The 141,731-nt window shown below is 40.5% G+C and overlaps 1 protein-coding gene across 3 annotated transcripts; it reads left to right on the top strand.

The window, feature by feature from the left end:
* Positions 1–23,347: 23,347 nt before the first annotated feature.
* On the top strand, positions 23,348–138,958 carry ncor2 (nuclear receptor corepressor 2). Of its 3 annotated transcripts, none has more exons than XM_044111355.1 (46): positions 23,348–23,601; positions 60,026–60,221; positions 60,952–61,067; positions 66,905–67,079; positions 70,407–70,589; positions 76,484–76,597; positions 80,548–80,604; positions 80,928–80,980; positions 86,861–86,927; positions 88,202–88,374; positions 88,484–88,577; positions 90,806–90,984; positions 91,537–91,591; positions 91,674–91,769; positions 94,715–94,929; positions 97,303–97,463; positions 98,593–98,655; positions 106,258–106,400; positions 106,496–106,634; positions 109,081–109,507; positions 113,408–113,525; positions 113,963–114,215; positions 116,942–117,106; positions 117,183–117,319; positions 117,905–118,001; positions 118,117–118,224; positions 118,816–118,907; positions 121,871–122,021; positions 122,128–122,271; positions 122,683–122,775; positions 122,860–123,077; positions 124,614–124,959; positions 126,356–126,556; positions 127,423–127,680; positions 129,318–129,470; positions 129,589–129,834; positions 130,720–130,903; positions 130,999–131,369; positions 132,191–132,309; positions 132,393–132,610; positions 132,701–132,835; positions 133,536–133,678; positions 133,763–133,816; positions 133,945–134,136; positions 135,336–135,515; positions 136,406–138,958. In XM_044111355.1, the coding sequence occupies exons 2-46, from the start codon at positions 60,117–60,119 to the stop codon at positions 136,594–136,596; spliced, it is 7,182 nt and encodes a 2,393-aa protein (XP_043967290.1). In that variant the 5' UTR covers positions 23,348–23,601; positions 60,026–60,116; the 3' UTR covers positions 136,597–138,958. The 3 variants fall into 3 exon arrangements, with proteins under 3 accessions (XP_043967290.1, XP_043967292.1, XP_043967291.1); XM_044111357.1 differs by having other exon boundaries at positions 23,362–23,601; positions 118,120–118,224; XM_044111356.1 differs by having other exon boundaries at positions 23,362–23,601; positions 132,194–132,309.
* The last annotated feature ends 2,773 nt before the right edge of the window (positions 138,959–141,731 follow it).

Raw genomic sequence — 141,731 nt, 5'->3', positions numbered from 1 at the left:
CAGCAGCAGCAGCATACACCCAAGCCAGTGAAGCATTTGTTTTTTTACTGTTCTTTGTCAAGTTTCCACTTTTTCCACAACGCCGCCTTTAGAGCATTAAATGCAACAGATTGGACCCTCCCGGGGTCCAAGACTAAACACCCTAGGAACGCATCGCTGACAGCTGGAACCGTTCTCTTAAATATTACGTCTCTGGGACTCGCATGCTGACATTAGCAAATAATGACGCAAAGCAAAAAGCACACACTGTAGCGCCATCATTACTTCCTCTGGCATTAATCTCATGCATTTATTCTGGTCAGTCTGCTTACAGGCAGGAATTCACCAGGGCCTCTCATGTTGCAGATCAACACTTCCATTTGTGCAGCGAGCGGCTTAAGTAGGTTAGAGGCAGGCATGCACACTCCACTTTCGTCTTCAAGCCCCGCGGGCAGTAAATGATTCTGTTAGAGAGGCTGGGGCTCATTATCGACACGCTCGCAGGCGCTCTCGGCAGCCAGCTCTCGCTCACAGCCTCTGCCACCCAATGGCCACGGAGGGCAGGGAACCACGATTGGCTGCAGCACCACGTACAGTGATATAGCAATCCAGGAAAAAGACCCACTGTGGCAGAGCGATTTGTAATAATTTGAACGTAAAGTACTTTTCAAGAGTATCCGTACCCATTGGACAACAAACTTTGGTGCATTTTATTGGAGTTTAATCAACAGAGCAAAGCATTGCAAAGGGGGAGAAAGTAGTTTCCTTTGTACAAATAAACGTGAAAAATGTGGTGCGAATTTGAACGCTCCTCCCTTTCGCCAAATAAAATCTTAGTGCAGCCAGTCAACCCAGTCACCGAAATTGAAAGATCGAGGAAAGAGACGGTAAGCACCAAATGCAGGCAAGAGGCCCATGGTAACTGGAAACGTACTATGTAACGCACAGGTGGGAGATTCTGTTGAGAGGATGACAACTAGCTGTTGTGCACTTCACAAATCTGGCCTTTGCAGAAAAGTGGCTTAGAGAAAGACATTGTTAAAATAGAGCCACAGTTCACTGCAAGCCGTGTAGGGAAAATGACAAACATGTGGAAGAAGCTGCTCTTGTCAGAAGATACCAAAAGTGAACGCTTTGACCTACATTCAAACTGTGATGTGTTGCGGATGTTATGGAAGATGAACTTTATAATATTAATAATATTTATTTAGCCAGATAAAACCCTTGTTGAGGTCTTCAACCTCTTTTTCAAGAGGAACCCAGCAAGATAGCAGAGAAATGTATTTGTTTAATTTCAAAAGCATCAAAGCATAAAGTGTAAAAACAGCTAATGAAGAACATAGCTATCAAAAGCAGTAGCAGTTAAAACTCTGCCCCTCATGGACTTTCCACAACATCATTTCCACTGTAAAAGCATTTGGAGAAGCTGTGGCGACACTCTGGAAGAAAACCTGTTAGTCTGCAAAAGAGTTGAGACTAGAGTGAAGGTTCCACAGATGGCCTCTGTCCAGTCTGTGTGAGCTTGAGCTGTTTAGTGATGCAGAAGTAAGAAAATCTTTTGTCTCTAGATAAGCAAAACTTTGCGTTGGTCTATCGTTTAAAATTTTGTTGAAATGTTTGTTGTTGAATAGTGACAACTGTGGAATAAAATTTTCACAACATTTGAGAAAGTTGACAAGATCAATACTTTTGGAAGGCGCTTGGAAAAACAGGGACTGCACAAGTTCAAGGAGTAGTATTATGTAGAAATCAACATTTTTGAGTTTTACCTCAAGTGATAATATTATTCCTTCATCATAAACATACCTGGAGTGTTGCCTTGATTCTTTTGTGCATGTTTGAGGGATCCTTTAGTCTCCTGTGGCAACCATTCAGCTGTACAAAACACCTGGTTGGCCCAAGCTCCGCCTTTGAGACGAAGCTCCTCCTTGCAGCAGCAGTTTCCAAGCTTCTGCCTCACAGAGCATTCCTCACTCCCCCACTCAGCTCCTTCAGACTAGCCAGCAGCAATTAGCAACACCTGGAGTAACTGCACATCTGCTGAGCTCATTATACAAGCTACGTCTCAGTGCAATGCTGGTAAAAACATTGTTAAAGGGTTGATAAGGAGCCATGTTATGATAAGTTCCTGAAGGCGGAGTTTCAGAAAGACCAGGAGTTTTTAAAGCGACAGAGACCCAATTTCTAGGGCCTCTGTCCTAGGTGTGCAAAGGTGTTAAATCACAAAGTAAAATTTCTTTTAAGTCATTTTTGATATATATAGCAATTTTATCACAACTGAAAGTAACAGTTACATGATTGTGCTATAAAATGGCACTATGCGATAGGAAAACACATAATACTGTCCCTTAAAATGCCATTAATTAATGTTTAGTGTATATTTAGCATGAAACTGAAATAAATGGTAAATAAAATGTGATGTGGTCCATCCTACAGCTTGCTTAATCTGGACCCAAATGGACTAGACCTCTTCCAGGTGTCAGAACAGTTTTTAAGACAACTGCTGGTTCCTCGCCCTCTCCAGTAAAAAAAACAAACAAAAAAAAAAACACACACCCTACCTTGCCTGGAGCTTCTCGAATGCGTGTGCATGCCTTTCTGTGTTTCGAAACAAGGGTCCAACCAGCACCTCAGCAGACCATTCAGGCTGAGGCCGTTAGACCAGCAGAACGTTTTCTCAGGTTAATGACCTCTGCGTCACTCAGGCTCATATTTAGATTTCACAAGTATTTGTGGTTGGAATGTTTGCATTTAGCTCATGTGGCTGTTCTGTGCCGTAATAGGTGCAATGCAGAAGTGATCCCTCTGCCTCACCCGGCCCTGGTCGGTTTCCCTGTGATATTTACTCAGAGGAGGGAATAAAGCAGAGGCAGATAACTTTTATGACCTGTGTGTTTTATTTTTAAACGATCCGCTCTGTTTTCGCGCTGTGAAGCCATTTGGATCATTGAGCAAAAATGACCCACTCTGCTAAAATTTGCAGTATAAGGAATTTGCCGCCATGCACGCACATGCATGCAGCAGCAAATTCCAGTATCTTGCACAAACCGCCCCCCTCATCCTCACACACATGTTTCCTGTCATGGCTGTAACATTCCAGGCATTGCACCCCCACCCCCACAAAAATGTATATTGTACAAATTACATCCAGACAGAACAAAGATAAACCTCTCTAATGGCTTATATTCAGATGCAAAAAAAAAAAAAAGAAATGAAAATGTCAGAGGAGAAGCAAATCTGAGTTGATTATAAAAATTCCAAAAGAGGAGATGGTAGCTTTATTCTCTCTCTCTGTTAGACTAAAGACTTCTAGCTTAAAAAAGAACCACAAGGTTGTTGTTACAAAAGTAGGAGTATAACTTGTTCTATCAAATTCATGTAAAATTATGGAAATACACCTTTTAAGATTTTAAAAACACAAAGTACTTCATAATACAACACTCACACAACAACTCAAGACTTAAGAATCCATTAAAACCAGAGAAATTTGTCAAAATCTGATTATAAAGCTACATCTTTCATCAGATTTCCTAAAGAAACCACAGAGTTCACCACTCTCAAGTCCAAAGGAAGACAGTTCCGGAGTCTGTGGCCCACTGTATAAATAGTTCTGTCGTCTTTTGCTTATCAAACAATTTTTTTTTTGTGCCAACTGTGTGTATCTTTGAACACGAGAGGAACTTTGCTCAATGCATTGCTGATAATACAGAGGACTGCATATTACTGAAAGCTGATGATCATACAGTTCTACACCAATGCTTAGCTGAGGTTAGTATATGGCTTTTTGTTTATTGTTATTAAATCACTATAAACAATATGGCATTATTCCCCCCTGGCTCCTGGAGCAGCCTGCCAATAATACTGTTCACTTGGAATTTTGGATAGTAAGAAAAGCTTTTGCAAATCTTGACGTGATGTTTGATTCTCAATAGAAACAGCAGAAGCAATTCATGCCTTTGTTTCGTTCCCCCCCAAGACTGTTGCAACTCTTTCGAATCCCGCTCAAGAAATTACTCAGCTTCACAGTTACCTTTCAACCTTTATCTATTTACTGATTTAGATTGTTGGATATTTAGATCCAATGCATCTAGTCTTCTCATCTGGCACACTATGCAGTCCTGCATTTTTAGGACTTTGTGTAGAGAGGTGCATGGATTAAAGAAAAAAATGAAATCTAAATTTTAAGACTCACCCAGTCCGCAGGTTGCAGGCTTTGGAATATCAACATGGATGAAAATACACGGCTCTGTCGGAAGCACAAGAGCCTTTCTTGGGTTGCAGACTTTCCATAACATCTGGATCTTAAACATGATGCCATTATTTAATGCATCATTTGTGAATATTCCCACATAACACCTTCTGGATTTCAGGGACGTAATGGAATGGTGAACCAGTCCATTCGTTTATCAACTAAATGAAGTTTATTTTTCCCATATGAGCCTTCTTCAGAGGGCATGAATACAAAAAGCAGTCTTCACATCGTGAAAGAAAAAAGTAATTGAAAGCAGTCTGCTCCTATTTCAAAAAGTAATTGTCCTCCCCTTTCAAATCACAAATTAACTGTGACTAACCCTAAGCTATAAACTGATTAGAAACAAGGTCCCTGACATCTATCGCTCCGGAAAATGCTTCATGCCCAGTTCTAAGACTTTGGGACTCCAGTGAATCCAAGTGAGAGCCATTATCCACAAATAGAGAGAGCATGCAACAGTGGTGAACCTTCCCAGGAAATTTACTTGGTGACTCATCCAGGAAAACTCAGAACATCATTAAGAGCTCTGCAAGCCTCACTTGCTTCAGTTAGGGTCATTATTCGTGATTCAACAAACCGAGACTGGGGGGAATCAGAGGGTTGCAAAGGAAAAACCATTGCTGAAAGAAAACTGCTCCAAGGACGGCCTCACCTCTCCCAAATAAGATCCTGATGATGCCCAAGAGACATTACAGAAACAAAAGAGACAAAAGAGGAACCTTCTGGAAAGTGTTGCATCTGGCATAAATAACACACACATTCAGAGAATGAACATCCTGGTCACAGTCAGACATGTTGGTGATGGTATGATGGTCTGGTCTTCAGGATCTGGATGATACACCAGGACTATTGGAACCATGAACTGATCCAAGACTCAAATATTCTTAGTGAATTTACTATTTTGTTGGAGGATAGAGATTCAAAACACACCAGGAGGTGCACCTCTGACAAGTTTTTGAAAAATAAAACAATAAAATGAAGGCTTTGGAGTGGCCCAGTCAAAGTCTGGACTTAAAACAGCCTGTTACTGTTCCAACCCCCTGTAAAATGGCAGAATCAAAACAATTCTGCAAGAGGGAGTGCATGAAATCTTCTCCAAAGTTTATACGGCTGCCAAGCATGTCACATTGTTAGGTAAGTCAGTAGCTTTTAACATAGGACGTCCTTGATTTGTATAGCTTTTTTCATTAATAAATGTAATCATAATTAGAAAACAGCATTTTGTTTTCAGTCAGATTGTCTTTGTCTGATATTATGTTTTTTTTTTTTCAATGATGCAAAACTCTTCAGGATAACAAAATACCAGAAGCAGAAGAAGTCTGTCAGGGGTAGACACGTTTTCATGACTCGCAATTCATACTGCCAAAGAATACCAGTCAACCGTCCAACGCAAACGATCACACCCTCAGCGTCTAGGACAACTATTCTGCTCTAGTATGTGGAGGTTTTATTTGACCCGGGCGACAGAGGAAAATTGATTGAAATCATCTGCCCCCACACTGTGATTATGTGACTTGTGACTTATATGATCTTTATAAACTGGTTTGAAGAATCGCATCAGCTTCTACAAGCTCAAGTTTTATTAAAGCTGCCAATATGGTGGTTTGCGTATAAAAAAACCAAAACATGATGTTCCACAGAAGACCGCTAAATTTTGACGGTTAGTAACGCACAATGCTTTGAGTGTTACTTCTAGCCTGTGGCAAGGCTGTCATTGATTTTATAGATTGATGGGGGTCAATAAGTTTGTCTCTTTCATCCAGACGGAAATATTACAGCAACTTTGATTTCCCTATTGAATTCTTGTGCTGTCTATTTTTGAATGCCACACTATGACATCTGGGTTTGGGAGGTTTTTTTCCCTCCCCAAATTCACAAGGGCTTGTGAAAAGCAAATAGAGAGAAAAACTGTTATAATAGTGTTACCGTTCCTTCACTTTCTCTTGAGTGGGACATCAATAGACAGTAGCTCTGAGTTGCATACAGATGAGCACAGAAACACATTTAGAAAGGACAATTAACTAAACATTGCAGCATCTCTGTGCAAGAGAAGAGAACCGTTGGTGAGGCTTTTGCACTGAAACAGCAGAAACAATGCCTAGAAAAAACTTATATCTATGAAATATTTTTATTTAGATTTTATGTAATAGACCAGTAGCACATAATTGTTAAGTGAATGGTAGAGGATTCAAAGTTGTTGTTTTTTTTATTCAAATCTATGTAGAGGGATCCCATTCCTATAATAATAATAATAATAATAATAATAATAATAATAATAATGATGATGATGATGATGATGATGATACGCGGATTCAGCCTGAAAAGCTTGTGTTCTCACAATACAAAATATGCAAATTCTTATTTCTTTTCCGATATTATTTAGCAGAAATGGTAGCAGAAGTAGTAGTAATTCTAGTGTTAGTGTTATTTGCCCAGTTCTTCTTTTCTGTCTGCCAGCTCCATTTTTTTCCTCATTTGTTTTGCCAGATTATTTGCTGCCCAGTTTTTGGCTTCTTTTATTTGCTTCTTTGTCTAACAGCTTGCCTCAGATTGGCCTGCAATTGTACGCCAGCGCTACTCTAAAAAACACTGGAGGAAATGGCTTTACACACATTTCAAGGGATGTAACAGATTTTTTTTTTCCGCATTGCATTATTTTTAATGGTGTTGCTGACGGTGGAGATTCTTAGTCAACCCTAGATGTACAAGTCAACTGGATTTTTACTCTTGTTCCTTGAAGATGTTTCAGTCATGCTAATAGTGCTGTACTGGCCCTAATAATAGGACTGTATTATTTTCTGAAGACAAAACCATTTTTAAGCTTATCTTTAATAACTCACCACAAACAAATGAAGTGGTAGGTGGCATCTGGTGAGTAATGCTGTATGGATATGTCAATGTTAACTCACTTACGATGCCCACTTAGCTAATGTTTAGCAGTATTAAGCTGTAGGTCAGGCATGTATACCTATTACTGCCATGACTGTGACTCTGACCAATCCCCCTGTTGCACTTTTAGGCTTTGAAGAGATTCAGAGGAGCGTGTGGTTGCACAAAGTGACAGAAGACTTTAGGGATGCTAGTCTATGACACAACCAGTTAAAGCTCTTTGTAAAGGGGAGAACATTTAGCCTTACCTTTAGCTATTTGCGGGATGGTTTCACGGAAATGTGAAAACTGAAATAGCATCTTACGACCACATGTGGTGTTGCACAAAGGCAGTAATTTAGCTCAGGCATTAAACACGATCACACTCTGCTTGATAATGATCAGTAGCATTAACAGGTTGAAAATAAGTTTGTCTTGTTTGAGTGACGTTATGAGCAAAATTGGAGAGTTGGTGGAAAACTAGCACCAAAAACCACTTTGATCGACTTAGCATGTGGTGTGCTAGGTGATTGCTCCACCTGGTCTTCAATTTATTTATTTATTTATTTATTGGGTGAAATACTCATACTCCTCAAAGATTTTCATATTTAGCAACACTACAATGGGAGAGACTAAAGTATTTCTTAGGGATTCTGTGTGACAGGACAACTCAAGATATTGCACAATTGTAAGTAAAGTGGAATGAAAATGAAAGTAAAAATCCAAAAATTGTGGCATGCATTTGTTTTCAGCTTGAGTAATGACCTTTTATTGTAATTATAGCTTCTCTGCATAATAGTCAAATTGGATGCCAAGTGTCTCTGAACATCATTTTCTACTTTTTGTCACACATTCTCTAATGGATTTTGGTCTGGACTTCCCTTGAGCCTTTCTAGCACTCAAATAAGGTTTCATGTTTGAGTGTAACCTCTGTAAACGAGTTAAGGCCTGACTTCAATAGGGTATGAAAACCTCTGCAAAGCAATACACTTTATCATGATTGCCTTTTACAACCCAATATCCATTAGTTGGGTTGTGTCATTTGTGACAGAACTCAAGCCGTACTCATGTCTCATTGTCACGATAACACGATCATTTCTTTCAGTTTGCTCTCCTTTCTTTTCACTAAATGATTCATACCCCAGTCAGCCGTGAAGGGCAGAGAATACAGGACAAGTGACACTTTCTAGAGATACAACTGTGTATCAAATGGCACCATGTCTCTTGTGCGGGTTTGGTGAAATTAATCCATACCACCACTTCTCTCCGTAATCTGTACAAACATGTCATCCATCGGTCGATCCATTACCCTATCATCATCATCATCATCCATTCATCTATCGATACCTGCGGTGTCACAGGTGCCTAGCTCCACTTGTCTTTGGGTGAGAGGTGGGGTAAAACCTGAACAGATTGCCAGTAACATCACAGGGCAACACAGAGACACACAGGACAAACAACCATTACACTCAAATTTAGAGAGACTAATTAACCTAGGAGTCATATTTCTGGAATGTGGGAGGAAGCCGGAGAGAACCCAGAAATGCACAAAGACAGCATGCAAACCTGATGCAGAATGCCTCCAGACCGAGGTTCGATTCAAGGACCTTCTTGCTGCAAGGCGACGGTGCTACCAATTATGAAACAAATTATTCAAACTGCAAGTAAATGGCATTCTCTCTGAAGGTTTTCTTCAAGAAAAGTATCCTGCAGATTGATCAGAGATTGGTCCTTTTATGGACTGTTTTTAACAGATCTCTCAACTTTTCCCTCCTCATATTTTGTTTAACACGTCATGCAACTTTAGGTTTACCCAATCACCTTCACTGTGGCTTGGATCGAAATCCGGCAAAACAGTTTTTGATTATTTTTTTCCCAACTAGTCCTTAGCAGCCTCTTAGAGTTTCTTTGCTCCTCAACCATAAACCCAGACAACAGTCGGAAACCACGGCCAGGCTTGGATGACATCAATTCTTCAGGCCATAATCCAAGCAGACAGGCCCAGGTTAGAGGAGAAACACAAGACAACGTTCTCCAAAACCGCTGAGATGAAAATCTTGAAAGAAGATTGGATCCAACACCACGGATGAAGAGATGAGCGTCAGAACAATCATTTGTCTTTGCTAGAGGACAGGATACAAATCACAAGCTGCCATGTGCTCACTGACACAATTACGCCAAAAAATGTGATTCTTTATAATTAGATTTTCGTCTGGATGAGAAATGGCTCCAACTATTCCCACTTGCTCACAAGAAACACAAATTTGTCTGGAAAATGTCTGCTGAAGAAGGAAAGAGGAGTGTTTGTGTGGAAACCGAAGGAGCAACACCTAGTTAAATCATTTGAGTCGATATTGTGATACTGTAGTATCCTTGTATTTTTGCTCAAAGTTATTATGACATCAGAATCTCAGTGAAGTAATGACAGTCTGAAAAGAATAAGAAACAACTTGCAGAAGTATGCACACTCACCTGTTGGGAATTCTTCAAAGTGCGCTTGTACGTACTCATCCTCCAATCTTTTTTTTTTTTCTGATGGCTGGCCAGGTTATTAAGGCAAGTAGACACGGGTTTTTGATATTTTTTCCAAGAAAATCTACGCAAAATTCACAGAGTTGAAAGATATTTTTGATATTTTTTGCAAGACAATCTGCACAAAATTCATAGAGTTGCCATCCATATGAGAAAAATAACCACATTTATGAAAGACTTGAGCTTTTAGACATTTTGCTTTCGGTCACGAAACAATGAAGGAACTTTATTTTGCTGGAGGCAAATCTCTTCATGTCTGTCTGAATAGGTTTCAGTGAAAATAAATTATTCGATACATTAAATCTAAAAAATAACAATAATAATGTTTTATGGCCAGAGATGGCAGTGTTGATTACCATTTAGTTCCTGAACTTTACAAGGAAAATGAGACAAAGGGCTCTGCAGACATCACCTTGCCTTCCCTCTCACTGCACACACACACACACACACACACACACACACACACACACACACACACATACCAAGATGGAGCCTCCCCTCCGAGGCAATAGATCCATAAATCCTGTCACAGTTTCCAGACAAAGACAAGCCTGGCCTTTGCCTCTCTTCTATATTACTCTGATTCATCCAGTCTACACAAAAACTGCAGCTGAGCGCCAATCTCCTTTTTCAAAAATCTTTGTGGGAACGGAGTGCAAGCGAACGAAAATACGCTATTAAACATGCATGAGCCGCAGCGAGTGATACGCAGTGAAATGAGATAGAACAGCTGACATTTTGCTCACAAGAACATGCCTTCACGTTACATGCGTTAGATCACATGCGTCGACGTCCTTATCGCCGGCACAGAACGTCGAACAAGGCTTGCAGCAACTTTTCCCATGTGCCACCAAAGAAGGCAGAGGCACACTTTGTCAAACATGTCTTATGAAGAAATTATGTTGTGTCTGTGTTGGCTGTTCTCCCGAGAAATGTCTTGAGAAGACGTACGAAGACGATAACTGGCTCTCTCTCTAGAGACTTCCAACACTGGCTCATGCCACCTCAAAAGAGAGTCATTAATTAACATGCTATTATCAGAGCCGAATGCTGGCTGAGGGAGATTAATGGTGAAAGGAGCTGCCATTGGATTAAAGGTCACATCCTGTGTGTTAATCACCCAGAACCCCTGACCTCTGGGAGGAAACACAGTAGAATGAGCACATTTTTGCCACCTGACTGGGCACCGATCCCTCCGAGGATCAAAATGGGCACGGTTAAGGGATGAGGCAGAGGGTGATAAAAGAACATTTTTAAAAAGTGCATGAGGACTGTGATGAAAGCACACCTGCAGTTGCAATGGTAATACTTGATAATGGTTGTTGGGAGTCCCATGATGATGCGTGAGCCCTAAAGTCCAAGTCAAACACTGCATTAGCATTCATTGCACATCTCACACAAGCGCCCTGGGGTATCAAGGAATACAGTAAGTCACAGTCACCTCTCAGTCACACAAGGCCCTTTGCAAGTGTCTTCCCAGCACATTACGGTCTTTGTGTGAAAATCCTTGAGGACTTTCCAAGGTGGACGGATTCATTTCTGCGTGTTCCAGAGAGAGCTCTCACAGGCTGGATCTGCACTTCCATATCATATTTCTGCAGCCCACACACGCCTCCCACTCTCCCACTTCTGACATGACTCTCTCAGATCGGATGTGACTCACCAGCTCTGGTAGTGGAATGCTAAATTCTTCATCTATTACTCCCATATGATGAATTTTTCCACCGCCTTTCTTTTCTACAGCTCTTACAGTTAACCGCAATGGACGTCGACCCTCTGATTTGCGAGGTGGTACTTAGAGACCACATGGTTTTAGAAGAATTTACATACTGTCAAAATAAGGGTTTGATTACACTTTTGTGAACGTCATCTGACAGCTCTGGCACTGGGTTTTTCCTAGAGTCAATCTTTGATATGCGAGGTGGATTATCTAATCTGCTTAGATTCAGCTTGGCTCAAAGAAGCAATAATAATAAAAAAAGACTTTTCTAAGGCACATATTGAGGGTTTTTATTTCGCTCTATGCTGCTGAGCAGAAGTTGAGGTCGGGGAAACAAAAAAGAACATGCTCTGGGAAGGCTGAAGGGTGCTTACAGAGCAGCATTTATTCTCACAGGACCCTGTATTCCTGCATCAACGGTTTCCAGGACGCAGGCACTTGCTTCGCTGCTTGTTTGATGGGCTATTTTCTCTCTTTCTCAAACAGAGGTTTGCACATTTTGACCTTGGTGTCAGCACAGCCAGTCTAAACCTGCTGAATAGCATGTCTCTCTCTTCCTCAAGGAGACATGCAGCAACCAGCAGCACAGACTTTGCTCTTTTTCTTACTGAAAAGGACAGCAACTGAAAGGCAAATCCAGGAGTCTGTTTTCATGGTCACAGTGAGAACTGTACTGTAGATATTTTAAATTGTTGTAGCATATTTGTGAAAATATAGTTCACTACTCCTGTCCGAAACACAAGTGATGCAAGGATTTCAATTGTCCCACTCTTCATCTATGACTGCTTATCCTTGCAGGATCAAGGGGCGGCTGTTCTCCAGCTGTTATTGAATGAGAGGCAGAGTACAACCTACAGATCACTGGTCCATGACAGGGTAATACAGAGACACACAATCATGCATAAACACACACCAAAGGGCAAGAGAGAGATGAATCTCACAGTCATGATTTTAGGCTGTATGGAGGAGGGATTGGGGGGGGGGCAACTGTGAACAGGGAGAACATGCAAACTTTGGAACCCATGACCCTTCTTCCTGTAAGGCAGCATTGCTAACAACTGAGGCACTGTCCAAAGTACAATCCTCTCTGGCCTGAAAAGATGTTTGGCTGTCTCCATTGGTTTACATAATTTAAGAATAACAAACACATGGGACAATTCATCCATCCTTTCATTGTCGTCTGCTTATCCGAGATCAGGTTGCAGAGATAACATGTACAGGAGGGAACCCCATATTTCACTTCCCAGTGACATTCTCCAGCTCATTCTGAGAGACCCTGGCCTGTGAAAAGATATTTGGTCATTTTAGTGGATTCTGGAGGGGTAACATATCCCTTCTGGCCTAAACGGAATAAATAGTCCCTCACACCCTGGAAGGGAAATATAGTTCCTCTAGAGCGTTCTGGGTGAGCTCCTGGGTGTCCTCCCAGTGGAGAGTGTCCAGAGATCTTTCAATAGGAGACTCCCAGGAATAATCTTGATTGGATACTTGAGTCACTTCAGCTCACTCGTTTTGATGCAGAGGAGCAAAGACTAAAGAGCTTCCACCTAATGAAGGAGCACCTCAGTTTAGGGTCACCCTATGGCGTAAGGTCATTCCAGTCGCTTACATAAAGGATTGCCTCCTTTCCAGTCAAAGTCAGACTTTATGACCATAGCTTAGATTCAGAATATAGAACTTTGCATTTTAGCACAGCTCTTTCATTGCTTCAAAAGAAAACAGAGCACTGATGGCAGTTATGGCAGATAATGCCCTAATTTATCTATATATCTCCTCCTCCATCCCACTATCACTCATGGCTGTGAACTGCTCCAGTCCATGTTGAAACATATGCCCTGAAAATGCCAACAGGTACTTCTGCAAAGGCCAAAGGGTAGACCATGAGGTTTTTGAAACCTCACATGCTCTCTCTGTCAATCCATCTTGGGATCAAAACAAGATTCTTGTCTGATGACAGATTCATCAGACAAGGAATAGCTTGAGGGAATACAACACAACATATTGGTCAACTTTGTGCTGAGAGAATAGCTCTTAATTTTGGAGTAAAAGGAAAGTATAGCCCTTAAAAGTATCTTAGAAACTCAACAATCGCTATCCCATAAAATACCTCAAGAGACATGAATGTAAACCTTTCTCAGATCCACCAAACACATGGACTGGACAACCAGACTCCCATGACATCATCAGCTCTGTTCCATAGCCAATATGAAAGCCACGTTACTCTACCTGGTTCTGAGGTACAACACTCAACACTGTCCAAGGAAGACTATGTAGGGTGATCCCTTAATTATATTCTCTGTTCCTTCTTCTGAAAGATTGACACCAACAACATATATCTGCCTGTGGAAGCACAGGTGTTAACCTTGTTCTCCATTTGGAGGGGTATAAACCATGATAACTCCATAATGTCCAGGGTTGTTGGCATTTTGGGAAGAATCTTACACATTCCAGGTGTTGAGCCTATTACCTAACTCTGCAACTTCTGCCATGATCACAGATTTTCCCTTTTCCCAATTCTGACACCCTGCCTCCCTTAACTCCATCCGGGGAGTTAAGCATTTCTTCAAAAGTTCAAAAATATCTTTAGGTCTGATCTGCATTTCCTCTCAAAAATGAAACAAAGCCTTAGGTGGGCCATACTTTCCTTTGGCAAGCTAGACTGGAGGGACCGAATGTACCAACTCTCAACTCGCAACATTCAGGTTTGATAGAAGTGAACTGGTTCAAGGCTCCAGATGAGAAGAAAGAAAGAGCAAAACACGAAACCTTAGATCATGAGAAACAAAGCTCCTATTCAGTCATATGCCGTAATTCAAACCCTAACTTGTGCTATGTAACAATAGCCAGTGTCATATTAGACAAATACAACACTGGCTATCAGGTTTTTGTTGTTCACAAAAGCTGGAGGGCATATGACCTTGACACATAGTACAGTGTATTTTACAGATCTGCTAATTAACTTTACTGTAAAAAGGTGATGGGGAAAATAAAACAACAGCGACAGGATGTTGTCTATTGCATAGGCTTTGGGATATGGGATATTGTTTTTTTCACCTAAATAATTCTAGTTATCCAACTCCAGTCCTCCACATGTGGATTCTTTAGATGTTTCCCTGATTCAACACCTGATATGAATATATGAGTAATTCTCAGAGCTCTGCAGAACTTGACTGTCTGAGAAGCTAATTTGTTCATGTTCTATCTGTGTCTGTCACATGCATGATAATACTTGGTGTAGTATACCTTTGGTTTGTGGAATAAAATAATGATTATGTATTGGTATTAGTGTCTTGGTAATAAATGAGAGCTTTGAAGGGGGAAAAAAAAGATGTCCATGTCAAACAGCTCTCAGTGAAAGGTTAACAATTTTTAGCATTTTTACACTATGGACTAGATCATGAGTAATTAATTAAACTGTGTTTTAAGCAGTTGGTCAATTGTAGTAATACGTCGAATAAAAGTACTACGCTTTGTGTGTGTGCGTGTGTGTGTGTGTGTGTGTGTGTGTGTGTGTGTGTGTGTGTGTGTGTGTGCGTGTGTGTGTGTTATTTTTCCCATTTGGACAATCATCTGCCAACAAATTAGTTGCACCTTGTTGGTCATAAGCCATAGGAATAATTGTATTGCCTGACTTTGCATTTTCCTCAGCCAAAGGCGCCTTGTGTATCTGGTATGTTGTGACATGACGACAGCTTGTGAGGAATGCATAACATTTTACAGATTTACAATTTGTTTTCCAAAATTAACCCACAATAAGAAAAACTAAAGCTCATAAGATGCAATATTATTTATAATTCTGTTAATCATTGGCTGCCTGCTACTCATATACTTGTAAATGTTATAATAAATAATAATAATGCAGACCCCTGGTCTAAAGTATGAACAAAGTGTGAATGTCTGAGGATGTAATGTAGCAAAAACATGGGGAAGTTGAAGGGCTGTGACTACTTTCGCTTTTCACCTGTGTTTGAAGAAATTCTTTGATAAGTGCATCTTCAAAGAGACTCAACAACCTACCTTTTATTTTCTATAAACTCAGCACAATGTTCTCTCAGGTTAAACACTCTAAAGCCTTGAAAGACCGACAATTTTTTTGAGGCGCTCATCTGAAATCTTGGCTTAATTCGGGAAGTGAAATTCTCAAATCTGTGATCACGCTCAAACATTTGCATATCGCTAAGCGAAAGAGCAGCAGGCGGATAAAATGCAGATTGAAAGGTGGGGAATGACTGATGTGAATTTTAGCTTGAGTGTGGGACTTCCTCTTGTGAAGCCGTGATGGTGAAAAGCCTCTCCTTCGGGAACCCTGCACACACTCTGCCAGAGTCTTGTGATATCACTGAGGAAAAAAAAAGCACATGAAAGATCACTCTCAAATACACCCACGCACGGGGCAGAGGGCGGGGGAAGAGATGAGTTGCAGAGATTACTTCAGTACTACTGAGCTCTATTCTTATCACTGCAATGTTTGCTCTCGCTAGACTGTGAGCTCAATTGACATTTCACCCAATTTCTGGTAAAATACTTCTAAAGCTTTACTATCTTCTTACTCTTACTCTACGTAGCTATAAAAGAAAAGCCTAGTTCTCCCCCCATCCTTTAAATGGGATTCTATAAAAAATCCTCCACTGTTTATAGCACATTAATGTCCTGAGCAGGCACACACCTGCACCGTTCCAATTTATCCATGGCGTTGCTTGTGAATGAGGCGAACCTTAGCCCACCAGTTACGAGTGTGCTGTCATTCCCTCAGATGATGGCTGCCTGTGTCAACTGACTCACAGAATGTGGATTTATCCGCCCACGCCATGAGAACAAAGACAGCATGTCCACGTGGGAAAGACAGAATGCGTCGGTTTCCTGGGCCCATAAAACACCCGCATGTGATCATGAGCGGCGGCGAAGTGCTGACTCCGTTCTGTGCAGTATGTTGAGCCACCCCTCTGCCTCTCCACTGCTTGCCTGGGTGGACCCCTCCTCTCTCACCCCTCCAAACTGAGATATTTTTTCTTTATATGTGTGACTACACTACGCCCCTTCTCGCCCCCGCCAGGAGAGCCCACCGATCAGGTCCCTGGGGTGGGTGTTGGTGTGGAAAGCAGACCTTTTTCCCTGTCCGTGGGATGTTATTGATGGGGTGAGGTAATGGGTTCCCCCCACTGTGCTCACATGGACACTGAGGATAAATCAGACTGTGGGTAAGAACCAACCAGCCATTCCACCTCTCTTCAGACTCAACTGCCATTTCATTAGCTTTATTTATGGGGGTTTTCTGCCCTTCCGAACCCCCGTCTTTTGTCCTCCCTCTGGAAATGCTGCTTTTTTCCCCTTTCTCCTTGTTCTAAGATGCCATGGCAACCCATATACACTTCAATCAGTCCACCCCACCCCACTCCTTTCTTTTTCCCTGGAAATTATTAGGTGTACTGTCAACGTAACTTCCCTGGGACTGGACCTTGTCAAGTTCTAGACTACTCAACCTTGTCAGGGTCAGGATGAGAGGCTGTGCCTGTTATCTTAAGATGGACAAAGGGCTGCAGAGATAGCTCTGTGCTCTGAAGCGGCGAGGGGACTCAGCGCTGGCTGGCTTTTAACATTTGATGCCGGTCCATCCAGCTCAGCATTTCCTGCTGAGCCGTGTTTGAGCTGGTTGATCAGCAACAATTCACCTCTGGGCTCACAGCTTAGCCTCTCAGCGAGAAAGTCGCGGCCAAAACTGGATCTGTACTTGAGAAAACCGGGAGGAATTCTTTATTTGCAGTTGTTTGTATCGTCAACAAAGCATCAACACTCAGCTTTTCTGCTTTTGGAGATGGTTTCTAGATCATCAATATGCAGATTCTTTACCATTTTTACCAGATTTGTAGCTCTTTTATCATTTTAACATCTCATCTATCAAGGTTCATTTTGCCTCTGTAAAGTTTCTGGGAAGGTTTGCAACACCTTGTCCTGTTTTAGTCTGAGCAAGGCACTGGCGTTCTCACTATTTGTGCTGTCTGATCATGTTTTGGCGTACAGTGAAACATCTAGGGTAATTCACATTTTATTCCATTTAAACCTCAGATTTCAGTATATTTTATGGAACAGACCCACACAAAGTAGTGCATAAAAGTCAAGTATTAGAAAAATGATACACAATTCCCCATGTTTTTGTACCAAAAAAAATTTAAAATGTTGAACTCATCAGTTCAATCCCAGATTTGACTTTTTTCACGTATTTATCCGGTACAAACTTCCAGAACATTCTGAGTTCATTTAAATCAAGGCTAAAACCCCGGTTGTTTAGAGCTGCCTTTGATTAACAGCAACTGGAACATTGATTAATATATTTGATGGTGATTAGGCTTGATGATTTTGATGATGGCATTTGGGAAAATGTGATGTTTGTTGCTTGTTTGCTGTTCTCAGCATAACTGTTTTATCGTGTTGTGTTTTTGTCATGCAAATCACTTTGAGCTGCCTCGTTGCCGAAGCATGGCATGCAAATAAACTCGGCTTGACCTGACTTGACTTATGCATAACTTAATCTTTTTTTTTTTTTTTTTTAAATCCACTGTTCCTTGAGGACAAAGTATGGAACAACTACAACTGTGCAAAGATGTGACACCTAAACTAACAGTCCAGACAAGGAGAGCATTAATTAGACAAGTCACGAAAAGGCAGAGAAATCCTCAGATTAGGTGGGAGAAACTATTGGCAGGAAATACAAATTAGCCCTTTTTGGAAGAATGGCAAGATGAAACTTGTTATTGAAAAATGCTATAAGAGGTTCTGTTTGTAGCCTGCTAGAAGCCCCATAGCAAACACAGGAAAGAATGTGCTCTGGACAGATGCCACCAAAATTAAACTTTATGACCTTCATCTTAAAAAATGTTTGTGCGGAGGAAACATATCGCTGCACACAATCCTGAAGACACTGTCATCCTGGTGAAATATGGCAGTGGCACTATCATTCTGTGGTGGTGTTTTTGTGCAGCAGGGGCAGGAAAAAGCAGGTCGGAGATGAGATGATAATAAACGGAGCTGAAGCATAATTCTTGAATAAAATATGTTAGAGATTTAAAAGAAGTGAGACTAGATAGAGCTGCATACTCCAGCAAGCCTTGGAGTTCCAATCGAATGGCTCAGATCAAAGAACATCAATGTTTTAAAATGTTCTAGTGAAAGTTCTGGCCTGAATCCAATCCAAAACTTTAACATGGATGTGTACAGTCTTTTTGCAAGAAGAAGAAGGAGGAGAAATGTAATTGTTCACATACATAGAAAGCCCCAAAATATTCACTCCACTAAAAGGTGGATCTACAACACCGATTGGTATGGAAATGATTAAAAAAAAAAAAAAAGAATAAAAAATACTTTTTTTTCCCATTCTCAATTATAAGCTGCTTTTTGCTGGTTTATCACACAAAAATCTACGTAACTCTTCTGTGCATGAAATGTTCCCTACAGTATGCAGCGTGGATCTGACATTAAATGTGGTGAGGCGTTGTCTGCTTAAAGGTGTTTCCCATTAGAAACAGATGGAACTGATTTCTTTCTTTCTTTCTTTTTTTCTGCTCATTTCCTGGTGAACACTGATTGCGTGACATTGGTGTTGGAACGCATCCATACAATGTCCACTTTGGTGAACACTGCGTGAATCCATGCAGGCTAACAGATGGTTGACTGAGCTCCAGAACGGCAGTGCCGATGCCAGCTTCATTACAGGGGTGCGCTTGGATATTGAACAAGTGCGAATATGTCTGTCATGCTCCCGACAGCCATTGACAACAGAAGTAAAAAAGGAAATTCAAGCAACAATTAACGACAATTGTTAATTGTCGTTAACGATGTGACATGCACATGATTATCTAAATCTATCACTAAAGGATAAGCATCACAGGAGAGAGTGGCAACTCATACTAATCATCTGAAGGGCAAATTAAAAGCACACCAGAACAGATTGCACTTTGGGTTTTTTTTCCTTTTCAGTTTAAAAACTAAATATCACTCACTCTCTGTGATAGAAAAAAGATGGTAAAATCTCTGAGATGCAACGTGTTTAAAAGATGAAGAATGTGAAGCTGGAGCGGTTCGTGTCCTAACAACAACATTTAGCCAACATGTGATCTTTGCAGGAGAGAAGGAAGGGGAAAGAGAGAGAAAACCGCGTGTTGGCAGTTGACCAGGTGCGGCGAGACTCAGGAAGTCGAGCCGGAATTCCAACAATGCAGGCAGTCTCTGCACTCTTCTGTGAGGTGCTGCCATTTCTGCTCGCAGCGCTCTCTTTGTTGTGGCGAGTTAAGAGGCAGTCAGGTGAAGTCCTGTGGGCTGCGAATCTGATATTTGAATGTGAAATGTAAACCTGGGCTGATGACTGATACGATGAGGACATTGATGTTGCAAACTGTGAAAGATAAGCAAGCAGGTTCTTTTCTCTCTTTCCCCTCTTGACACAATCTTTAAAACTAAAGATTGTTTTCCCAGGGTCATCTGACTCAACTCTGCTCTCCCAGTAATAAATGCCAGCAGAGGCAAAATGGATCAGGTCCCTGCAAAAATGATACAGCACAGCAGAGCCCGTATCTCTCTATATGACTGTAACAGATTGCGACACAGTTTCTCTTTCATCTGAAAATGCAATTATAGATTAAACATGTACTATTTTTGAGGAGATATATCCCATCTACATTAGTATTTGAATCAAAAGATGTCCTCGTACCATCTATGACAGCAAAAAACAAAAAGCTCTCCTATAATGACACACAATTATTGAATATCCCCTGAACAGAAAAACTGCTGGCTAGCTGCTAGCTCATTAGCAGCTAACTACTTTAGCTAGCTGCTAACTTTCTAAACTATTTAGCAGCTGGTTTAGCTGCTAGCTATGTTTAGTTAGCTAAAATGAACTCTTATGATCTAGTTAAATCTAATCTTGTTTGAGTCTTTTTATTGAGTCTATACTAAACAATTCACTCTATTTTAAAAACATCACTAGTTTCACAGGTATTTCCATCACAACATTTTCAGGAAGTCTTTGACATGTTTGAGTTTTTTTTTTTTTTTTTTTAAAGGCTCAAAAATCAATCATTTTTGGGTCTTTCAGGTCAATATTGATCCAAAACGTTTAGCCAAAGACAGCAGAAGGACTTTGTGGTTGCCTGTAGGCAGAAATGCATAAACAATTTTCAGTGAAGGCTTATGCAACAGCAATATAGATAAACATATTTTCAGGCTTTTTAAAAATTTTTATAAAGGCAAGCAAGAATAGCTGAGAGCACCATAGAAATGCTTTTTTGCACACCAGCGGTGTTGAAGAACAGCTCTTAGAACCACCAATCTATAGTATCTTTTATAATGCCTGTTTTGCTCCACCATAATTCATTTTCCTTCAGGATATTTTGCTCATCTTTTAATTCACAACTACAACCTCTGTCTGCAGCGCATCCTACAGCTGACGCCCTTTGAAATCTTCAAAGTCTGTTAATTGATGCAGTCACTCTCAGCGCTGCCTTTCATGTGGCTCCTGGATCTGTTAAAACAACTCACTCCAGTTATTCCTGTAACTAGTGGAAAGAAATATTTCAGGTCTCTCCATCCCCCCCTTCCACTGAAGTAGGTTGCAAAATGCATTTTTAGCAATCGTGAAAATGTGTCCAAATATTTACTAGATCTTGAGGTAGTTATTCTGTTCATCTGGCTGCAGATGACCACAGCTGTGAGTATAAAAACTGGCGAGTGAGAAGCGTTTGTGTTTTATCATTGAGCTGTAAACCGGGGCAGAGATAGGCGGATGTATTATTCAACCGCCTAGGTTCAGATAACACAACTGAAGCAAACAGTTATCTTTCCTGTTCTGATAGTTGAGGGAGGAGATGGTGGTTTTACAGATGGTTTGAGGGGGGGAGCGCTCCCAAACCCACATAGCTGATAGAAAAAGACAGGGAAGGAAAACAACCCCATCTGACATAATAGAAAACACTTTTTCTCAGATTTAGTTCAAGATACGTCGTGTCTGAAGTGTTCCAGTTACCTATGTGCCAAATACCAATTGAAATCAAACATATTAAAGCACAAAATGAATTGAGGCTGATTGCTGCAGTTTGTCAAAACATGTCAGAATGTTACACAACTGTGCATTTCTTTGTTTAATCATTTTGTCACGGACGTCCATTTCTTTTCGTTACGCAAAAGATGTGACTCTGACGGCAAAGGCTGCAGCATGGGTGGTGGTTTTAGCAGCCATCGTAGCTGCGTGAAGCCGATTGAAAGGTTTCAGATCATTTGCAGGCCACTGGCTTCGGCACAGTCATCTACCATGTACGCAGCAGGAGATGCTGGGATCACCAGAGAACTATCCTTCAATGTTAAGCTGGTGTATTCACAGCTTGTACTTCTCCATGGGAGTCGAGGCGCACAGATGTAGAGTTCCTGGTGGGTGTGTGCTTGAGTTGACCCAGAGTTCGCGTTGGAGCAGAGGCGGAGGTTGTTCTTGCGTCATAGTGGGGGCAATCTTACAAAATAAATTTTGTTTACTGTGGCGTCCACGCCTTTATTTGCCAGATTGTTCAGTTCTAATGAGAGATGCTGCAGTTCAAACGCGGGGGATCGACAACTACCTCCAAGAGTGAATCTTGCGGTGACTGAGGAGTCTGGCCCTCACCTACAAAAGGCGGGAAAAATTGTCCGAACTACCTTAATTGGCTCATAAAAGTTTGAATAAGGAGAGATTTTGTAGTTTGTGTCAAACAATCGTGTTCATACTCAAAATTTAGATAGAGTAATCAGTCTAACATTCATACTGTTGGGCAATGAGAGGAAGATAGAGTAACTGGGGAGAACCCATGCAGGCTCAGGGAGATGTTGATGCAGGCAGTCCCAGTCCAGGATCCAAATCCATCACTTTCTTGCTTCAAGGTCACAGTGCTAATAACTGCGCCATCATACGTCCCTTCCCCACCTTTCTAAAATAATGTCTTGAGCTCATTCTGAGATGGCATTCTTCATGGCGTTTGGCAATAATGTACACTGCAGTAGTCACAATACTGTAGATACTCCCTAAACCTTGGTGATCTTTGTAATTCCTTTACCAGCCATTTGTGAATTCTGAGATAAAACACTTAAGGTCATCTGCACACCGTAGAATTTCTATATTCTGTAAGACTCTGACCTTTTTTTTCAAGGAACCACAATCTTAAAGTTAGAAATGCTAACAGCTTATTAAGAGATGATAACACCTCTTAATAAGGTGTTAAGTTGTAAAGATGAACCATACAGTTTGTAGTTAAAGTAAGTATTATGCATATGGTAAAGGTCCCCTACAGTTAAAATAATGTTAAGAATTAATATAATCAATATAATAATTTTTACTTAAACTCTGTTAGATGACATGCTAGAGAAAGTAGCAGCGTTGTAAGTGTAGATATCACCAGTTCTGACCCTCACCATACAGTTGCTGTGCACTGCCTGTCAGTTGGGTGAAACAAGGCTCTTTCTCAAAAAAAGATATGTGGCAAAATATATGCTTGAATTATGTATTCTATAGTTTTGCATGGTATTCTAAACAACAAATGATAATATCCATACTAGATCTGTTAATCGAATAGGAATAATTTTTACTTTTCTGTTTTAAGTAAAAGATCATGCAATAAAGTTTTCTTTGAGATTTTTGGTTACAAGTTTCCAAAATGTGAGCATCTCAGAAAACCTAATTTCTGGTCCAATTGTTATGCAATTGTGTATCTACTCAAATCACGTCACACTCACTTGAATTAAAACAGTATACAACATTTATTGTTTATTAAAAAACTACCCCCAAAAAAATTAAGATGTACAAAACAACGAGTTGTTCAGAGAAATAAGCATTTTGAATGTTTCTTGTAAAAAAAATTAAAAAAAATCAAGTGCTTTAAGTGATTGATGGGTGAATTTGTTGTCGGAATGGGAATTCGTGGTCCTCTTGTGAGGAGGAGGAGCGATGGAGCCTGTGGACCTATTGAGAACCAGAGAGGCGGTTCAGCCCCGCAATGGTCTGAGCAGCAGCGGTTCAGGGAGTAGCATTACTTGTGCAGGAACTGGCTCGACACCGCAGAAATCCGCTAACGGAGCAAATGAAAACGAAAACAACACTTTCTTGTGGATTAATTCTGGGGCGAGACTTTCACTCGAAGCAAGTGTACCTTTAAGCCACTTTGAATCGATTGACGAGGATTGGGACGTTACCTACTGAACGTCGTTACCACCGAATTGTGTCTTCTGCCCCGCCGCTAAGGTTAGTTAGCTTCCATTGCTGGCTGTCCATTGGTTTTGGGGTTTGCTCTGTTGTTGGATGACGGGGTCCGGCTATTCTTTGGAGAACAAACATGCATAGCATTATTGACCTTTTTTTGAGTCTATGCTTTGCGCTGTAACCGCGCCTTGCATTAAACCGAGTGGAATTGAAGCGTCTACAAAGTGCTCAATCAGCTGGATCCTCGGACACTAACAGTCTTCTCGTTTAGCTGATCACCGCCAGCTCGTTAATTATTTTATAAATCACAAACACGTGCTACATGGCTAGGCTAAGCTAGCAAATAGCTAAAGTGCTAGCCAGGCAGGCTAGCTGTCAGAGCAGCCGATGAGCTATCGCCTCTGTTCTTGAAAAGAAATAATTAAACAGCTGCCTTTGTTTCTTTAAAAACACCACCCCGACACCAACAATTCTAATATTCACCGTAAAAAAAGTACTGTCAACTTTTCAACATGCCCCAGTTTGTATTTGTGTTTGGTTAAATAGCTTAGCTTGCCGTCTAGCCTGTACAAAATAACGTTCAGTGAGAGTTTGTAAACAAAGAATCCTCACGAGTTCATCCAATGAACTTTGTCTTTCGTGTGTGGTCGAAGGCGAATTCTGTTTATTATTTTTATTTACTTAATAGGCAATAAGTTTGAATTTATGGCTGTAGTAAATTGTGAATATAGTGACGTAAGATAGAAGTAGACATCAGTTAGCGTCGATGAGTGGTTATCTCAGATTTGCTGCCTAAACGCGTACACTGGATGGCTGTCGGAAATGTGCTGTGGTTTTTAAAACCGATTTAATGTAGGCATTCGAAGCTGACGTCGAACCGCAATAGGAATCACACTGAGAGATGCTATTCTGTATTGCTTGGAGTAAAATGTGAAAAAGAATACGTTTTGATTTAGCTGCATGGGCACTGTTGTCAACATTCTGGCTCTCATTCAAGCAACATTCATTATTGCACTTGCTGGACACTAGTTACGTAATACGTCTTAGTGTGTATGCTACAACAGTTTTCAGAAGATCTTCGTGTCAAAACACTTCTGTCATTTCACAGAAGGCTTTTTACTTGACACCAGGATTATATTTGTAACAGTTATGATGGCTACAGCTTTGTAAAGAACGGAGGCAATCTGATTTACAGCAAAAATGTTAAATGTGTGTCAAGGCACATTTTATCATGAATCTTTTGCCTCTTTTGTGATTTAAAAAAAAAAATGTCAGTTTAATAGCCCTTTTTAAATCCAAAGATCTTGTTTGTTTCTTCAGTTGTAAATAATATTTTGATCCAAAAATCGCCCTCCCCCATCCAAGATAAACATTACGAATATACTCTAAAATATAGATTGAATACTATTTCCAATTTTCTAAGCTTGTTCTCACATATTAAATCAATATATTTTCAATCCGCTTGCATTTTCTTGGGTTTAAATAATTTAGCAGATCTTCTGGAAAAACTGTCATGGTGCTATCAGAGTAAAACTTCAACAGTAGTCCCTAGCTGTGTTGCTAACAGGAATGAGGGGAGAGAAAAAGGAGAAGATAATCAATGGTATTCTGGTTATAGTTACTTGCTTTACGTTGCCACTGGAAACTCTTGAGAATGCAACCTGCGGTCGCAAATCAAAATATCTTTTTGAGGGCATGGAGCAATCGGTAGCGTAATCACTGCAGCTGAATGTAAACAGCAGCTGCAGATTTGCTCCTAGCAAAACACCTAATTATAGAGCTGTCATAAATCATCATAGTTTTCACCTTAATATTTTGTCTCAATTTTTTTTGTTGAATCCAAAAATCAAAAATAAGTGTATTTTGGGGAATTTCTTTAGAACTGACAACTCTAGGCATTTCTTGCATGTCACAATATTAAAAGGTGTATAAGAAGAAAGATTTAACGTGGGTCAAAGTATGAATTAACTTAGAGGTCCATCTTGCGAACATGACAGTAAATGACAATAAATAAATTCAGCATGTTGTAAGTAGAAAATGGAAGACAAAAAAAGGAGAATTTAAATCATGACTGCAGCCATAAAGGGGGAAAAAAGCACCACAATTATGAATACTGTATAAATTTAGTGTGATTTAGGAATTTTGTTAAAATTTACGCATTGTTAAAGTTTTTCTGTGTTTAAAGGCTGTTCCTTGAGAAATGAACATCCACTCAGTATAAAACTTTGAATTTTTTTAAAACCCTGTTCCAATTTGTGTAGTTTGTCACAAATAAAACACTTTATCCGCTGTTCTTGCGGATAAAGTACAGAAGTACAGCTCCTGTGGAGTTCACCATTGACTGCAGCCGAACCTTCCTGACGCACCAAATTCACTTGTCTACTGAAAATGTTCATGTTGACTGATTTCTACAGTTTATTCCATTGGTTATGACTAGTTGTAATACATTGTAGCACGTCCTTTTAGCAAGCCTGTCGATGCACACGGTGTGTTGTGTGACAGTGCTACAGTGAGCGTGGCAGCAGCTTGTGAGACCTGCTAAACAACATGTCTGTTATTTAAAAAAAAAAAAAAAAAACAGAACTTTGACTAAATCCCATGTTTGGAGACACTAGAGAGGGAGTTTGTAAAATCTTCTTGGCGTAAAAATTTATTCACGGCAGCTTGGGATGTCCGGTTTGATCAGTGGGCTTTTTGTCTCGGTGACATGTATCGCATCCATTCATAGTTCAAGCCACTAATCGCCAAACAAAAACAAAAATGGCTGAACTGGAACAGTTAGACCAGTTGTTGCTGTTTGTTAAAGGGAAAATAAATACTCCACACAAAATATACTTTTCTTAGCAACTAATGAGACAAATAGAGCCTGAACAGTGGGGATAACTGAGTTGTGTTTTGGGAAGCATGAGGCGGAGAAGAGACTCTTCTGTTTGATGACCGGAGTAAAAATACTGATGCCTCATAATATTGACCGACAAAAATGGATTACACAATTTAACATGTCGATTAGTAGTGTGCTGTGACATTTATTTATTTATTTTTTTAATGAATTATGTTTATTAGGTATTTTTGAACGTTTATACAAAAACAAAAAAGAAAATAACATTAACAGGGCAAAACTTATACAGCACAGATACAGAAAACAAGACGTGACATTTATTTTAATATTTTGACTTTGGAAGACGTAGAGTAAGAAGCCAGAAAATATAATCCAGCATTAAGTTTCAAGGAAATGTTGAAACTTAATGGAAGAGATGTGCAATTGAAAACATATCTCTGAGTTCAAAAGAGTCTAACTCTCTTGTCTTTCTTGTGTTTGTTTAATTTGTCTTTAATGGGTGTTAAACCTGACATTTCCAATATTAAAAGGAATGTAATATTGTTACATTTCTGTTTTCGTTTCGATTAAAACTGGGAGTTTACCAAGCTGTTAGCCGATCAGTTAGTTGGGCTACCTGCTGACGGTTGAAGCCACTCGTAGCCAAGTGTCGTCTTAAAAAGAGTAGTGTGTGGTGCTCTCTTAGTTTCAATGCATTTGCAGCTTAAAATGTGCAAGTCGGGGAGTAGTGTTGCTGCTTTACTCTGTGCTGCACACAGCTAAAGAGAAGTCTGTTCACTCCAACATTTCTCTGGAACACCATTAAAAAGCGTTTACACTGTAAGAACAGTTTGTTCTTACAGTTTTTTAAAGGGGGTCCACTGATACCAATAAACAGCTGGTGTCTAGTTGTGGGGTAAATGTCATTGCATCAAACGTCATTAACTGAACTGTTCGATCGCTTTAAACACTGACAGCAAAACTGCTCAACTGTAGCACTTCCTGTTGTTGCCTAACAGCTGAATTATTTTGGTTCTGCAATTATTGGCCAATAATTTATATATAATTTTTTCTTCTTCTTTTTTTTTTTTTTTTTTTTTCACCCCACCGTAACCAAAAACACATGATCAGTCACACACACGAATTGTTCTCTGAGCCAAAATGTGACGCGAAGCAGATTTTGTTTCCCTTTCCGAGCAACAAATCCTCACACAAAGGAACAACAAAATCTGTCATTTAGATTTTACTTTGAAACATTCGACGAAGAAACCTACAAACGGAATCATTATAGCCACACATGTTTTTGGCTCCTGCATAAAACGGGCCTGAAACATGAACCAGGTGCACTGTTTGAAAAATGGCAGCGCCTGTTTATGGCCCCTAATATTTATACCAAATTGTATATACCTAAACAAATACCAATTCCCTTTGATTTTACAGTCGATGCTTTTCCCCACACTACTGATGTTGCTGGAGAACAGAAGCTTTGTGTGCAAAAACGACGTGATGAGCAGTTATTTTGAGGCACACAGAGTTATCAAGAAGTCTCCTCACCTCATTTAACCACGTTGGCTTTTCTGGGTCGTTCCATCTGCGCCGCTGTAATGAAGATGACGACAGCCCGGCAGCTGTGATGGGAAAGGAGGAACCACAAAATGAGATCACGCTCGTGTGTGTCATGTATTCGCCGTCTTCACCTTTTTTTAGGTCACATACTTGCTTGGCTGAAGTCGGCAACTATTTTTCACGGTACGATGTCTTCGGCAAGTCAGCCACTGCATTTACTCAAAAATAGTTAAAAATGAGCTATTTGTGAAAACTAAAATGTATTTTGACATCTGACAATTTCAAGTAATTCTCTCTCTAAATACTTTGGTGTATGAATATGTTATATAGTTTAGTCTAATCAGGGGAGCCAGTTTGCACAAGTGGTGAAACAAAACAGTCAATGGTAGTTTAATAGAGATGAATTGACTTGTGTATGAGACGTGTATTTTATGGTTATTTAACTCCTCTATTCATTAAAGGACTTAACTCTGGGGGGGGGGATTATGCAGTATGTTTGCTTATGAGGATTGTTTCTGGTCCTAATATTTATACCGAATAGCTAGATTTTGTTTAAATATAATGCCAAATCTTTCTTTTTAAATTTACAGTCGATGCTTTTCCCACATGGGTGAGTTGACCCAGAGCTGTTGAAATCCAAAGGGGACAAAAACTGCATGAAAATGTTGTGTATTGAGGACTTGTGTGTACAGCTCATCATCCAAAGGAAATATTCTTTATTTTCTTCTTGAGCCTTTATTTCCTTCTACATTTGAAACTGTTAAGTTCTTAAAACTATATTCCTGGTGAAGGATGAACTGGCATCAGTTTCTATTTGGTTTTTTGAAAGGTTCAGGTTCACCTGGTGTATGTAGGGAAGTGTAAACTATGTGCTTGAGTGTTTGAGATGTAGAGGGATGTAAGAGTTATTGTGCTTCATGCTTTCTGTGAGACTTCCCCAGTTTTCTCATTTAAAAAAAAATAATGTGACTAGGTCGTCACTAACTGAACTGTTCGATCACTTTATTTTCTAATTAAAACGGATTTGGACCCAAAGCACTATTCCGTTTCTTTTCTTTAGTTCAGCAACTGTTTTTCCAATCTCAATCTTGCGTTTAATTAGAGGCGTTAATCGTCTTATATTTGGAGTCTGCTTCAGTTACATGCTATCCGTCACAATCCCAATGTATCTGTAGATGAAGTGTCTTTCTCACTGTCACAAAGCAGGCTGGCCTCCAGTAACCACACGTCTGTGAAATCCACACTTCAGTTATGAATTGAGCGTGGATCTTCCTCGTTAGTGGGATGCACCTGGGAGGTTCTGTTTCTGAGGAATGTTGTGTGTGTGTGTGTGTGTGTGTGTGTGTGTGTGTGAGACTCAGTGTGGTAGCACATTATGATCAAACAGGGCTGTTGCTGCATCTCGTATTACTCTTAGTGAACGGGCTATTTGACTGCACACAACGCTAGATTAGCTCTGGTGGTAACAAGAGGGCTGAAGATGAGCGGGTGTGTTATTTTGTGTTGTGGCAAAATGGAAAGGCTGTGGTTCTGACCAGCTAACTAATCATCTTTCATACTGGTTAATGCATAATCCATGCCACCCCCTGTGTGGGTCGGCCAGCCTACAGGCTCAACACTGTTTTTATAGTTAGGATGGAGCCCTCAAAGGGGCGGGGCATGTCGGGTTAATGGGGTCTGGAGGTCAGACTGTTTTTACATCCGTCATGGTGTCGATCTCTAAAGCAGCCAAGAATTTCTCTTTGTTCCTCCAGGAAACTCGATTCAGCACACTTGTAGTAAATAAGACCAAAATTTCAAAGAACATGGAGCTGTACCATGGTCAAATTCTCCTCCGTAGCCATTATTTTTCTCTAAAGTTGTAAAAAAAAAAAAAAAAGTACGGTTTCAAAACGGCAGAGGTTTTCTCTCATTTTAATAGGGAGTTTAGATAAAATGTTTTCTCTGTTTGCTGCTCTTCTGGTCAGCTGGTTTAAAGTTGCAGTATGTCACTTTTATAAACAACAGTTTTTTTTTTAAAACATTATTTGTAGCTGCCACCATGTCATTGCAATATAACATCAGACAACCTTTGAAAAAGTTATTTTAGTCAAAGGAGGACAATTTTTCACAGATTTGTCTGTGAAAAAAATGCATCGATGTAGTGATGGTTTCAACTCTGTAAAAGCCAAATTTTTTTAATATAATTCAGATATTTGGAATTACTTCTGGTTTTTTGTGTTTTTTTTTTTTGTTGTTTTTTTAGGCCCGAGCAGCAAAGCGCTGCGAAGGCCTATTGTTTTTGTACTGTTTATTATTAGGCCCGAGCAGCAAAGCGCTGCGAAGGCCTATTGTTTTTGTACTGTTTATTATTATTATTCTTCCTCCAAATGAATTGCCTTTTTGGAGGCTTTATCATATTCAAAAACTCACCAAATTTGGCGGACGCATAGAGACTGTTTAAAATTTACGTATTTTAAGGTCGACGCAAAAATCTAAAAAAAAATGGCTCAACAGCGCCAACTAGCAATTTTCAAAAGACCCTTTGCTATTCACTTACTTCGTCGTAGAGACTTGAAATTTGGTACAGTTGTAGAGCTCCCCAAGATGCTCAGAATTTATAATTAATGTCATACTGCAAGTATCACAGGAAGTCGGCCATTTCTGATTGAAGGTCACGTTTTGACCCCATTTTGGCCGTTTACAGCATTGGTATTTGATCGAACTCCTCCTAGGGATTTTGATTGATCGGCTTCAAACTTGGTGAGTCTGATCAGAAGGCATGGGCGATTCAAAGTTATCAAAATGGTGAGTTTTTGAGCATGCTGAAGGGGGGATAGCAGGGGTCAAAGTTCACCAACTCGCCACGTAAACTCAAAAACAGTTATAACTCCTACACTAAAACTCTCAGAGGAACCAAACTTTCAGTGATTGATCATGGGTTGACCTAAAAGACCCTGTGGTGAAATGATGACATTACAAAGGCCACGCCCCCTGAGAACAGGAAGTGTCATGTTTTAGTCTGAGCGGTAGCTATCTGACACCTTTGAACTAATCAACTGGAAACTTTTTCCAGAGAAAGAAGACATGTGGGTGTATTTTGGATTCCAGCCCCGACCGGCTTCGATGGCGCAGGTGGGCGTGGCGGCGTGGCGAAGTGACCTCTAATTGCTTTGGCTCTGAATTCCACAGTTTTGGGCCAAACTTCTCCAAACTCACTAGGATGGATCTTTATCCACCCCAAGACAGGAATCCATAATAAAATTTGGTGGGCGTGGCTTAATTTCTTTATGGCGCCCCTAGAAAATTTAAAATGATCAGCCCCAAGCCATGCTATAACCTATAATTACTGAAACTTCTTCCACACCTGTATATTGTCCTGATGTACAAAAAAGTCTCTTGGAGCCATGGTCTCAACCCAACAGGAAGTCGGCCATTTTGGAATGAAGTTCCAAAATTGACCCCATTTTTGATGTTTACAGCCTTCGTATTTGATCGAACTCCTCCTACAGTTTTTCAGATACAGACTTCAAAATCGCTCAGCACACACTTGAGGCATCAAAGGTGAAAAGTTATCAAAGGAATTCTCACGTCAAAGTATGTGGGCGTGGCTATGTGTCAAACTTTGACTATTTGCCGTGAAACATAAAACTCTTATAACTCCTACACTAAAACTGTCAGAGGAACCAAACTTTCAGTGATTGATCATCATGGGTTGACCTAAAAGACCCTGTGGTCAAATGATGACATCACTAAGGCCACGCCCCTGAGAACAGGAAGTGTCATGTTTTACTGGGAACGGTCGCTATCTTACACCTTTGACCTAATCAACTTGAAAGTTTTTCCAGACAGAAAACATGTTGCTGTATTGAAGATTCCAGCCCGACCGGCTTGGATGGAACAGGTGGGCGTGGCGGCGTCAAGTGACCTCTAACGCCGCTGTCATTCGCTTGGCTCTGATTTCCACAGTTTTGGGCGAGCTGTTCCAAACTCACTAGGATGGATCTTATCCACCCCTGAAAGAAATCCATAATAAAATTTGGTGGGCGTGGCCTAATGTATTTATGGCGCCGCTAGAAAATTTTAAATGATCAGCCCCAAGACATGCTTTAACCTAGAATTACCAAACTTGGTACATATGTGTATCTTTTCAGGACGAACAAAAAAGTCTCTTGGAGCCATATTCTAAATTCAACGGATTTTCTGTAATTTTAGATTTTTAGAAAAAATATGTTATTCCCATTAAGTCCTCTTGGTGTCACTGTTACTCCACACATGAATAAGGCGAGAATTACACAGTATGAGAGAGGTGCTGTAATGGCGATATTAACCACTTGGTGTCACTATCACGCCATACATGACTATGTGTACATTTTTACCACTGCAATTCCCAAAGATGCATCTGTGTATTTTGTAGTTCCACAGTTACGTTGTTTTCGATACTTCTGCTGGCTCGTTGGGATAAAAATAGCCTCCACGGATAACATTAACGATCAATCCTTCCTTAATCCCGTCTGCATGTGCGTTTTTATTATGTAAGTATACATTTCCATCTCCTATATTTGCGTTTATATCACTTATTAGCACTAGAGAACTGAATATGACGGTTGACAGTCAAGCTAACGCAGCTAAGCTATCAAGTGCACGAAGCATGCATGATTTAACGGAGAGAGCAGCGCCTGCAGCTGTACGGCTGCTTATTAATTTTCCCTGAAGTAAAAAAAGAAAAGAAGAATTTCTGATATTTTTATTTTTGAATCATCTTTATAATTACGAAAATTGTGGAAACATTGTTTCAAAACATCTTGTACGTAGCGCATGCCAAAGCTTAAATCTTATTTCTCAGTTGGTTTTCACCCCTCACCCTCCTCCCCTCCGCGCCCACATATACGTAGTAGCAATGGCTGGCTCGTTGGGATAAAAATAGCCTCCACGGATAACATTCACGATCAATCAAGCCGTCATGATATGTGTGCAGTTCGATCTTTATAACGCCCGCACGCAATCCCCCGTTCCCCGAAGAAATGAATATGACGGTTGACAGTCAAGCTAACGTAGCTAAGCTGTCGGACCTAACGAATAGGAGACAGATGTCATGGGTATTAGCGGTGAGATGTCCTGTTGTTGCATTCCAACTTATCAACGTGTTTGCTGCAGAGATGTGGATTCTGGTGAGTCTGATATGCTAAACAATTTCTTGCTCATTTAATGGAAGCCACATTATTTTGTTTGAACCGTGCATATGGGCTGCACACTCAAAGCTGTGGAGTTTAGTACTTTCAAAATATCCTTACAGTTAAAAGTTTGCCTGGCAAACCTATTAAACGATATTACCTCAAAGGTGTTGACAGGAAGTGAATTTTATTTATTAGACAATAAAATAAACTGGTCCAAAAAAGGTGAAAACAGCCACGAATGAACGTGTCCGTAGTTGCTAAGAATCATAATGGAAACTTAACGGCACTATAATTATTAATATTGAGATAAGTGTCACAAATATGAGCAGGAGGAGCGCTGAGCTATGATATTAAACGCAGGGCCGTAACGCAGAACCTGGAGGCGGGGTGTGGGGTGTGGGGCTTTAAAGTAATTCTTAGAGTTTTCCACACAGCAGTGGACCACATAAATTACTCACGTTTTTATTTTTTGGACAATCTCCTCTTCAGTTCAACCTTATCAGTGGATACACATTGTTGATGTTACCATTATAAAATAGCTTACAATTAAGAATTGGCAAAGCTCAATGTGATTTTCACAGTAGACGGACCTCAGAGGAACCAAACTTTCAGTGATTAATCGTCATGTGGTCAAATGGTGACATCACTAAGGTTAAACTGTCACACTTAAAGTAAATATTTGTTGTATTTAACATTTCAGGTAAGAAGTGAACATGTAATGAAATTGATCCTGTCCTCCAATTTTATGTAATTGAACATTACAGCTAACAAATGTGATGATAATGTGAGGTAATACATTTTATGAATTTTTTTTTATATAGAGTATATTTTTTAAATACAAAATTAGTTAAATAAAAAAGGGGTCAAATGTAATAAAGATGAATGTGCTTCATCTATACTCTCTAGTAGAACAATTTCACCTTGATTTTGAGTTAATGGGCCACACGAATTGGAAGCTATTGTAGAAATCATATTATTTAATATTAAAATTATTTATCCAACCATCTTCTTACAGCAGGGGTGTCAAACTCCAGTCCTCAAGGGCCGCTGTCCTGCAACTTTTAGATGACATCTGTCAATGCTGGCTGAACAGTGTGGGCGTGGCCAAATTGCAAATGTCAGACCCTCGCCATATTCATACGATTGTCTTTAAATCACACATGGATGATCCGATTGGCACCAAACTTGAAATGTAAGACCTGTGGTAACCTTTAAAGAGCTGAAATGTTTTGAAATGTAATTTGACTCCACTGCGCCCCCTAGGTTAATCCATCAGCTATATCTCCGCCGTAAATGGACCGATCTGCGCCAGATTTTTTGTGAGTCGTCGGGGAGCGCTGCCGAACGCATTCACGTGTGTCGTCTGGCAGGCGATCAGGCGGGGAAGGTTCGCGACTCCCGCGCTGCGGGCGCCGGCTCTGGAAACGGCGCGAGAGCTTCCGCGGCGGCTGGAACTCCGCGGTGGCCGGTGAGCCGGAGCAGCGCTTGCTGCGAGGGCCGCACGAGGCTGCTTGCAGCTTTAATTATTATTATTTTCCCTCCAAATGAATTGCCTTTTTGGAGGCTTTATCATATTCAAAAACTCACCAAATTTGGCAGACACATAGAGACTGTTTAAAATTTACGTATTTTAAGGTCGACGCAAAAATCTAAAAAAAAATGGCTCAACAGCGCCAACTAGCAATTTTCAAAGGACCCTTTGCTATTCACTTACTTTGTCGTAGAGACTTGAAATTTGGTACACTTGTAGAGCTCCCCAAGATGCTCAGAATTTACAATTAATGTCATACTGCAAGTATCACAGGAAGTCGGCCATTTTTGATTGAAGGTCACGTTTTGACCCCATTTTGGCCATTTACAGCATTGGTATTTGATCGAACTCCTCCTAGGGATTTTGATTGATCGGCTTCAAACTTGGTGAGTCTGATCAGAAGGCATGGGCGATTCAAAGTTATCAAAATGGTGAGTTTTTGAGCATGCTGAAGGGGGGATAGCAGGGGTCAAAGTTCACCGACTCGCCACAAAACTCAAAACAGTTATAACTCCTACACTAAAACTCTCAGAGGAATCAAACTTTCGGTGATTGAGCATCATGGGTTGACCTAAAAGACCCTGTGGTGAAATGATGACATTACTAAGGCCACGCCCCCTGAGAACAGGAAGTGTCATGTTTTACTCTGATCGGTCGCTATCTTACACCTTTGAACTAATCAACTGGAAACTTTTTCCAGAGAAAGAAGACATGTGGGTGTATTTTGGATACCAGCACCGACCGGCCGATGGCGCAGGTGGGCGTGGCGGCGTGGCAGTGACCTCTAATTGCTTTGGCTCTGAATTCCACAGTTTTGGGCCAAACTTCTCCAAACTCACTAGGATGGATCTTTATCGACCCCCCGACATGAATACATAATAATATTTGATGGGCGTGGCTTAATTTCTCTATGGCGCCCCCTAGAAAATTTTAAATGATCAGCCCCAAGCCATGCTATAACCTATAATTACGAAACTTCTTACACATCTGTATATTGTCCTGATGTACAAAAAAGTCTCTTGGAGCCATGGTCTCAACCCAACAGGAAGTCGGCCATTTTGGAATGAAGTTCCAAAATTGACCCCATTTTTGATGTTTACAGCCATCGAATTTGATCGAACTCCTCCTACAGATTTTCAGATACAGCCTACAAACACGCTCAGCACACACTTGAGGCATCAAAGGTGAAAAGTTATCAAAGGAATTCTCGTACTCAAAGTATGTGGGCGTGGCTATGTGTCAAACTTTGACTATTTGCCGTGAAACATAAAACTCTTATAACTCCTACACTAAAACTGTCAGAGGAAGCAAACTTTCAGTGATTGATCATCATGGGTTGACCTAAAAGACCCTGTGGTCAAATGATGACATCACTAAGGCCACGCCCCCTCAGAACAGGAAGTGTCATGTTTTACTGGGAACGGTCGCTATCTTACACCTTTGAACTAATCAACTTGAAACTTTTTCCATAGACAGAAAACATGTTGCTGTATTGAAGATTCCAGCCCCGACCGGCTTGGATGGAACAGGTGGGCGTGGCGGCGTGCCGAAGTGACCTCTAACGCCGCTGTCATTCGGTTGGCTCTGATTTCCACAGTTTTGGGCTGAGCTGTTCCAAACTCACTAGGATGGATCTTTATCCACCCCTGAAAGAAATCCATAATAAAATTTGGTGGGCGTGGCCTAATGTATTTATGGCGCCCATAGAAAATTTTAAATGATCAGCCCCAAGCCATGCTTTAACCTAGAATTACGAAACTTGGTACATATGTGTAACTTTTCAGGACGAACAAAAAAGTCTCTTGGAGCCATGTTCTAAATTCAACAGGTTTTCTGTAATTTTGGATTTAAGTTCACTGTTCAGAAATAAATATGTGTAATTCCCTTTAAGGCCTCTTGGTGTCACTGTTACTCCACACATGAATGTGGTAACCTTTAAAGGGCTCAAATGTTTTAAAATGTAATTTGACTCCACTGCGCCCCCTAGGTTAATCCATCAGCTATATCTCTGCCGTAAATGGACCGATCTGCACCAGATTTTTTGTGAGTCGTCGGGGAGCGCTGCCGAACGCATCCACGTGTGTCGTCTGCCGGGCGATGGGGCGGGGAAGGTTCGCGACGGCTCCCGCTGTGGCGAGCGGGCGCCGGCTCTGGAAACGGTGCGAGAGCTTCCGCGGCGGCTGGAACTCCGCGGTGGCCAGTGAGCCGGAGCAGCGCTTGCTGCGAGGGCCGCACGAGGCTGCTTGCAGCTTTAATTTTTTTTTGTTTTTTTTTGTTTTTTGTTTTGAATTGTGGTTGTTCTGTATCAAGATTTGTGTGCTGGTAAGATAGTACTCATAGACCTGCTGAACCAGAAAAGGATCCATCAGAAGTTGTACTAGAGAAAGTGCTGTCTCTACGTGGAATGCAGATTGCAGACGTGCTTACTTGAAATTCAGTTCAGTCAGGCTCTTGGTTTCACCTTTTTAAAGTTATAAAACCATTAGATAATTCCCTCTGGCTGACTGTAAGATTTTGCTTCATGAAGCCAGATTAAAAACTTTGCTGCTCTGAGGCAATTTTTAAATTTCTCTTGTTCAAGCAATGCAGTGTGTCCTTAGCTGTGTCATTTGAAGCAAGTCTTCTTTTACACATAAGGCTGTTCTGTCTTTGGGTTCCTTTGCGTTGCAGAGAAGTTGCTATTGAAACCAGTCACCCATATTCGAACCGTGTAAATGAGCGCCAAATACCAGCTTAGCAGAGATTAGAAATGGCTCTGTGGTAAGTGATTTACCCGACTCTGTTACGCAATTCAGATGACAGCATGCTATAGGACATTACTCTTGTTAGTGATTAATGCATTTCTGCCTCTTATTTAAGGTTTGTATTAAGAACACGTGAATTTCTTTCCATATTAAACTGTGCTAGTAGTGGCAGCCGAGGGCATGCACCTCAGGGCTGCTGAGCTTGCAGATGAAATGAAATATGTCGAGGTTTAATTACAGACTTGTGTGCTTTTGTTGGGAGGTGTAACATGTATTGACATGCAGACTTCATCAGTGACGTTTCGGTTTAGTCCTCTGCATCCTGTTGGCATCAAACCTGACCCAAATTTCATAATGCCTGCCTCTTCGAGCCATTTTGTCAATAATTCAACCAGAATTCATCAGTGGGCCTTCTGAATCAAATCGAACCAGCAGCAATACTTGTAGGTACCTGGGCAATAAAGCTTGATTATGCACACAGTCACAATGGACACACTCCCTGGCATCCTCTCATGCATAAATGGAAAGATCTGTTCTGCCGCTTTCATGGGCGACAAACAGAGGCACTCGGGTTGCATGCTGCCATACAGAAGAACATTTCAAAGCTCTTGAATAATTAAGTAGCAGTGCAGAGGAAGTAGGTCACCGCAGTAGACTAGTACACTCTTCAGTTTTATTTCTTGGTGCTAAGAATGGAGAGCTGAATGTCGGGACTACATGGACAAGACGGTCAGGCAGATAACAGGAGGCGCACCATTAAAATAATCTTAATGGTTATTTTCAAACATATCTTTTGACAGTAGCATAATATCAGTCAACGTTTGACTGGGTTTCTATCGTAATTATGCCGTCTTCATGTATTGCTTTGTGGCTTGTGTTGGCAACTCCTATGCCACGCGTTCCTAACGCAATTTCACCTGATTGTAAGGTGAATGGAGAGCGACAGAAATCTGGGCTGGTGAAGACTCCAGCAACACTTGGAAGTATTGGGGATGCCACAAGTCAAAACTCATGGGGCTGCTATAAAGCTGGTTTCTCAATGCCACAGGAGTTGCTGAAGTACACACCTGCTAAGGTTGTGACTACCGCTCCCTCAGCCTTGGAGGACACTCCCTTTTTTTCCCATGCTACAAATTTTTTTTTTCAGTCTAATTTCTGGAGCGTCATGGTGTGAAGCTAAGATTATATATAGCCTGTTCTTTTGCCTCTTCTATTATGAGTTTCAAACCGTTAAAAAGTTTCAGAAAGAACAAAAAATACAGCCAGAATGACATTAAAATACAAAAATTGTAACTAATGTTTACTGCCATTTGTGACGGTAATGATATCATCCTCCGTGCTGATACTAGGACTGTAACAAGATCTTGTGGTACGACCTCTTGTGAAACCAATTTACAGCTTTTAGTGAGTCTGGACTGAGTTTTATAAGCTACTTTGATAGATTAAAGTGAATCATTTTATCCTGAGAGTCTTTAAAGCCCATTTTGAAGTTCAGGAAACTTTTATTCTAACATTAAATTGACATTTTAAGTGTTTTTGTTCTTTAAAGAGATGGTCAAACCTGGATTGGAGTATTTTTACACCAACTCTGTATAAACAATAAGAGATCCTACAAAAATACAGCTGAAATCTTTATTGGAATCTGGCTGTATCATTTCAGTGCTAACATGATTAGGTGGTAAACCTCAAAATAATAGACATGTATGTATTTTTATATATACTTATAGGAATAAGCAATCAAAAGCTTTGTAATAATGTAAGTGCTGCTTTCTTATTATATTAAAGCAGGCCACAAACTTGCCTTTTGTTCCCCTAAAATCACATTTATAGATAAATGCAAACAACAAAAGTTCATAAAATTAGCTGATGAGGACAACATAGATCTCAGGTCTGAGGAGCAACTTCAGAGTTTGTTTTTACCATATTGAAAGCGAGCAATGTGGGTTTTTTTTTTTTTTTTGTCATTTCCGTCAACCACAAAAACCCCTTAATAACCAGTCAGTTCAGCTTTTTCTTTCATGGTTGTCCACTGGATGTTGCTATGCAAGTTTCTTATCGTTACAGGAGGTCGTAACGTTTCCCCTGGACCCAATAGTTCACACTGTTGCTTCCATAACTTGCAACTAAACAAATGGGCTGTAAAAATGGTCCTGTTGTCAGCATACATTTATTTGAGCAATATTTGTATTGGTCTGCTTTCGCTGGTAAAGATGAAGGTTGTGTGACCACTCAGTGGTATTTCTCACCTTTTTTTTATTTTTTATTTTTTTAGAGGAATTGATGGATGCGTTTCCTTAAGCTAATGTTAGCTCAATGATTTACCACTGTAACTTGATCAGTTCAACTAATTTCTCTTTCAGTGCAATAGCAAGCACCTTTTAAATCCAACCTTGTTTCCTGTATCATTTGTTTTCTTTCCTCATGCTTGTAATGCAAAGTTTCTCCATCTTTCTGAAGGTGTGCAGATGTCCGGAAGTTCTGACTTGATACGCTAATTATTCCTCCGTTTCATTTAACTTTTTTTTGTCCTCCAACCATTATTGAGCTTCTGGTTCTATAAAGCTCGGTTCTGTCATCTGGCCGTTGAAAATTATTTATTTATTTGATAGGGACAGACATACATCGACATAGACAAACTGAACAAAACAGCAGTCCCATGTTTGTGTCGTAGTGCAGTAGCAACAGCTGATTCGCAGCACTTGTCCCTAGATGGGCTTTTAAAAAGTACCTCTAGAAGTTAAAGTGATAATCATTTAAAATAGCACAGCATAATGTTGATGACATCTACACACAGTGAACCATCAAAAGTTTTGTTTGACATAACCAGAGTTTTGTTTGTTTGTTGAACGTACTAAAACTGGTTACAGACTTTAAATCAACAGGAAGTGAGTTCCAAACTACAGATCCTCTCACGGACAGAACACTTTGAGCAAAAAGTGCTTCTTCGAAAGGGGACCTTACAATTTCCATCTGAAGCTGCTCTAGTAGATCTGCTATTGCCCTGCAGTCTCGGTGCATATCCAATTAAACACTTAAAAATCAATTTTAAAAGATTTAAAATTGATTGAAAAAAAATTGTTTGAAATTAGTTTGAACTTTGTGTCGTGGTGCTCCTTTAACATGCATGACGCTACACATCACTCTAAACCAATAGACCACATGTTGTGGGTTAACAGCATTGGCATCAAATACACAGTCATTCACCGGCCTTTTCCCAGCTTCACTGCTGAGGAAATAACGAAATCCTAAACAGATCTGTAAAACGTATTCCAAGCCAAATGTCGGATTCTTTGTGATTATTCGGCACAAAAATTGGAAGTACCAATAACTAACACCACCCTATAAATTGGGTATAAGTGCTTTTAAAGATGGGCTCGGTACTCGAAACCCTTTTTTGATTTCTAATGATGACATGAACAATGAGAGTAAAAGGGTGTGTGCGTGGGGCATAATTTTTTGTGTCTACACAAGGATATCACTCGAAGACTGAGTTTGATTGATGTTGAAACTTGTCTGCTTGTTTTGCATAACTAGGTGTCAGTTTGAGGATTTGTGTGTTGAAGGTAGTATGATGAGAATGTTGTCGAGTGATCTATAGAGATCTGCTTTCAATGGCTATCGCTCAGTTTGTTTCAGCACGATGTTTGCTGCTCAATGTTTATTGCAGGGATTGTGCTTGAATGTCTGCATAGAACGTACAGTTCGATTTAGGAATAAATGTGTGACTTTCGGAAAGTTGCTCCATTTATTATTCGGGGCTCTTTGTGAGAAGTAAGCACTTTAAGTGGCTCACAAATCAAATAAATCGCGTTTCCCCTTACTCACTCGGCGAGGGGAAAAGTCAATTATCCAGGAAGTGATTATGCTTTGATTTAATGTTCGGACTGAGAGGACGGGCTTGTAGATAAGTTTTCCGTCGATGTGTTAAGAGGAAGTGAGATGAATCTGTCTGCACACCTCTATTGTGAAATGCTTAAATAATAAAAATACTTTGAACTCGACATTAATTGTGTTCAGAATTATCCCTGGTCACATGGCCACCCTTTAAAATTTGAAGTAAAAGATTGGGCTTAGAAATTTAATGTAGTCATTGCAATTAATTAAAGGTTACACAACATGTAAAAAAAAAATAAACACCTATGTGCTTAACACCTTCGTTTTGACATTGTAGCCCACTGGTAATATTGGGGCAGAATCCCCAGTCCTCTTATAGTGTGTTTACCAACTGTGGGATGTAATGAGGACATCGGCGCTTCATGTCGAGGGTGTCGCCTCACTGCAAAACATGCTTTAAGGACAGACAGCCAGAGCTAGTGTTAGCTATAGCAGTCATGGAACAGGTTCACAGTAAACATAGTTTTGTCAGCTGACAATTATTTGAAATGAGAAATATTCTTAATTTCATGCATCTAAAACTAAGTCCTTGAAATGCCTTAAGTTAACTTAAAAAAAACAAACAAAAAACTAATTTGGCCTTTATTACATATCTTAAATTTTGTATTGATAGGACTAATCTTGTGTATGCTATTTATTTTTTTCTCTCACTGGACTTTTCTGTCAGAGGAACGTTTTTGAGTTGTACTCAAACGTCTTCAATGCGTTCTGTGACTCGAGACTGTTGAGGCTACTGCTAACTAGTTGCTAAGATGATCTTTCTTGCTTGCTAGCTAGCTTTTATGCATCTATCCTAACTATCACCTTTAGTCAAGACAAAGTTTGTACATTTCTGTGCCGATATTGGTCTTAATTTCCATTCATAATTATCTTAAAAAGTCTTAAGGTTGAGTTGGTTGTGCCTGCAGTAACCCTGCAGGGACCCTTGTCAGGGTCAGAATGTTTTTCTGTTGTTGGTGTGAACAGAAGGTGTTTTGGTACTTCTCCCTCATGATTATGGGAAGGCACTGAGTCATGCATTGACTCAGGGCTGGTATCACTTCATACAAACAAAATTATTGTCCCAAATTGCTTGTTTTCGTGACTGTATTTTATTTTTGAGATGTCAGAGGGTACAGCAGCATTGCCCCTCCTCCACCTATTGCTTTTTATGGCTTTTTCTTGCCTACACGAGTAGAAGAAACAATTATGTGGAATTTTTGGTTTGCAAACTAAAGAAGTTGTATTTATTCTAAAGGCAACGCTATTTTAAAACTGTTGCTGGCAAGCTAGAAACTGCATGTCTGTTAAGCAGCCAACTGCAGGCTGGCTACTGCAGCAAACGGCTTAATGAATTAATCAGACTAATATTAGCTACTTGTGCTTTTGTTGCTCTCGAAGGAGCCAAAATGGCAGAGTATTCTGCACAATAATCACTTGAAAATTACGAGATTATGGGATTGTTTGTTCTGTGTCCTGGATTAAGTTTGTGTCAAACTCCTGATTACAATACTGCAGTTAACATGGCTGTAAAAAAAAAATATATATATATATATATATTTTTCCTTGTAGTAGTCGGAATAACTCCATATAAACATTGTCTTTATATGTTTTTGGTTTTAAATACCGCAGTATTTTTACTTATTTCACGAGAAGTTCAGCGTAAGTTTCTTTTTGTTGTAAAAGTTAATTAAAGCTAAAGGTTTGTTCGTAATGTTGTACAAGTCATAATTTAGTGCTAATAGCTTCTAATAAATGATTACATTCAGAACACATGCTATTCGTTTTAGACACTGGCTTAAATCTTGCAATAACAGACGTTACTTTTTACTTTAAGTGCCATCACTGTGTTGTTGAGGTGGGAAGGGAATGTAGGGCCTGCAGGAAACACAGTTTGGGGTCTGGTGTACATCACAGATACAGCTTGACGACTGCAACGGTAGGTACTGTATAGCCAGACCGCCAATGTCCCCGTTCATTAGTCCCAAAAGAAAAAAAAAAAAATTCTTTGCACTTTGGGTTTGTGCTGAAGCAAGCTGGATGGAGATTTATACGGTATTTAAAAAGAAAAACATTACACAATTTTTTTTTTTTTTTTCTTGTGGTATCCACAAAATCTTGATCCCACAAGCTTTCACTTTCCTGGGAGGAATTCCCACAACATACATTCTCTTTGCACTGAGGGCGATGAGTGTTGTGGTGGTCACAGACATGCTTCAGTGACTTCCAGCTGGTAGCTCTTCAATGCACTGGGAGCATCCAGACACCCAGTGTGAGACACAGCGAGTGGTGAGCTAGTTAGTATTGTAAACGGAAACTCTGCTGGTGTGTTTTCAGTTGGGAGCCGTGTTTACATTATGATTCTTTTTCTGGATATTTTAATTAGCCAACATTGTTGACAATTTTGGGTTTTCTTTAAAGAAACTTCTAGTTGTTTTTGTCCCCACCTTCACTTTGATACTAAAATGTGTTTATTTTGTAATTTTGGTTTTGTTAATCAGGAAAATTTAACCTGGGTAGCACTATCACACACACACTATACATATAGAGACGGAGATTTAAAGAGAAGCAGCAATAACAAATGAGCTGAATTGGCAGTAGAGGTGCAGAAAAAAATTGATCCTATGGAGAATCGCAATTCTTAGTCCTGGGAATTGAAATGCTCAAAAATCAATTTGGAAATGCTTTAAGTTGTACATCTTTGGTGTCCACGTTTGTGGGTATACTGCATACTGCATTTCTCGTCCACTCAGCCATATATTTTGATCAATTCTTTGATTTTTAAAACATTTTTTTGTTATTTAAGAAAAAGCCAGTGAGCTAAGCTAACCTAATGCAACTACTTTATGTTACAGAATTCTACACACGAACCTATTTTTGTTTAAATATAATCTTATGGAGAAGCAGCTTTCTGAATTAAAAATTGCTTGTTCATCTAAAACCGCTAATGAATTTGATCATGACTCTAAAAATCGGAATCGACTCGAATTGCGAGACACTGGCAGATTAGCGTCTCTGGTTAGCAGTGCTTGCCAGCTGCGTATGACGTCATCCAGGGAATGTTGCGGTGGAATATCTTCTGCTGGATTTTCTTCCTGCCCTCAGCATCACCACCCACAAAGATTCTTTGAAGATACTTTCATGATGACATTTAGTCCCCCATTTGGGATTAAATCAAGTATTTTTCAATTGATTTGATTGTGAAAGAACTGTTGGTTCCTTTTTAAATAAGGACTGTAAACATTGTTTACTGTGGGTTTTGATCAAATAGTCTAATGAACTGTTTGCACAATCACTGAGTGATTGAAGCGTGAGATTCAACACTTAAAGACATTTAAATGCTTGTTTCCTTTAAGCCAATGTTTGTTTGTTTTTTTTTATTTCTTATTTTTATGTTTCTCCATTGATTTGGTGTAACCCACTTTGGCCTGCCCAGTGTATGAACGATGCTATAAAAATAAACTCACCTTGCCTTCGAATCTCATTAAAGACATTTTATTGGATGGTAATTTATTTAGCAATTTTGAGACCACAACTTTTTAAAAACCTTGGTATGATCCTGGTAACTTGTTTAAAAAGCGCCTTCCTTTAACTTTCTCCAGACCCAAAATCAATATAACCAAGAACTGCGTGGACTGGAATAAATGTCGGCTGTTTATAGAAGTGCTGTAATTGAGGCGGCGATATTTTTCATGATGTTTTAATAAAGTCATTTAGAAACTACAATTGCTTTGTTTCTTTGCCAAATCAGCAGATGCAGCTGATTCTATAAAACACAGCTGTTGAAATGAAAGCAATGAATTTGATTATTTTCTCAGAGGCAGGACGGACTGCTCACTATCCACGGTCTATATCTGTTATTGTCTTCCAACGCAGGAAGACAATAACAGTATTTAGTCAAGTATTTATTCTTTTCTAATGTTGTGCAGCTCTAAGCTTGATGCTATATAGACCACTAATCCAACACATCTTAATAAAAAAAATCAAAAAAAAAAAATCACACACACAGCAGAAAAATACATGCGCAGTTTAAACCCATCCACTAAAAACCTAAATGTTTTTGGTCCATAAAACCAAATCCTCTTTTGCGTTTCCTTTTTCTTGCTTTTCATTTGGTGAAGAGCTGCGAGGCGTGCAAATGGAGTTTTCATTTACAAACCGCTGCACCCTCAACATACCGCCATAAATCTGTTGTCAACTTGATGAAAGCATATGGTCACATGTCTCAAGGGTTCTTTCATGATTGGATTTTTTTGAATGGATAGAATCTATCTAACTTATTGTATTGCTTTCTTTTATTGATAGAAAAACTGTAAATGCTATGCTATCCTATAACACAAACTTTAATAAACTTTAATTCTTCCCTTTAATTCTTCCCTATTGTGTAATATTTAATGTGCTGCTTATCTAATCCATTTTAAACAAATTATGTGACCTACCTACAGTTACCTTTCACCTATTTCATCATGGAATCTCATTAGACAAAGAAGCTTGTCTTATTAAACCATGTTTTACCACACATATTTCTGTCACCATAAATTATGCCGGACGATAAAATATCCCAGAAATTATTGCGATAGACGATAAAATTCTTATTTTTGAGTCCTTAATGGTAACGGCATAATAACCCTCTCTCAGATCAACACATTTTAATTACTAACAAACATTTAACCCTGAAACTATAAGACATTTAACTTCTATTAAATAACAAAATAAGAAATAAAATGGGTACCCAAGTTCTTATAAACAAAATTTCCCTTCAAAACAAGGAAATGTTAGACGAAGACTTCTGACTGAAACCTTTTGTCATCCAGCCTTTAGTGGGAGGAGAGAAAGACAAACAAAACAATCAATCTCGGAAATGGATGTTATCATTACTCTTCATCATGTGATTGATTTTTATTGCTTATTGCGACAGGCTTACACATACATATATTGCGCAATCAAAATGTCCCATTTTTGAAGTTGACACCAGTTGTTTTTTTTGTTTGTTTTTTTTACATGTCTTTCCAAACCTAACTGTCAAACCACTACTCGTCATTGAAGTATCGGTTTCAGAATCATGCCTAGAAATGCTGGGCGTCCTCACTGCCAGTGCCTGTGATGTTTGCGCAGAGGAAGTTGCGTTGGAACAGATTGAACTACAAACGGTGAGATGGGTTGCGGTTTTTAAAGCGTTGACCGTGCCTCTGTCTCACAGACGGGTTCTGTCCGTGTCGGAGTTAACTGTGGCTGTTCACCCTCCCCACAACAGGTCTTGAGTTGCCATTTTGTTTGTTGTGACCACAGGTTTCCTTTGTGAAAGTTGAGCAGAGGTAAAAGCTAGATCAGCCTAGAGGTGTGAGGATGTTCTGTCACATGTTTGGCCCTAATGGTAATGCGCCAGCCACCTGCATGCTTGCAGCTGCGCTATATATCAAGCTGACACAGCCAATAATTATGTCACCTGCTGCTTTTTATAGACTCTCCGTCAACTAATTTTGCACTTCATTTGGGTGGGGGCGGAAGCCTGCTTTACTTTAAGTCATGATTTGATTGGATTTGATTTTAAGAAGGTTTTTGCGTTCTTCTTGGTACCTGAATACGCACCCTTCCCTTTGGTAACCAGCGTGTGTAGGAAACATTCTGTGCCGTCAGTATTTGTAGGTTTTACCAGAAAGCAGTGGATGTTACTTCCTTCTGCTTGTAAATGAACTGTGCTACTTTCCAAATTTCACCGGCTGTTGTACTTAAACTTCCTCTTTTTTCATTGTGTTTTGTGTAGTTTAGCTTCTGCTGCTGTAAATAGGGCTAAATGTTGAGTGCGAGTTCATCACACCATGATTTATCTCGAAATGATGTCATGTCACGTATATCTTAAATTTGAAACGGGGCCAACGGTGCCAAATGATAGCAGCCGCTTCTTGAGGAAAAACAGAGTTGGGGTTGGGTGACATGTATATGATTTACAGAACTTCATGGTTTATTGACATTTTTGACACTATTGATGGTCCCTGTTTTTATTCTGATGTATATCTTAATTACAGTACAATTTATGATACAACTAGACAAAATTTCACAATTTTTAAAATTTCTCTGTCCCCTGCCTTTTTGAATTTTTAGTTCCGCCTTTTATGTTATCAATATTTTCTGTTTCTTGATGAGTTACTGAAGTTATTTTATTGTCCAGCACAGGGTAGACTAATCGCCTACTCATTTTGAAACTAGCTTTCAAACACTCCTTTTGCAGAATAGCATACTTTATTCTGGTCTCTATAGAATAACATAAGCTTTTAAAACAACGTTGTGCCAACAAGAACGATGGCAGGCGCTCTTTTAGTTCATAAGCCATGACTGTTTGTGTTTTTTTGCAAATAGAAATATATCCAGATGTTTTTTTTAAACTTTTTTTCTGAACAAAGGAAACGTGTAGAAGTTTTCTTTCAGCCAGCTGACTGGTGGTGTGCAGCAATGGATGTTAGGAGTTTGGGACAGGGGTTGTGAACTGTGCTCTATAAAGCCAGTAAAAACTCTGGGCACTCAACTCCCTCCATCTTATCAAAAACATTTAAAAACAGTACGACAATTTGGTACCAGTAAATTGATTATGCCTAATTGACTAATTTGTAAAAAGAAAGGGAGAACCTTTTGATTCGCCACGTTGTTGTTTGTGGAAACCTACTGCTCATCAGACAGGCTGAAACCGTCTGCTGGTGAAAAAGTCCCCAACACTTTATGGTTTCTCTTGACTTTTAGTAATTAGACACGGAGACGGTAAGAGACAGAACAAGCTGAAGTTGGCATCTGCTCTATCGGTACTGAACTAAAGGACTGTTTCAGTAAACTTTTAAAACGTTTTGGTGATTCTAAAGCTTTTTTTTTTTTTTTTTGGGTTCGTGTCAACACAGAAGGAAAAGATTCAAACACTTAGAACTAGACATCAGGCTTAAAAACCTCAAAATGGGAACCTGTCAACCTGGCCTGAGCTGTTCCACACACACACACAAACACACACGCACGCACACACGACAGATTCTTTACAAGATTTACTGTTTTTAAAACAAATAAGTGTGGATTATTAGTTTTCCTGAAATATTGTTCCTGTGATTCTTATTTTCTATTTTGGTGTCTTCTTGTGTCATTACAGCCCGCAAAAATTCTTATCGTGTAAAATTGGACTGTAGTGTATGTCTGTTGTCACTAATGGCTAGTTTTACCAAGCAAATCAAATATTTCCCCTTGCTCTAAAAAAAAAAAAAAAAAAAAAAAAAGAGATGCATTTCTCAGTGGCATAACTGTTTTCCAACCCTAGTCCTCAAGGCACAATCCCCTGTTTTTTTTTTTCTGTTGTTTTTTTGAAGTATTCATACTTTCAATTTATCTGAATCATGTGTGTTAATTAGGGGTGCCGATTTACTTAATTTTGGGAGATCGGTGACTGGCCGATTTTAAAAAAATTGTTTTTTTTATGTTTTTTTTTTTTTTTTTTAAACATATGAAGCTGATCTTATCCACCAATCTTTTCTAGCTTGCTAAATGTCTAAGAATCAACCACTGTCCTCTTTTGCTCTCTGGTGAGAAACGTTTGACTGACAGACCAGCCCACCAAGTTGTGTCTGCACATTTACAATTAAAAATAGTGACCCACTGTTGCCAACTCAGCAACTTTCTTGCTATATTGAGCAACATTTCAGACAAAAAAAATAAATAAAATTGGTTTCAGCCAAAATCGTAATCGGCAGGTTAAGCTTTTTAAAAAAATCTGCAATCGGCCAGAAAACTGCAATCGGTGCACCTCTAGTGTTAATCAATTTGATGAATTGAAATAAGGTGTGCTGAAGCTGTACTAGCTGTAAGATATGAATCTGTTCTTTTTTCCGTCCTTTATCCTGATAAGATCTTTGGGTGAGAGCAGACAAGTGTTTACCTTTTCAATGGGATGGAAAACGGGACCCTCACCTTTATACGGTTAAAGGAAAAAAACTCAACTGTTTTTCTGAAAGTATTAAAAATCAAGTCCGTTAACAAGTGGTTATGCATGTTTAATGTCTGGGAGCGTTTAACTGCTGAGCTCTGGGCTGAGTAAAAGAAAAGGGTATGTAAGCGTGAGCCTCCTTTGCCAGGGCCCTTCTGTAATGAGGCTCCAAAGAGATAAATCCTTACGAGACCTGACAGGGTGCCACATTCCTAGGCTGATTCCTGGAAGCCCCCTCCGCTCATGAGCTCTGCTCTCTAGGGCACCGCTTTATGAACTTCAAATGTTTTTTCTTAAATCTTTTTTTTATTATTATTATTTTTTTATCCCCCTGAATCTTTTAGCCCATTTCGCTTGAATCACTTCATAATTCTTCCCCTTTTCACATCAAATGTTCTTCCTTAGGAGGGATATTAAATCTAATCTTTGGGGGGTACAACTCGTAACGCAGAACAATGTGACATTTTGACTGAGAAGTAAAGAAAAAATAGAACCTGACTTTGACGGTTTGAAAATAGGGAAGGATTTCCAGTTTTCTGGGAGTCTGTGTCATATATAACGCAACAGTCGTTATGGATTATACATCTAGGATCCCATTCTGTTCAAACCGGGTTGACCTGCACATGCGGATGGATGTAATGTGAAGATTTAATAATATATATAAAAGAAGAAATTCTGTTGGAGAAATTGTTTTCAGATTATGAGTAACACATTATTCACCAATCAGCTTCTAACATCCTGGTGCAGCGATTGATAGATCAGGTCAGAAGATATTAAACTATCTTTTTAATCTGTACCATAAAGTTTCAGTTGAATTTAGCTCCAGCTGTTGGCCAGATGTAGTAAGGGGAATTTATCAAAAACATTTATTTTTTTTTATCGTGGTAACTAGAAAATTCTCTCTAAAGATTACTGGAAACCCCCAAAGCTTTAGTGTCAGGATTGTTACTTTTAGCAACATGAGAGCATCAACAGAATCGAACAGGATCAGAGATACGATTAAACACAGCTGCTGTGACCGGCTTACTGGTAGAAATCACAAGTTTTAGGTAACTTTAAATATGTTTTTTTGTTTGTTTTTTTTTCAAGGTGCTGTGTTTGGCATCTGTCTGCTGTGATTTGAAGTGAGTCATACATTTGCCCTGTAGTGGTAAATACTTTTTTTAATTATCAAAAGTTCTACTGCTCTCTGGAAAGTTTCATTGTCACTCGGAGACTCTATCATCAAACTTTGACCTGAAAGAAAGACAGGTGTATAACTTGTTCAGCTTTCTGTGCTGTTCTGAGGTGTTAGCTTCAGATAATCAATAGCTGTGGAGATTTGTATCCTTTTTCTTTTTTATATATATATATTCAATTCATGTTCAAGATTGATTTTTGAAAAATCCTTTCTTCCAGGCTTCTACCATCTATAACTATCTCTTAGCACTCTAACTTTTTATGTTTAGGTTTTTGATGATGTTGGATGTTTGACTTTTTGTAAATGTTGGTCTGTAAGTCTTGCTTCCACCCTAATTGTTTTCAAAGTAATTTCTTTCCCTTTTCCTGCCCATTGTCTTTCATTTCTTTTGTTCTCCATATTGCATTCAGATTTCTGTCCTGAGACCTTCATGTCTTCATTCATCTTCGTAGTTTGACTTCTACATGCGTTTGTTTTAGAAATGCAAATTAAAGGCGGGTTCCACACATGGTGATTCATTGTCACATCTGTTTCTTTTTCCCTTTCTTCCCTCTCTTTTTGCAAGAAAGTAAAAAAAAAAAAAAACTGTTGCAGTTTTGACTTTGTCTATTTCTGCTGGGGTTGTAATATCCATCTTCAATGAGTGAGAAAATAACGTGGGAAAAAAATTTTGCTGTAAGAAAAATCTGACACCTCATTGTGTGCGTAAAACAGTCTGGCTTTACGCACACAATGAACAACCGCAAGACTTGGCGTGTAATAATCTTGAGAAAGTTAAAGCAGTTTTGGGGGGTCAAAGCATTTATGTAAAAAAATAAAAAATGGTAAGCATGAGCTAATGGCTTTTGGGATAGAAAAGCAATTGTTTATGCTGCAGCTAAAATTGCATTTTTATTACAGTAATTACCTGGTCCTTTATGTTTGGTTTTTTTATACTTAATTTATATGCAAAAATATGCATACAGCTCTCTAAATTTAGCAAGAGGTGCTTAGCTCAGGTTAAGATTACACATTTTTATTCAACTTTATATAGAGTTATATGATTATAACAAACTGATATTACGTGATTAATTAGTCAGGCTGTCTGCTCAGGTAGACCAGCCTGTAGTAAACGGGGATCTAGCTTGTAGCTTGGGATGGGTACCGAATTCAGTCGGTACTTATACAGGTACATTATTGTAACAGTACGGAGAAAGAGCGGGGGATTTTCCATGCTTCTCCTGAATGCAGCACAGCTTGCGCAAGTGAGTAAGGACATCAGCAGGCGCTAGTTCAGTAAACAAAGTGAGCATGGCCGAAAGAAAACGCTCAAAGTTATGGCTCCACTTTTCAAAATGCGATGCGGATTATGGCCGTTGCGATATTTGTGACGTGAAGTTCGATGCCAGCGGAGGAAGCGCATCCAGCTTGAGAGAACCTGGTTCAGCACGAAATTTTTCTTAAGGCTAAAGAGCGCACAGCCGACAGCCTCAGACCTACAACTGCTGCATTAGCCTCCGTTAGCATGTCTGCATCTGTCAGCGACTGTGTCAGCAACACGGACGAACAAATGTTTAATACACTTGGTGATGGCGACAGCGACATTTACGATTCAAGTGAGGGGAAATGACAAGTATGAATACAAGGAGCTGCATTTTAATTTGTGCAATAAGACAAAACACTCTGTTAATTGCTCTGAAGAGTTTTCACTCTGCTTAATACCCCCCACTTCAAAACTATTAGTGGCAGCAGAAGTATTTCTAAACCCCTTGATGTGTTTTTCTCCAGTGTGCTGAAACAAGTGGGGGAGGGGCAGTACTGTTGCTTTACATTACGTACAAGCAAAGCAAAATTTTTTTTTTTTTTTTTTTGTCATAGAAAATGTTTCCAAACCGCAGTTAATTTTCTTGTAAGCGAGGGAAAGGTGGGAAAAGCGGAGTGACGCATCACTCATACAGGTAGAGAAAACCTTTTCTGGCTTCTCATTTACAAGAACAACATATGGAAAATGTTTGGCAAAAATGGAAGACAGATAAAAAAAAAAAAAGGTGTGAAATGAATGACTTGACAAAATCCAAAGAATGCAGCCTACAGTCTTCTGCAGTCCGTGGATTTAGGCCAGTTATGCAAGTGCAGATTAAAGTCATCAGGCTTTTCTGAAATAATACTATTACTTTACACACACACAGGTGTGACTAATGCTGCCTGGCCGTGTTTTGCAGTTCCAACTCTTTATGCCAGTGTCCACGACCACCGCATAAATGTCTCGTATACCATCCATCAATTTAGTGGTAACAAGGAAAATCACATAATCACCAGGCTAACTTGTTTGCTTTAAAGCAGTCCTTTGTGACTGACACCTTATTGAATATTCAACTTGAACTGGAGCTATCGTAGCAGGCGAACTGAATACCCCGAAGCGTCGATACCCGTTTTGAAGGTTATTTATGTTGAACGGGATTATATTCCTAGATGTTAGACTTTGTTTTTTTTGTTTTTAATCCAAACATTTTCAGAGGTGTAGCTTTTAGAGCTGGGCTGCGAAGCTACCAGGTCGCTCTAGACAGAGATTTGATTTAGTGTTTATGTCAGTGGACTTAAACTGTTGTTTGAAGTCAGCCTGCTGCTCTTCTTGGCAGGCTGTGAGCTGTCTGTGCGCTCTGTGCTAGTATTTCCACAGCCATTCCTAAAATGGAGCGGGAGGGTGGTGGGGTGGTGGGGGTAAGCGGATGAAATATTGGCTCGCACCGCTGAAGGCTGAGGCCCTCCGCTATGTGGAAGAGAAGAGAGCAGAGCAGTGGAGTGAGGTGACCGAGTTCATTCGCCGCGCTGGCTGGGAGCCATCGACTTGCCTGTGGGTGTCTGTAGCAGTGCCAGTGCATGTGTTTAGCCTCTTGTCTGGAAGGTCCCATTCCACCTCAAAGTGGATGTCAAATTTCTCTCATTGTGTCGGCGCTCTCGGTTTTCCGTCCTTCGGTCTTGTGTAGATCTTGTGACTGCATTAGCGCTTGTTTTCTTCCTTTAGGGAACTTCTCTGGTCTGGATTGTCATCAAAGTGCAGCTTTTGACAAAGATTTTATTTTTCTGCCCCCTCCCCCCACACTTTTTCTTTATTTTGTTTTTTCCTCTAGGAATGATGCTTTTTGCATCAGCATAATCTGCTTTTTTGTTCTGAGAGGCTTTAAAGAAGTGTAAGCGTTTCCCAAAATATTTGAAGCTGAGTTTAGACTGAGCACAAAGGATGTTCTCTTTCTTTAGTCTGTGTGAGACTTTGAGTAGTGTTTCTCCCGTCTCGCGGCCTCTACGAGCCCATGTTTACAGAGCTCCTCTGTGTCTTAAAGCCAGAACCATGTTCAGCCTTTCGTAATGGAGCTCTTTGCGTAACGGCAATCAAGCGACACTTTGTGTCTGTGACAGTTGAGCAGGAAGGAAGGGTATATAGAGCCTCTCTTTGTGCTGCAAAAAAACCCAAAAAACCTGTAAGCTAGGCTGAGACAGTGGCATCTTGCACATTTGCACCCTAACCTCTGCATCTTATCTTACACTATAAAAACATCTTGAAGAGGGTATTATTCAGTGAGTCTCGGTTGGGAAACTTTAAAAGAAATCACTGTGAGGAACTCTGACCTACTGTGGAAGTTGCTGACCTTGCATTAGTACATAAAAATAAATAAGAAAAGATCAGCATTGTTCTAGATGTGTTTCTAAATTTTAAGGTACTGTTGCATAGATCTTTGAATTGAGCAATCCACTAATAAATGCTTTTCCATTATTACAGTTTATATACTTTGAACATGGACTGCTATTATATTGGATTAGGCAAGTTGATAGGAATGCAGTAAAAAAAAAATATGTTCCTATCTTTTGGTTTTTCTTCAACTTTCACATAAAAACACCAGTTTTAGCCGATTGTGATTATTGATACTAACTGACAGGAAGGTACTGACCGATGGCTGTTAATCTATTTTAAATAATACTGCACTGCAATATAATTTAGTTCACTTGTATGTAAACAATCTCATCGTCAATCTGACTTAAATTCTTTTCCTTTCCTGACAAATTGTTCGACGTGTAAAGCAATGAGTCGATCTATTTCTCTACACTTCAGGCCTTTATCAGACATAACAACACATTGCTCAACCTGCAAGGAGAAACCACTCAAATTTGCTGCTTGAATCGATTTATTAATATGAAATTAGTTCAGATTAACACATATTTACTGATGAGTTCCATAAATAGCAGCCCAGACCAAGAATAACAAGACACAAAAATGTATAACTTGATTCCATTGTTTAAAAAAGCTTTGGCAAGAAAAATGAATGAACCGTCGGCAACTTAATCAACCAGTTCAGGCTCCAACAGCTCGAAGAGTTGTCAATTTTTTCATTTCTCAACCTCCTGTGGAAAAGTTCTCGTATTTTCTGATGATCTATTTAGCTCTGAAAGCATGGGGAATAGTAGAAAGCAGGGAGTCCATTCAATAATATCAGTTGCCTTGATTCTCTCTGCATTCAGTAATTGAAACGCCTGGATATTTGAATTTTCAGTCAGTTGGCTGCCAGCGGTGTCCAGGGGTCACCCGCTGGCAGCGTGTGCCAGTATTAACCCGGCGTTGATACTGGATACTCTTCAATGCAAGTGCTGGCGCTGTGAGCCGTGTGTAGGCTGACACGGTCCATCAGCAACAGGGAGAGAATGTTTGGTATAATCTTGTTCAAAGTGGAATGGAAAACAAACTTTTTATCTTTTTTCAGAATGGCAGGAATGAAGAAAACCGGACAAACCCAGCTGGAGGGTTTTCCCTCTCAGTTTCGGATTATCAAATGGTTCTGAAGAGGGCATTTTCTTATCCAAGTCCAGGATCCCCACAAAGTCCATATCACATCAGTAAGGGCAGCAAATCAGCAGCCAAAGCACACAATACTGAGTGGGTTTGAGGTTTCTCAGCCATCCTAATCAACATGAAGGATGTCTCATGCAGAATCCAGGGGCGTTGGGGATTCTTGAAAATTCAAATATGAAAGTTATTCCAACAAAGAATATTTGCACAATGTGAAACCTGTGGCTTAAAATGGGAGTAATGTTACATATTACATACTTATTTATTCTAAGCTTGTCGTATTAAGCAATTAATGAATCTCATGATGAATTAAAATGAGCTTTTGAAAGGCAACTTTGTTTAGAGACATCATAACCAGTTTTGTTGATGGCTGTGGCTGAAAATACTTTATTTTCATTTTATTTATTGTATTTGGTTATTTTTTATTTAGGCTATTGAAAATATCTTCCAGTTTCAGTTTGGAGTGTTCTTTACAACTTATGGGTTTTTGTGGGTGAACCTGCGTTATTGTGCCATTATCCACATATCACTTGAAAAGGGTCTTAATAATATTACCGTTTCTCGCAATAATTATCTGTTGTCCACCAAAAGTTATTGTGACAGGCCTCCATTATGCTGCATTTGTCTGTCGTCATGGAGAACGATGTGCTCTTCTCATAGCAGCCATGGTGGCGCTCTTTCGAGCCCAACAGCAATCTCCCTTGTGTGCCTGCCTAGAAAGTAGAATGTCTGCAAACAGCAACATTGTTCAGAAGGTGAAACTGTTTCATAGTGACTCTGTATCTCAGCAACTGCTTTTTCACATAGCTGATGGATTAAACTGGTGTTGTCTGACATGCTTTTGCCTGGAGCAAGTTGTCGTCTTACTATGAAGTAGAAGAATACCACAAGGTCGAAATTGGCAGATTTGCTGCATTCCGTTTAGCCTTCCTGTTGTCTCCTTTATGGTCTCACTCTCCTGCATACTGATTGAATCACAGATAAAGTTGCAACATCTCTTCAGAAATACAGTTTCTCTCAAAATAAATTTCTAGGTCTCATCCTTTGATTTGCTTTTGCTCGGAACTGACAGTGAATCCTCTTCTCTCAGCAACAACTTCCACACTGAGGAGCTTTGGTGTTACCTACCTCATGGCACTACTGTTTAGCTGTGGTGCATTAACCAGTTGCAAAAAGATTAGATTTCTCGTGGTTAAGGGGCAAATTGTCAAGTAGGTCAAACAGAGGCTAGTAGTTGTTTGTATTCTACTGTGAAAAAGCTGAAATCAATGAACCTCTATCTGGGTGATGATTGTTTTGTAGGAAGCGAACTGCAGCAACCAGAAAAGTCAGTACCTTCTTGATTTCTCTGTGCAATGTCAAACGTGGTTGTAGAGGCCATGTGGAGTATAGAGTGGCAGCGACACCTTTAGTTTCATGATTTGAAAAATACAGGCGTGAGAATACTTTTTAGCTTTTAGTCTGCGTAAAAATGTCTGTTTTATAGTGTCCTGGGTTAAAATAGTCATCTATCAAGGCAGTGAAGGGTCAGTTGGGAATGGCAGCTTTTTTGTCACTGGGCAAAATTGCAGTCCACTCAGAACACTTGATTGGGCTGTCAAGACTTCAGGGAGTTAGTCTTTTGGTCCATATTTCTGTCACTCTGCCTCCTGTTGTGCGCCTCGCATGGCAACAAAACCTGAAGAGGCAGCGGGGCGTCGCTTGTCAGAGGCTGAAAGAAATGGCAGGAGTCCTTATTTCTTTGTTGGCAAGAGCAACAGGGACACGTCACAAGCCTTAGTCAGCCTGGTAGTACTATTACATGCATGCATGTCTGCTTGAGAGTGTCACGGCCACAAGCTGGACGACTCCGAAGATTGTCCTGTTAGTGAAATTTAACCCAATGAACATTTGTTTTAAAGGTTGCCAAGAGATGAAATGATCTTCAGTTTATTGAAGTTTTTAAAAACATTACTCAGGGTATGTGATACTTATTATTGAGAACATATTGTTTCTATTCAGGGAAAATGCAAAAGCAAAGCATGAAGATTTCTTAAAGCGTGAAATGTTCAGTAGCAGGATGTGGCAGTGATTTTCAGGAAGTACGGTTGGACTGCGTGGTAGAAAGGAGACCAGTCTCCTGCTCTGAAATTGGGTATAGATGCAATTATATATTAAAATCCATTGTGCAGTTAGGGTAATAATGGCTTGAAATTTCTAATATTACAGAATATAGATGGTAATTTGAAACTGTAGAGGAGGGACAAACGTTTTACTTATGGCTGTTGCATGAAGGACAAATGGGAATCAATGTCTGGTTTATTCTCTCTAAAATGTCGATTCACATTGCTGAATTTCAGTTCAGCAGCTCAATTCAGTTCTTTACATATTTTGAAATTCTTTTATAGGTTCTTTTTTTTAAAAATTGTTTCAAAAGCTAAGTATGAATGAAATCTTTTTGTGCGCTCTGTTGCACAACGACTCTTATTTTATCTTCTGTATTTGCAAGACTTGTACACAGTAAAATCATACTATCTGTCCTGATTTACCTACAGAGACATACCAAACAGAATGTTCTTCCTGATTTTCTTTTTTTTTTTTTGCTCAGGCTTTGAGCTGACATTATTTTCTGTTTGCACTATGTTAGTTTCTCTTTAAGAAATATGAGAGGATTTAAAGGACACTGTTCAAAATGGTTGTGTCCAGAGTAATATTTGAAGTGGAAGCAGCTTACTTTAGTGCAGCATGTTTGACTAATATTGTATTTGGAGGTGACATTTTTACTAGCAAGAGGGATTAGCATAGCTAGCATTACTTAAACAGTCTATGTGAACAGCCTGTGTAATGTTATCTTAACTCTGACATTTTTGAATGGCTGCCAATTAGAGGTGGGCAAATGGACTTATTATACATTCTGTGGTACTATTGTGATAACAATAAAAGTGACAATAGGAGCTATTTATTACTGCTTTTCTAGGCAATTAAATGACTGTGACTGCATATTGTCATACCAATCACTAGCATCACAAACACAGAACTGCTCTTGAAAAACATACCGGATTGTAATGCGCTTCTTTAGAACACCAGTCTCATAAGCTGTGATTTGTATTACAAAACTGCTCACAGTAACTGCATTTGATAATACTGTAAACTGTATTTATATTTATCGATACTCTCAATAAAGAAAGAGTGGAGAAAATAGTAAAACTAACTGCCCCAACAATGCAGTTGGTTTTGGGGATGGTTTAAACATCAATAATTTGCATTTATTGTGATAACGATGAATCAAAATTCTTAAAAGAAATTTAGCATGGTAAACCATACAACAAATCTCCACCTTTCCTGCCAACATTTCCCAATCCAGCATAACAGACGTAAGTTGGAAGTTCAGACAGAACAAAATCGGGCAACTTTCAATACAGCCTTGCTGCTTGAAAATGTCTTTCTCTCACCGTCGTGCAGCCTGAATTAACCACAGGCATATCTAATTATATAATAGAAAAAGCTGCTAAACAGCTTCCACATTGAATAGGTATCTCGACCCGTTAGCATTTACTGTGATGCATTCAATGATAAAAAAGGTTGAAATTTAGAGTTTCAAACTGTCTGATCACCAGTCGGAAACTATCAGACAATCTGCCAATTGCTGCCACCAGGTGATTTCTCGTTGCGGTTCTATTCGTCTTACTGAGTGTTGCAACTACAGACATTGAAATATGGACAGGAATCAAGTTTTCTGATATTTGCATGCATCTTGTTTCAGTTTTCGTCAAAAGCCCGAAGGGATTTAGAACCTGGATATCTGGTTGAACGTACAAACATAATGTTCAGTGTTGTTGTAATGAAGGTTTGTGTTTGCGTCTATTGCAGTGAAGACTCCATTGGAATAATAATGCACAGTGGCTATTGCCTTGAGGGTATATCTATTAGCAATATATTGTGTAACCCTAATGTGAATTTGTAGGGAACACAGTCAGGCACATGGACTACAAACCTACAGTCAATAAGAGTTTACACATTTAGAAAAAAATTACAATTTCTCCCATTGACAATTTAGTTGATGTTTTGTTTTTCCAAATTTACTAAGATAGCCTTGGTGTTTTTACATAATCTGTACATTTTATTGCGCAGTAGCTCTCTCTGTTTTAAGTCTGCAAACGTTGTAAGGACCTTTTTCTGCATCTCGATGGAATCACGTAGGTGCAACCTTTGTGAGGTGCAATCACCTACGTTGTGTGCTTGACACAGTAAAATCCTAAGTTTTAGTCTTTTTAGGTTTTGCCACTGACATCCTTCTCACTAGTGCACCTTTTCTTAAACATGTAGTTCTGAATGTGTTAAAGGTCAGAGTCTGGATGTTTGTAGTAAAATGTGTAGTAAAAAAAAATGAAGCTTTTTCTTTTTTCGGGCATGTCTCTTCTCTGGCCAGAAGTTGTTTTTTTCTTTTTACTTCCTCTGATTGCTGTCTGTATTTTTGCTCGGTATCTGCGTGACCCGAGTGATCTTTGCATGCGAGTCTGCAGTTTCAGGACAGTGGGGCATTCATCGGGCAGTAGCGGAGGGCCTGAGCGTAGCAGGTGCAGGGACTTAGTCCTCTATCTTCGATGCGGTGGAAGGGGGAAGCAGCTGTGGGAGGAAGCTGATGATTCTCCGATATTTGATGTAGATAGTCACGCACACTTAAACCTCGCGGTGGCCAGCTGGTACTTGCCAGGTCGCACTAAGATCTTGCTCAACTTCAACAGAAGATTTAATAGCTTTATTCCTTCCATGTTATTGTCCACGATGCTTTATCCGAGACTTCTTCTGGTTTCTCAATTCAGTTTTTTTTCTTTTCTTACCACAGGTCGCAGGCTAAAAGATACGGCCCATAATGCATGGCACTTTCTTGACAGCCACACCCTCTCCCAGCTTGTAGAGGAAGCGGCGGTGCCAGCATGTCCTCTCATCCTCAGTCTGTGCCACCAGGCCGGAGAACTGTGGACTCACGGCACCTCCACAACCCTGCCACGCTATCCCTGCAGCTGCAGCGGCCACACACGGTAAGGAGCTTTTCACCCACCTCCAGCAGTTGGAAACATTTGTAGAGCAGAGAGAGGGAGTGGGGGGCAGAGGGGTCTCTCTCACTCTCTTCCCTTCACCTCCATTGAAAAATCTAGAGAACAAAGTGGTTCTCTAAATCGGAGAGGGCCTCAGTCCAACAGAAACATTGCTAAGTTTAGAAGGCGGCACACCGGAACGGTTTCCCCTCATTAAATGTCTTGGGTTTAAAGTTCATGTTGTGGAGTCGTGTAAAGGCCTTTCTCTATGTTTTCACAAACATGTCCTAATTATCAGGATTATGTGCAGACAAGCATCAAAAGATCGCGCCTCTTGTCGAGCTGTGAATGCATTCATGAGCTCCAGTGTTGCCGAAACCTGCTTTGTTTTTGCATGACAAATCTTTATCCCCCAGGATTCCCAGTTACACCTGTTGCTAATCCCACCGTTCCCACTTGTCATCACATTCACAACCTGATGCGGGTTGATGGGCTGTGTCCTGCAGCTCCGGAATGGCAAAGGCACAGGTTTAGAGTAGTTGCATGTTTCACCCCATTTATCCAAGACACCCAGGGGATAAAAGAGAATTGGAAATAGCTAAACCTCGCGTGAGAAATGTGTCTGCCTTGAGAATATATGTCATAAGACATGTAAAGAGCTTACACAAGTAAATATATGTAAATGGAATGATTTTAATAGTTATAAACTGTATTAATTCTTCATGTGTTCCAGGAAGTGGGACTGGTTGACTACCACTCCCATCATGCCAGGGACTACAGCTCTCACCTGACTCAGCCACATCGCCGTCGGCCTTCCTTACTTTCAGAGTTCCAGCCTGGGAATGAAAGGTAGAAGTGGTTTACTCGTTAAGTTCATTGAAATGTATTAATACTCAGTGTATTTTACAACCACACATTTCTATGCGTTAGCAGGTAGAATCCAGACTAGAGTTGTGCACCTCTTGCTTAGATCAATGCCTATTCATTTGTTAGAAATGCACAAAGATAGTAGAGACGTTCCCCAAAAGACTTTCAGCTGTAATTGTAGTGAAAAGTTTTATTTTAGAAAATCATGCATGATGGCTCCCATGTCACAATTCTGTTTGTGTACATCAGTTGAAGGTTTTTAGTAAGACCTTTGCAGTTGTTGTACACCAACAAGTAGTAAAGTACAATGGCTGTGATTACAGATACTTGTCAAAGTTTTAATATCATGATAAATTTATTGTCAATTATTTCGGAAAGTGAAACTTGTATATTATACAGCTTCATCACTCGTCGGGTGAAATATTTCAAGTCATTTAATTCTTGAAATTTTGATGATTATGGCTTAGAGAAAATAAAAACCTTCAGAAAAATAGAATATTGTGGAAAAAAAAAAAAGATTAATTGGAAACTTGTGGTGTCACCAACTAGTTAACTGAGAACGGCTGCAAAGTTTTCCTGCGCCTCTAAATAATCTGGGGGAAAACTGGACACATGTCCAGAAGACAGTCATTGACAAGCCTCTAAAAGTACTTTACTGATTAAATCAACTTGTTGGTGCTAAAATTTTGCGGTTTGCTTTGATTTATTTCTAGCAGGTTTGCCTGCTGAACGGAGAGCCTCATCCCATCTGCATTTTTCTGCAGCATTGTTCTACCAAAGCCTCTGCCCGTTAACCCCCCACGCCCCCGCCTTCTCCAGAGTAATCCTTATGTAATTGGTAGCCGCGAGCTGTTCTCCTTTCATAATGTTGTGTCAAACGCTTCTGCAGGGCAGTGGGGGCCTGAAGAGATTTTTCATCTTCAGTAAACCAACTGTAAATCGCAAATGAATAGTACTTTGTTTCTGCATACCCGGGGCTTGTACCTGGCAATGTTCTGCGCCGTTTAAATAGAGATGGGTTTTCGAGGGCGAGACTCGATGAGCACCTATGAATGATTCATGTGCAGGATGTGAATTTTGCATGACTCGCAGAGAACACGTCACAAGAAAATGTCTCCTCGGATCAGTTTTTCTCCCCCCCCCTCAATATTTTCTGACCCAAGGTGTTCAGCAAGCGATGAGCTCCGAGTATTGTTTTCGCATCCAGGTATAGGAGCAGTGGGAGCCTTTCAGGGCCGAGTCCTCCAGGTTTGACGGCAGTTGTAGCAGCAGATGGTAGAGTGACTGTAGCAACGTAGGGCTGTTGTGTTGATGTCTTTAAGTGTCAAACGGAATTATAGTCAGAATTTTAATACACAAATCTGTACACCGGTGATGCTTAACGGCTATTAGTCTAGCCTGTCAGCACGTTAACGCTGGGTCTCGGCCCCCACAGAGGGAAAAAAACACACCATACTTCAAATGCTACCCAAGAGCTTCTGATTCCCAGACACACTTCATTCAGTCATTTGTGCTTTGGCAGCCTCCCAGAAAATGACTCGGTCCATGTTTCTGCACTACAGATGCCTTCCTGTAACTTCTTGCAGTGAAGCAGGGAATTAGCTTTTTTTTTGTAGATGAAAGAAAACCATCATCAATATATAGCATACCTCCAGCCCACATTTCTTTGTAGCAACTATGAAAAAGAGCCCCAGTTATATGCTAGCAGGCATCAGGGGGTGGGCAGTCTTTCAGAAGAATATCTAAGGCTTCCACCATTCCTTCAGAGGGCTTAGTATCCAAACTGAAGGCCACATTCTGTGTTTTCATTCAGACTCTGAATTCTGCTGTAATTCTGGCCTCGGCAATCCTTTGGACTTTGCTTTGCTTAGATGTGTGCTTGTCTTTTTTTTTTTTATACATCTCAGTAACTCTCTCTATCTCTTTCCTTGAACTACTCTGATTGTTGTTCACATAGAACTTTCAAAGATCTTGGTCTGGTTTTCTCTGCGAGGATTTTCACCTCCTCCCTGCTCGTCGTGCACAGAATACAAAGCGGCAATGTGCTATTTTGCTAATGTTTGAAATGTAAGCTAATTATAGGCCAGAAACCCACAACAGAATAATCTCTGTAGTGCTTCTTGATACGTTTCATCTTTATCCTCACTCCAGGCACCAGTCATGACAACCTCTTCATATCCAGTGAATATCATCCATGGTTCCTGAAGAGAGGGCTGGCATTTTTTTTTTTTTGTTTGTTTTGCTGGTACTCTTGCAGTAACTATTATAAACAAATGTCCTTCTTAAACCAAAGAAATGACACTTTTTAATGAATCCTGCAGCTTGCAACATTATTAGCAACTAATTTCGTTTGTTGTTTCTCTGAACCTTTTTATTTCTGTTTGCATTTAAATGCTAAGTTACCACAGTTAAAATCTTCCAAACTGTAGTATGATTCCAGGTTCAGACTTGCAGTGGTACACTTGACTTTTTCAGTTGGGTGTGTCCACATATTTCACAGCTTACATACGTACCCAGTAGACCTGTGCAATGTGGCTTAAGCGACTTTTGCTGTATGACAGCACAATTTTCGGGCAGCAAGCAAGACGTTCCACAGAAAGCTCTGCTAATCCCCCTCGTTTGCTTTTGCTGCACTTCTTTAATTCGCCGCATGTCTACAAAGCCAGCCTGAGAGTTGTTCTGAGTTGGGGAGGGTCAGTGGAGAGCACCGGAGTTGAGCCGTTTTTCATTCAGTGTCATCAACAGAAAGAGAAAAGGGCCGGAAGAGACGATAAAGCCGATAATTAAAATGACGTTGATAGTTTTAATTTATCATACGATTAATTGATTTATCGTTTATCGCGACAGGCCTACCATTGACTAAAAGTTACTTTAGCATAACACTTGAAATGCATCAGCATACAATTTTGCATCCAGGCATTTTCTAATTGGAGTGACTAATTTCTAATGACATTAATATCTGGAGGGAGATATATATTTGCAGCGTTAACAGTAATCTTATCGCAGTTTTACAGTTATAGTTATGACTTAAAACACTTATTTCTGCGGCTGCAAAATCAATACAGTATATTGACTATGAATTTTAAATATGTTAAAACATGGTTAAAACACCTGCTAAAGCATCTATTGTACAGAATATTATGCCTTTTTTGCTGGTTTAAAGATCAACACTGCTAGTATTAGAAACTGATATTAGCATGGCTCATTAGTCAGATGTCTCGCTAGTAACCTGCAGTCAGTTGCTGAGCAGACGTGCATTACTCAGCAGATGTGGCTATCTTTATAAAAGTAATGGGAGTGGCTCTTTGAGCTTCTATAATACGGCTGTCGGCCTCATCTGTTTTTTGCAACTAGAAGTATTTCCAAACAGCCTGATTTAATTTCTCTAGAAGTGTGGGAAATGTGTAGAAACCTTTTTTTCTGTCTTTTTTTTTTTTCTGTAGCCAGCTGGCCGGCAGCAGTCGGGGAAGGTACATGCTGTAACTTTGTTCTCCGTATTACTGTAGCAAATGCCTCTGTCGCATGAATAAGTAGACTTTAAGTCGTCGAAGCAGCATGATGGAAAACCTGAGAGCTTTTTGAAGGAGCAACTCGCTGAAACCTCAGGATACTTCCAGAGCGGTAACCGGTCCAATCCTAATGATCCACATCGAGGCTCCATTTTCTTTCTCTATCTCTGCCCATAAACCACAAAGCATCCCAAAATCAGATTGTTTTCCACAAAAACATACATAATTTATTCCTTTATCTAGTTTTTATTATCACACAGGACCTAAACCCTTATTGTCCTCTGGTAGTAGGCTAATGGGCCATTTGGTACTTTGCTTTCTTTGTAAGGTTTTATTCATTCCAGCTATGGCTACCTCAGCCAGGCATCTTGCTCTGTTAACCATCCCTGGGTTTACACACAGCTGCAGAGCTGCTCCTCTGGGGAGCAGTGAAGGGATCAGCCTCTACACAAACACCATCAGGCTCTCAACAACAGGCTGCTGTCTACACACACTGTCTCTGCTCTTGTCGTAACGGGGCCCGAACCAGTAGGAAAGTAATGGAGCCGCTGAGGGAAGTTGTGATGAGCCCCCCCCCCTCCTCAAGCTTTCCCCCCAGCTTCCACACACATCTTTGTCTCGTCCTTCAGACAAATCCTCCCTGGGGGCGAGATTATTCTGCATGCTCAGAGGAGGTAGACGGGGATAGATCAGGGGGGCTGGAGTTGGGTGATGTGACTATGTAAGTGCCAAACCTCATATGGAGATCCAAAAGTGTTCCAGCAAATGAGTGAGAAATTACTGTCAAAAGCGGGGAGGCAATTGCCATGTGTCCCATGGTCACCCACATGGCCCATGTCCCTTACCATGTTGGTAACGAACATGGGCCGTGTGGGTGATTTTATCTTTGGGTTTAAAGCGCCAGTATGTATCTTTTCTTAAAAAAGATATGCTTTTTACATATATATTAAAATTGTCACCATGTACTCTGTGAAAAGGCCGATCTTTTCACAGATCTCTTGTCGGTTTCACAGACCCGCAGAGATCGGTCTTCCTCCCTGAGCTAGTGTTGTCTGAAGAAATGGACCGCTACTGACCAAAAAAAAAAAACCAGTCAGAGCCAGGAGTAGGATTGTAGCGCTGCCAATCAAACGTGTGTACACACTGCTAAATGTGCTAATGACAGAGAAACAACATAATGTTACAGGAGCATCTCACTGGTGGCCATGCTAACTAGCCTTAGCATTCATGACGGGGTGTGCTAGAAGATGGGTAAAAGGAGACAGAGGGTGCGAGCAGCATGCCCATGGCACAGCAATTATGGTTGTGTTCATTCTCTTCTTTTTGCAAGCCACCTCCGTTTTGACACCGACAGCAAGGGCCTTGACCTTATAGCTTTTGTCTCCTGGGTGGGGTCGTGGGGTAAAAAAACAAAACAACATTCCATTCGAAAGAACAAAACGTCGTTTAACAAGTGGCTTAATGAAAGTATCAACGTCTAGTCAAGTGAATTTTAACATTTGCGGAGAACTCCTTTTCATTGCTTATTTTAATTTCCTTTTGGTTATTTTTCACCTGGCTCCTGTTGATTTGAATGTATGTTGTGACTGTAATTTAACTGAAGTAGCTGTCTCACTCAGCATGAGACAGCTACATTACAAGGGTTTTGTCTAAGAGAAGGCATTTGCTGATGCAGAGTCCTGGTCTGTTAAATCATTCAAATAAACACCGAGTATATGCCTGGTTTTAAATCAGGAGTGTTCTAACTCTAATACCAGTCATTTGAAAATATAATTGAATGCACTCTGCTACATCCCTGCTCAGCATGCTGAGTTGACGTTGAGAATGAATGGCAACAAAAGCTCCCTGCCATGCGCCTTCTGTCATTTCATCACAAGAAAAGTTGCCCAAAGACGAGTTGGATTTATGAGCTTTCTGCTGCAGAACACAACAAAATAACTCTTCTGAGAAGCCAGTCTGGATGGACAGAAACAGAAACAAACACTGTTTACAATTGGCTTGATCACCATTTGTTCCCTTTTTTCACAAAAGGCATATCAGTTCGGTACAGTGGGCCGTGATTTTGTTCTTATTTTTTAACATAAGTCTATTATGAAATGCCACCCAGCTCACTTATGTGGTGTTTTTTTTTTGTTGTAGTTTAAGCTGCAAAACACTTCTGACTGTATTCAGAAACAATACTCATCCACAAATATGGCAATGCTAAACTTCTGCGCAGCTTGTGTCCAGCGCCTATTAGTTGTTAATTAGTAAAAAGCAATAACCAAACATAAAAACCTTTTTGCTACAACTGTCTTATCTTCCTTTCAGAGGACAGGAGCAGCACATGCGTTATGAGCACATCTACCTGCCAGAGGCCCCCAGCCAATCAGAGGTGGACTATGCAGAGATCAAACGTCCTCGTTTGGAGATGGGATCAGACTCTCTGAGGTCTTTGTCCCACCGGCAACCGTTACCTCTGGGAGGGGTTGAGGACATGACGAAGGTGAGTGACGTGTACAACACATGGTAGGCAGTATCAATTTAGTGTATCATACTGAGTTCACCCGTAAGAACTGATATTAACCAAGTTCTATTAATTTGGAGGATTTGGGATTTAAGGTGCACTCACAACAGCCCTGTTTAGTTTGCTTTAACCGAACCCTAGTTCATCCTAGAAAGTCTGGTTCGTTTTGGGAGGTGTGAGTATCCAATCGAACTCCAAAAATGCAAACTCTGGTCTGCCTACAAACCTCGGTCGTTTTTGGTTGAAGTGAACACTGACGCATTTTTAGACGCCAAGCGGACTGTAAACCCCGCCAAAAAGGGGATTCTGGGTATATACAACAAAACAATCACAAGAGTCTATCACTGGCGAGACAAATGGCTTGTGGTCTTTTACCAGAACAAAAGAGGAATCCTACACCCGCTAAAATCTGATGCTATTACATTTTGCCAAGAAAGAAGTCGCGCTTGTGTCTTCTGAGGTTTTTGTGTCGTTTCCTTCAGCGATTCTTGGTGCAGCACCACTACAGGTGAGGATAGGAACAGGTTTCTCAAAGGGGTTTGGGTCATTTGACACAGTGCAGTGTGAAAATGAACTGCACCAGGTAACAATGATTGCAATTTTGGCCGCTAATTGAACTGCGTCTACCAGACTATCAGCTCTGAAAACACCCTACAAGATGATCCTTAGAAGTGATAATGCAAAGTTTAGATTCTGCCTCTGTCCCCCCCGCCCCCGAAATATAAAACCGTATCTGTTTAAGATCTAACTTATTTGGATAATCCGACTAGACTCTTTAAGAAACCTAAAGGATTTCATAAGACTTGTCGCAGCAGGGGATGCAGAAGAGGATTCTGCTCTAAATCAGAGATGGATCTTTGGAGCAGCAGCAGGAAAAACCAAGGGAGTTGTGAAACGGCAATTAATAAATAATAGCGCTGACCTAGATTTCAAAAGACTGGAAGGAATGAAGCTGCGAGGAGCCGATCAGAACGACTTGCTTGCTGTGTGGAGCTGCTGATTGCGAGGCTTCCCTGACATGACAGAGTGCCTCAAACTGCCAGGAGAGGCAGACGGCCAGAGAATGGTAAATAGATACAGTAATAACAAAGAAGGAGGGGGAGGGGAGAGTATTCAGGAATCCTTGTGCTTTCCCTTAAAGCAGAAAGAGCTGTAAACCTGTTACATAAGTGGAGTCAGATGCAATCACTGCTTGGAACAAGAGTGCAATACAATAGCTTGGTAGAATGCAGGAAGCAATGTAAAGAAATGGCAAAGGGCAAGCGTAGAGAGGCGTAGATAATGGGGGAAGGGTAAAGGGAGGACTTGGAGACTGACAGGAAAAGAGGGAGTGAGCCAGTAGTATCTGACAAAGCTGATGCCTGGAGCATGACTCATATAGAATGGGAAACAGGCGGCCAGAAGCAACAGCTCTGTTGCTGTACGCCAGAATCTACAGGCAGAGACAGTCTGCTGCTATTTGCACTTCAGTTTCAAACTTTTTTTTAAATTACTATTATTAATGCATTTCAAATAATCTCAACTGAGAAAAATGTTGAGGATGGGGTAGAGATGTTGTCTGGACTCCCTGCTGACTGCTTCACATTAAGTTGTTGCTCTTTGAATTCAGAACATGGCTCAGATCCACAGGTAAACATGTTGCTCCCTCTTTGGCTGAACATACCAGTCAACAAAAAGTGGATGACTTTTATTGTTTATCCTTAAATACATTTTAACCTCCTTAATTACATTTAGTTGTGTTTTCAGAAAACTAGTCAAGGATTTATAAGCAGAAGTGAAATGTTTTAGGATTTCTAATATGTCCTCAGATGTTTTCCGGGATGCTGAGTTTTAACACGGGTTACGAGAACGGTGCCTTGATTCACACTCGGTGTTGTCAGATTAGACAAAGTCAAAACATCCCGCGAGTGCTTTTTCCTAGTTTGACCTTTTTTTTTTTTTGCGTATGTTTGTTTCTGACTCACTGGCTTTGGCAACTGTGGGCTTCTTAATCTAGGACAGCCGCTCAACATCCTCTGGCTCTGACATTTTCAATCACAGCAGGTCTACAAGGCTGTAATGCCGCCTGCCTAGTCCAGATTAGCCCACTTACATAACCTTCATTTCAGATGTTTAAAAATAACGCAGAACAAAACCCAAGCTGGATGGCTCTCACTCCTACACGCACACACACACACACACACACTCGTATGGAGGACTGGTTCCACCATGGCCTCATATATTTATAACGTCAGAACAAACACCAACACAGTCGTTCACGGGGGAACAAATGAATTCTTCCCCTCCTGCACAAGCGTGCCCATTACGTTGTTTTGTCGATTCACTTGCTAATATTGTTGTCAGCTTCCATGAATTAATGCTTTGTCACATGTACACACATCTTAATGAAATCTTTGTAGGGCTGCAACTAACGATTTGTTTTAGTAATTGATTATTCTGATGATTACTCGGTACAAAATGGCACATTCTGCAGATTTTTAATTTAGCTACTTAAGCAGTTTTAAATTTAATATTGGAAATACATTAAGCAATAGAAATATACAAATGTATTTTTTTAATCGCCTAAAATGCAATAACATAGCATTCCTTTAGTTTCGCTTGATCAGGTGTAGCAAAGAATGCATCTGTAGCTAAAAAAAAACAAATACTTGTAACATTTCTGCTTAACTTAGCCTCTATACAGTGTGGGGTTGATCTTTTGATTACTTTTTGCATTGAGTGCTTAATAAGTGGAAAGCAAAAGATGATTAACCCTCCTGTTGTCCTAAAATAACATTTAGTGGATCTTTGGGGAGTTTTAACACAGTGGCGGGTCATTTTGACCCGAGGACAACAGGACGGTTAATAGGAGAGTTTCTTTTCCAGAATCTGAACCAGGTGAAGCTAAAATGCCACTTAAGGAGTTTTGGGTAGATCGAAACAAATGTTTCTTAAATGCAAAATGTAAACATTTTTGTAATTTAATTACTGCTTTTTGTATGTTCTTTCAGTAAATGGTCTTTGTCTGAGTCTGTATTCACCAGTTAACGATTAATCCATCACTAAATTAGTTTATGTTTTTTTTTTTTCAATTATCGATTCATCACAATTTATCCGATTAATCGTTTCAGCCCGATTAGAAAGCCTTTGCGTTATTGATTTAAAAACAAATGTGAGAACTTCCTTTTCAAACCTTGACTCAATTATTCAACACTGACTACAGATTCTTTAAAACATATCTTCCTGTTTTTGAGACCGTTTCTCTTGATGTGAAAATCTCTCTTGAGCCCGATGTAATGTTTATCTTTGCTACCTTGGGGTTCACAGGAGCGTGGAAGTGCCATCGGGAAGCTGGAGCCCATCTCGCCGGTGAGCCCAGTCCACATGGACACCGACTTGGATCTGGTTCCGGCTCGATTCTCCAAGGAGGAGTTGATTCAGAACATGGAACGTGTGGACAGGGAGATCACCATGGTGGAGCAGCAGATCTGCAAGCTTCGCAAAAAGCAGGTCCGTGCTCCGTGCGATCTGGCGGTAGTTGGAGATAATTTCTCTTCCTGGTACCAGTAGTTCCAGGAGGTTCTCACCCAACTCAGTTTCATCTCTGTGGCAGCCATAGTGTTGATATCTTCATCCTTTTGTCTAGTTTCAATAGCCTGCAATAAGATTTATTTAAGTGATTGTTTTTTTAGCAACTTGAAAGCAGAAAATTTGTTGAAATACTGACAGTATTTGTTGTCTTTCTGATCTATTTTCTTTAAACAGTTATTCATTTTTTATAATTATGGCCTTAGTAGGAGTTCCTAAATCATAAGATATAGTCGTATTTTAAAATGTGATATTATTTCTAATTTGGTGTATAGCCTGTGAATTGAGTAGATTTTGTTTTCGTACCATTTGCCTATTTCTGAGCTGTGCTTGGAGAGGAATAGATGTATTTATTTTCCATGTCTTGTGAACTCTTTGTCTTGATTCCTTTTTTTTATATTTTTTAAGTGAATTCTTTTTTCAGTGTGGTTCCCCTTTCAGTCATTAACTGCCATTTGGATCCAATAGGATTTTATGTTTTCGATCAACTTAAATTAGGCTGCAGTTTATCCTAAGCACTATTTATGACGGAAAACTCAACAACCTATTACAACTGGCAGAGTAACTGTGGAAATACTTTTTTTCCTCCCCTCAGTAGGGACATTTAAGCTGGTCAGACTTGATGGGAAGATAGGTGGAAAATCAAGGAAGTAATCTAGTTAAAGGCTGCAAAAGACTTGAAACCAGGGCAAGAAGGTGACCGAACTCCAGCACAACGTTATGGCTTAGAAAAGAGAGTGGCTCAGTCAAAGTCAGGACTTTATATGTTGTTCAACTTACGCTCTTCATCTAGTCTCACTCAGTTTGAGTGATTTTGGAAAGAGGAATAGACAAAAATGTAGGTGTGATTGTAGGATCTAGATTGGACTTTATCACAAAATGAGGAAAAGTTTAAAGGGTGTGAATACTTTTGCAAAGAGCTGCAGAGTGAATTTCTGCATTCAAGCATCTGTGGCTTGTTGCTCGCTGTACTTTGTTTATGCTGAACAATTTTCGGCATCTGCTTTTCTTCCCTCTCTTCCTTTTTCTTTTTTTTTCTTTTTGTTATGCAGAAAAATCTGTTTAAATATATATGAAGCTATAAATAGCAGCTTCCTTTAGGGAGCCGAAGCATGGTGAACATTTTGTTACCATGAAACAGCTCATATCGCCGCCAGACCTGCCACGCTGACTCCCAGCGGGCTGCATAGGGTTTTTATAAAGAAGCTGTATGAATAAGTCGGCTTTCATCCATGCATCTTACATATCCATCAAACATGCTGTTACATCAGACTACTACTTTCTACAAAATAAATGCATAAAAATAAATCCGTAAAAAAAGAAATAAATGCAGCAATAAAAATATGTCAAAATACAAATAACTAAATTAATAAAAATTGAATAAATACGTAAAAATTAAATGGATAATTATATATGTAAAAATAAAATAAAACTAATTGTGTGTAAATGCAGATAGGTAAATATAAAAATAAATCTGTAAAATACAAGTATATAGACATAAAATCAAATATGGAAAAATACAAGTAAACTTAGAAATCTAATTTAAAAAATCTGTAAGTAAATATGTAAAAATAAAATAATATCTGTAAAAATAAGAATAAATCTGTAAAATAAAAGAAATTAAAATTAAATGTAGAAATACTAACAAATATGTAACAATAAATACATAACAATAAAAAGCGTAAAATAAAAATGCAAGTCAATATTTTTAAAAAATTGTTTCAAATTTTTTATTTGTAATTTGTAAAAATAAAAATATGTAAAAATAAATATAAGAAAGTTTATGTATGGGGAAAAAACTGCTTAATCTAGTTAATCCTTCAATTGCAGCTTTGGCACCCTTGAGGAATGACAGATAAAGATGTGATTACACCTGTGCAACGTGTTGCGTTCCAAAGATTTCACAAGAAAAATCTTATCTGCTGTGGTTGGTGGGTTTAGCTCACATTCAAGGACACCACCTACATTTTCACAACGTTTCCGAGTTAAACAGCACGTACGCTGTATGGCGACCGACCCGTTTTGAAGTCTGGTTTCACTTCTAATTATTCCGAGCAAGAGAGGGAACACCTGAGATGGAAAAGAAAGTAAGCCCTGTGGAGAGGTTCATCAAAGCTTGGTGGAGGAGAGCAGAAGCCTGGCAGAACTTGGACTAAGCCAGGAGGAACTCTTCAGCCACTTGAAAGCCGCAGGGCCCCCACTGTACAGGGCCAAACCAGACCTCAGACATTCTGCCTGGGTTGCTGTTGGAAGCCATTTCCCTGCCTGGGATGGCCCTGTATGTCTCTTATAGAACTGCTAATTTCAAAGTTATTGTTCAGTCCTTCAATCAAGAATGGACTTTAGAAACATCCCAACAGGAATATATCAGGTCGTTCAAGAATATTTACGCTTTAACCAAAAAGATGAAGCGAAGATAAATGTTCTCTTTGGTGAGTAGAAGAAACGTCTGATTCTGAAAGCTTTGGATGATTAAAAGCTGCTCTCAGAACAAATCTGCATCCCCCTCTCAGGTTCCCGTAATGGAGAATGTTTTTCCGGATATTATTACAGTCCAGCTCGGGCTGAGCGTTTAAACATCTGCACTAATCAAGTGGCATGATAAACAATTTTTTAAAGAGTTTTGGCAGATTAAGTGAACGGGCAGGAGGCAGAGGTTAGGTTACAGCCAGTTTGTCAGCCAAACTCATGACGGTTGGTTTATTTTATTTTACTCCGAGGTGGGTTTGGAAAGGGAACAGGGGGCGTGTCTTCGTGGAAATGCCGGAATTTGCCTGACCAGATGCTTAACTAGGGAAATCATGGCACAAGATGAGCCAACCTATCTTGGACCATCTTGAGGCCACCGTTACTCCACCCTCTTCTGAGGGCTTGTGTAGATTAGCTATTTTTCCAGCGCCCTTTTGCCTCATTTCTACTGGTGGGGTTGGTGCGTATTCCGAAGAGCATTTCCGCCACCAACTGAACTCTCACTTTCAGACCTGGTTAAACCTAAACGGCTAACATGGCGTCATACTAGTGCGACAGCAACTGTGACGCTCTAGTATGTCTCATTTTTATGTCCACCAATCAATGAACTGTGTGGTGTGAGGCCAGTAGCTTCGCCCTAACTACACCGTTCCTACAACTAAAAGGAACACAGAAACGGTGTGCGCCGTTTTTGCAATAAAAACGGATAAAATGGCGTCCCGACCCGTACCGTACCGCTCAGTGGAAACGAGGCATTTGACACCCAGACTCAGCCTCCACATAGCTGGTCACAGCTGATTACATACACTCTGCTGCTTTTCCCTCCTCCCCAACCCACACCTTGCAGTAAATTTATCCAAATATTTTCTGTGAGTATTTCTGGAGGTCACTTTTCATTCAATGTTTAGTTAAGCAAATCCCTTTTAATTTACACCATTACAATGTGTTTGGTTAAATGTTCCTGTATGTAGCTGAAGGTTTCCATGTTGTAGTGGAAAAAAAATTGTTTTTTTGGGGCTGCGGGTACATAAAAGTTAAAATATTAAGACAGTCGTCATTTTAATGATTGCTCACAGAGTACAATGGAAGCCTGGTTCCCTTGCATTAAAGCTTTTGTCAAATGGTTCTTGTATAGATATTATTTCAAATTTTTTGGTTGGTGTTTTCAGAAATCTGTGAACTAATAGGACTGGATTTTTCCTGAGTACGACCACACAGTATGAGGGAAAACATGACATTGCAATATTATTCTAGCATTTTTCAAAGGTAGTTAACCTAGATCCTCTCCACTGCTTGCTTACGTTTCCAGTTTTCCAGAGTTTGAATGCATGTCAGCTGTAATGTTTTGTACTACCAAATATTACATCTTTGCAGTTTGGATATTGCACTTATTAATATTGCGATGATTGCAATTCAGTACTGGATTTGAAACTCGCTGCACCACACCTGGATTGTAATATTTTATCATATTGATCATATCCACCAAACTTGTCTACCATAACAAACGTCTGAAAATCAGCCACTGTCTACTTTTTCCTCTGAGGGCTGACAGACGGACTCGCCCATACGTATAAACTTTTCATTTATCTTTGAGAAAAATGCTAATTAACAACTTGCATGTAGTTGTTTTGTTTGGGGTTTTTTTCCCAGTAAAATAAGGTTGGAACATTGAAAGTGTTGTGATCTTATAGCACCTAACAGGGTCACTTATGAAAACATTTGGCATCTGTCAAAATTGGAATCGGCAGGTTGGGCTTTTTAAAGATCTGTGATCGGCCAGAAAACTGCAATTGGTGCACTTGTAGTTCTTTCACTTACTGGCTGAACTCCTCATGTAGCCAGTAAGCCTCATCATTTAGTTCTCTAAAGTTTTTAGAGAACTCTAACTTCAAGTCAAACTGGATTTGTCTAATCACTATTAAAACCGTCCTGGTTGCAGTACGTCATTCTCTTACACCAATACAACTGCCAGACCTCATTTGTTGGAGGTAATGGAAATAATTTGGCGCTCTGGGTAAACATAATAATGGTGGCATAAGGAGACGACTTTATGGGCTCGTTTAGTTGATGTAAATGTCTTTCAACCCCCTGGGTTATAAAGTCACTGCTTTGTGGCTCGCAGCAATACAAACCGATCACTGGTGCAATGAATGAATATGTTCTTTAATACACATAGGGCTGTAACTATTGAATATTTTATTAGTATTTAGTCATTTTCATTCAGGTAATTATTATTTTAATTATTATAGACTTGATTGGGCCCATAACCAGGCCTTCATATTTTGATGTGAATGTGACAAAGATCAATTAAGTATTTTGTTTTATTTCTCTGTATTGTGTTTTTTAATCCAAAGCCAAAATCCACATTCAGAGCCACCTTGTCGTTTCATCTGCTTTTTCCATTATCACAGTTCCCCGTTTGATATTTTTCTCCCTCTGTACCTTTTTGTTTATGCACATGCGGTGCCACTTGTTCTACGCTCCCACTGTAAACATCGATTTTATTTGCTCGAAAAGCCATTTGAACCAGGAATACGTCTGCCTTCTGTTTGTGCAGTCTTGTTGTGCTAATCAAATTCAGTTTTGCTGCAGAGTATATTAACTCATTTTTTGATGTAACTCCATAAGTGTGGCATGTTTGGCCTCGTTCTTCAGTTTGTTTTTTTTTTTGTTTTTTTTTTTGCCCCTTCCTTGATCACACATAATCTTAAGTGGCAGAGTGCAGCGCCACGCGAATAGCGGCACTGGTGAAACGTGTCTGCCATCAAGTTGAGCCATCCTATGAAAGATTTATCTCCTAAGCTGTAATGTTGTGTAGTTGCGTTAGTTATTTGAAAGAGTAGTCTTGGCTCTACATATATAGCCATAACCTACATTCTATAAGCGTCACTTTTTCATGTATGTCACAAAAAGCAATAAATCAATTTATCGCATGATAAATTAAAATGAGATAAAAAATCTCCATGTGGACAACAATCATTAGAGATGCTCCCCTCAGCATTTTGAGGAGCGCTGCCAACATTTGACACCCAGCATGAAGTAGTTAGTTTGCACTTCCTGCCGCTTTTGCCCGTTTCGGCTGTTTTGTTGATTTACTTTGGATCTTTTAGATATTTTTCAGTTTCAGTTCTAAATATTCTTTAGAAATTAAAGAAAGTATTATCTTGAAAATTGTCTCAAGATGGCAATATAATAGTTTATAGCATTGATTTCTGGGACAATTTGCCATCCAGCGACAGTTGCTATTGTGACAGGGATACCTGTAAACAAAAACCGTCGGCTGTCAATATTTTCCCCGTTACATATAATGGAAAAGTTATCTGATCTTTTTTTTGTGTGCGCTGCAGCAACAGCTGGAGGAGGAAGCCGCTAAGCCCCACGAACCCGAGAGGCCCATCTCGCCGCCACCCAGTGAGGCCAAGCACCGCAGCCTGGTGCAGATCATCTACGATGAGAACCGAGTAAGTGGAAGATAAACACTCAAACAGGCGTGCTTAATCTGCTGCCTTACCCCTTTGACCCATATTCCTGGGTAGCTCAATATGGCCACACTCGATCACATTCGCAAAGTATTCATTACATTGAAACGGCGGAGAGGTGGGGCCATGATATTGCTTTTCACGGCTGCCGCGTGACAGTTCGCACAGTAAATGCTGTCTGTACGTGCTGCCTCCCCAGAAAAGCAGCAGTCTCTTACTTTTTTTTTTTCTGTGAGATAAATCCTCAAAAAATAAAATAAAAGCAAAACAAAACTCAAAGCTTGTCAAAATGTGTTCATGTCATACCTAACCCCTCTTACTTGTTACTGCCGTGCAAGGTAGGAATGTTGCCTGAAAGAATATGCTACTAAAGGTCAACATGGCAAACATGATGAATCAGATGTGTTGACTTCGAGAGGCGCACGCACAGTAGAAGGTGACTCACGTTTGCAGTGACACAACCCTTGATCTTTGCTCTAAAATATTTGGTATTAATCAGCCTCTTAATAGAGCAATGCTTCGTAAAAACCTAGCAGGAAATGTTGGCCGCAGGAAGTTGAACCACGGAGCATTGCCGTGATTCTCAGTGCTCTCAGTCCCCCTTGTGGTTAAAAGCTGAGGTTTCATTTTTGTAGGAACTGCAAGTTCAAAACTGAAACTCTGAAGAACCTATTGTAATTTATTTTTACTTATTTTTTTTTTTACATATCCTGCATATATTTTAAGCTAGGTAATTTTGCACATCTAGGCAGTGCAGTGTGCAGAAAATTCTCTCAAAATGGACAATTATAGTTCAGCCCAAACTTTGGCATTCTCTGTGTATAATAAAACATACTTTGCATTGCTGTGTGTCACAGAGAAACGGCGGATAACCGCTGAAATGCCTTCAGAAACCCTTTTGGAAGATGCACAGCGCGCGACTTTGATTGTTTCCGTGGTCAGCTAAAACGCAGCCCTTCCTTGGAACAGGAGAACACGGCAGATGGCGCAAGTTAGAAAGTGACTGGAGCGTGCAGTCTAACCTCTGTAACACTTCCCTCTGACTTACATGATGCACTCTGGCCTGCTGCCATCCAGCCTCATTGTGGCGGTCAAACCAGGCTTGAGCTGCTTCTATTCTAAGTCACACGCTCCTGCTTTACTCATCGCTTCTGCATTTCTGCTATTTACAACTCCACTCGCGCCGCTGTTTAATTGTCGCGATCCGATATGCTAAATTTGAGTTGTCTTCAAGGGAGGAGGGGCATATTGGGTTGTAAATAGAAATGGTAGCCCATGGTGTTTACACACGTGGCTGGAATTACTTCAGCCTCAGCTCTCCCTGTCTCCACATTGTCATCTGTCCCTTTGGGGCTGACAGTCACAGGCTCTTTCAGCCCCATCATCAGACCCCTCAGAGACGGCTCAGTTCATGTTCATCCTTCCTGCATTTGGAACGCAATCATCACGGACATGGAGATGAGAAAAGACATGGAGCTCCTGTGACTCCGTTGCGTTTATGTCTTTTCGATGTAAAACTAGCTTTGCAGTTTTTTTCCCCCCCCCTGCATTTATCCCTTTTTCTTGTTTTTGTTCCCAGGATTCCCTTCGGTGGGGGTTTGGGATAATAATCACTCGGGGAAGCTGCAGAATCAATCCCAGAAATCTGGTTTCACGTTTGCTGGAGTCGGATCATGTGACCTGCAGAAAATGTTCCGTTGGCTCCTAGCTTTACGAGCAGCAATAACGCGAGCGCCGCTGTGGTGAATCTGTGTGCCACCACCGGGGGGCATGATTGAAATGCTAAATTCATCCTCCTCACTTCTGTCTGCTTACAAACATGAATGATGTTAACGAAGCACCAGCACTTTAATTAATTACACTCTTACGGAAAACCACAATGTTTTGCCTCACATTTCCCCTCTCCACTTTAGTTCCATAGATATTGCTTTTTCTTGTTTTTTTTGTTTTTTTTCTTCTTCTAAAGCTACTTCAGTATCTCACAGCTTTGTTTTCAAATTAGCTGAAAGTATCACAGTTCGGAAATGAAGAGAAATCCCACACCCCTCTCCCTCCACTCTCGGAGGATGAAAGTCTTCTTTTAATAATTGCTGCTCATTAAGTGCTGCTGCTGTGAGCATGCTCTCTGAGGCAATACTCTGCAGCCTGTTACACCTACTCACTGATGATGAGGAAGCAACATTTGCATTTAATTGATATGTACAACGTGTGCATTGTGTAAGGCTGTGGTTCTTTTCTTTCCTTGCTCGGTGGATGCACAAGGCTTTTATTCAAAAAGGTTCGCCTCACTTTTGACCCAGTTGTAAGTTTGTGTTCACTCAAGATGTGGCGTTGAAATGGTCATGATTTTTATCACCTTTTCCCTGCAGTGAAGCATGTCTGTTAAAAACATGTAGTTGAGGCCAGGGGTGCTCACTGTGCGGCTCCTGGACTATTTGTGGCTCTTGGAAGGATTTTCTGTGGCCCTTGATCACAATTCAAGAAACTTAAAAGAACATTCCAGTGTCAAATTTGTTGGGAAGTCTTTAAGATACGTTGCAGCTAAATTAATAGATTTAAAATGGAAAAGCTAAGGTGCACACAGGGTGTTTTTCCTTTTATTAGCACAGTTACGGTATGGACTTAGAATTGTGATAGTTTGCGATACTTTTGTGATGACAATAAAAATTATGATTTAAAAAAAATTATTCCTTCTATTTTAGATAACTGTATGCCTGCGACTGCATGGCAAAGCATTTATAGCAATACAAACAAATGTTGTTGTTGAAAACCATTTCAATTTAAAATTGGCTTCTCCAGGATTGTAAGACTAAACTGCACACAGTATTTTTTAACTTACTGATATTTTTTGATGCTCTCGTGAAACAGTGAAGAAAAATGTAAAAATAACATTTCCGATAATGCAGTTTTTAAAAATTTAATATCACTGATTCAAATTTATCAAGACAACGATAAATCAAAATTAAATGATAAACGATACAATAAATGTGCACCAATTTCTGCTGCCGATTCTAGACATCAAGCAATTGCAGAAATGTGTCGTCGCGGAAAATGTTAGCATCAATATTAGCATTTTCCTTCAAAATTTTTTAACAGAGTCATTTAAAACCATGAAGGTTTTTGTCCCTGCTACATGAAAGCAAAGTTATAACATGTTCTCTGAACATGATGATTGTCTAACTTTTAGAGTTCAACTTGTTTTCAGTCTGCTGAGGATATTTAAGCAGCATTAGGTTAAATATCCTAACCTAATATAAAGAAATAAAAGCTGCCACTGAAATGTGGCCTGGCCCGCTCTGTCACTGTCAACAGCCTTAAAATGTCACTACATGCACCAAGGCCATCTGTACATTGCAAATGAAGGAGAAGAGTACAGCGAGAATATTGCTTTGGCGTTTGGAAAGATGTATACACATTTGTCTGGTGGAGCTAAATATCTATGTAAGGATGCAGAGAAGATTAGATTGACTTAGATTGACTTTTTCCTTAATGGTCAAACATCTCTGTTCTCCAGCTCTGAAGTGCCCCCCTACACTTCTCCATCTCCATCCCCCCCTCCTTCTCTCCCACTTTTTTAGTCTACTCCCACTTGCTTTCATGCCTTCCTGCTCTTTCTCTCTAACCTTTCTCTGCTCAGGGTAGGTGAGTAATCTTTCTCTTTTTTTCTTGCTGGAGAAGAGGAAGAGAGAGAGAGAGCGAGCGAGCAACAGAGAGAGAGAGAGTGAGCTGTGGCCCAGCTTGAGTTAAAAGCTCTAATAATAGGCAGCGGGTCCAGCTCTCCATCTATCCATGCATCCAGCCCCGTCCACCCTTTGTAGCAAGCTGTGTTTTTTTGATTTTTTTCCCTTGGTGATCTAGTGAGCGTGTTCCCCGCGTTGCCGTGGTGATGGCAGCTGGCTAATGTGCTCCTTCTGTTTGTCTTTTCTCATCAGAAAAAGGCAGAAGAGGCTCATAGGATCCTGGAGGGGCTGGGACCCAGAGTGGAACTGGTGAGTAGCGACTTTTACTTTGTGTAGACTTTTCTTCCCATCTTTGTGTGCTCTTCTCTCCTTAAATTTTTAAACATAGAGCAGCAAATCGGCTGCTGCAGAGCTCAGCTCTGCCTCAGGGGGCGCTCATTCTGCAAAACTTTAGCTTAAAAATAGATCTAATTATTTGACCTCTTCATTAGTTCCGAGGTTTTTTATTACTTCTCTAATTGATCACATGTTTAATTTTTTTTTTTTTTTATTCAGGGGAAACTAATTTAGGCCTTTTTGCCATTTTGTAACCTCTTTAAGTGTTTTATTTATTGTTTGTCCTGTTGTTGCAGCCTTTGTACAATCAGCCATCTGATACCAAACAATACCATGAGAACATCAAGATGTAAGTCTTACTCCACATTTGTCATATTTACAGTATTTATCTAATTTTTGGTTGATTTAAAAAGAATTCCATCCTCAACAGTAAACTATACATTGAAGACATCTGAAATTAGATTATTATAGTACATTATAGTGCATTATAGTACAACTATGGCAAGTAATGGTTTCAAGAACACTAACAATTTTAGCATACTCTTTGTGTATTTTGAAGGTGTTTTTTTTTTTTAGAAGAGATAGCAGGGAAAGTGCTGTGGTTGGCATTTTCCCATCACTTGTTGCATGTTGTTGATCAGATCTAGGCAGTAGAGCGCCACCTATCCCTCTTATGAAGGTAATACTGTTTGAAGATGATAGTTTAGACGCTGCTGGCAGCATGTTTGTTAAGCTGCTGACTACAGATTGGCTACGTGAGCAGATGGCTTGACTAACTAGCTACAGTTTGTTTTTCATTGTTACATTTGACAGAACAGAACAGCAAAACAATGTGGTGTTTTGCAAAATTTTTGCTAAATTTTCCAGTATTGTTAGGAAAACTTAAGAACACTGAATAAAGACCAACTTACTGTACAGTGAGGACTTGTTGGAAATTTACGAGTGTAGTTATGAAAACTGTAGACTCTGTGCAGCTTTAAAAACATTACAAAATGTGCATGTGTATTTGTGCTTAAAAAAACAAAACTATTGGAAGAAGTGAATACTACAAACAGAAATGTGGAAAAATAGCAGTAATTTTATTTTAAATGAGAAAAACTGCAAATGACAGCAGGGATGTAAACGCATATTGTTGGGAGCAGTGATGCAGGGAGGAAGGATCTGTTGTAATGCATAAAGATTCCTGGATTTATATTTGATATCAACCCAGATCTAAAAATTTGGATTGATATCTGATAATTAATGTTGCTGTTTTGGCCAATGTTTATGAATATTATAAATATTTTATTGCCCTTTGACTCGGTTTTAAGAAAAACAAGTATGCTGCTGACATTGATTCTCTGCTGCTGCTTAGAAACCCCACAGTCTTGTGCTGCATCACTATCACTTTCATATGCTCAAACAAATCCCACATGACCAAACCCCAGCCCCTCCCAAAATACATACACAAATGGCAGTAAGATGGAAGTGGATATCTGTTATTAATATGAGCCCACTTTTAGAAATCACATTAATATCAATATGTCAGAAAATTACTAACATTGGTTGATGGTAGTGGTTTTATTATTGGGGTGTCATGCATCCCTAATAATTTAGTATGTTATTGATAACTTTAGTATCAGTAAGTTAACAATAGTGTTTTTTAAAGTTTGTTTTTGTTGTTTTTAACAACTCTCGGTGCCTGTTTGGTTGCCTCGATGCCTGCTGTGCATCTTGTCGCCCTGTGTCACTGTGTCCTTGTGTAAGACATTGGCCAATTTCAGATGTTCACAGGGAGAGGCTTTCCCACGAAGACGCTCACTCGGCGTTGCTGAAAAATGAGTCTTTGTTGCTTAGTTACTCTGTCTCTGACATTTGGAGCCCATCATGTAGGACTTGCCCATGTTTTACTGTAAAACTTGTGGGAATAATCATATTTCAGCTGCACGTTTAATGTCCAATCATGCTTGTGTGTCCCACTCCGCCCTTTAGTGTCAAGTGTGCAACATCGTGTTCACTCAGACAAACACAGCTGTGATGTAATTAGGTCTGTAGGGCTATATAACTGGGGTTTGTAATAAAAACTGGGTGGGCTATTGAACTCTTGTCTCCTGGGGCCTTTTACGTGTTCTACAAACATGTTGGATGTTCATATTTTGGGTTTTACACAATTCCATATTGATTTAGTATGAGGAAGGATTTCTTGAAACAAACGTACTCTATGGTCTACCCTTGATTTAGTCGGGGTTTAAAGAATGATCATGTGATGTGAAAAAGGGCTCGCTCTCATGTTTTGATGACCTTTAAAATGTAACTTAAGGCTGCAGAAACTTTCCCTGTTTTGACCACAGTGCTTATTTTGTTGGCTTGTGATTATGATTACCACTTACAGCTGCAGTGTTAATAACGAGGCACATTTTTCAGTCGTTTATTTATGGGCCAGACTAACACTTATTAAATTTACACTTGGGTGTTAAATTAAGTAAAACAAATAGATTTGTCATACTATGGTCAGCATCTGCATGTGTTTACGGCTGACTCTCTGAGATTGGGATGGGCTTCAGAAAACGACGCGGAGTCGATCTCAGGAAAAGAGATGAGGAGCAGCAGACAACGGACCACATGAGACTGTTTAACATGACGACATGTGACAGAGGGAGGAAACAGCTGGACTGTTTTAAGAAATCTCAAAATAAGGGACAACCGTCATATTCTGATGTCCAGATAATCAACAACAGCATGTCAGAACAACCCGAGCAGTTCCTTTGCGTTTGTGGCCATGATTACTAATATAAAGCATCAGTCAGGATTACGTACAGGCGTGACTTGGGCTGTAACTAATGATTATATTAGTCATCGATTGCTCTGTCAGATTTCTAACTAGTCGACTGTCTAAAGTCATCTTAGGCCTGTCGCAATAAGCAGTAAATCAATTAATCGCATGATAAATTAAAACAAGCTCAATCGCTTCTATTTGCAAGATTTATTGTTTTACCCTCTCTCTCTTTCTACCAAACACTGAATGACAAAACTCTTCATTCTGGTGCTTTGATCTCAATTTATTTTATTTTATTTTTTTTGGAGGACAATTTTATTGACAGACTGTCATTCACTTTATTTGTTGCTTCTGTTGTGTTTTTTATAACGGATGTTTAAAAGGTCTTCCAGTTCCAGTGTTAAATCTTCATAAGAGTGTAAAATTTATTAATCTTTGAAAATGTGCTCTTGCATTATTATGCCATTACATTATATTCCTTGGAAATTGTCTGAAACAACTTTATTATCATTTATCGCAATAACTTCTGGGACAGTTTATTACCCATCAAAATGTGTTATCTTACCCTGAAGTGACTCAGCCTTCGTTCTCACAGTAGGTAAATGTGAGCCAAATTCACTCTTTTTTTTTTTTTCCCAAATCAGAATTTTTCTTGGCACTCTGAACGACCAAATTTTGATCTTTTCACCCATAAAAAAATCGAATCTGTGCCATTTCCAGATGTGGCACTAATTCGGATGCGTATCTGACCTGCAGTCTGAACGATCATGTCGCGTTTTGCTTGGCAATATTGTGAGACATGCGTCATAATTCTGCAGCAGAAGAAGTCGCACACTCTAAATCCAGATGTAAACAATAGGTGAAAACAAAAATTATGAACTTATGAATGGAGTCTGCCAGTGAAGCACATCACGTCTCAACCCCACAACTCTTGGCTCTGACGACACATCCAAACACACTTTTCTACAGAAGTTGCACTTATTGCTCCACAAAAGGACATTGCTTTGTTTTTATTCCCTGGCCTTATGATCTTGTGATGATGCGGTCGGCTCCCATTGCTGAATTAACTTTAAAATCGTTCCATAAATTGGTCCATCCATTGCTACTTCCGTAAACAGTACGCTGCTGTGTGACGTCTATTGCAGTGGAGTTTAATTAGTAGAATCAATGACGACAATAAAGGATTTCAGCCAAAAATCGGAATCCAGCATCAACACCTGCTGTGAACGAAGCCTTGGAGGTCTCCTAATCTCTATTCTTTCATGAGACTGCAGACAAGGATGTTCTTTTTTGTGTTACAGAATCACAAATGATTAAAAATAGAAAGATTAAAAAAAAAATCTAATTTGATGGACGGTGTCATATTTAATTTTCATCGGGTGACCAAAAGAAAGTATTTTAAAAGCAGGATGTTTTTTTTCTCAGCAGTTTCGGTGGCTAAAAATTTCATCCATGTAAAGTTTTTTTGAAGAAGATTTTAACTCACAGAGACACATCTGAAGGTTGTCATGGGGTTTTTCTTCCACCACTGACAGAGTAGCTCAGGCACAGCGGCATACCACAAGACAATCCTGAACTATTAACTGCTCATTGCCGTCTTCACTCCTTTTGATCCCTGCGCCGTTTGATCAGTATTATTGCCTCAAAGCAATTAACTGAAAACCGCTTTCACTCCGTCTTTGTGCGCGCGTTATTAAATCCCAGTGTGTCAGTTTGACCGAGCACAATTAGCTTCTTTGTTTTGTTAACCGGTTTGATAAGTTTGGCATTGATCCCCGTCGGCAGCGATGGCTACCGATATCTCTGCGAGCACAATTCCCTCCTCCTGGTTCGCATCCCGCACACACACGCACACACACGCACACGCACACCCACACACAGACACACACACACACACGCACATACACAGTCAGCTGATGAAAAGTAGGCCGAAATCCCGGTATAACTGCACACACTGAGGACAAAATGTTGAAGTTCAGGCCTTTTTTTTTCTTTTCTTTTGCTCAGCTAGCAAGCCTGAGCAAAAACAACTGCAAAACATCTATCGCAAGTCTGCATGTAATGAATCTTTCAGCTTTCGTGTTTTTTTAAGTGTTATGCCAAATTACGGCGTTCTCCAATATCTTAGAAAACGCCCGGGCTTGGTGCGGGACAAAGGGAACCTTTTTGCAGGTTACTAATCTCACCTTTTGCCATCTGCTGTTCAGAGGACAATACCATTTCTGTCTTTTGAGAAGATCTACTTTATCAGGGTTGGATTTAATTTTGTGTGTGTGCGTCTGTGTGTGCGCGCTTCACCAGATAGGTTCTCACCTGTTGTGCACAACACGGGTATATCACCTCTATGCAGCTGGATTTACAGTTATTTTTCTTGCTGCAAAGTCATGGCCCAGCATATGTAATTATTTCTAGAAATCAATTTATGTTTTTTTTTTTTTTTTTTTTTTTTAGACGAGGAAAATCTGTGCACGTTTGCTCCCCTTCATAAAAGCCATATTATGTTGAGATTACCTCACGCACCAACGGATGGCACCTTTTTTTTTTTTGTTAGTCGTGTGTCCTTGCCTCGGTCCAGCGGGAACCAGCAGCTCAGCCGAAGTGTCTAACATAGACTAAGATTACATTAATCAGTGGAGAGCATGACCTTACAAGTGACAGATTAAGTGTCGGGAATAAAACTCTTGTCTTGCAGCGAAGAAAGAGACAAACCGAGCAGCTGCCTAAGGAGATTACTGGCCTTGACCTTTATTTGAAGCTACTCGTCTGGCCGTTCCAAACACAGACAAGTTTTATAAGTTTGGCTCCCCTCGCTGTCCCTTCCACCCAGAAGCGAGATTGAGTTTATCGAGCGGCTCCACTAAGGGACCGGCGTAGTTTCTGTTTATGTGAAAGTGCAATGTAAGATTGTTTTTTATTTACCATTCATGCTGTAAAGAATTGAGGTTGAAAAGTGCAAATACACTGCCTCACAGCAGTCAAAATGTTGCACACTACATCTGGAAGCAGCAATGACATATAATTTTTTTTCATTGGGGTTTTGGATGAGCTAGATAAAGTTAAAGTTCTGCGTAATTGAGAAGTGGAGCAAACACTGCTGATATTTTTTACTAAAACAAAACACTGTCTGCATTTGTGTTTTATTTGGGGATATTGCGGTTTAGCTTGTCGCAATAAATCTATTCATATCATGATACATTCAGCCTCGCTAAATTACACACCTTTCAGATTTTATTTGCAAAACCTTGAAAACCATCTGTCATCTACCGACACATCTAATTGTGTTGGTTTGTCACATGAAATCTCTTAATAAAATCAATTGGGAAAACATTCAATAGACATAAAGACACTGTATATTCGGGGAAACCAAGTACTTGAAAAGATGTGACGAATGTAAAGTCCAACCTTTGACATATAGCCTCTTTCTGTTTCAGTGTCATGTGGTTTATTCCTAACTTTCCTCTTTTATCCGTGCAGAAACCACGCCATGAGGAAGAAGCTCATCTTGTATTTCAAAAGGAGGAATCACGCTCGTAAGCAGTGGGTAAGTAGAAAACTCCGTTTGTGACTCAGCTGGGACTCGGCCAATGACAGATGACTGGTGTGAAACCGAACCAGCTGCTCCTCGAAGTGAGTGGCCATTTTAGACCTGCTGAAGACTGGGGGGGGGAAGATAAAACGCTCTGTTCAGGTCCCTGGGAAAGCAGGAAACGAATAGAAAAAGGTTTCCCTATGTCTCTTGAATTAATTTTCAGCCTAACAACCGCATTGAACATTTTGAAATGTTGAGGTTTTTTTGATTGAAATCCAAAAAGCATGGCTGTAAAAATTGAGGATGTTTGCGAATCGGCTGTCAAATGTCCTCAAGATTGATGCTTTTCCTCTCTTTTAAACGTATTTGATGCAAGACCGAATGAAAGTCTGAGCCATGGGTTAGTGTCTCTCCTCCTCTCATGTTGTGGGGGAGGCAGCTGTATGTGCAGAGATATCGCCGTGGAGTTTATGGGCCCTCTGAGGGTCATGTCTCCACCAGGGTTAATAGGTTGTCTGTGATGGAGGCAGAAAAACTGCACCGTCTGTCTGCCAGACCTCTGCTCCAAATCCCAACTCTACATAAAACACTTTAGGGCTGCAAACTAATGATTATTTCAGCGATCAATTATTCTATTGCTTATTCTGACGATTAATCGGACAAAAAAAAATGTACAGATTTTCATTTACCCACTTAAGCCTTTTTTTTTTAAACAATTTTTTTAGTACATTAAGTGATGCAAATAGGCAAATAATTCAGTTACTTAAAAAGATAAAATAAAAGAGCATTCCATTACTGTGCTATTAATCATTTGTCACAAAGGATGTATCTACAGCTAAAGAAATACTGTTTATTAAGCCGTTTTTTATTTATTTATTTTTACTTAAAATTGAATAGTAAAAGGTCCTTAGGAGTGTTATTTTTAACAGAATTTAAACTGGCTTTAGCTGAAACTATGCCACTTAAGGATTTTTTTAATAGACTGTATTTCCAAAGAGTTTTTGTCTTAATTTATTTTTTTTTTAGCTTAGTTACTGCTCCCAGTATGTTCTTTAATAAAATGGCCCTTTTTAAAATAAATAAATAAAATCTGGCCACTTCGGTTAACGATTAATCAGTTACCAAATTAGTTGACGATTATTTCAGTAAACAATTAATCACAATTAAATTAAATTAAATTAATTAATCACAATTAGTTAAATGAATTTGATTTATCGTTTTAGGTCTAGAACATTCTGCCTGTCACTCTGCTTCCTCTGAGGTATTTTCTCGATCCAATCTTGCAGGAGCAGAAGTTCTGCCAGCGGTATGACCAGCTAATGGAGGCCTGGGAGAAGAAAGTGGAGCGCATTGAAAACAACCCGCGGCGCCGGGCCAAGGAGAGCAAGGTGCGGGAGTACTACGAAAAGCAGTTCCCAGAGATCCGCAAGCAGAGAGAGATGCAGGAACGGATGCAGAGGTGGGATTTCACTAAAGACGCGTAGCAGAGCGTGACCGCCACCGGTGCTCTGTTATGGCCGCCGTTGTGAAGAGTCGCCAACAGGATTTCTGCATTTGTGTGTCTGCAGCCGTGTTGGGCAGCGAGGAGGTGGCCTCACCTCATCCGCAGCCCGCAGTGAACATGAAGTCTCCGAAATCATTGATGGAATATCAGAGCATGAGGTAAGCTCTTTCTGTTAAAATTGGTCTGACCCCCACCTGAAATTGCCCTTTGGCAACTGTTGGGTTGAAATGCGAGTCTGCAAGAGGAAGGTAAGTTTTGTTCAGAAAGTTCATAGGCAGTTGAAGTTTTGGATTCTTTACACTCTGTTACAAACTTTTAACTTATTTTCAGACATCCTGTTTTTAATTTTGCTTCTTTTTTTTTTTTTTTTGACAATTCATGGAGACCACAGATTGTGTAGCTTTAAACCATTTATACATTTCCTCACCCAGAACCCAGTTTCTCTCCAGCCTCCATGTTGTGCTTCAAAGTTCTTGTTGAAATGTGATCTAAACCCCAAGTTTGTTAAACTGACCGGGGAACCGGGCAAGAAATTGATTTTATTGATTAATCAAAGTTTTTGATTTTGAAAATTAAATTTTAGGAAAATCTGGATATTTTGGGATTCCATAGTTCATGCTATCAGGATCCAAAGCCTGCCATCTTATCAAACAAGCCTGTTTGACAGCTTATATTTACCTGGAAGATTGAAAATATTTTCTGTCATTTGTAATTTCTTTTTCAGCAGTGAAGCAAAGGTTTTTTTTTTGGTTTTTTTTACTGAAATCTAAAATGTAATTTTGCGTGTAAAAAATTGGGGATTTCATTTTTAAGCCAAATTGCCCAACCCCAACTGGCAGCAACTTGAGTTAAAACACTATTTATTTAATTATTATTATAATATAGTTTGGACCAGTTTACTGCTAAGAGTCTAAATGGAACCACAGTTTTGCAAAAATAATTTTGTAGACATGTAATTTTGTAAAAATTAATTGATAAAAAAAAAATCAAAGAATGAGTTTTCACAAGAATATTTCTCATTTTTACTGCAGGAAGATTAATTTAGCAAGGCAGAACTGTATTTTTGGAAACAGCCTGGTAAACAGATAGTTCTTACTAATGCAGCAGGAAGCAGTGATGGAGATTTCTGATGGCAGGCTGCCAAACATTTCCAGCTTTTTGACATAACTCCTCTCAGTTTAAACTCACTCACTCACGCTGACTCATTGTTCCACAATGCTTACATTCAAATACACAGATGAAGTCATCTAACGTTTAGGTAAATATTAATAAATTAAATGTAAGAAACATAGACTTGCTTTCAATTTTGTGAGATAAAAGCTGGGCTTTATTTACAATATACTAATAATGGCTTGTTTAATATCCAATAATCAATCAGTCATAAAAAAAAAACTCTGTTGACATTGCAGGAATTAAATCTTCCTTACATTCTTATTACTGACCGGCTTTTTTCTTTGTACCCACTTGGCTTTTTGATGGCTTTATCTTTGTTTTTGAGCTCCACGTGTTTAAGGTTGGAAGATCTCATTGCCATCACCCTAATCATTCATTCCCTCTCAGATCTCTAAAGAATTGAAATTAATCAAAAGATTTTAAAAGTTTATTTTCAGCTAGCTGTTCTTCTGTCCAAAATATGATTTGAGAAAATTTGACTGGGGAAACTGTGAAGTTTTCAAAAGGAAACACAACATTAATGTCAATAAATCAAACATTTCTTGAGGTTTCAAGTTGATTTACATTAATTTTCTAACATTTGGGGTGGAATTGAAAGGCTGAATGTCTTCCCATTTTAACACCTTCACTGTCATTTACCATCAAAGATCCAGCCTCATGTTAAAGAGTTTTTATTGCTTAAATTTGTCAAACTGCTTACACTGTAGTATAGCATCATTTCATTGTTCTTTTCAAGACCCGATATTGATCACAGTGCATTTCGCAACCTGCTTAGTCAGCAGTAGAGCTGACTGGTGATAATGGGAACTTAGTGTTTTGTGTTTTTTAACGCCACAATATATAACAGATGTTTAACTGAAAATATCAAAAAACATTTTTAGAAACTTTTTCTGCTTGACACTAGAAACCATAACTGTGAAAATAAATCTGAACATCCTTATTATTAAGCTCAGGTTTGAAGAAAAATACATCTAAGAAAGCTTATTTTAAAGCAGAAAAAGGATCTGTACTCCTATGGGGTTGTACTGATGATTAAATTATAAACAGAACATAATTCAATGGCTTATCTCCTATTAAGTCGTTAGTTTTAAAAAGGGCCATGTCTTTACAAGACCAGAAGTGGTTTCTCTTTTAGCAGCAGTCCGTTTACTCCTGGATTTTTTTTCTCTCTCTCTCTTTGCTTTCTTTTTCCTCGTCTGTGTGGCACGTGCAGAACACGGAGAAGCAAATGCGGCAGCTGGCCGTCATCCCCCCTATGCTGTTCGACGCCGAGCAGCAACGCATCAAGTTCATCAACATGAACGGGCTGATGGACGACCCCATGAAGGTTTACAAGGACCGGCAGGTCATGAACATGTGGAGCGAGCAGGAGAGGGACACTTTCAGAGAGAAGTGAGAAATTTTTTTTCTTCTCTTTTTTTTCCCCCCCCCATTTATTCTAATTGTTACCGGTAAAATCTTTTCTCTCTGGTCAAATACTACATGAGTCAACTTAAGCTCCATACACGGAGTTCTTGGCAGCAACGTGTTTACAAGTTTTAATGTGCCTTACTCCCTATAAACTTTGAGTAACCGATAATAGGTCAGTGAGGGTTTTTTTTGTTTTGTTTTTGCTGGGGAAGTGAATCTTCCCCTTTCGTGAGAACTGAGAGGAGGCTGGGAGCTACCAAATCAAATCAAGAACCACACAGTAAAACTGGTGACTTTTAAGTTGCCCTCATACAAAGAGCTCTAGTTTCCTCTGTGGGTCACACTCACCAAAAACAAACACTTGCTGCCTTCACCAGTAACTGTCATCTGGGATGTTTCTTTCCACATCTAAGATGATTTAAATAAACTTTTATATTTCTCTTTTAGAGGTCATAATCTTTTTTTTTATGTTGTAATTTTTGTAGTCTTACTCTGGACGATTTAATTCTGACCAGCTTTGTTCTCCTCTTAAAGGTTCATCCAGCATCCTAAAAACTTTGGCCTGATTGCTTCTTTTCTAGAGAGAAAGGTATGAAATGCTTTTTCTTTCTGCCATTTTTGGAGTGATTTTGTGTTCTGAGGAAGTGAAAACCTTTACATTTGCATTTCAGACGGTGGCAGAGTGTGTGCTCTTTTACTACCTGACCAAAAAGAATGAAAACTACAAGAATATAGTGCGGAGGAACCGACGCCGAGGGAGATCTCTGGTACTATCACCTCTTAAAATCACCCTTTCATTCAAGTGGGAGGCATTTTGTTAATACTGTGTACAGGTACAAGTTTCCTGATGCTGAAAATGAATGCATATAGTGCTGCTGCTGAACATTAGCTAATAGATATGAAGCTTATTTACTATGTAACTTACTACTCTGAAAGTCATGTTATTTCCTGTTCTTAAACACAGTTGGCAAAGATTAGCAACATGTCTTTTGAAGATGTTTTTTATCATGAGAAAGCTGGACGGTGCTCATATGCAGAGGAACAGAATGGAAAATGTCGCTCTGACATCGTTTTCTTGAAGATGTTCGACCAGTTTCGGATTTCAGGCCTAAACATATATTAGACAAATCTTTAACCTTCTTAAACATTTGTGAACACACACCTTTTTTTGTTTGAGTTGTAATATATTGAGCTACAGGATTGTCCAATATGTATTTTCTTGGAGCTGCTTCACATTTTGTCATGCCATAAATCACAGAATTCAGTGGACTTTATTGGACTCTCTATGTGACAGACCGATGCGATGTCTGTCACATAGTCACTCATCCAGGAGGGACCCATTGACCCAGGAGAAACACTAAAAGCCCAGATTGCAGTTTGCAGCAAAGATCTTAATTTTTGGACAGATGTTCTGTGGTCTGGTGCAACTGTTTGGGCATAAGGACCATTGTTATATTTATAAGAAAAAGGAGGATGCTTGTCAGCCTGAGATCACCGTCTCAGCGGTGAAGTATCAGAGTGCCAACACCATTTTTGTTGGATTATTTTGCTGCAGGAGGAACTGGTACACTTCATAAAATAGATAGCATTGTGAAGAAAGAACATTATGGTGAAAATATTGAAGTAACATCAGCCTGGAAGTTAAGGTGGAGACACAGACAGGAAATTGACCTCATCGTATAGCCATAGTGGTTACAAATTGGCTTAAGGTCAACAAAGTCATTGTTTTGTTGTGGCCATCACAAAACTCTTATCAGTGCTCTAGAGAATTTGTGGGCAGATCTGAAAAAGCATACCAGTGAGAACATTTATGTAAACATTTGATTTTGAAAACATTAATAAATATATTTTTGACACATTACTCCTGTAATTACTGTGACATCAGCATTGCTTATTCTGTTGGAGCTTAAACAAGGTAGGTTTGGTCTGACTGATGTCTTTGGAGATTTTGAGATATTCAAAAAGCCCATAAGTCTGTTAAAGCTCAGTTAGTTTTGCTAATTAAATTTCTACCCTCTTTTTTTTTCTTAAACCGCCCACATTTTGTGCCTGTTCGTCTGAAGCTATTCATCAGACGCAGTGGTAGCGGCTACAGAAACGGCACTTTAATTTGCTCGTGACCTTTTCGTTCTGTGCCTGTCGTGACGTCTCCTGGCCTTCCTGATGAAGTCTGCACTTCGACGTTCGCTCCACAAGTTTTGTGTCGCATCCAATGAGCTCACAGTGACGGAAAAGGGGTGCTCAGAGGAGGAAGTGAAAGTGCATTGCTGTACATTGTATGAGCCGGAGAGAGACTAAGTCAAAGTGCTCCGTCCCTCTCTATGGGCGGTCACTAGATCAGCACTGGGGAGATTATTTCATGGGGTTTTAGTGATGACATGCAGGGAGAGAGAGACTTTTGACGCATCTTTTGTTCCACTTAATGTTCACTTACCATAAAACATCTATGAGTCAGTCTACGTATTGGTGCCGGTAGATGGTAGCAGCTTGTTTTTCCTGGATGAAGCAGCTAATGCAAAGATAGCTATTAGCAGAGACCAATTGTCAATATAATAAGATAATGCAGCACTGAAGGTTCTCTGGTCTGAGTGCGTGGCTGTAGAAGTCTAAACTCTAACCCCGAAAGCCCAGACGGGCAGGAAGCTGGTAAGGAAGTGGTTCTGGGTGCAGTTATACAGCAGAAATGCTCTGCTGTAATTTCAGAACTCTCATGTCCTGTTTTGTTTTACATCTTATGACAATTTGTAGATTTGACTTGAAGGTTAGCGGGTGTTCTGTAGCTGAATCGAAACCAAAACTCTGAATATAAGCGAGAGACAGAAAAGGCTTTTTCTTGTTGCAATGTTATTCAGAAACTTAGTTTGAGGAAGTCATTTCGTTAAAGTTCCAGTCGACCGGAGCTTGTGACGCGTGGAGGTAAAGTATTAAACATTGCATCTTTGAAGAATCGAACTTTTGAAAGATATTTGTGGGTAAGAGCTCCAGAGAACGGTGATGTTGCACCTTAACTTATGATGTGACTTGAAGTTTGTTCACAAATAGATTTTGAAAAATGTGGTGGGGGTGGAAAAAAAAATGCAGCTTTAGATATTAAATATTTAAATCAAGCAGCGATCTTGCAGTGATTAATCATGAGCAAAAGTTTAGCTAATAGGAATATAATTGAAGGTGATAAATCTCTCTGTAGCCTTAGGAAAACCCCCTTACCAGCGAGGCTAATCAAAAAAAAAAAAAAAGGCTTCAGTTTATTAGAGAGCACAAGTATGAGTCTAAGCAGCAATCTAGAAAAGGTCATGCAGCCTGATTAGTCCAGATTAATTCTGTTTCAGGGTGATGGGCTCATCAGGGCCAAAGCAGCGGTGGAAATGGATGCAATCGTTATTTAAAAGACTTAAGGGTATAATTGTTTCGACGCGGTGTTGTGATCCGAGGGTCTAAAGTGTTTATCCATCAAAACAAATGTTTTTCTCTTCGCTTATGAAACAAGTCTACTGTAAATGAGTCGTGCTGTCGAGCTGAAAGTGGTCCAAGATGTTAAACGAGACGCGTTATTTTTTTTTTCCCCCCCCTTCAGCCGACCGGCACGTTGGATATTTATAACCCGAAGCTTTTTACAGCATTCACAGCCAAAATCCACTATCGCTCAGCCGTGAAATGTTTTGGAGATGTGAAATTTACCGGAGCACTCCGATGTTTGTCCCTTTAATTGCAGCACGGCCAGCAGCAACAACAGCAGCAACAGCAACAGCAGCAGCAGCAGCAACAGCAACAGCAGCAGCAACAACAGCAGCAGCAACCGCAGCAGCAGCAGCAGCAGCAACAAGTGAACCGGAACAGCCAGGACGACAAGGAGAAGGAGGAAAAAGAGAAGGAGGGGGAGAGAGACGAAGAGAAAAATGAAGCTGAAGACAAGGAGGATGGAATGAAGTGAGCCGCTTTTGAATTGTTCTGATTCTTGCCTGACATGAAGGCTGTTCGGCACCCCAAAACCGTGTTAAAGTTATGAAATTTGTTCATTTCCTGACATGCACTTGTAGTCAAAAACTAAAGTTTGAGTCAGAGCTGGATAAGGAATCTAAAATCTACCACTAACTGCTTGGATAGCAGTATTAGGTAGTTGCTCTCCTATCTGTTTTTGTTTTTAACTGTCATCGCCAGAAAATGTTTCCTGGTGACATTTAAGTGATTTTCTAAAGTCACTGTTGGTTTGCATACGCTGTTGTTACCAATAGATCATCTGTAGCTTGATGCATAGTTTTTAATAGTTTGTATTGTTGAAGTGGGCAGAATGAATTGTAGTACTGAACAGTATTTACATATACAACTCTAGTGCTGAAACGATTAATCGACTATTGAAATAATCGTCAGGTAATTTTTAATTGATTAATTGTTAACTGGAGTTTACGAAAAGGCCACTTGCTGAAAAAGCAACATATTCAGAAGAGTTAATTTAGCCAAAACTGTGAAAAAATGTGTGCACTAAAGATGAAAAAGAAAACTTTTAATCTGTTAATATGTTCTACCAAGATCTTCTCAAATGTCATAGTTTTAGCTTCACACGCTTGAAGTTCACCAAAGGAAAGCGAAATTATTGGATTTTAGGCAATAAGATGCATATTTCCTTTAGAAACAAATTGAATTATTTATTTCTTCATCTTTCAAAATGTGTTTCTAATATTGTATAAAATAGTTCTAGAGGTTAAATGAAAAAAATCTGTATCCGATTAATTGTCAGAATAGTCAGTGACAGCCCAACACAACTCACTATCTGGGGTTTGTGTGTGGAAGCAGGAGGACAATAACGCTGTACACTAATTAGGCATAACATTATGACCACTGACAGGTGAAATAAATAACACTGCATATCTCGGTATCATGTCAGTTGTTACAATGTTATTTTTTGAGTCAGTTTTATTTAGCTTAACCCATGCATGCCCAAATAATGTAATCACATGCCACGTATTTTTCAGATGTGGTGAAGCCCTGAAAGTATGCATTTTGGAAAGCTAGAGTGGATTTTAAAATCTAGTTCTTTCAAAACCTACAGCCAGGCTATTCTCTTCCGGCAGCTGTTTTCTTTCTGCTTCTTTTCCCGATTCTCATCATGATGCCAGATCTTCTTTCTCCCACAAGTTTGAAGCTTTTGTCTTTTTTTGTTGTTTTTTTTATCCTGGATTGTTTTTTTTGTTTTGTTTTGTTTTTTCTTTCTGTGAAAAATAATCTCCGTAATTAAACCAGGTGTCACTTTGACACACTGTGTGTTGCATATCGTGTGTGTGTGTGTGTGTGTGTGTGTGGCACTGGGTGGGTGGACAGGTGGATGCAGTGATCAACGAGTGAATGTTTTCTGGCTGGGTTCCTGCAGAGGATGAAAAACAACAGATGGAATATCACGGCTTTCTGTTGCCTGTGAACTAAAATCTCTGTGTCTGCAGTTAGGTTGTTTATTATGCTGTCAGCTGAGGTTGTATCCTGCAGTTGTTTCAAGCAATGCCAGCTCATATTTATAAGCATGAAAAAGAAGATGATGATGATGGTGATGCTGGTGATGTTGATGAACCAATGGCCATTGCTCCCCTGAGTGAAAGGCCTGGGGACTCTGTGGCTCTTTGCACACCCTGCTGCTTGCGTGTCACCCCTGGCACAGCTGGCTCGCCTATATTTAGAGCGCTACTAGCTCCCTTTGGCAAGATTAATGGAGTAGGAGGAAGATGAATGGAGGAGCAGGAGGTTGAAGCTTTGTTTCCATCTCCTCCATGCCATTGTGGCGACACGCGATAAATTATCCTGAGAGTAAAAAAGAATGAAAGAGCGGTGTAGGCATATTGTACATAATCACAATTTGCTCCCTAACATCTCTTGCTAAGCAAGATTCCATTGTCTTTTCAAATTGCCCAGAAATATGTGTATTTTAACTTCAATTAGATAACTAAAAAAAAAAAAAAAAACCTGAATTGTGTGATTTAAAATTTTTTTTTTTTTTCTTATTTGCGTTAGGGATCGTCAATAAGTAAGGTTAAAGTCCTAGCCGTTCCAGGCCTTTTTTATCTCCTCAAACAACAATTTTGGTGTGTCTGGCACCATTGTACTGTCGAAGCCTCAAATTCTGTCCGTTTAAAAACAATTTTGCACTAATTCCAGTTTTCTGGTCGAACACAGACCTTTCAAAAGCCTGACCTTCTGATTCTGACTTGATGGTGACTGGGTGTTCTGATAGGACAAGGATCCCAACCACACCCTGCTTTTGTTAATTTATTAAATTGTAGCATTTCTGACTCTGTCGTCGTCTCTAAAACGCAGGGATGACACTTCTGGAGAAGATGCCGAAGACAAGGAGCCCACTGTGGCTTTCAAGGGAAGGCGAACAGCGAACAGTCAGGGCCGCCGCAAAGGCCGCGATACCCGCTCCATGAACAGCGAAGGAGAGGAGACCACCACTCCGCCGCTCAGCAACGAGCTAGGTTAGTACAAATGAGTCTCCTTTCATTTTCTTATCTTTTTTTTTTTTTTAATCTTTACTAAAAGTCATGAATGTTGAGGGGAGATTGCAATTTGAAACGCTGCTTCAGAAAAACACAAAATCCTGAAAGTGTAGGACAAATCAAATCAATAATAATCTTTCATCACAGAACAATTTGTGAAGTCTTTATCACTATAATCACTAAGAATAAATGGCAAAAAAACCTAAAGTTTGTATTTTTAAATTATTAAATAAAATTACGTAGAAGTTCTAACATCAGTGATATTAGACAGACAGGGTGACCTTTGATCTACTTTGTAGCCTCATGTTCTGAGCCACCAGAGTGTACTGTTGTTCTTCTGTGCTCATTGTTTTCTTTTGCGAACTCTTTTAACGAAAGGGACACATAATTGGCATTACTCAAATGAAGTCTGTCTGAAATTTTTCTGCCTCAAAAACAGAACTATTTCTTAAGAACAAATAGTCGTGCTACGCAGTATTTTCCTGCTTAGATTTCCTTCCCCCTCAGATAGTAATTCAGTCATGTAACGCTTTAGCTCCGGGCCAGAACAGGATTTGTGATGTTTCAGCAGTTGTGTGTGCATGCCGCAGTCGTTCAGTCACAGGGATTCCCCAGGTGACAAAGGGTGGAGGGGTGGGGGGGCGGCTGGCAGGAAGCAGCCCCACCTTTGCCACTGTTTGGTCTTCTGCTGGTTAGCGTTGCCAACCGGCCCACTGTGCCCTTCACAGGTCCATACAGAGGACGTATAAGTGCAGGCTCCAGCCCTCCTGACAGCCTGGCTCACAGCCTATGCAGGGACAGCAGCCAGTTGTTATGTCTATAATCATTAACTGACTTCTCTCCTTGGATTTCCTGCTTCCTCCATCTAAAACAAATAGTCCTTAGCAACCAAAGCTGCTGTGCTTCAGTGCAAGCTGCCCTCCCTTCTGTCTCCCCCACCCTTTGATTGTTTTGTTTTTTTCCCTTCTTCAATTCATTTCTCTTCTTCCTTTCCTAATGTCAGTCACTCCCTAACTGACTTCATGACAACTGCCCGCTCCCCCGCCTCCTCCCGCCTTCTCTAACTCGCTGCTTCTCTATTTTTTTTTTTTTTTTTTTTTTTTGACAGCCAATCTGGAAATGAATGAGAGCTCTCGCTGGACTGAAGAAGAGATGGAAACAGCCAAAAAAGGTAATGCAGATTAAACTTTTTCGTCTTCTCGCTCCGGCAGCCTTGCTGTGTGTTGTAACGCTGTCGTCGGATCAATGAACCTTAGCCGCCCGAGCGACGTTTGAAAGCATCGCCGACCGATGCGGGTGTGACTTCCTGTTGGAGAGGCGGCAGCTGCCACGTGCTGCGAGGTTGTGTCTGAGCTTGTGCTTCTCAGTCTGCCTGAAAAGGCATTTGTTGCTCTTTGGAGCCGTTTCCTTTTCTCTGTGGGTCAAGGCAGTTCGGCTTTTATCAGAGAGGCTGTAAAGTCTGTCCCTTATCAGCAAGCCCTGCGAATGCAGCAGTCATTAACTCGGGCTGTTTATTGTCCCTGACTGAAGATTACCCAAAAGCCTATGGCTGATTTGCAGAGGTCACTGCCATCCTGCCCGTTTTTGCTCGGCACTAGCTCTGTGTGTGTGTGTGTGTGTGTGTGTGAGTGTTACCCAGAGTATTTGATTTGTATATTGGTTGAACCTCAGTTACTGATTGATTGAGCGTCTCAGATTCAGTGAGCTCTTCTGCATTCAGCTTTTCTATGTGGGATTCTTTGATCTTCAGTGATGATTTCCTTCAAATATGTTTAGTTATCATGCTGAATTTAAAAATTTAATTTTATTTTGACTTTTTGCATTAGTAGGTTTTCACCATTCTATGTGGAATAAATATCCTTTTTAATCTAGAGATCCACCAATTAGAATATTTCTGTTTAATCTCGGCTACCTGGTTTTTGTTATATAAACTATAGCTGAGTCCACTTTTTCTTCAACAATTATGTAAAGATTTGAACAATATACAAGTCACCAATAATTTTTAGAATGTTTTTGATTTTTTTTTCTTTTTTTTTTTCAAACAAGGACAAAATTATTACCAAGTTGACATTTTTCGCTGTCTTAAGCATCCAAAAGACTTGGTTTTTGGTAACATGGTACCAAGTATCATAATAGTTTTGCTGTACTCTATTAACACTTGCTACACATTTAAATCGTAAAGAAAAGTGGATTCTGAGGATCAACATTAGGAGCCACTGCTGCAGATTATACAGTTTAATTTTAAATTGCTTCTTACATCTATCAAGGTTTTTTTCTTAAAATATATTATTGATCCAGAAGCTGGCCAACATAGTTTTGTTTTCAGAGGAAAATCAAAATTCGTATGCACTGAAGAATTGGGATTAGCTCTACCTGTTAGCACTTAGCAGGGAAAGGTCTTTTTTTTTTTTTTTTTTTAGCCATTTTAAAGTTTGCGATGGGTCGGTCATCTCTTGTTTATCATGTCAGAATTTTAATGTTCCAAATTTTGACATCTGTCACCATTTCCTGAGCGGGCAGCTATTTTGGTGCCGTTCGCATGCAGTTGGTTAGACTCGGGGTGTCCGCGCATCCTTAAAAAGTCTTAAATTCATGCATATAAAGTGAAGTCCTTAAAATGTCTTAAATTTGTTTTAAAAATTGTAAGTTGCCCTTTTATATGATAATCATTTTACCAGGCTGTTCTGTTTGAACACGTTTGAGTCTCATGCAGACACCTTCATTGCATTCTGTGGTTTGAGGTGGTTGAGGCTGCCGGTAATTAGCCGATACCCTTGCTAGCTGGCTAGCTTTCCTGTGTCTGTGCAAATTTATCACCAGCTGGCTGGACAACATTAATTTTCCACCACTGGCTTACTGCTATGGCCAACCAATGTGACACAAAAAACAAAAAAGAAAAAAAACGTTTTAAGCTTGGCGTTGCCACACTTTTATTTTGTCTTAGTAGTGTTCTACAGCAGGATTCTCCAATCATCTTTTATATTTATAGTCTATAGGTCATGCATTTCATTCAAGGTGGCATTAAAAAGTCTGAAATTCGACAGTGACTGTTTGATGTGACCCCTTTCTGCTTCTTATTACTAGGCCTTGTCCTCCATTTTAAATCAACCGAAACTGACTTTAAATCTGCTCAGCTTTAGGTAGTGTCTCCTACTAAGTGTGTGTGTGTTTTTTTTTTTTTTTTTCTTTCTGTGAGTTACGAGGTTATTTAGTGATAACTGCCGCTGGCCTTGCTTGAACACGGTCCTGTGTAGTAATCCTGGTTAATGTCTTCAGTTCCATTCTCCTGCCGTGGGATTAGTGGGGCACTCCATCCCAGAGGATTAGCCTGGCAGCTCAGTCGAAGCAGAGCTTCTATGAAAGGCTTATGTAACCACAAACACAGGACTCCAGCTACAGTTCAGTAGAGCCGGAGAGGAGGAGCTGCTCTTAATGTTTTTCATCAGTTCTACCAACCATCCTCTAACCTGCCCACAGGGATTGCGTCGCTCCGAGACGCTGAGCGTTGCCGCCTTCCTCGGCCTGCTTCTGCACAGTGTTGAATTAAGCGCGCTTGGGATGTCTTCCAAGTCATGTGCTTGATATGTATATGTTTTAAAGAGGCTTAGGTGTCCTGATGCTATTGTATTTATCCCCTTGAGCTAACTAGATCTGAATAATGGCATTACTGTTCTTGGCAGAACATCAGCACTCCGGCGCGTTGTTGCCAGCCAGTTTAGCCTTAAGCGGCGACTCTGCCACACTACTTGGAGGCATTGCATTGATCAGATTTTTTCTGATCTGTCCAAAAAATCAAATATGCATATTTGATTTTGGCTTTTATTTGCTATTGGAAAAGTGCAAACAAGAGTCCAAAATGTGCAGGTTGTTCTATGATAGAACTATTAAAACTAGAGGTTTCCCGATCCGATATTGATATCAAAATCAGTTATCAGCAAAAACGAGTTTTGGAATATATTGGCCTCCATCTAAAATCTTGGATACAAGCATGCAGACCAACTGGTTAATAATGAATGAATCGGTTGTTGACTATTGTGCTCTGTTACACTGATACCACTTGATCAAGCCTTTTCTAACATTTCCCTCTACAATATAAATTACAAAAGTGTGTATGATTCGTGTCGATATCTAATTCGTGTAATTATCGGTATTGGCCAATATTCAAAGCTCAAATATCTTTATCAGAAGTGAAAAGAGTTGCACCAGGACACCCCTAATTAAAATATGTCTCCCTGTCCTTCAGTCGTTTTTGTTAAACTCAAGAAAGCACGTCCAAATACATGTAGTTAGTTATTGTGTAATGCAGACGGAGGGAGTTCTGAGTTTTTCAGTAATTTACCTGCCGATCAAAGGGAAAACTGGCCTATTCCGATCTCTGGTCACTATAAACCCTTGGCAACTGTTGCGTCTGCATTCTCTGCCTCATGTGCAGCCTTCTTGGTCGGGGGTTTATGTAGGTGCACTAATCTGGTGCAGGAGAAACCCATTTAAAGGAGCAGCAGGCAGGGAAGGCCACACTATCTCTCCTCACTTTATTGCGCCGCCGTCGCTCTCGTCTCTCGCTCCTGTCTCTGGGTCAGAAGATGGCAGCGGCCCAGATTGGCAAGAGCTGTGGAAGATTTGGCAAACACCTCTTTTCTTTTTCCCCTCCGCCCCCCCAGTCTCCCTTCCTCCCTCTCCCCTTCAGTCTCTGTTGTTATAAACTGAAGAGGTCACATTCAAGATGAAAAGCAGGTCAGTCAGGAAAAATGTGAAAGCCTTTATGCTTTCTCATGGTATCAACATCAACTCCCCCCTCTCTCTCTCTCTCTCTCTCTCTCTCTCCCCTGCCTGTGTGCCCCTCTTACTCTCCACTTCTGTATCCTTTCCCTTTCTCCATTGTCTCTCTGGCTCCGTGGCTGGGCTCCCTCTCTATCTCTTTCCTCTCCCTCGCTGCTCTCTGTTTACTCTTAGACTGCCTGAATGTGTGTTTGTGTCTGTGTGCAAGAGTATTAACAAGAGAGACGGAGGGAGGGCGGGGGTGGCGGCGGCGGCGGGGGAGTTCTAGCGAGTTTGTACTCACTCATGCGTTTGTCTGTTCTAGTGTGTGCGTGCGTGCCGGCGCGCCTGCTGGCAGAGCAAGGCAGGGGGCGGGACAGACTGACGGAAAGAGGGAGGGAGGCAGGGAGAGAAAAAAAAAAAAAAGATAGGAGAGATCAGATGAGGGAGAGAAAGGCTGAGCATAGAGCGCCGCCCCACAGTCCCACTTTCCTGTGGAAGTCTTCTCAGACGACCGCCATTGGGGGAAGAGACGCAGCACAGCACAGCAGCACTCACCGGAGCGCTGGGACAACATTAGCGGGAGGAAAAAGGAGAGAGAGAGAGAGAGAGAGAGAAGAGCATGTGCCATTTCGGAGCATGTCAACTTGACACCGGCTCAAGTTTCCAGCCAGCTGGCAGGAAGAGCGCAGCTACCGAGCTGTTTTCATCTCCTCTGCTCTGGATCGGAAGGCCCAGCCCCAGAAGAGCCTCCCAGCCGGGGCTCTAGAGAGACCACAGCGTCCGACTGAGCTGCTCCGCCGCTGGGCCGCAAAATCCACGACTGAGGCAAGAGACAGGGCATGTGACAGACAGGAACAACAACTTTCTGGCCGCACCAGGTGTTGATGGACTTTCTCAGGGAGGAGCTACTGGAAGTCGAGTGTTGTGATTGGGTGTGAAGACACCACCTGTTTCAGCATGGCTGCCGCTTATTGGATGTTTCTGCCATGTGTGCTGCTGCGGCAGCTAAGTTTCTGAGTCAACCAGAGCTGATTTGTATTGTGTGCTGGCTTATGATTAAATCAACAGTGTGCTGCTAGGGTGTCGAGACAAAGTGACCTTTTGCTTTCTGTAAATGAACTTTGCTTATTGTTTTAGCTTTAATTCATGCTGCTGCAAAGAGTTTGTCTCACTTGTTTAAAGATTCATATTTGGTGGCTAATGGTGCCTTTGAGCATGTTGGGTAACTAGGTACTTTTAGGGTTAATGTAAAAGGTTAATGTGTGTTTGTCACATGTCTTGGTCCCCATGGAGAGAGTTGGAGCAACTGGTTTGATTTCTCTTCTTTGCTACAAAGGCTTTTCTACTTCAAACTGGAACATTGTATGTGCTTGTTGATATTTTTTTTTATTAACCTTTATAGGAAAATTAACAGTAAACACTTGTTGTTGGTTTTGCTTTTAGTGCTCAGATCTGTACTCAGATGATATCTAATGCCCCTGCAGACAGAATAGAAAAACAAATTCAGTTTTGTGTGGAGATGCACCGATGAGAATCCAGCATCCGCTTTCAGATCTCTAGCGTTTGATACCTATGTTGCTTTATACTCTACTTAAAAAGAATATTGTAATATGATACATGGACATCATTCAAAGTATTGTGTTCTAGTCTCCCTGACATAAATAGTTTTTTTATTTATGTAATTATCTGCATTGGGAGCAGTGGCTCTTAAATAGGGTTGTTCTTAATTAAAACACAGAATAATAAGAGTGGTTCTGTCCTCCAACTTTTAGATGCATTCCTGATCCTACACACCTGAATGGTTTCTATAGATCTTGGCGAGATACCGAAAAGCTATTGATTTAAGGTGTGTTCGAGCATCGATGTACTGTATATACATTTTGCAAGACGGTACCTCTTAAGAGCTGGAGTTGAGAATATAGATCCTTATTTTAACTCTGAGATGTCCAAATGGTAGCCAACGTTTTTGAGTCTAGAGAGGCTCCATGACAAAGTTTCCATGCTTGCAAAAGTATTGAAAATAGCTACCTTGCAATATAAAGACTTCCTGTTATCTTTTAAATGTATAAAATTTAGATTTGTTTTCTACATGGGTGTGCTTCCTCTGACTAAATGTGTAAACTTGGCACTAAAAATCTCCTGCTTCGATCCTTTCTCACTCAGTAACAGTGTCGACACCGAAGAGCGTTACTGCCAGTGCAACCTGTAAGAGCTTGGTTAGACGTCAGATTATTTCACCCCTTTGCTAATTTGCGTAACCATTTTGTACCTACATAATACCATTTCATAATAGTAGTACCCTCATTCGTACTCAAAGTATTAAATTATCACTTATACGATTAATTTACTTTTGTAGGAAAGTATTTTTAACTCTTGAAGTAAATGGTGGTAAAGATACAAAATTCTCGCAGTTCAATTTATGGCTCTGCGATATATCAGCATTAACATTGGTATTGGTCGATTGGTTCACTCGTGTTGGTGACGCAGTGCAGGATTGTGGGAGATTTTAAATGAAGCAGAAAACACTTTCACAGTGTTGAAGATGTAGGGGAATATATATATAATATTGGTCAATATTGGTTATTGGCCATAACAGCAGTATTAATATCGGATATCAGAATGGGTCCAAATTGTCATATCTGTGCATTCATTATTCAGTTTGTTTTCCTCTGTTCCTATTTTCTTTGGCTCTGAACCAGTTTACTCATCAGATTGGACTTGGATTGGGACTCCAAAAGAAGTTTACATGACTTCCTGCTGTTGGAAATTATTTATTAAACATTAAATTATTTAAGCATGAACTTTCAGAATATAGAAATCTACTTTCAATCCTCGGTTGTCTACGCGAAATAGCCCGAGTTTAAATGTTGTCGAGTTTTCGGCTGGCCGGTGAATTGCTAAACCGATCGGCAACCGATTTCTCAGTGCATCTCTAGTTGTAGATACGCTTTGGAACAAAAATTCACCGACAAGCTTCTTTGCGGAAATTCTAAGCAAACAGTAGTCCAACTCTTAAGCCAGCTATTAGTAAAAATCTTAGTGCTGATTAGTTTGAGGGAGCTTCAGCGTCTGTGACAGATTGACGAAGTGAAGTGACAGGGCTGTAAACAGCTGTCCTTCCCTCTCCTGCAGCTTCCTCTAGCCTTACCGGCTCCATTAAGAGATGAGATGCAGAGACCTCTGAACCCATGTCCAAGGTTATCCCAAGATGTGCTGGCTGTGTGCCTGTTAATAACTCCTCCCCACCCCCCCCAACGCCGCCTCCTCCCTCACACCGCCCCCAACAACCTTTCAAGAATCCTGTCCTGTTGCCAAGACCTGTCAGGCTGGCACAGGAAGCAAGTGGGTGGTGTAAACTAAGCCTCTTACAACACACACAGTTAATGAGCTGCCTTTGGCTAACTGCAGACTCTAAAAGGGAGGGCCACTGGAGCAAATTCTACACGGTCTTTCTCACTGGGACTTGCACGCTGCGACTGCTTGCTGTAGCTCCTTTTTAGCATCTTTGCTCTCTGATTGTTTACGTGTGCACGTAAGGGAGCTTGTGTGTTTCCTGACAGGTTGATCCATCACAGCTCAAGCCCAGTGGGTGCCTGTTGACTCTTGTGTAAGACATAATCATGTGCTTGACTGGGTAAAGGACTTGGGTTTCTTGGAATTGGGTCACATCAAAGTCAGCTAGAAATATGACACAAAGTGACCCCAGTGGGGAGAGTTGCTGGTGTGGCTGATGGTCCACCTACCACAATACGCTCTAATCGTTTAGTCTTTGTGGATGCAGACTACTATGTTTAGAAAGTATAAGCTATCTGGACTTATTACTGATGAAAGATCAGACCCAAAACTAGCTTACTGTGTGATGCAGTGAACCATCCCATTCTCACAGGGATGGTTTTCCCTCCTCATAGAGAGAATCTCCTTTCTCTTCTCTACTGTTGCAGATTTGCAGCTGGTAATGCTAACTACAAAGTCCCTTCTCTAATCTCGTCATCTGTCCACTTGTTGCTTCCAGGCCTTCTCCAGTATGGTAGGAATTGGTCCGCCATCTCCAAGATGGTGGGATCGAAAACTGTGTCGCAGTGCAAAAACTTCTACTTCAATTACAAGAAGAGGCAGAAACTGGATGAGATTCTGCAGCAGCATAAAATGAAATCGGTAAGGAAGCCATACCTGTTTCACATAGTGCTGATGTTTGTACTTTGACTGTGTCTCTGGGGTTGCATGTGAAGCGTGTTCTTGTTTCAACCCAGGAGAAGGAGCGAAAGGCCCGTCGGAGGGGGAAAGCCTCGCAGAATGAAGAGGCGAGTGCTACGTATGCTGCAGAGGAGGAGGAGATCGAGGGTTCAGGAGCCAGCTGCAACGAAGAGGAAGCGCCTGAAGATGGAGAAGGTACATCCTTCCTAGAAACATCATGCAATTGGGGAAAAAAATATTCAAGACCCCTCCCAAAACTTTCTTTTGATTGGGAGTATGGATAAGTATAGTTGAGTTGTCACAATACTGAAGTTTCATACTCGATAATGTGATTAATTGCATTGTGTCAGTATTTTAAGTTTTAACAGTAAGGGACACTTCAGTCCTCATTTAAACAAACAGAAGTTTCTCTGAATTTTGCAAAGTGGTAGACGAGATAACAGTATAATTGTTTATATCCGATGTGCCTTTGATTCAATCATACTTTTATTTTGTCTTAGTAGTGTTCTACTCTGTGCTTCCATCTGCCTGTCAACTTGCTTGATTAAAAGATCACTCTATGCTAAAACAAATTGCGTTCAAAACAAACATGGTTCTGGTGCATGCAAATCATATTTTTGTTTATAGTGTAAGCAAGGATTTGGTCCATGCGAATCTGTTCAGCAGTAGGTGCTGTGCAATCCTTGTCTTTCTGGTCATTTTCAGAATATTTTCTTCAGTGATTAAGTGCTGCAGCAGGTTTGGTTGCTACGGGTTTCTACTTTTTTTCTGCTCTAATTGTCAGCTTCAGTCTGGCTCAAACATAACCTGTGTTATTATTAGCCACATTAGCCTGCAATGCCTTTACAACTAAATGGAGGAGTAATGGACAGGGGCACACTGGTTTGTTTTGTTGCTACAGTATTTAGTAGCAGACTGAGCTGCCTGCTTTTCTGTTTTAATTAGTACCGCGGTAGAACGGAGAGTGGCGTGGTTCAGAACTTTGACACTGGGAGACGCATCTTGACAGAATACAATCACTGGGTTGTCTGTGTCCGTGAAGCTAATATTTAAATAGTTAGCATTAGCTTATGTTCTCCAGAAGGCTTACTACTGCAGTGTGGCAGATACAGGAGTCTCGCTGACCTTTTTATGTTGCTCTCAACATTTGTGTCGTAGTGTTAGCTAGCATGTGGCATCCTTCAGCTATTTCTTTTTCTCTTTCCGTTGGTCTCATAGGGGAAGTTTAACCGAACAATGCTGCTGTTGTTAGCTTGTTGGCTAAGGAGAATTACATATGGTTTGTTTTTGATGTAAATTAGTATTTTCAAGAATTACATTTTTTGTGTTGCTATTTTAACAAGACCTAAAATGTTACCATAAATTAAACACTCTCAGTTCCAATAGGCATCCTTGCAGCACAAAACGGACTAGGCAGGATTCAGCTTAGTCATCGATTTTTGCCCTCATATTTTGCACAGGAGATTTGTTTTGTATTTTTTACAAAGCCAGTGACAATTGCCAGAGGTATTTCAGAATAAATGGTGTCATTGACATGAATGATTTTGGCCTTTGTGGGCAATCTTCCGATAATGCTGCAACACCAGAGCTAATTGTTTTATTTAGTGCTTTTAGCTAGCTTTGAAAACATTTAGTGCACTTAGTTTCCCCTAAGTTAATTATTACGGATCAATTCTAAAGCTCTAATTTAGTTGACTGTGTTGCAAAGTTTTAGCTGAGTAAAGTTTGACAGTTGTGTTGAAGTCTTGGTTATCAACTGTTACGGTTTCCTCAAGTAGTTGGATGTTAATCATTTTATTTTGAAGGAGGTGAAGGCTTAGCAGTTCTGTTTCCTCTCCTCACAGTTACTTTCTCTTTTTTCCCCCTAATAACTTTATTCATACATACTGTAGCACAATAACATATGGACTTTGGAAAACAAAATATAAACATAAATACAGTATCTAAGGGCTTTATAGAGCATGAAATTCATATAATCAAACATATAATGTCAAAATAAAATGGTGTTTAAGGATTGTGATCTTTCATAGGTAGCTATAAATTGTGTTAAAGTTGGTGCTTCAGCGTTATCTTCCATTAAATTTCATTTGGATGTAGCACTTTGGTGTTAGCAGAGCTAATGTTGCTTCAGGGTTAGCTCAACTAACCTTTTATTTAGCATTAACAGTAATCTTATAAACTGTCAGGTGTTTGCTTATAATTTGCATTTCTGTGGAAATAAAACCAGCAAAATTACAGAAACAATTTAAGCTAAATGTGTTCATGACATCAGAGGCGTGCGAATTGTTAACTGTGTAGAACTTATCTGCTAAACTTACTGAGCACCATTGTGTGACTAATTAGTTTCAGCAGCTACAACAGTAGAAAGCAAATCCAGTTGTTTATAGAAACATGCTGGATGTGCTGTATTTCCACAGCAAAGTGGTGAATCCTCAGAAGATTGCATCCATCGCCACAATTGGTTTTATGTTCCCCCCTTATTGTAACCTGAAACTTGATTAGTCAGAAGACTGGCATTGTGAAGAATCTGGTCTAGCAGATGGAGATGGGGGGAGGATGGAAGAGAAAAGGGTTAGAGGGACATAAAATGATTTACAGTATAAATCCTAATCTGTTCATCTTTTTGTCCACTCTCTCCCAGGTGGAGCAAACAACAGCTCGGACACAGAGAGCCTGCCCTCGCCGCACTCCTCGGAGGACAGCAAGGCTAAAGAGGAAGGGACCAGCAGGCTGAAGGGCAATTCCAACACCGAGGACAGGAAGGATGAGCAGGCAGGCGTGGGCCAGGCAGGCGACCAAAAGCCTCCTGTCAAGGAGGAGGCAGAGTCAACCATCAAGCAGGAGATAAAGACCGAAACAGGGGATCCCAACAAGGAACAGCCACAGCCCGTACCACCCTACGATGCCACAGATAAAAAACCTCCAAGAGCCGAGAAGGAGGAAGCCAAAACCTCCAAGAGCTCCAAGAAGGAGCACCTGACCAAAGCAGGTCTGCATGGGGACAGTGACTCGAGTGCCACTTGTAGCGCTGATGAGGTGGAGGAGACGGATAATACAGATAAGAAAAGGTGAGACTCCCTTAGGATTGGATTTAGAAGGCTTGATTATACAACCTTTTAAATTATTTCCTTGTTTATTATTTTAGTCAAAGGGCGGCTGATTTTGAAGTATCTTTCTGGGTGTCCTACATCTCTGGTCTACCACGACAAACACTAGAAAACAAAGCAGCGAGGGTTTTGAAGTGGTATTAGTTGCCTAGCTACACTGTACGGCAGGGGAACCATATTTGTCCAGCCACTTGTGTGTGTGCTACAGGTTGCTCCTTCCTATCAACCACGGATTTTATTTCCACTTTGAATGAATGAAAAAAAAATATATGTATATATTTATCTATATATACCGTGAAAATATGATGTGTGAGTGAGTCTGTGAATGAGGCCAGAACAAATGGGTGTCAAAGTTCGTGGGAGGAATGATTAGTCCTGTCAGCGCAGTGTTTGTTCAATTTTTTTTTCCATGACAGCAGACTGCGTGTACTGGCAGAGCTGAGGGAAATGTTGCCCTCTCTGCCAAAGCAAACAATAGGAGGGAGAGAATGTGTTTGTGTGTGTGTGTGTGTGTGTGTGTGTGTGTGTGTGTGTGTGTGTGTGTGTGTGTGTGTGTCTTTGCCTTAGTAATCTTGTGCTGTGTGCTTAAAACTGTGTCATTAAATCAGTTTGTTGTGTTCAGATGTTTGTGGATGTGTCATACACTTTAGATCTTTACCATACGTGGCTTACTGCTGGTGCGATAAGATCTATAATGCCGCTGCTTTAGAAAGGCTCAGTAGAGCTTTACTATATAAAAAATGCTTACAATGCAAAAAGCTGCTACGATCAGTTTATTGATGTGCACCAAAACCGATCTGGCTTCCCAATAATCTCTGTATTCATGTGCACACTCAGAAAAATCGCTTTGGTGAAATGGACTAAGCTTGCCTTTTGGTTGAGAAGTAGCAGTAATAATCTATTTATTTTCCCACAGATTCAAGGATCCGTGTTTTTCTGGCAGAGTATGGAGTGCAATTTTCTTCGAGGTTTCATCTTGATTTTACTCATCTCAATTTTCGAGATGCTTCGATGCTCATTGGGTCTTTGTCCAATCCCGATTTTCTGAATTCAGATGTTTGCTGGTTTTTGATCCGGAAATCCTTCACATGAACATTAAGGGAGCATTCACACCAGCCCCGTTTAGTCCGCTTTAGTCAAACTCTAGTTCATTTGCCTGGAAAAGCAGGAAGCGAACTGCACCGCGGGGCATTCTGGGTAAATACAACCACGACAAATACGAGTGTCCATCGCTAGTGGGAGAAACGACTTGTGATCTTTTACTAAAGATGAGAGAAATCCTACACTACTCCAATTTTGTTCACATTGAAGAAGGAAGTTGTTCTCAGTGTAGCGCCTCTACAGGCAGGAGGATAACGGATTTTTGTAAAGATTTGGTTAGTTTGACAAAGTGGAAACTACACCAGCTGAAAGTGTAACAAATGTTGCAATTTTTGTCCCCAATCGAACCGAGTTTATCGGACGATATGGTTTGAAAATACCCTTAGTGTCGTTTTAAGGCATTGTGTTGTGAGAGGTAATATGAATAAACTGCATAGTCACTGTCTGTTCTGCTACAGCTTGTGCCTTTTGGGGTTTGGGGCTTCAGATTGTAATGGTGGTTTTAAGATAAGTTTCTGCTGTTGACTTTGTGGTTTTGTTGAGGAAAATTACGGTAAAATACTCTGATAGGTGGTTGCAGACAGTAGAAAATGATTGCCAGCTCTGCGAATTTACCAGTCCCTGCTGTGAATGGTCATTCATCATTTATAGGCAGAGGCCATGTGACACCATGTGTAAATTTAACGGCTCAATGCAAAACGATGAGTCAAGATCGGATTGACGTTGCATATTTTTTGACTGTTTCTAATATTTTGTATCAGTTAGTGTGCGCAGCACTGCTAGCATTGTTGCATGTGACCGCTCTCTGTAAAATGTCCAAGATTGTAAATATTTTCTAGCTCGGGTCAAACTTTTCCAACATTTCTAAATCCCACGTTTTCATGAAGCATAATGGTTAAGAGCTCATAAAACCCAGCAGCTTTGTTTAATCGATTTACCCTTTCTAATGTTTACTGAGTACACCAAGTGTTGTTGCCTGGAGTTTTCTCCTAAATCCTCATTACTGCAACAATCCGACAATTTTCACCACCATTTATGTTGTTTCAAAAATAAATAACAAATAGGGCAATTGCATTTTCTCCCTCAGCACTAAAATATCTCCCAAAGAAGCCCATGATGAACATCCTGACGGCTTGAACAGCAAACTCCCATATCGAGCTTTGCTTTTATGTTTAATGACTTGCATCACTCACTCCTCCTAGATGAGCATCTAGTGACAGCGGACATTCGATTGCAATTATCTTTGTAGAAATCCCTCAAAATGAACTTGCATGTCGCGACAGTGGAAAGAAAAACTCCCGTTTAGCAGGAAGAAGGACCGAGCCGAATTTGAGAAGACGGAGCAAACGCTACACAAAAGAAGAAACGGAAGCACCGATCCAGCAGTTCTTTCTATGTTAGAGAAAAATAAAAAGTTAAGCGCGGTAGGCTCTCCCTTTGGAAACACAGACAAGCAGATGAGATTCGAGTCAGTTTTCAGGACAAGAGAGAGTTCATACAGTTAATCCCAGCGGAACCTCAACCAACATGGCTTCTCTTGATGCCCAATTTTTATTTTTGCTGAAATCCGATTTTGTTTAATTTAGTTTATTTTTTACATGGTTGATCATACGAATTAAATGCGACCGCAATCAGACTTCTGTGTGAACTCTTTACAACCTCTTAGCGACACGCATGCACTGGCGAGGAACGTAGACGTCACACAGCAGCGCACTGTTTACGCAAGTTATCATGGATGCCACCGTCTATGGAACTATTTTACTTTTTTTAGCAAGGGGAGCCGACGGTTTTGTGACGAGATCAAAACAAGACGCTAGGAAGCTAAGAAAAAAGAAAACTAAGTTGACGCTGCTCACTGCAACCATTGTTTACATTTGGATTTGCCTCATCGGACTTCTTCTGGTGTAGAATAATAATGCATGTTACGTCTTTGACAAACAAAGTCAGACAGCAGATACTTTTGGAACTATTGGACACATATTTGATTCGGTTCTTTGCATTGAACTAGCACAAATATGATTTTTTTTTTCTTTCTTTTTTTTTGTGAAAAGATTGGAATTTTCCCACTGAAAATACAGGGTTAAACATAACTAACCTTTATTTATTTCTTTTTTCTTTTTCCTTTTTTTTGCTCAACTCAAAACAAGCACATTCAAGAACATGTCAGTTGATGTGCTTCAATTTTCATGTATTTAATGAACAGTCAGATTTTTTTCTTTCTTTTTTTTTAAAGCATTTTGCTTGCTGAGTGCCAATGAAAGGAAAATTGTCCCAATTCTGTCGCTGGCTAATTAATTGGTGTGTTGCTATTATTTCCTTTTTATGTCTGTGCGTTCCTCAGTTGCCGACATATTATTGTGCCGGGTCTAATAATCGACCGTTCCTACACTGTTGTGTTCTCAGCTTTTAAAAATGAGAGTAGTCGGGATGTTTCGCGGACACAAGCACATCCTCCAGGTTATCTAACTTGTTAAGTAAACAGTCTTCCAAGAAACAAGTTTTGCCCTCTGAGTTAAATCCATTTAAAACCGGCCTACTTCAGAGTATCTTTAAACTTTATTGGTTTTTGAGCTTCAGGAGCTCTTAAATTGATCAAACTCTATACTCTTAATTCAGTTGCAGATATTTAAAACGAGCAGAACCAGGCACTTTGTGGATGTTTTAAATGATGGCGCTCGTCATCTGTTTGCAAGCCCAGTAAACAGGAAGCGTTGCATCCCCCTTTGGCCTCTTAATACTTTCTGTCTGCGTGTTTTACAGGATGACGTCTCCACGCCCCAGCCTGCTGAACTTCTCCCACGACGGGGTCATATCGTCTCTGCAGAAGCCCATGGACCTGAAGCAGCTCAAACAGAGGGCTGCAGCTATACCACCTATTGTGAGTTGTTCTGCAGGGTCTTGTACTCGTATTTTATTTTCTTCCATTAATAGGTTAATGATTGTAGAAAATCTCAGACTTTGGGGCTTAGACGCAGGTTGTGTCCTGGACCTAAAAACAGCTCCGTTTATCTATGCAGCCATATCTACGCTGTCCCCATTTCTCAACTTGCAGAATCAAGCGGTACAGCAGGTGAAATGGTGAAGTCATATTTGTTTAAGATAAGGCAGCCAGATGGACGATGATGGAATAGATTGCTTTGTGGGGCAGAAACGAGATGCCAGGGATTAGTGAAACTTTAGCTCGCCAAGAAAAAAGAGATGAGTTTTTGCTATCACGTTGATCAGATACTGTAAGCAGCCCAGCCATATGTCGGTGCTTGGGAGGAGCTGGCTCTTGTATGTAACCGTCTTATTTCTGTGTTCTCTCGTGTGAAGATGCCAGAGGCCTCTGTGCAGGGCACTCCGCGGAGTGGGAAAGCAGTGCAGCCCCCCCACGCCTTGGCGCTGTACCAGGAGCAGATCACCATGGCTCACGGAGAGTCCTCTCAGGAAGTCAAACAACAGCAGCCTTCTGGCCAAGCAGGCAAACCACAGCCTTACGCTCCTCAGGCAGACAGAGAGCGAGAAGGTCTTCTCACCAGCAGCCCCCGAGTTCGCCCTCGAAGCCCCTCCACCAGCGAAAAAGACGGTACGCACCTCGGAACGGTTTGTTTTCGCTCTGAATGAAATGTTGGCTCACTTGCACGAGCCCACAAACATATTTGTTAGGATTTTTCTCTGATTTCTCTCTGTATTAGTCATGGACTGGTATGAGATTTTTATAGCATGGCAACTTTGAGTGAAAACAACACCATAGGATCATAAAAGTCAAGAAAACCGAAATACGTCACACAATCTAACTACTCCTATTTCAACCAGAAAAGCAACACTTATTCCCAAGGCTGCTAAAATAATGAGCTTATAACAATGTTATTCATATTTATTTATCCTTCTCTTAATGTGGACATAATAAAGAACTTTTGAATACGTTTATTTGTTAACAAAAAAGTTATATTTCTTTTTCCCATTCTGGGACAGAAGAGACCAAGCTGATTTTAGCTGATCAGTTAGTTGGGCTATCTGCTCCCACAACTAGCCTGCTGTTCTCAACTTGCTAGCTCTTACCTCGATGAAGGTGACTGTTTGGACTCTCTGGGTTTCCATGCCATGACCATTAGGGTTTGTAAATGGCATTTGCAGTGATGAGATGCCATTAAAATGTTGAACCTGGGTTTATCGACAAAATAAGCAACATTTTCGATTCAGAATCCCCATTTGTTGCTAAATTATTGATTAAATAGACATACGAGCTCAACAACAAAGACAGTTGTTTTTATTATAACCTGTTCAGACTGGTGCCAAATGTTTGAACAGGTTGATTTTCATGTGTTTTAGGAAGCCCTGATTGTTTGCATAAAGCATTCTAATGCTTTACAATATATATAATCTGTCAAAATTAATGTGTTAAAGTCCTGGCCATAAGCATTTGTTCTTTTATTTATTTATTTATTTTTGGGTTCTTTTTTTTTTGTTGGGAATGTGTAGGAGCCGTATCAAGTTGAAAAAGCATGGCGGAGAATTTCCACATTGTTGATATTGGTAACTGTAAGACCTTAGTGTTCCTCCTTACAGCTAAATGCTCAAAGCCTAGTCTGCATGTCCTGCTACACTCAGGCATTCATACATTTATTTATAGAGGTACACATTTATATATATATGCAGAATAAAAGAAAAATACTGGCTGCATTAAAATCCTGCTCAACGTGCAGCTCTAGTAGCATTTGATCTACTTTTATTAAGTAGGTCTGTTCTAGAGGCTCTGACCTTGAGTCTGTTCTCCACTGTTTAGGGTCTTTAACTGTTTCTGGGACACTCCTGGACAGGGGGTCTGATGAATGAGCTGGTGCTGCTACTGACCCAGAAGGGAATATAGTTTCATTCAGCAGGCTTTCAGTAAGGCTTGTATGTGATTCAGTGGAAGATTAGTCCAGATAAATGAAGGCGTTTTCTACCCAACTGTTCAAATGTTGACTCAAAGTTATTGCATGTTTTCTTTTTTTCTTTTTTTTTTTTGTAATCTCAGGACAGAAAATGGCAACAAAGCTTCTAATTTCACACACAGAGTTAGATAGTGAAGTGTTGCTTCCTCCACATTTAAATAGTGGTTAGTACTAGACATGGGCAGTAATCGGTACCAAGGTCTGAAAAGTTCATACCGTCAATGTTTTCTATCATTCTTCTGCAGTTTCAAGTCATTTTCATAAAATTCCAGAGAAAATGCTGGCGTGACTAGGGTTTCTCCAGCTAATTTAATTACAGGGGAACACAGTTCTGCCATTTTCCAACCTGACAGTCAACTGGCTGAAAAAACTGATCCTGCACTTTTTTTTCCTTTTTTTTTTTTTTTTTTGCTTTCAGGCATGATAAATTTGGCTCCCTCTTAATATTTGAAAGAAAAACACAGTTATTGTGTGGAAACTAAATAAATGCCACCCATTACTAATGCTGCTTTAAAAAAAAAAAAATACAGTCAACTATTTAGGAGCAGCACATTTGCTCGGCAGCTAATAGTGTGCTCTGTCAGCAACGACAAAAACGTTTTCTGAAGTCTGATTTTGACTGGAAAAAGGCAAATAAGGTTTTTGTGGATTTATTAGCACTTCAGGTTTCTTTTTAATTCGGTAAATATATTTCACACAGCGTTTCTGTTTGTTTTTAACTTATGAAATGAAGAGAAATATGTAGCTATCAGCCTGCATATATTTCAAATCCTTTCAAATTTGCAACTAGAACACGCCCAATCTCTGCAACATTTTTGAGACATATGACTGCAAGCTCCATCTGATGTTGTACATTTTGTTTGGAAGTTTTAATGACACAATTCTGTGAAATTGTCTGATTTTTTTATTTTATTTTTTTTACTCGTGTCACATGGATCTCATACCAACTCATGCCTAAATATTATGTGGTGAATGCAGTTTGTGCAGATGTGTTAGCATGCAACAGAAAAATGCTAAGAAGTCGCAGCGCTGCACTTTCCCTTCAAAGGCTTCTTAGCCAATCAGATTCAGCCGCTGCGCCTGTCATGACACCTGGATGTGTTTTTCTAAAACTCTTTAGATCAAGGTTTTGGTTGTAGCTGTATATTTGTTTTTTTCTGCATGCACGTGGGAATGAAGTGGCATCAAGGGTTGTTATTTTTATCAGTGGCAAAGATTTCAGTTCGTTGTATAAACAGAAGAAACTATCCTCAGAGCAGCAGCACCAGTAGTTGACACGTCCAGTGTGACAGTTTCGGAGCATAGAGGAGACTAGATGTAGTCCAGCTTCCTGTTTTATTTTGGTGCTGACTCCCTCCATGCGACGATGTTTTAGAAAAGTCCAGAGCCTTCTCTCCACACGGCGACGCCAAGAAGCAGGCGCTGGGTCCGGACGACCTCAGGACCTCGAACCTGGGTCGCCCGGTTCTCTCGCCGTATCCCATGGCCCCGCGGGACATGGCCAAGATCAGTCACGACCAACACCTGCTCCACTTCAACCGTGAGGAATCTTCTCCGTCTGCTTCTGCTGCTCTGCTCCACCAGTAGAGGATAACTTTTATCTTTTTGTCTTCCAGCGTTCCCACAGGTAGGCCTCTCCTCGCTCGCTGGTCTGCCACAGGATAGCGTGCGGTTAGCGGCAGTGAGACCCCTCTCCATGCCCGACCCGCCACCGCTCATTTCCTCCAACAAGCCTGGAGGCTCCATCACGCAGGTATGTCACCACGATGAACGAAGCAGTTTTATAGTCGATCTGCAGAAACAAATACGGTGTATACTCAATTTTGATGTTTGAAGCAATCTCTTTTTTTTTTTGAAATATTGGTTAACATTTTTTAAAAGCAAGAGCAGTGATGATGTAATTGATAGGCCTGTCAGAACTAGCAATAAAATAAAACGAGCTCAATAATTTCCGTTACATGATTTTTTGATTTTCTCGTCTCTCTCTTTCTACCAAAAACTTGTATGACAGAAGTCTTCAATCTCTGGAGGACAGAAATTTTATAATTCATTTTGTTTGTTGTTTTGTTTATTTGTTTTGGGTATTTTAAATGTCTTCCAGCTCCACTGTTAAATGATCATTAGAATTGAAAGGTTATTGATCTTTGAGAATGATTTCTTGTTTTATTATGCTATTCCCATTATATCACTTGAAAATGGTCCCAAAACCACAATATTATCGTTTATCGTAATAACTTTTGGGACAATTTATCGTCCAATTAAATTAGTTACCCTGACAAGTCTACTAAGTGGTATATTTTACACTGATGACCTAATGTGTGTGTGTGTGTGTGTTCAGGGCACGCCGGTGCAGTTGCATGGAGCGGCCCATGGGCTGGATCACTCAAAGATGTCTCCCGCACCAATGGGGTTGTCTTGGATGGAGAAGAAAGTTGGTGAGTAAAACCAAAACCGAATTCAATTGTGTTAATTTTTTTTTTCTCTTTAAATAGTTTTACATACTTTTCTATTTTTTGACATGGTGGTCTGAATTTTGTCATCATTACGCAGCAGGTCCTTTCCCAGTGGTGAAGCAGGAGCAGTTGTCTCCTCACAGCTCCTCCCAGCCTGATAACTTATCAAACCCAGGGCCGCCTCATGATAACTCCTCTGCTCGTGGTGGGTGCAAGTGCTTCCTCCCTTTATTATGTATTCATTGGCAACTGATTGGTCCTTTTATAGCGTATCAGAATCGATCCAATGAGTGAACTGAGTCGATATTAGAACAGATGGACATGTGATAGCGGTGCACTTAGTTTAGCTGAGCGGCTAACGCGCCTCAGAGCTGCAGTCACCAGTAAAGCTTAAGCCTCACAGAGCACCCCTCCCCCGCTTCCCCTACCCGGCTCCTCCAGACTAGTGGCGGCAGCAATTAACAAACACCTGGACTGAACACACGTCTGCTGAGCTCATTATCCAAGTTCCTTCTCAGTGCAACGTTCTTAAGAACTGTTGGAAACGGCACAATGTAGAGAGCAGGAACTTCTTAAAGAGACAGAGGCAAATTTCAAGTTGTCAAATTAATATATGCAGCATTTAATAACAACTGAAGGTTTGCCTGTATAAATGCCTTAATATGCAAGGTCATATTCGAGGAGGTTCTAACTGTACTTTCACAGTAAACATTTCTTTAACCTTTTCAATTTGTATTTTTTTCTAGAGAGTAAAAAAAAAAGACTTCAGCTGTTATAAAATCTTTCTCTTCTCCAGGCGTCCAAGGAGGCAGCATCACCAAAGGTCTTCCTGGGACCAGAATACACCCGGAGTCTGCTGTTTCCTACCGAGGGGGCTCCATCACACAGGTGAGCTCAGACCAGCAAGCCAGACTATTTAAAACCATTCATATGAAACAGAGGAGTAACGTATAGCACATATAATCCTACAGTAGTCGTAGTTTATTGTAAGGACACCGCGGTGTTTTAGGCCTCACACTCTAACCACAAGTGACACTTTGGACCTTCTACAGTGGCTCTTACAAAGTTTGGCAAAAAAATGTAAAAAAACAAAAAAAAACTGTTAATATTTTTAAAGCCGGGTATAACAGCAAATGAAGGCTTTTAGCTTTTATTTAAATTTTCACAAAGAATGATAAAAAAAAAAGCACTGGTGATATGCTTTTAGAGCAGAGTTTCTCGTCTTTAAGTTGGAAGGTATGCGCTTCTTTATGTGCGGCTTTCTGTCCCACAGAAAAAAACAAAACATCCTTTTTTGCTAGACTGTGATTGTCTTTCTTTTAATTCCTAAAATATATATCACAAGTTGTCTTTTTTTTTTTTTCCCTTCCTTCAAAACGTCGTGTGACATTTGTGACTCTTAAAAAGTTTTCTTTGGCTGGCATGAGAGCAAAAATGTCTCTTTAGGTCTAAAGATTACTGACGTTATTTCTAAAGCAAGCAGCCTCACGGTTGCGCATTATAAATATTGTGCTGACACAGTGCAAGTTTGAGTTTCTTTTTTTGTCCTGTGGCTGACTGTCCTCTTCCTCTTTTTGAAAACCTCCCAACATAATGTGAAATAGCGCTTAAAAATGAGAGCACCTGTTGCGTGCCACACTTTATCCTGCTTGTTCTTTGACTCTGCAGTTCAGAGAGCTTTGCTGAGGTTAATGTGATTTACCTGAGACCTACAGTCGACGCCAATTGAAACCAACACTTTAAAACCGTGTTAAGGTTCACGCCACAGACAAGCCTGTACTCCACCCACATCCTCTGATCGTTTACGCTACTTCTTAAAAAAAAACAAAAAACACACACACACACAAAAAAAAAAATCCATTGCAGCGTTTGCCCTCTGTACACACAAGCTGCTGTCAAACATGAAACGGCTTCTGCGCGTTTTCAACGTTTGCTCCTGTGATGCAAGAGGAACAGACGAGGGAGTTGGTGAGAGGTCAAACGGCAAACCATGTGCGGCGGTGGCTGCTGCTGGATTTCCGCCGCACTGTGACATAACCGCAGCTCTGAATGGATCCGTAGCCGTGGCAACGGGTACACGCTGTGCCGCATCTGTTCCCTCTTTTATTTATCTGTGTACTTTAGAGGCTGGCTAAACCTGGTCAGTGATAGGCCCACTCCGGTGTTGCATCCAACTGGCACTGGAGAGCAAACAAGCGCAGAGGAGGCCGTCATCTGCTAACGTTAAGGGCGGAAAAAATGAAAAAAAATAAAATTCGTCCTCATTTTTAGCTCAACTCTTGACGGATTAATAGGTGGATGTGCGTGCGTGTGTGTGTGTGTGTTTGAGGTTTTCTTGGAGCGCAGGTGAGGACTGCTTTTGTCATTACTACCTTGTAAACAGACATCCATCCCCTCTCCCCTCTCTTTTGGTAAACACTTCTTGGAAAAGCTGCAGCCAGCAGATTACAAGGCCTCTCCCAGTAACTGCTGTCTCTCCTTTTCACCATCCACTCATGCAATCATCTCTTGACCAATCAGTGCGTGGAGAAATATGACTCATGCCGAGCACAAGTGATGTTATTCAAGGTTTAGTTTGACCATGAATGTTGTGTTCGGCTTTCAAGCCGCTTCACCTTTCCTTTGTTTAGAAGCTCTGAAGCTTTGCTTCTGAAGCTTTGCTTCAGAGATTCATGTTCATTTTTATGTGTTGATTGAACACATTGTCTGGTTAAAACGATGTGTAAGATATTTGCTGCAGGCAGAAATGAACCTCCTTTACTGATTGTTGCCCCAGCAGAGCTGTAGAAGTCTAAAACTGCTTAAACATGATACCTTTTTCATAGATGTGTGCAATATAGACTATGTTTAGCAACATTTCTGAGGACAGCTCTATGTTGTCCAGAGCAGACCTCAGTGGAGTGCCAGGCTTCTTTATCAGATTGTTTGGCTTCTTCAAGTAAATGACTCGGTTGGTGAGTTCCTTCCTGTATCCTGCCTGCGTTTTGCAAACACAGCTATTTTCCTTCAGCGCCTGCCTTTCGCATCAGGACGGCGTTCATCTAATTCCTCTTACTTTTAGACCCAATAAGCGTCTCCAGTGATGTTTCCAGAGATAAATCGTTTTCTGATCTCTGATTTTTCCCTTAAGATAAGTGATTTTTATTAGATGAAGAGTCGTCACCATTTAACTGACAAATTCATTACAGAGCTGATATTTTAAAAAGTCTCTAGTATCTTTTATAAGCTGTTTTTGGAATTAGCGCAGCTAGCATTGCTTAAACACTGCGATGCAGGATTTTCTTGGGAGTATGTAAATCCCTATCTATAAGATTTCCAAAAATGTTGGCAGTTATTCCAAATCAAAAAATCCACAAATGGATTCAGCTTGTGTACTGGTCAATAGGAGCATCCAAAAGAATTTACTAATGTAATGAAAACAAACCTGAGATCATTTTAGAACTCCTTTTTCCTGCATGGCCAAATGTAAATATTATAGCCACACGGTTTTTATTGGTGTTACACCAATTGCAGTTTTCTTGCCAATCGCCGATCTTTAAAAAGCTTGACCTACCAATTCCAGTTTTGACCGATATTGATTTTTTTTGTGTGTGTCTAAAACGTCACTAAATAAATAATTGAAATTATTATTTATTTTTAATAAGACTTTGTCAATAAGATCAGCACCATAGAAAGAACAAAGTTTGAGGGTAATAAACCTAACTATTCATGGTCGCTTGTTGTTCGGTGGTTCCTTCTGCACCAGCATAATAACTGACCCTAATGAAAGTCATAGGTAGACTCCGGCTGCTGCTTTTTGCAGAGACGGCACAGTTTACGCCTGATTTTGTTTTTTTGTCTCTTTACCCCAGGGGACACCAGCAGATGTGCTGTATAGAGAAACCATATCGCGTCTGATCTCGGAGGACAGTTCCAGCCGAGCTGACAGGGAGCGGGACGAGGCGCCATCTAAAGGACAGATCCTGTACGAGGGCGTCAGCGGGCAGATCCTCTCATATGACCGTGAGTACATGAGCTTTAAGTAACAAGATTGCAGACCTGCCAGGTAGTACACTAGGTGTTTAGCTGTTTATATAAAACAATGGATCCGTGCGAATGAACATCACAGGGCCGCAGTCTCAGACTCCCAAAGAAGACGGTCGAGGTTCAGGACTGTCTGGAGAAATCCTGGGTCTGAAGCGAACTTATGATGTCATGGAAGGAGGCAGAGGGCTGCCAATGAGAGACGCTCTGTCTGCTACCAATTGTGAAGGTGAGACAGGGGCGAGCTTAACATTTTGACATTTATTTCTGACTGATATAGAATGAGATATATTAACAAGCCAGTATGAGTTTATCATTGTTCATAGAAAAAAAATAAGTATCTAACATGACTGAAATATTTCTACTTAAAACATTCATACTGTCGACAAACACATTTGAGACTCATTCACTCTTCGCCTATATAAATGAATACATCCTCCGCATCACTACTAACACACACGGGATTTGTTTCAAAAAAGTTTTCATCCACTGCAATGTTCTCTGCGATCCAGACAGCTGGAAAAGTCGCCTCTAATCAATGCTTCTTTCTCTTGAGTCTTATTAAAAAGTCTTTATACAGCACAGTGAAAGACGGCGTCTAAGTTCTTTCCTGCTGTGCTTAATTCCACCTTAACCTCAGGTCTCATCGGTCGTGCCATGCCTTTCGACAGAGACAGCCCTCACCACGCGTCTTACAAGGATGCTCCTCATATCCGAGGCTCCATCTCTCAAGGTGGGATGCTTTAAAATGCATTCCAAGCAAACTGCCTGTTGTATTCACATGAGAGATGGGTTGAATGTAACCTTCTGATTTCAGGTATACCCCGCCATCTCGACGCACAAGATGCCTACATGAGGAGGGAAGCCAAGCAGCTAAGACGAGAGGCGTCCCCGCCCCGTGGCGCCGGCTCCCTTTCTGAGCCGATGAAGGGCAGAGAGGGCATCGTGCCCACGGTGAAGGAGCCTGGACGCTCCATCCACCTCATTCCAAGAGACGAGGGCAGACAATCATCCAAGGAGGGCATCATATCACAGGTATGCGCTTGATGGTGAAACACATCATTCCACAGTTTGTTAGGAGTGTGCTAGGCTAGTTGCTCTTTTTGGGGGCTGATTCATCAGCTGGATCGGCTTCATCAACGACCAGCCCAACCAATCATCCGTTGGATTTTTAGGCTATGAACTCACCATTACTGAGTGCTGACAAATCTACCCACACCCACTGGGTTACGACCAAATCGTGGCTAACTCTTACTAAGGCAAGAAGCCTTAAAATGATCTGTTTGTCATGTTGAACTGTTTAAAAATAGAGTAGAGAGAGAACCGTTCTCACTGGCTCTATTTATCCTGCCTTTAATCGCAATAATCTCCTCCTGAGCTGGTCATGTTCTATAATATCATATATACAAATGGTATTCTGTACGTAGAAATCTCTGATTTTCAGGCTTCTAATAAATTTTATTAGATTTTATCTGTAGATACTTTACTAATATACAGCTGTTTATGTTGTTAGATATTTTTAAATGCAATGGGGTACATTTTGTTTGTTTTTTGCTGCTGTAAAATGTGAATTTTCCACACTGAGGTATTAATGAATAACTACTCTATTCACATTCAAACCCAGATGCTCATGCTGAATATTACAGGGCTTTACAGGGTTTACGTGTAATTAAATATTTTCACTAAGTGTGGCGATTTTGTATTTAAGCGAAGTGCAGACTTCTACATCCGTTCAGAATCTCCACAAGAATGGAGAGTTAGTTTAGTCTGGGATTTTAACCTGTAAAGTCCATCGTTTCTTCCTATAAAGTCAGAATTGTTTATTTAAAATCTACGTTTTCACACAGTTTTATGTGGCAACACGCAGGATTTAAAGTACGGCCACTCTGAAACAGTCTCAGATGTAATGCTGTATTAGTTCAATGTTGGTAGTTTCAGTCGAGTTCTGATGTTGCCGTGGCGTCGGACCGCAGCGCTGCTCCCGCTCAGAGTCGGGAAGGCCTAATCTCCATAAACGGTCCCAGTTTTAGACCCTACAATAGAAACGCTCATAAAAAAAAAAAGAACAGCATGAATAGATAAAAGGTTCCAGGAAGTCGGGTTCTGGAGAACAACTTTCAGGAACCCGTAGTTAAAATACGCCTTCAGCTGAATTTTAATGGCTCGCGTAGCTGCTGCACTCTCAACAGCTGCTGGAATGTTTCTGACACATGTAGGTCAAACTAACTTTATGAGACCTGTAATTTGAACCCTGGGAACAAATGCACTTATAATCATGAGGTGATGTGCAATCATATAGTTTTACTGAATGAATATCAAACTGGTATTTGTCTGTCCTTATTTAACACAGAGTAAATTAATGATTAAACAATCTTAACAACTATTTTCTTGAGGTAAAATATTATGCAGAACATAAAAAATTTATTTATTGCAGCAAGACTGAAGTTGGTGTTAGCCAGAGATGAGCTTTGACTAGAAATTTGAAATGTATTTCTCAGTTGTTGGTTTTTTTTTTTTTCACAACAGGCCAGTAGAGATGCATGTGTTTCTAAGCTGGTTCATTTCCTGCAGGGCGCAGCTGGAAAGCCGGACGCTGCTGGCTCTGGGAAGCGCCACGATGTCCGCTCCATCATCGCCAGCTCGCCGCGCTCCTACCACGGCACAGCCTCCCACCTGGAGATGCGTCCTGACAGAAGTCGGTATGAGGAAGGGCCCAAGGGTCGGCCCAGTGCGGTGGTCAGCACGGCCAGCCCCATACCGCGCTCTTCTCCGCTCACCCTGGGCTCTGAGCAGGGAGGCAAAGCCCACCACAGCCCCATGGGGTACGAGGAAAAAGGTGCTATACGGACCCCCTACCCTGGACCGTCACATCGTGGATCCCCACTGCCCAGGGAAGCCAGTCAGAGGCAACACGAAGGTGGGAACATCCAGGATTCATACACTTTGGTGTTTTCAAAGTGCTTGATATTCAAACTGCACAGTTTTCATACAACTAATAATAAGAGGACAGACATTTTTTCACTGTCTGAAGTTAAATAAATAAGACTGAACTTGTCTTGTTTTAGGTTAGTTGGAATCAACAAAATTATTTCTAGTTGCTAAATGCCAGAGAACGTAGCAGGAACATTTTTGTTGTAACTTTCTTTGTGTGTTGTTTTCAAACATTTGATCTGACCAGGAAGGTCATTTGCCCTTGGGATGTTTTTGTCCAATGAATATTTATGGTTCATAATTTCTCAGTGACTTATCTATCTGTGTTTTTAAATAAAGGTTAGCTTAGACTGTACACGTTAAACAATGTAATGAAATTGAAGGGCTTTTATTCTTGGCGCATTCGAGTATATTGGGCGTGTAGGAGATATATAACCCATCCATCCATCCATTTTCTGTTCACCCTTCGTCCCTAATGGGGTCAGGAGGGTTGCTGGTGTCTATCTCCAGCTACGGTCCAGGCGAGAGGCGGTGTTCACCCTGGACAGGTCGCCAGTCTGTCGCAGGGCATCACAAAGACACACAGGACACTCAACCATTCACACACACACACACCTAGGGAGAATTTAGATCAGGGGTCTCAAACTCCAGTCCTCGAGGGCCGCAGTCCTGCAACTTTTAGATGTGCTTCTGCTGCACCACACCTGAATAGAATAATTAAGGCTCTGGAGAACTGATCTACACAAGAAGGAGGTAATTAAGCCATTTGATTCCAGTGTTTTGTACCTGTGGCACATCTAAAAACTGCAGGACTTCGGCCCTCGAGGCCGGGAGTTTGAGACCCCTGATTTAGAGAAACCAATTAACCTGACAGTCATGTTTTTGGACTGTGGGAGGAAGCCGGAGAACCCGGAGAGAACCCACCATGCACAGGGAGAACATGCAAACTCCGTGCAGAAAGACCCCGGGCCGGGAATCGAACCCAGGACCTTCTTGCTGCAAGGCAACAGCTTTAGAGTTTTTCTTGTCTGTAGAGTATAGAAAACTATCACAAGACACTACAAACAGTAATAATTGACACCATTTAATAGTAAATTGAAACTGTCTTTTGGAGACCATCTGTATCGTCTTTTTCTGACCAAATGTGCTGCTGGAAAACTTGCGTTGAAAATGTTTGAATTTTCCTGTGAGAAAAGTGTGTGAACTCTGCATATCCAACTCACAGACGGAATAGTGACTTTATTTGTTTTTGCCGTTGGTTTTATTTTTAACAGGCAGTGAATGAGACCACATTGCAGTCAAATATGTCACATTTTATTGTTAATAAAATTCAGATTCCAAATTTTTTTTTTCTTCTCTCTCTCTCTTTCCTGTTGATTCAGGGTCTGGAAAGAATTCTTCCCAGGAGCGTAAAGCCACACCGACTCCCAGAGAGATGAGGGCCACCAAGTCGCCGCTCACTGGCGTTGCAGATCAGCAGGCCTACGAACGGCTGCTGCCCGGCCTGGGAGCTTCAGACATGTACCGCATCCCCTTGTCCTTTGAGCCTGCGGGGCTGCCTCGTGGAATCGCCATCGACCCCGGTAAATCACAACATGTTAACCTGGTCCTCTTCCAAGACCCACTCTTTTTTTTTTTTTCAAAGAAAACTAAAAACTGTTTTTATTAAATATTTTACTTTTTTTTCTTTCCGTTTTTATCTTTTAAACAATAAAAAAAAAACTATGTTGATGATAGGATTTTTTTTTGTTTGTTTCATATATAAAATCTCAATAAAACACACTGAACTGAATGCAGGGTGTCTGCATATCCTTAACAAGTCTTTCATCTAAAATGAGGGCCTTAAGATAAATTAATCAAAAAAATTATCTTAATTTTGGGTTAAATCATTATTTAACCCGATGATTGGTCTTAAATTTTGTTGTGGTATGACTATTTAATCTTGTTTACTCTGTGCAGTTTATTTTTCTGGCAGGACTTTTCTGTGATGCAAATGTTTGAGTCACACAGGAATGACGATGTTCATTGGGTTGATGCTACTGCTAACTAGCTGCTGATATGCCCTTGCTAGGTTTCCAGTTTTTTTTTTTTTTTGTTTTGTTTTTTTCTTCGTCCATCATATGCAAGTGTAAATGTATCACCAGTTGGCTGGACAACATTCGTTTTCGTGACTGGCTCATAACATTGTGACCCACACGATGTTACGCACGTTCAGCATCAAAAAAGGTTGACACTACTCCAACATAAAATATCCAATATTCTTTTGCACATTTCTGTCGCGATGCAGGTCTTCAGTTGAATCCATAATAGGCTTACGAAGCCTTAAATTTGACTTGGTGAAATCTGCAGAAGCACTCGAATGCAACCCGAGAAAACAATCCGTTTTATTTCATCTCTGTCCATCAATGACTCTGAATGATTTTCAACATTTCCTATTCTTTATTCGCAGGAGCTTACTACTTGCCTCGCTCCCACTTGGCTCCCAACCCGGCGTACCCTCACCCGTACCCCTACCTCATCCGAGGCTTCCCTGACACGACGGCCCTGGAGAACCGTCAGACCCTGATAAACGACTACATCACCTCGCAGCAGATGCACCAGTGGCCCGCCGCCGCCGCCATGGCCGCGCAGCGCTCAGACCTGCTCAGAGGCCTCGCTCCTCGAGACCAGACGCTTCCTCTGTCCTACTCTGCCGGTGCCCAACGCGGTAAGGCGAACGCTGCTTCCAGTCCCATCCGTGCTCTGACTCACTCTTGGACTATTTTTAGGTTGTTTGGCAAATTGAAACCCGAATCTGGCGTTCTACGCTTACAGACCGGTTAGGGTTACCTATTACTGAACAACGGCGACGTCCGTTCAGCCTGGGTTTGATCTGATAGTCGGGGAGGCAAACAAGCTGGCGCTCATCCCCCTGCTTGACCAAAAGAGACGAGGCGACCTTTGTTGTTGTAGGGGAATACGAGCTGCTGCCCGACAAGAGAACCAATCGTAGAAATCAGACCCAAACAGGATTGTTTTACATGAAACCTGACGGCAGCCTCCATCGGCCAGCTGCACGGTTGCATAAGTAAATCATTTTACTTTCTCATTGTTTAAATAGCTGATTCCTTTACCCTGGCAAATGATTGACAAATATGACCACTTGGGGGGTTAATAATTACAACGAGAGCAGAGCTGCTGATGTAATGCGGATATTGAGCCAAGGTTAACTACCCTTTGAATTTGTCTGCCTTTGTTTTATGTTTATTATGCTCACTTAAACATTTATTGGCTTCTGATGTCTTGAAATCACGCAAGGGAGAGAGGGAAAATGAAAGAATAACCCTATGCAGGGATATGAATTTAAAACTTTCACATTTCATCACCATTACTGAGAATCTTTGCATAGGAGAGAGTTTGCAGAACTCTCTTGTTGATATCACTTATGGATAACTCATCTTCCACCGGTTTTCTTTAGTTTATTTATTTGTGTTACTCTGGTGTGTTGCACCTCAAGTCTGGAGCAAAGCTGAGCCTCTTTACTGTAAAAATTAGCCGTCCAGCAGTGCCACTTATCAACAATCGTTACTGCACTCTGCGTCTTTAATAAACCTCGTTAGAGCTTGTGATGTAACATGCACTGGTAAATAAGATATTATTACAATAATGTCCACTTATGCCTGGATTGGGGAATATTCATATTCATTTTGCTGATAAATCTAAAACGACGTTGTGATTATTCAGCTATAACTTACAACTAAAGGAGACTTGCCTGATTATTAGTATTTTGGCAACAAGAAATCATTTTCCTCAGTAAAGGAAAAGATATGACTACATTTAAGTTAGTTTTTGTTTATTTGTATTTTGAACGGCAGTATTTAAACTATCTGAGTGGTTCTGTAACTATTGTTGTGTTGCTGCTAAAACTTTTGCTACCACAGGATGAATACATTTTAGTCTATAAGACGTCATTTGTGGAAATCATATAAAAATATATATTTTTTAAAAAAGCATATCATTTCCATATTAACGGGAAGAAAGAAATATCTTAAACTATATTACTGCTACTTTGTGGCTTTTATTGTGGAAATTCAATGCAATTATTACATGAACAATTGGTTCTTGACTTTTTTTATTAAGAATCTCTGTAGAAGGTCCAAAGAGTCACCTCAGACCCCTAGTGTAGCGCTGGTTAGAACTAAAACAAAAACAAACCCTGTGTTTTACTCTTCTTTCATTACAAAATTTTATAATAAAGACATCAGCCTTCTGGACTATCACTAAATGAAGTTTGTTAAGACTTTGTATGTCTGTTGTTCATTAATCTGCGTCTTGATTTGGGTCTCCTCCTCCTCCTCTCCTCAGGGATCATCGATCTTTCCCAGGTGCCACACTTACCCGTCCTGGTCCCTCCGTCTGCAGGGACGGCCGGCCCCCAGATGGACCGCATCACCTACATCCCTGGGACAAACGCCGCGTTCCCTCCCAGGAATTACACCAGTTCTTCCATCTCCCCCGGTACGCATCCGTTTTATTGTGAGCATCTCCCTTACAAAATACCATGTTTTTATCTGTTTAAGATGACCCCCCCACCCCCTCTTGTTTTTTTTTTGTTTTTTTTTTTTTGTCGTTCCAGTCGGCCCCTCACACATGAGCAAACTGCAGAGCGCATCGTCGTCGGAGCGGGAAAGAGACCGCGAACGGGACAGGGACCGAGAACGGGAGCGAGACAGAGAGCGAGAGCGGGAAAACCGGGAAAACCGGGAGCGGGAACGAGAGAGAGATCGGGATCGGGACCGAGAGAGAGAAAGAGACAGAGAGAGAGAAAGAGAGAGAGGAGGGTCTTTGGGAAATGTGGAGCACGCCCCCATCTGGCGACCAGGTACCTAAACGATTACATTTTTCTGCCTTAGTCTGTGTTTAAAAACGTAGTTTGTTTTTGCTCACGTTCCAAACACAAAATCTGCTTAACGGAGGTATTATGTGGCGGATCAGACCACAGACGCATATAATTGTGAAGTAAAGGGAATATTACTGGGGTTTCCTCTGGGGTTTGTGTTCAGTGTTGGGCAGTAAAATGTTGGTCTCATCACCACAGCTGCTTCTCAGAGTATCAGAGGAACGATGGCTGAATACAGAATCGGGGATCGCACTGGTGCTTGAAAACCTGGAAAATTCTTGACTTTCAATTCAAAGTGTTTTCAAAGTTTGGAAACTGCTTGACTTCTGCATAAAGCCCTGTTTGATATTCAAACTGCACAGTTTTCGATTAAATTACAATCTAATATTTGATCCAGAGCATAAATTTGGAAAACGTTACTTAAAGCTTGAAAGCAGATATTTTCACAAACCCATTGACATATTTTTTTTTTCTCTTAAATCAGACTAAACTTCTCTTGTCAGGTCAGTTAAAATGACCAAAATGACTTTATAAAACAAAATGTTGTAATATTTTAGTTCACCTTGTCCTTGCTGTAGAATGTCAAGAACCATCACAAGACAGTTATGAGTAACAGTATTAAACAAGATAATGTAAAAGTGAATTGAAATTGCAGACGGTTCAGATTTATCTGTAAAAGGGGGGAAAAAATACAAAAACAAATGCCTGTTTCCTTCCACACTTATGCAATATTTACATCCATCAGATAAATTCCCAGTAAGAAACACTGAAGTTGGGTGATTGTAACACGACAAAATGTGAATGAGTAAAAGGGGTGTTAATGGTTGAATCTTGAGGGAAGATGTAATATGAGTGTGTGTTTCTCAGGTACAGAACACAGCCTGTCTGGCGGCGGCGGTGGCGGCGGTGGCAGACCTGCATCCCAACCCTACAGCCACCAGCATTCCCCGGTGTCTCCCCGAACCCAGGAGAACGTGCAGCAGAGGCCAAGCGTGCTGCACAACACCGGAGGCAAAAGTCTTTCCGTCAGTGAACACTCGTCGGTGTTACGGTGAGCCAGAGTTGTGCTTCCTAAAACTATAATAACATTTTCTCCACTAAAATGCAGAAAAACATGTTTTGTTTTGTTTTGTTTTTTCCTACCAGGACTATGCCCTCAGCATCCCGCTACCAAGGTTTCCATGCCCCCTTCCAAAAATCAGGCGTGCCTCCTGACGCCTACCAATCTGCCATGGACTCAAACGTAGTCAAAGAGCAGAATCGCGATGGAGGGAAATCCAGGGGCAGTCTGCCCAAACACCTGCAGGAGCAGCACGGCACCTCCAGCAAATCTGACCCCAAGCTCTGCAGTCCCAGCCCAGGAGGACTTTTCCCCGGCTCCTACCCCCCGCCTGCAGGCCGTCTGCTGCCCTCCCAGTCGGACAACCCGTCCGGCCGCGAGGACGGCGGCACACAGAGTAGAGAAAAGACTCAAAACAAACCGATGTCTGTTCAGGAACAAGACATCCGAACGCTCGGTAAGACCGCCACGGCTGCAGCCGGCTTCGTTGACGAGATCGTTTTGCTTCAGGTTTCTTGTTTAATGGGAATGCCTGAAACCAGTTTGGTGTCGCTAGAGATACAAAGGAGCCCCACTCATGCAGTGGTGATTTGATCATTAACTTTGTTTCCATTACAAATGTGCCCAAAACTTTATCAGTGTAAAACTAACATAAATTATATGATGAATTGAAACACAACTAAAATCAAATGGACTAAATTCATGAGCATTTTCTACTAAATGCTTTGATTTTTTTTCTCTTTTTAGGCTTTTTTTTTTTTGGCAGCTTCTTCCTGTTTTATTGAACACACATCTCAAACTCTCACATACTCTCCTTTACACTTGGTAGTTTTCAACCATTGTTTCCACTTGGCCAAGCAGGAATAAATTCTGACAGAATCTCAGGTTTGTTTTCATTGCAACAGTGAATTACTTTTGGATCCTCCTCTCCACAGACACAACCCGTTTGTGGTCTTTTGTAAATTTGTAAATTTGTCGATGCAAATTTGTTCTTTTTTCCATTTTGTGCACACTCTCCCTGTAAGAGTCACTGATTAATTTTAGTGTCACTTCTGGACAAAAGTTCTGCTTACTGGCTGTTTATGCAAAGCTTTCAGTGAAGTAAACTGTGGCTCGTCACCTGTTAGTGAAACCCGCTGAAACTGTGAAGACTTTTCAAAGCGTGCATGTTTGTATTAAAATGATTTTCTTATTGCTTTAAAAGGAAAGTCTGAGCTAACTTTGAAATGTTCAGGTGTGTGTGTGTGTGTTCTTGATGTGTGTGGATTTGTTCCTCAGCAGCACCACAAGGACTCTATCGACCCCCGTCAGAGGAGAGACTGTCTCCAGGTCAACAGCCCCCATCCCCCTGTGTCAAAGGCAGCCAGAGAGTGGTCACTTTGGCGCAGCACATCAGCGTAAGGCCGCGGCGAAGAACTGTCACCAGGAGATGACATAAAAACATCATGGTAACGTCTTCCATGTTGATCTTTCTGTCCAGGAGGTGATAGTTAAAGACTACAGGGACAGCCAGCAGCAGCAGCAGCAGCAGCAGCAGCAGCAGCAGCAGCAACAGCAGCAGCAGCAGAGCTACCACGGCTCTCCGGTTCTGGACCTGACCCGTCCATCCAGTGCCTCCCAGGCCCCGCCCGCGTCACAGGAGTCCGCTCAGACGTCCCGCTACTCACAGGGTTTTAGTGGGGAATGTAACCGAGACAGGTAGTAAACGTGGGCCGGACTTTGTAAATAAAACAGAAAACGGTAAAAATCCCGACACGGCATTACTTGTAATCATCATGTTGTTTGTAGATCTCCGCAGCAGCAGAAGTCGTCCCCTGTCAACGTTTCCAATGACTGCATTGAGCCGGTGTCTCCTCCCGCATCCAGCTCTGAGCCCGATGTCCAGGGAGGGGCTTCCTACCCCAACGAGCTGGGGGAGCAGGGGTAAGGGACATCTTTGAAAAGGCTTGAATTTTCATTTAGGTGTGTTCAATACACAGCTTTTGATCTGTGTAATTGAAATGAAGGTTGTCTCATTTTTTATATGTTAAATAAGGTTATTGAAATTGGGTTTGTTGGTTTTTCTGTTCAAATGGTTTTATTTTCAGACCAGTCAGATGTAGAGGGCGAGTGTGTGAGAGACTTTACAAAACAAATGGTTTTGGAAAGTCTCTCTCTTTTTTTGCCCCTGCTATGTACACACATTTGCGACATCTTCCATTATTAAGAAATTGTTGAAAACTCAACCGGAGAAGACGGAGCAACTTTTCCTTTATTGCTTTTATCTGCTGAAAGTTTTGTCTGTCTTAGAAAATTCTATTTCCTCTTAAATGGCTTCTTCTGTAGATCTGCTTTTCCCTGAATACACGTTTTAACACATCACTGACATTGAAAATGAGTCATTTTGAGGCTTCTTCAGTCAGAGGCACGTTGCATATTTCACGCCGTCATAATGTGAAAACAATAGATTTGCAGCATTTTGTGTAAAAGCACTTAGTATGGTGCCTACACTAAACAGAAAAAAGATTTGAGTTCTGAGCCTTCAGGTCATCAGCTATTTTTTTGTGCACAACAAAACAGAGAGGGGAATTAAACCAAGTGATTCTAAGTGTCTCTGAATTTCCTGCTGGTTTTCCACCACCAGGCTCGGCTCCCGCTCGCCACCCAATACCTCCCAGCCTCCGGCTTTCTTCAGCAAGCTGACGGAGAACACGTCGGCTATTGTGAAGTCCAAGAAGCAGGAGATGATCAAGAAGAGGACGGGCGATGGAAACGACGCTGAATTCAGTGAGCCTCGCCTCGCCGCACGGATGAAAACCATTAAAAACCAGAACCAGTCGATCTTAACCTCTGATTCCTTTGTGATTCCAGATGCCGGTCAGCCAGGAACGGAAATCTTTAATATGCCAGCCTCCACTACTGCAGGTACGCTGTGTAATAGGACGACTGACTCACATTAAAGTGTTTTCAGACTCTGTTCTGACTGAAATGAGGCGAGCTCGGTTTGGTTTTAGTTAAAAATTGCTTCTTCGCTTTTAAAAACCCGCGTCCAGGGCCTGTGAGTGTGCGCAGCCACCCAGCTCCAGAAGCATCTGGCAACTCCATCGGCCTGGAGGCCATAATCAGAAAGGCCTTGATGGGAAAGTACGATGACTCATCGGAGGAGCGCTCCCCGTCCAGCGCTGCTAACCTGACAGGTTCTGCCATGTCTGCGGACGGACGGGTTGAAGACTCCTTCTCACAAGGTGCCACTCTTCACTTGTTTTATAGTCGACACTTCAGGCATTGGGCCTCTGTTTTTAAACCAGGGCTTCTGCGGGTTTCACCAACTCAAATGTATACATTTTTAAGACCGTTATGAGTGGAATGTAAGACCTGTATTGCAACTCTTACCAACGATGGATGAACAAAAATAATAAAGCTGGCTAGCTAGTGTTACTGGCACCAGATCTAGGGGAATCTGAGCCAGTATCAAGTGGTTGCACAGGCACACGAATCCTGTGCAACCAATTTCTGTGGATCACAGAGGGAGCGAGTAGAAACAAAGTTACAATTACAATACGATTCAAATTCAATCAACAACATCCAGAGTTTACACAAAGAAATAAAATAAAATCCTCAAATAAAATAACATAATAGCAAAAAAATAAATAAATTAGCTAAATTAACATAACCAAACTGAACAAAAGATTCCATCTTCAACACAATAAACACCAACGTTTGTCAGCTACAACCGTTTTACCGTTTGTCAGTTGGAACCATTACAACGGCTACAAAGGAGATCAAGAGACAAATAAATGCACTTTTATGACAAATAAAATTATAATGCTACCCAAATATAAACACAATATTGACTAATCATCCGATATAAATAAATTTCAAAATCCCAAGGCGCCAACAACGAAAAGCAAGCTATATGCCGACACAGATCAACGGTAATATAAAACTGTGCAAATTACACATATAAGTTATACAATAGTTTTTATTGTAAACTAATCTTTATATATGTACAGAACATTTTAGATGGCTTATGAGAGTTGCCTTTTGTCCTACTTGTGGATCACAGAGGAAGCGAGTTGAAACAGGTACTGGCAGAGCTCTTTATTCTGAGCCGGTCAGAGCCAGGAAACTCGTTCTCCTCATCCACAGCGGCACGAGAGCGCCCCCACTGGCAAGAAGATACATGTACACAACAAACACGCCTACATACATTAGAAAAAGACAAAAGACCAGACCAGTTCTGAATAGGGGGTGTATTTTTTTATTTTTTTTACTTTTTCTCAACCCACTACACCAGCAAGTGTATGTTAGCAGCCTGTTAGCAGTAGCCTCAACCATCATGAGCCACAATGAATGTGTGTTGAGTGCGACTCAAATTTTTGCCTGGCAGAAGAGATTTTAATTCATCCAAAGAGCATCAGAGTTTCTCTAACTCTGTTTGCAGGCGGCTCCAAGTCCTCAAAGGGCAGCGGCCGTTCTAACGGACGCAAGGCCAAGTCCCCGGGCCCGGGTCTGTCCGGCAGCGAGCGTCCCTCGTCCGTGTCGTCTGTCCACTCAGAGGGAGACTGCAACCGGCGGACGCCCCTCACTAACCGGGTGTGGGAGGACCGGCCTCTGTCTGCAGGTACGATGCACGCCGCTTCCAGATGGGTGTCGGGAACATTAATGGTTACTCTTCATTCAAACTTAGAGGTTTTACTGACACAATTATATCATACGATTTTAATCAAAATGGGGTTGGTTTTTTTAAAATTATTATTATGGCCATTTTATTGGTTTTCTTTTATGTCTTCATACAAAAATCTGCTTTTAACATCTATAACAGACCTTTAAAAGTGACCAGCTTCAAACGATGCTACTTATCTTTATTTTTCATATTTTTAGAAAAGGCTCACCTCACTCACACAAAACAGTTATTTTCATTGGTAATAAATCTGAAAATATAAATAAATCTTATTTTACTTTTGTTAGCTTTTAGAATGAAACATTTTAATTAGTACATATTTAGAAAATCGGTTTTGCGGCTCAGGGTGAATTTTATTTTGTAGCAGTAGCGACAAAAGTGGCTCTTTAAACGGGAAAAGTTGCTAACCTGTAGATACTGAGTTAAGAAGAGGTTGGCTTTCATTTTTTTTATCTCTCTGAGTTCACTTGAAAAGCCGATTTAAAAGGAAACTGCTACATATCTTGAGTCATGTCTGTGAGAGAGAGAGTTTGATTTTCAGCAGGTAACAGGAAGGCTGACCGGAGAACAGCAGCTTTGCTCTGTTTTATCATTTTGAGCCTTTTGTTTTCCATTAGAATCAATGTAATTGAAAATGTTATCAGCTATTTTGAAAATCTCAAGTTAAAATGAATGGTTTACATTATATTCCCTAGGGAAACCACACAGACGGTAGTCTTAATTATTAATTTGTCTTAAAAATACAATTAAACTCCTGTTTTACAACGTTACTCTCAATGATGTCACCTTCAAGCCATTTCTTAAAATTTATTTTGTCCCCTCTCATTCAGGTTCAACACCAACCCCATTTCCATACAGCCCGCTCATCATGCGTTTCCCCAGCGGGACAGTTTCAGCCCATTCCCCTTCGTCTGGCCAGCAGGGCGGCCCGGGGCCCGGATCCGGCCAGGGCCGTCCCTGGGAGGAGGAGCCCAAGCCTCTGCTTGTTTCTCAGTATGAAACCCTGTCTGACAGCGAGTGACCAGAAAACACACTGCTTCACACACACAGAAACACACTCGGAGGACAGTCCTGCGCCTCGTCTCCCCCCCTCCCTCCACCGCCGCTGTTCGCCATAAAGCAGTCCTCCTCCCTGGACGATGAGGACGAATCTCTGTGGCTCTGTGTGTCCGTTCGCACTTACGTGTTATGCATTCACTCCAGTTCTACTCTGAAGGACAAATCACTTCTTCTTCTATTTTTATTTTTTTTACTACTATTCCTCACTGGCCTTATCAACACAGACACATCGAGCCGTGCGCTCGGCATGTGCCGCCGTTCCGTGCTCACGCCTCCGCAGACGGCTGTAACGACGCCATGTTGGACCCGACTCTCACAGCGGGGGACCCTCTTGTTTAGTTCTCGGCGAGCTCCGTGCGCCGCCGGTCCGCTACCACTACAAGAACACAAGCAACAAGGACACAGGAGGAGAATCGGCTTCTTGGTTTCTTTTTTTTTTTTAATTTTTTTCCTCGGTTTCGGTTCTTTTCGTTTCTCTCTGAACTGTCAGTCCAGTCCTGTGTTTCGTGAGCTGCGACTTTTTTAGTACATTTTTGGTGGTGAACTTTTTTTGATGGCGCCATTTGTGGTCTGTTATCTGCAAAGATGTATTGGGTGGGGGTGTTGGGTTTGAGGCAGGTGTGGTGGGATCATATCAGAGGTTTACAGGGTAAACTAAGCGGTTCCTTGCTGATGTCATGAATCTGTGTGTGTTGGGGGATCTGGGAGGAGCTGCCAGATGGATGGCACTGAGGGAAGTGACACTTTCTTGCTGTTTTTTTTTTTTATATATATATATATATTAACCACGTCTGTGTTTGTCGGAACAGTTCTTTGCTTATAAAGCACTTAGTTGTCGAGGTGATCACGATGGCATTTTTTCTTTTTTTTCTTTTTTAAAGAGGTGGCGCAGAAATCCCACTGCGGAGGCGTCTCGCTGCTTCTTGCTGCTCCACTCGCAAGAAAAAAAAATAAAAAATCTAATCACGTCAAAGTGGAGTACAAGTTAAAGCTCTGAATTTGGAGTTCCCTCAGATTACAGAGGTGATTTAAAAAAAAAAAGAAAAACAAAGCCATCTTTCTGTGACTCCCCCTCCCCCCACGCCGGCCTCAGCTGGCCCCGTTGGAGTCCCGTCTCTGAGCTTTTACTGCCTCGTGGGGGTGCGTGGATACATCTCCACATCCGGGCAGATTTTGTACAGTTAAGAGATATTCTTAGTGTTAAGTGCCATTTATTTTACAAATTCTAGTGCTGAAGTTCATTAAGTGACGCACAAGTTTTCTCTTACCCCCCTCGCCGACTGCATCGCAAGGGTTCAAACGGATTTACATCAAATGTTCTGCTGTCCTTTTTAATGTATTTGCGTTTTTTTTCTCCCCTCCAGTCCCCCCCCCACTGCCTTAGCTTTAATGGTTTTACTCTGTCATCCTGCACTGCTTACATGGACCTCCACCTAAAGTTTGTCTTCACTTTTAAACCTGTAAACTACTTTAAGTGTACTTCATCGCACCTTCCTTCTCCGTACGCGTCAGAGGAAGCTGAGAGTAAGGCGGTTCTTCTAAAGTAGTCTCACCTTTCAAAGGCAGTATTTCTGCGCAAGATGTTCAAGAAGATTCTCTGGCGTCTTTTTTGTTTCTTCTTTTGTTTGGTTTTTATTTCATCTCAGCGCAGACCTGACTGTTATAGGACCGCCTCCTCTTCCTCGCCCATCCTCTAAGCCGTGCTTTAGCTCCTCCTACTGATGCCAGTAGAGGCAGAAACAAATCGTCGCTCCCTCTGTGTGTGTGTGTGTGTGTGTGTGTGTGTGTGCGCTCATCGTTGCCACTGCTGAAACGTTGGAATGTGACGCTAAAACCAGACGAAACCATATCCAGCTGTTCCCTAAAGCGATGACTAACGTGTTGTTTTTAAAAGTACACTGAAATGACTTTTTAACATGCATCCATTTATATTGTTTATTCTTACTTTTTTTTTGTCATTGCACACCTGTGTTCGCAGAAATGAAATGAATCATTGAAAACCTAAAAGGATGAAATCTGGACTGTCCAATCGTAGGAGAAAGAGGGCAGGGGGCTGATTGACAAACAGTACATTGTTCAACCATTTTGTTTGTGCATATTTTTTTTTAATTATAACCCACTGTATAATATCAAGGATTGTATATAGAATTGAAGAGATGTAAATATTTATGTGGCTTGCTTCAAGGGTGGTATTATGAAAAGAAATATTCACATGGTTAAATTCTACATGCCCACCAGCAAGCTTTGTGGATAGCAGTGTAAAAATGAAAAACACACAAAAAAAGACACTGCCTTAATGTTTAAATAAAAAGCTTATTGCCATTCATGGTGTCAGAGCTGCATTACGTGGATTTAGGTACATTGTTCTCTTCTCATCACTTGGTTTAGTTGAGTTTAGCTCAACAGGGAAAGTCTGGAGTAATGACGGCTATTCGCCAGCAGGGGGTGGTGCAAGCAAACATATCAGTCAGCTCATATTTGGAAAGCGAATTATTCTGCGGGATCCTCTTTTATTGAAGCAGATAAAACTCCCGAGCTCTTATAAGGAAGCTGTTTATAAAGTGTTGAAATGTGAGCCAACTGTATTCTAGTCGTGTTATAAATGTTGCAACATTTTGCATATTGAAAAAACGTACAACATAAATGGTAGGTTAAAATGTAAATATATAAGGGTAAGTTACGCTGATGTTTTAAAAAAGGCATCACATGGGACCAAAATACAGCGGTTCTCATATCAGCAGGGTGCAGAAGAGCCTGAACGGTGGAGCTGAAACCAGATATTTATATACCCTGTATAAAAATACAACCTGTTTTTCCCTTCATTGATTGTCATTAAATCAGACTAAACTTTTAACTACTTTAGGTTGGTTAGAAATGCAAAAATGTATGTTTTTATTTTTACTTCAAAGTCGTATATTTTTAAAAAAGAAAAAAAGTCAGAATTTAAGACTTTCAAACTTTAAGACTTAGGTCACATGTCTATGTTTCCACAAGATCGCTACATTAGCTTGCTTGAATTGTGACCCATTTCTCCTGACCGAACTGGTACAACTGAGCCAGGTTTGTTGGCCGCCTCGCTCATACGCACCTTTTCAACTCAATATTATTTTGTAATACGCACAGCAAATGTAAATTATAGTATTTTTAAAGCAACTTTGTAACTACGTTAGCTTTATCCTAACTGTCGCCGTCATTTCCATAGCGCCTTTTTCTCCCTCACTTTAGCATGCTAGCTGATGTTTTAAGATGTTGCCATTATTTCCACTTTGCCACTCACAAAGTTCCCAGTTAGACGGCGGTCTAAGGCTTCCAAGCTTCCTCAGTTTTCCCCCAGCTATCGTAGTCCGTATTTCAGGGCCTACAAATAATTATAAGGCAAGAAAAGCATCTGGTACATCAGAAATCAGGAAGGTGAACAAACGCTAAATATACATTTAAACCAAAACAACAAATAAAACCGTCATAATTTATTAAGTAGATTTGTATATATATGTCGAATCATTCTTTCGAAAATTTGAACTGTTTTTGTTTCGTGAAACCCAAATCGTCAAAGAGCAACGGCTTCCTGAATAGAAGATCATGTTTTGGGATGTTCCTCGCCACTCCACCAGAGGGCGCCTCAGTTCTGTTTAACTGGCAAAATGATGTGAGCGTCTGTGGAGAGAGACCCGAGGCGCTGGTCCAAAACTCCGCTCTGCTGCAGGAACTGCTGTTATTTTAGTTACAGTCTGATATTAATGCCTGTGCACTCAGCACCACTGACCCAGTGTCTGTGATTTACAAACACTGGGTCCACACTTCTGAAGCGTGGAGAACCCCATGATTGTGGAAAATCAACAACATATTACTTACACTTAAAATATATTACTGTTCTGAATTAACTTGGTGAACTGACATAAGTTATTTATTTTTGGTTGAAGTTGATAGGTTAAGAGCTCATACTTCTCAGTTCTTAGAACGTCTTGCTTAAAAGCTGAAAATACGAAGCAGGAACTCCAAGTTTCAAAAACAACAGAGGAGCTGGAACCGTTTGGGAATTGGCTTTTTTTTATTATCATTATTCATTAAGGTTATACATCTTCTTAAATAATACCTCTCATTGGAACTGGAACAATGATTGACGTACAAAAATATAAAGAGAATTATGAAGTGCCTCGTTGCCACATATACAATAGGACAATATTTTACAGTATCAAATGTTATGTCAAGTGTTAAAGACAAAAAAAAAAAAATCACACACAAAACCACCAAGGTATTAAATATAGGATCTGTCTGCTTTCTTCCATCAGAACCAAACGTCTCACAGACCGTCAACACAAGGCTAACTCAAACCTCCCAGGAACTTCTAGCTTGGCACGAAAAAAACAAAAACCTCGGCGAGAACTATTTCCCTTTTCTTACATATTCGTTCTTTGCAAAAATTCCTTCTTCCTCAGCTCTTTCTATCTACACTTACTGTTCTCCCCTCAGTGTCACCCGTCTCACTGCACTGCCTCAGCGTTACGTCCTCCTGTCAGTCTGCCTCCACTCTGGCCCAAAGGTTCCCTCAAACTCGGCATGGGCCAGGATGGTAGCCTCGAGTTAAAATGCGATGCTAACACGGCAATAACACCCAGATTTATAGTCTAATGTTGTCATTATCCTTTTTAGATTGCTTTTAGTTTGCCAAATGTTATTGTGTAAACATGACTGATCTGTGCCACTCCTTTGTTTCCACACTCAAGTTTCCAAGCAGCCAAACTGTTTGTTTTTTTTTGGGGGGGGGGGGTTGCAAGTCAAGGAAAATGTAATGACCTTCTTTCAGGCAGCTGCGTGGCAGTGTGCAGCACCTTCTGGTAGCTACAGCACTTTCTCTGGCATCTCATAAAAGGAGCGTCGATATAAAATCTTTGAAGTTGTAAAACTGTACATAATTTTTATTTTTTTCTGTTTACCGGCCCATGCCTACTTCAAATAATAATAATAATCCTACAAAAACAAACAAAAAAGACAAACTCCAAACCTCACCTGAAAAGAGGAATACATATTTGTAGTAAAATACCACGGGAAATTTGAGGTAAAGTCTAATTAGTTGTCTTATTCAGCAACCTGAAATAT

Source organism: Gambusia affinis, linkage group LG03 (genome assembly GCF_019740435.1).
Source record: "Gambusia affinis linkage group LG03, SWU_Gaff_1.0, whole genome shotgun sequence".
Classification (NCBI taxonomy): Eukaryota; Metazoa; Chordata; class Actinopteri; order Cyprinodontiformes; family Poeciliidae; genus Gambusia; species Gambusia affinis.
Note: the sequence above shows the minus strand (reverse complement) of the source record. Positions and strands in the feature narration are given on the sequence as shown.

Excerpts from the sequence above, each read along its gene's own strand:
- ncor2 (XM_044111355.1), top strand. The coding sequence starts at position 60,117 with ATGTCCTCTCATCCTCAGTCTGTGCCACCAGGCCGGAGAACTGTGGAC. Across the intron at positions 97,464-98,592 it reads GCCGCTCAGCAACGAGCTAG|CCAATCTGGAAATGAATGAG; the intron begins GTTAGTACAAAT and ends TTTTTTTGACAG. Across the intron at positions 132,611-132,700 it reads GGGGAATGTAACCGAGACAG|ATCTCCGCAGCAGCAGAAGT; the intron begins GTAGTAAACGTG and ends TGTTGTTTGTAG.